The following is a 121,896-nucleotide window of genomic DNA, read 5'->3' as shown; positions in this document are numbered from 1 at the left end:
TTTATTACGGACGGATGAACGGAATTATGTTTTGACTGTTAAATATAATTATACACGATAACTTTTGCTTAACTTAGAATGCTTCAATCAAACTGACGATTACAAACTGCGGAATCCAACTGCGCGCGGATGTCATCATTCTCTGATTCAATAGCTACAGACACCAGAACTAATTTAGAACAAAGTTCCCAGGCCTGACCCCTTTCCTACTATGTATCTCAATTTTGATTCTACCTATATGTACTTCATGGTGTATCAAAACTGATCCTATTATTATTCATTTCATACTACAAATTCCAAAAATTCCTGTTACAATTATGCCAGCTCCACCCTTTCCTCAGAATTTGCAAGGACGTAATTGGAAGAGATCTCGGCTGTTGGAGAAGTACTTGCTTTCATATATGAGATAATGATTAGTCCCAAATTAATAGCTTTAGTAACAGATGGAAGTGATTCTACTCTCATACAATTGTTTACGCGTGTACCGTCTACTAATTTGTGCGAATTGTTGTTTTTAATACTAATGCTAAAAGGGAACCGGCAAAAATAATCTGGAATGATTTTTTTTAGGTTTTTATAATTAATGGTTATAACAGGGATTCTTTCTGTTGTCAAAGCTAAAGATTAAAGCTCGATGAAATGCAAAAGTATGTGCGTTATTGCTGCGTATCGCGTATGGTGTCAGCTCTCGCGAAACGAATTACAAGAGAGCGCGATTAGGCGACCCATGTGCTTACCCATCAATAAGAAGTGTGGAACACGACTATATCCCTTCGTACGTTGTTGCCTTCGCTACAGTCTCAGCTGAGCAGCGTGGTAGAATAGATCGCTATTCCCTCGGGATCGCGCAATTTGATTCGGATTCAAAACTGTTCATTAGATATTCCGCTATCGAACTGAGTGTTTATAAATATTTATCAAAAGTGAACAATACATGCTGTATTTTGAAGTATTCAAAAAATCTGTCGTGTACTAAGTTATATCAGTGATTCTAAACAGAAAGTAATAATGCTGCTGAAAAAGCTTCCGTTATCAGGTTGGTTGAAAAGTGATAACAAATGGTGTCTTTGGGATGAAATCTATGAATTGGCGAATCATCTGTTCTGTTTTAATTGAAGTTAATATGCAAGTATTCAATTCCATTTGAGAAATAGAGGAGACATACGTGCATTTAGTCATGTTTCTTTCTTGTCTGCAATGAGCCCAAGTGTACAGATACTTCGGTGCGAAACATGTGCCGAAGACGCAACGGAAAGCAAAGCAATGATAATTGTTCTTGTTGGTTAAGTTTATTTAGTTGATTCCCCATTGGACACCGTAACGGAACTCCATTGCATTGCAATGAATTTCAATCGGTGGAGGAATGCCTTTAAAAAGTGAATCGCAATTTCCTTCGCTGAAGACGCCCTAGCAAAAGTTGAGTGGACAAGTAAACAGAACTGACCTTTGGACCAACCTATGGAAATGAGATCGACGTGATCGTTATACTGACCTTGCGTGTGTATTATAATCAGGCACAAGCCGGCCGGACTGCTGGACAGGAATAGTGACAGTTTTATCGCTCATACTCGATCACTGAGTAAATGCGGAGAAACTTTTTTTTGTATAATGCGTATGCGCATTTGATTATTAATTAATTCAATTGTATCAGCCCAGTTTATTATTTCACTAAGCTCAACAAGGCAACTAATCGTAGCCATGTTATGTGAAAACTCTTTAAGTGCTAAGGTCTAGTGCTGAACTTATTAAAATTGGTAAATATCACGAAATATAAAGATTTAAAAAAAAATACTAGTGCTATGCTAAGGCAGATAAGCCCAATTTTTGTGTGTGTTTTTTTTAGAGGTTTTCAGCCCTGGGCTGGCTCATCTCTTTATATGCTCATAATGTTCAGAAAATATATTAACTCTTTAGTGGAATGTATAAACTTAAGCATTATCCATTAATTCCACAGTTATTTCGTTATCTTTGAGATACGTATTCAATGTGGTCTCTATGTCTTATGCCTCGACTTGACCGACAGTCAAGTACAGAAGATAGTCACAGTTATCTTTGAAAACTGAATCTATAGATGACATACTATTTGACTTATAATTTCAGTGAAATCAATACACATAATCTCCTCCGACCCTGTGTATATGTTTCGAGTGGATACATACGATGGATGGATGGATATAATCTGAGACGATATAATGAGTTCTTCATCGGTTCATCTAGACATTCGAAGCCTTTTTTCTGACATTCCCCAACGGCCGAAATAGCACATCCGTTGTTATTTAAAGTTATTGTGTTTTATTACTGGTAGCGTATCTGTCCTATTATATATGCACCTATAATATGCACTAGACTGGCCCAGCTTAGTATGGGGAGAAAAAAAGTTTCGAATTCCACAGGCACCCCAAATTGTCTTAAGGTGAGAAAATCAATCTGTCAAATTTCAGCTCAATCGCTTGTTGATAAGCTGGCAATTGATTTGAAGTTTGTATGGGAATTTCAGTCAAAATGTATGGAAAATACACCTCCGTCACTCATTCGTTCTGAAATTGGTTCTGATTGCTCGATTGATCTCAGAATTGCAAAACGGCAGTTGGTATGCTACAGAAAATTTCACAGAACATTGTATGATGATTAAGAACTTTATATAGTTTTCAACTGATTTATTTGAGCTGTTATTTTTGATTTATTGGAATCGCATCAGCTGAAACCTATATAAAAGTTCATTTAATCAACATACAATTTCTGTGGAATTTTCTGTAGCATACCACTGCGTTTTGCAATTCTGAGGTCAATCGAGCAATCAGAACCAATTTCAATCGAATAAGTAACGGAGGTGTATTTTCTATACATTTGCTGAAATCCATAACTTCAAATCAAATGCGAGCTTATGCAACAACGATTGCTGAAATTTTCGAAGTTGATTTTCTACCCAAAGACACAATCTGGGGTGCCCGTGATTAGACAACTTTCCTGGGCCATCTAACACCTATATTTTACATTATTTGAATTTTTCTCACTTCAACATCTAAAATAAAGCCATTCGTGCTTAACTTGTTTGATTTCAATTGTTACTGATATGGGTGCATGAAATGGATTAAAGGAGCCAGTACCCCTTTTCGTTTGGAAAACAACGCTCGTTTGCGTTCGAAATATAACCAAATTTTACCGAATAATAGATACACATGTGTCTTTTGGTGGTGCTTATCAGCTTTTATGCTGGTCATTACTTTGAATCACCTATCGACGTCTCTTGTCACTATAAATTTTATAATTTGATCAAAGTACGCTCTGTTGGAGAAAAATATTATATATGCACTTTTAATTTCTGGTATAATACAATTTCGTTGCCAGGAAAAGTGGTGTGCAGTTCTACCCACTAAAATCAGCTTGCTAAAAAGAAAATTTGACAACATGGATGTTTCCGCCACAGATTTTAATCCTATTTTGAATGACAAGATGGTTACTGCCACTTAAAATAATTTTATAAATGTACATGTACCACTTTTACTGGCAACGATTTTCGGTTTCTGCTTAATTTTGTCCCATTAATAGTGGTACATGTGCATTTTGTTCAACAAACTTTAAATTTGTCAAAAACTTCGCATATTTCTCATTACTACCTTTAGGCACTTCAGTCATAACACGTTGGTACAGTTAGATCAGAAAATTGCTAATTTGAATTTTATTTTCGAAGTATTAGGAAAATGCGTCTCTTGTAAAATATACTCAATGTAACATGTACCAATTTCGCTGGCACCGGTTCAATTGACCACTGCTAACCAGAAGCCATTTCTCACCGTTTCCGTCCCTTAACAGGCTGCATTTCGGCCGCTATGAAACTTGTTTTCCGTTGGAGCCATCTTACGCTGCTGCTGATCCGCAACTGAAATTCCTAAAAAAAAATCTAACATCGACCTTCTCAACAGGCGTACGTCGGCATATTATTTTCGGGAACAACCGTTCAACGATCACAGAGTTTTTTTTTCATGTTGCGTACCGTCACTTACATTCATCGAATTTTCCTCATAATTCAGCATTTGATACAAATATTTCTTTCTAAACTTTTTATTTCCCAAATATCCCGAAGAGAAAGGAGGTCTTTCGTACCTATGCAAAAGCTACCGGTGGTTTCATACCATCATTTTGGAGTTTATGTGTGCCTGCGTTTGGGGGCTCAGGCGTGCTTGTTTCTTGAACTAAAATTCCCAGAATACTGCTTCCAAATCATCAAAAATAAAAAATTGTTTATTACAAAGCAGTGAAATCAATTTACCGTGACTTGGAAACATTTATCGAAAATGTATGACAGATAAAGAACAAAACAAATTTCAAATCAGGCTACTTTGATACTATTCAGAAAACTGTACACAGTATCTGTCATAATCGCATCACCCCTTATTAAAACTATAGCTAGCGTAAAAAGCTGGATACTCGGTTGTTTTTAATGCATTTCAATATTCATCCCTTCCTTCAATGAATTATGTCATTCCTAACATTTGTCGTTATCTCTGTATGTTTACATCTGTTTTCATCATTTACCGACTAAATTTTCCCAAATTTATTGTATGTCTCGCTCGATTTCGATTATCTATCATATATAAAACACGATGCCCAGCAGCACTGAATTGTTAAATAGCATTGTTTATACATCTTACTTGTTGCCATTTTGATTAAAACATGGTTTAATTTCAAAACATTGAATGTTTAATAGCGGATGTTATTATTATAAATATAATCATGAAAAACAATATTAAAATACATTTATCTTTATAATAAGAAATTTATAGAGAAAAATTCGCTGTACGCTCAATTTTGTCATCCAATAGGCGTATTTTGAGATTATTTTCAAATAAATGAACTCTAGAGAAAAATTTCAACCATTTTATGTACGCACATTCAAGGAAGGATGAATATTGAAACATTAAAATCAACCGAGCCAACAATTAAATTTCCTTTGGAATTTTCGAATATATTCATCTAATCCATGCTGTACGCTCAATTTTGAGAGTGACTGTAAATAAAACCAGATTAATCCACCTAGCGGTGATGATGCCTTTCTCGTGCATCGTAAAATGTACTGAAAAAATCACATAGGAAAGGTCAAAAAGCACTTTAGGGATAGATCGCATATTTTCTATCATTTTGCATGTTTTTGCATTAATTACTATGCATTTCCACCATTCTTGAAAAAAAATTTTTTCGATTTTGTATTTTTTTCCAAAGGGGACCCTTGGGAAAAACAATGATTTTCAATAATTCAAATGCAATGTCCGATCAGGCCAATTTTCATAACAAACAATGGGACCGCATTCCCCGTCGAATGCAACATTGCAGTAAATCGGTAATAAGTTCCAAAAGTGTTCTACAAAATTTGTACACATACACACATACACACACACACATACATACATACACAAACAGACATCACCTCAATTCGTCGAGCTGAGGTCGATTGGTATATAACACTATGGGTCTCGAGCCTTCTATCAAAAGTTTGGTTTGGGTGAAATTATAGCCTTTACATTGGTATACGAGAAAGGCAAAATATATCAAATAATTGTAAAATAAGTATAAAACATGATCAAGAAAAAAATAGCATTCATACTATTTTCCCATGAACGTATGACATGATCCATAAATGTTTGGAAAATTTATCATAGAAAACTACATTTAATAAAAAACAATTTTTCGCAATTTTATCGTGATTATGATCCATAACTTCGTAATATGTCCATAATTTTGTCAATTGACAAACTTTTTCTGTTTTAAGTCAGAATCCAGCTTAGGCTTCTCACCTTCTGAAATAGTATATGATTTCATCATAGATAAGAATTCATTTTTTGCTGATGAGCAGTTCCGTTTTTTCAATCCTTAAACCACTTTTCAATTAAGATTTACGATTTTGATCCGACTTAATAAAGTCTTAGAAGAATTCTACTAGGGTTTTTTTCTTCTGAGAGCATTTCGGAGTGATTAACTGAAGGAGATTAAATTGATTAATTTAATTTTCTTTTGTATATATTATACTAAGATCTAAAATTATTTATCAGATCACTTGGTAAACTATCCTGAACAAAATCTGATAGATTACTCGTAACGAGCTGGTATTACCTAAATCAGCATACTTGTGCCAATAATGTGTAACTTTATATCATACTGATTGCATAGCTGATATTATTCTATCAGGAATCAAAATCGTTGTTCGCGTTAGTGTAATTTGTTATGGATTATAGCAAGGATGTTTTCGATCATTTTGTAATATAGGTTCGATAATTTATAGTTTGTGAATAACTCATTCCAGAGGTTAAATGTCGAAAATATTCGCATCGAAGTCCACCATAAAACACTTTCAAAATTTAACTTCTGGTATGAGTCATCGACAAACTAAATGATTAAACTTTGATTACTACATGATCCCTGGCTTGGATTGTAGAAAGTTTGAATACATTTTCCATTGCTGCAAAAGAAAAATTCTCTCGAATCCTTCAACTCAGCTCTCCACATAATCCAGTGCTATTTGAAATCTTCAAACAGATATGTTATCCTATGAATGGGTTTTCAATTAATTGGTCTCGTGAAGTCAAGATTTAGGATTCATGTATAGCATGAATTAATTAACTATCAAAACACAGAAGGTATGCAACGAAAAGGTACGATTATAGTGAGTTAAAATTTATAGAACATCAAAACCATTTACTAAAATAAATTGTTTTTTACAAACTAATTATTAGCCCAGCCATGTTTTACATATATCTGAATATGAATTATTTGCTGCAACGCAGGAAGAATGCATTCAAATCAAATGTTGAAATTGATTCTGAAGTTGAGTCCATACACCAAAAACATATGAATTTTAGGTGACATATCTGACATCTGACATTATGACACAAAAGCACATGACGTAAACTAATCAGTATATGTTTTCAAATGATTTAAATATTCCACGGAACCTAAACACAGCACAGTTGGGTCTTGCACAAATGCGAAGCACCGATGATCGGTGCAAATTGAGTATAACCTGTTATACTTCGATTCATATGTCAAGAAGCGGAGATAGCCAAGGGTAACGCAGGCTCTCACTCACGGGTCTATGTTCGATGCTCGTCCTGACTCTCTTTTGTTTAATTAAATTTAAACATTTTGGTTAATACCAATAAATTTTATTCAATTGTTTTTCAGCTCAATACCAAATTTTAAAACGAACTTATCTGCATTTTTAAACAAAGATTAAAACATCGATTTGTCAAGTCTGAGGAGCACTCCCATGCAATCCAACACCACCAACAGCTACCGGAGTATTTACCTATATTAGACACACAAGGATGTTATCGATCATTTAGTAATCTGCTTCGATCATTTAGTAGTTGTCTATAACTTTTCAGAGGCTGAATTCTAAAATGTGTTATACGGTGGACTTCTGATGCGAAGGTTTTTCTATATTACACCTAATATCGATGTTTAAATTCCTTAAGAGAATTCAGTGTAGTTGCAGTAACTTTATCAAATGATAACAAAATTCCAATCATTCAGTATAAGCTACTTTAGTCTATAACTCTATTATCGTATAATTGAAACATCAAACTGTTAGGCGAAGTTGTGAATGAACCTTTGATTGGAAGTCCACCATACTACATTTGAAATCTAACCTCTGGAATGTGTTGAACTCTAAATGATTGAACACAGACTAAATGATCATATAACATCCTTGAATATAGCCTACATGTCTTATAATCAGAAATAATGAAACTTTCATGTTACCAATCTAAGAAAAATTAAATTTCAAACGAAAAATACTATTTTCGGCTAAGAATGTTTTAACGTTTTAATTATCATTTAAAATTGACGCCCTATATCCCTTGCCGGGTGAAATAAAAAGCATCATCCGCCCCATTTTGTTTACTTATACTGACTAATAACTAATAAAAAATGTTATTAACATTTAGTATAAGTTACAAAGCTAGTGCTTTATCTCTGTTATTAGTTAAATTAAAACAACAAACTGTAGGACAGAGGCTGTCGAAAATATTCGCACCAGAGTCCACCATAAAACACGTTTGAAATTTAACCTCTGGAATGAGTCATCGAGAAACTAAATTATCGAACTTAGATTCCTACATGATCATGTTTGGATTGTGAAAAGTTTGATACATTTTCGTGTACAAAATGAAAAATTTTCTCAATCCTTCGAAACTCAGATCTCCCACATAATTCCAGTGCTATTTGAAATCTTCAAAATATGTTGTCACTATATGAATTACATTAATTGGTCTGGCGTAGTCAGATTTAGGACTTGCTCATGAATATTCTTTCAAAAACCACAGAAAGGTATCAAGCGAAAAGGTAGGAATAATACTAAATTAATAATTATAGAAAATCAAACCATTTACTAAAATAATTTGTTTTATTTACAAACTAATTGTTAGACCAATATGTTTACATATACTGTGCCAATATGGATTGGATTGTGGATTTAAATTAAATATTGAAATTGATGTTGCTTTCCTGCACCCAAAACACCTATAGATATTAGGTGACTTATCTGAATAAATTGACACAAAGCACATGACGTAAACTCAATCGTATATTTTTCAACGTCAGATGATTTAAATATCCACGGAACCTAAACACAGCAGCCGGTGCCTTGCGAATGCACAAGCACAGATGATCATCAAATTGCGTATAACCTGTTATACTTCGATCACCAGTCTTTCAAAGTAAAGATAGCTGAGGGGTAACGTTCTATCTCATTCAGAGAGTCCTTTGATCGACGCTCGTTCGCTCTAATTTTTTTTCAAAACATATTTTCTAGTATAATACCAATGAACTTTATAACAATTTTATTTTCTGACTCAACAAATTTTTAAAACAGATTCTCTGCGTTTGTAAACAAAGATTAAAACATCGATTCTAAAATCTAAGGGGAGAGCACTCCCACGCAATCCAACACCACCAACAGATAGCCAAAGTCTACACCTATATATCAGGCTACATATCTACATGTTGTTTGGTCGAAATATTAGACTTTCATTGCCAATCTAAAAGTAAATTAAATTTCGAACCTGAAAATCAACTATTTTCGGTTAAATATGTTTTAACGTTTTAACAACCATTTTAAAATTGACGCCCTATATCCTTGCCGTGAAATAAAAGGCATCATCGCCCCCATTTTGTTTACTCGCTTTCGTCAGGGCCATGCGGTGTGTTGGTGATGCTTCTGCGATATTCATCCGACGGCAAGCAGATGAACGAATCAGTGCCGTTCTCCCCGCCGAAATGTATAACGTCCTCACGCACATCAGCTGCGCTCCCATACGCTGATTGAACGCCGCTGATCGAACTCGTATGTAGGGTATGCGAGCGCATGATAGCAAAATAATAGAAAAAATGGGCCATTCAGGCCTAGAGTTTATCACCTTCATACGAGAGAAACCATGCGACAAAACCAGAGAAAACAGTCACCTCAAACTGGACAACAAAACCTAACCAACGTAGCTCGATACAGCGTACTACTGGTCTCTCGCTCGACAAGACATTTTGAATCTTGTCACATCTTATTTTGTTACGATATGTTGTCGTGTGACGCTCTCCATCACGACTAAGGTTTTGCACAACCAGACGGATTAGAATAGTTATGGTTTTGACAAAAGTTCGTCATGTCACCTTCGAATTTTGTCCGACAAAATTGTTGTCGTTGTCAAGCAAAATGTTGTCATTATGAATTGATGACAAATCCACATTGAAATGGTGTGGTTTCTGGGTTTAGGTTGAAGCCGGCTAATATGCGCATAATAATAATGTGTCAATTTTGGTGATTTTAGTCCTCCTGTTTAACAAAATCCGTCATTTAATTACATATCTAAAATGTTGTTTAAAATCACGAATGGTTTGTAATGATCTATATCCAGAAATCTTTTAAGCGGGCCATTAACACTCGAGAACACAAGCTGTTGTATTTTGAACAACGTAAACCAAAAACATACCACGCTGTACATAGCATGAACAAGCCCGCATAGGCGTTTCAGCAGTACACTTATCACGTAAGCACTTGGAGAGTACTATCATTTTCTTACTCTCCATATAAATAAAAATAATGTAGAAAAAAATTTTTACATGAGGAGGGTTTCGAAAAAACGAAAATGCAGCGTAATAAGTGTACGGCCCCACAACAGTAAATGTATCGAATGTTCTAATTGCCCCTAATGTGGATATTCGCTCAAATAAAATTCCGTATTTCTCTTATACATAAAATATTGCAGTCAAATAAACGTCTATCGAGGCAATTCTACAAACGGTTACCGGTCAGAATCCACTAGTAGTTATTTACGCGGACGTATTACTGCGTAAGTCAAAACCGCTAAATCACAAAACCGCGTAAAACGACTTTATCAAAAATCGCTGTTTCGTTGGCTCCGATTTTTTTTTTTTCAAAACCACGTAGACAAAATCGGTTAAAAAATCGTATTAATCCAAAACCCGCTTGAAAAGCACGAAAACTCAATAAACCGCGTGAAAGCGAGCAAACTTCGTTGCATTAAGCTCATTATTCGACACTGGGGATCTTTCTATGCAAGAGACACTTGTTTCTTTGTTTATATATTAGTGTTACAAATATTTAATATACTTTTGTCCTACTGGTCTCCGAAAGGTCAAGGGGGATAATAAAAATAAATATTAAAATAAAAATCAAAAACTTCTCGGACTTCTCTGAATGTTTTGAAAATCCTCAAATTTTATTTTTTTGCCCCTCAAAATATTATTTTAGCAAAAAAAATCCGAGGGGAGACAAAATAGATTTTAAATTTGTATCGGCCTATTATGACGTAACAACGAAAAATTGAATAAAATTTCTTACTTCTAAACAGAAAATCTGTCAAAGAAAAAAGAAATAATTAATTATAAAGTGCCCTTTTCGGTACGATGGTGTTCAAATTTGTCCGCTGCTATTGCTCCTCCGCAGATGGACAAATAGAAGATGCGATAACTTACTTTCGGACCAATTTGTGTCGTGCACAGAGTCGAAACTGTATCGTTGTCACACTTTTGTCGCAGATGTGTGCTCTAACAAGACATACAACAAAAGCAAATTGTCCGTTGGAAAAGTTGTCATCTGGTCGTGGGGTCCAGTCGTGCGACGAAAACTGGAAGTTGACAAGTTTTTTGACTGACCATGTTTTATGTATCTTGTCAGGTGTCACTGACAAACGCGACAATTCCCAGGCCTTACGTTTAGTAAAGAGAAACGTTATTAATTATTGAACACATTTCTCTTCGTTAAAGGTTACCCAAATAAACACTTGTAGGGCGATCATGGCCTCAGTGGAGACGATGGGTTCTTAATAATATTCATCATTGCATTACTTAACGTTTCTTTACTTGAAGCGACAGGTTGTAATTGTGCCATTATGAATACTAATTGAAAACAATAATTTCTCCAACAAATTGGCTTTCCTACCTATATACTGCCGCCAAAGCGTAACTGTTCCATATCTCATGCAAAATCAATATTGGACGATTATGCTTGCGACGCAGTATAATCAATCATTTGCCTCCAAAAATTTAGATTAATTATTAAGACGAAATGATATTTCATTTCTAGCAAATTCAAAGTTTGTCTATTTGTTAATGCATTAAAACTATCAATTTCAATTATCAAATATATATTTTCTTTCATTGATTCAATAATCTTCCAATATTGGTACTTTTACCTAGCAGAGTGAACTCTGTGGCTTTGAAAAGAAATGAACACATACTAATTTGATAAATGCTGTACGACTTCTGCTTACTCATACCATGTGTGTTCCAATGGTTTGTTGTGATGGCAGTGCCTTCACCCCAGAGGTCAGAAGTTCGAATCTATTGTATTCAGTTGAGAACATTTTGCTATTTTTTATTCCAAAAACAGTTTTTGGCCATAACTCCAGATTGCGATGAGCTATTGATCTAATTAGCAACAAACAATGGGACTGAATTCCGCTCGACTGCAACTTGTTGCGAGCAAATCGGACAATGGGAAGTTCAAAAGATGTGTCTACAAAATTTGTACACATACACACATACACACACACACATACTACATACACATGACACATCACCTCAATTCGTCAGTACGGTCGATCGGTATATAAAATCGGCCCCTCGGCCTCCTATCAAATTTTGTTTTGAAGCAATATTATAGCCTTTACGTACACTTAGTGTACGAGAAGGCAAAAAATCACTTTAATAAAGAAAAAAAGAGAGTCCAACCTTAACTGTGAGGTTTGCCTTCAGTGTGACATATTCGGTTCAATTGAAACGATAGACAACATCGATAGCTTTGTTTTAGTAGATAAATCGTGTAAATAACGTATACTCCCTCCGCTAGCATGTTAGTCCCATCTTTGTTGGCTTTCTTGCTAATACAGGACCACATCATAGGCACACTACATAATTACATGATTATACTTCTTGTTTCTCCTCCGTTGGCACTATATTCCCTATTGAAACACTGCGGATTTGCAGCTTAGTATTCCGTGTTTCAATAATGATTAACTACGAGTCTCAGACAACAAGTTTCTCTTCTTGCATTCGTATATCATGAGGCCAATACAATGATACTTTTTTCCAGGAAACTCGAGAAAGAATTTAGACCAGAACGAAAATTGAACCTAGCCACCCTCAACATTGTCTTGTTTTGTAGTCGTCTCCCTTTTCGATAGGCTAACGAAAGCCCTCATAAAACTACCACTTATACACAATGTAATCAACAAAGTTTTACTCGGCAGATTTTTTATTGGCTTCTATTGCATGCATTTATATCTTAATGTGACAAACATAATGATGTCCAGTGCTCGAGAAAACAAGATTCGGCCACCATAGTGGATAATTTGATTCATATGGATGTATCCCTGTATTTCATTTTTGCATATGATATGACGATTGGGAGGCTCGTCCAACATTTAAGTCTGAACAACACATTGAGAACAGAAACGAGGCGGATTGCGCCACATCAATCATCAGTTAGCGCGTAGACGCAGTTTAAGCTATTTCACAAACGAAGCTGTGTCGTGCTCGTGCAAACTGCCAATGTGGGGTATGTGGAAAGTATTACGCCACTTAACGTTAAATAAATGTTGATTAAATTTTGTTAGTATTTCTAGAGCATTGGAGTGCTGCTGACCTACTGAGGGAGCTATGTACAGTCATAATCATATAATAAATTGAATAAAATAAAATTTAATAAATTTTGGAACCCCGTGACTAAGATAATTTGCTTTTTTTCGGCAGGATTGTGCTGAAATTTGGTACGGCACTTTATCTCATAGCTCCCATTTCCATCCCATCAAAAACAAAGCAATGAAATGGAACTTGATTTGTTTTTTATTTTTGTGATTTTTTTCAGTGGTGAGCACGCGTGTTAGCAAAAGGAAGCGACATGATTGCAATCCATGGTGCTGTATTTCTCTGTTTTGTGATGAGATGAATATATGTTCAGTGAGATGGAAAATGGAACAGTTGCCCTATATATAATTCAATTTTCATTACACATTTATGAACATTACATATATCAGTTGAAATACAAATATCTGCCAGAGTTGTATAACAAAGACAATATAGAAATATGTAGTACAATTGTTTAAATTATTGATACCGTAGTCCGGGGGAATATTGTTCACATTTTTTATTGTTCTGTAAATATTTGCTCTGTTAGTAAAACCACTACACTTTTCATATTTTTAAAAACGAGTACACGTAGAAAGTATAAGGCTGTTGTTTTCGATTATTTGATGATTTTAAGGTAGTAATTACAGTAATATTTCTTGAAAACTTATGTTCAACTTAATTTCTTTTCCCATGCGCGGAACATACTTCCCGGGCAGGAGAAAATAACTCAATCTATATACATAAAAATTAATTTACTTATAATTTTACTATATAATTTACTTATACTTGGGGCCGGAGAAGGTTCTTAAGATGGTTCGAGATTCCTCCCTCCTTCGGAAATGGGGGCTCCTATACAAATGAAACAGAAATTTCTGCATAACTCAAGAACTAATCAGAGAATAAATCAATTTTAGGCGAAGCAAAGTTCGTCGGGTCTACTAGTAATATCGCTGAGACCGGGCCACTATTTGCATGAGGTTCTTAAAAATGCCTAAATTTATATTCATTCGAAAGCTTTCGGCGAGTATATTGAGGATCCGAGTTAAATTCTTCAGAAGATAAACCCCTCGTTAGTTATACACGAAATCATTTTAACGGACGGATTTTGTCTGTTGACTCACCAAACTCATAACTCCAACATTTCTCAACCGAGCTTAGAGATCAGCATATCGTTGGAAAGAGGAAGAGTGTATCCTCAATTTGCAGTAATAAAAATATAAGCAGCCATATTGAATTTGGCCGCCATCTTGGATTTCTTTTTAAAACCAATTTTTCCGCTAGCCAATTTTGAACATTAATACATGGAAATCTTAGCTTATGTTATGCATTGTGTCCAAAAATCTCAGGTGTATGTTTTTTCTATCAAAACTTATGTACGATTTACCAAATTATAAAAAACAATTATTTTCCCCCCTTGCCTTCAGGAAAATAATATTGTTCAGCATCTGTTTCACTGGTTTCCCATGCTAAAATAAATAGAGATATTTAGATGAAATATCAGAGAACTTAATTTGAAGTCAGTCAAGTACAAGACATGAAGACGACCACACAGTTGTGGTCGAAATACTATCTGCAAAGATAACGAAAATTAACTGGTGGTTGGACAGTACTCAATTCGTCTTAGACGTTTAATACATTCCACTAAAAAGGCTTAATATATTTTCTCAAAATTGATTTTGGGACCTTTTAAGAAACGGACACGTTCTGGTGGACCATATGAAGTACATCATTTTTTTCCAGCAATTTTATTTTGAATAGTTGTATTTACCTCCGAAAACCAAGCATTCATTAGAAAATTTGAATTTCCAAGTTTTGTTCAGATCAATGACTTTTTAAGTGATTTTATTGATGTAACATGCTTTTTACACTAATTAATGATTTAGTGAAGTTAAGCGATTTACACGATATGGAAATGCTAATATCATCTTCAAACTTAGACGTACATGTTCTGATAGAATTAGAGACGAAAGTATGAAATGATGAGTTCGTTAGGATACGGCAGGTAAGAAGAATGTTTTATGGAGTCGATTTGAAAGCGAGCGGAGGCAATATTTGTGATGGTATATATCGCACGACCTTCCTTCTGCCAAACTTCCGTAGAGATTCTATACTTCCTCCTCTAATTCTATCATGAACATGTAAGCTAAGATGTAATAACATTTCCATATCAATGCTTTAGTTAAATCATTTGAAGTTCAATATATAAATTATTATCCAACATTTTTATTTACAGAGGCTCATTTTGAGATACTTAGCCTATGCATACAATTCATAACTCTAGGAACTTTTTCAAATAGGCGTAACTGTTGTTTGACCTTGAAATTTGAAATGGCAACTCTCTCAATTCTGCATACTTTGTTCAGCTAACGGTACTACCTGATAGATAGGAATACATTCTTCCTGTTAGGCACATAAGTTCGCCAAAACAGTTTAATTGATGAGCATAGTCGCCGTTCCAAAAATCAAGCTTAGAATCATGTACGCCCATTTGAAAAAAGTTCCTAGAACTAAATTCACTGTTTTAAGCTTAATTTCTTAACATGTCCGTTTTACTCACACTATGTCCATTTCACCCCAATGTACTTTTAAATCGAGATTTTTTCATCCTGATTTTCTATGTCAAAATTCTCTAAATTCGATTTTTCCACTGACTTGACTTCAAGCCTTCGTAGTGCTTCTATTTAAGATTCACGTAAGTGGTTTAAGTCTCAATAGGGAAAGTGGGAGACTTGATCCCCGGGTAGACAGTCACCCCTTTTTATCGAAAACTAAAGATTTTGTTCCAGCGTATTTTTAGTATAGATCCTCTAGACAAATGATCTTAGTGCTGTTTGTAAGTTTTGATCTTCCTAAAGATTTTTTTATTAGCCACGCAAAATTTGAACAACTTTTCAAAACAATGACCAAATGCTTTCATTTTTCACCACGCCATAAATATGCTTGATGATCTACTGATGAAAATGTCAACATTCCATCAATTTTAGGATATTTGGATTTGAAGTTATTTCCTCAATATGTTCTCAGGCTTCTATTTTTTTAGATTTGACAGATTTGAGAAGGGTTGGCAGGAAAAATATTGTGCGTAGATATAATAGAAAAGGGATCAAGTATCCCCAATTTTAAAATTGCATGTGCTGTCGAATCCAATAACAAAAACCGTTCATGTATACGTACAGCAATTCCAAAATTCAGCGTATTTTGAAGGAAAAATATTTTTAAAAATCTGAGGGCACCTTTCGAATTTTATCAAAGCAAGTTCTTGGAGATGGATCAATTTTCCCCAAGTATTTTAAAAGTCGATTTTTGACAGCACTCCAAAAAAATGATTATATCTCAATAACAACAATAATTTAAGAACAGTTAGACATCAGTAAAGTTAAATACTATGTCTTAGAGAGTCTGTTGAAATCGGTATGTTTATTTATTTTTGGCTGTGATACATCGGGAATCAGAAAGGGATCAGATCTCTCAGTCTCCCTACAGTGTTGACAGATTTTGTCACTCCCCGATATTGAAAAAAAAATTGAAAATTTTAGTTATTCTTTTTATTTCCGTAAATAATACCACAAACAACATTGATTTTCATGAAATAACTTTCACCGCCTGGTTTTATTATAAATGTCTTCTGAGTACCTGTGAAGAATTCTGTGAGCATTTCCGACAAGCAATACAGAGTACCGTTGGCACATTTGTCTTTCCAAGTCATAAAATGATTCATATTTGTGAAATGAATTATAAAATGGAAATAAACACCAGCTAGTTTTAAATCTATCTGTCTTCAGAAAACCAATAGTTCGTCAAAATATCCTGGTTTAAATCAAGGAAAATTCATTTTTCTGGTTCGCAGATTGAAAAATAGACTTGATTTCTGAAAAGATGAGACCGATCGACTCAGTTTTTTTACATTATGAATTTTTGACCATTTTAAACCTTTGAACAAACGCTTAAACAAAACATGTTCACTTTCTCTCTTGCTGATTTTCCTGATTGACCCAAGAATTCCCTGATAATTCCCTGATTTTTTCAGCTGGTCGACACCCTGTTGAATAAATGTCGATCCGGACCAAAGGTTATAAACTCCCGGATTTGTTAATTCCGGTCGAAGACACGCATGATTGATCATAATAGATAGAAAAGCGATAAAAAAAAGATAGCCAATGGAAAATGAGAGCATAATACATAAAATCAATTTCTGCTGTCTGACATTTAAGACTCGGAAACTACTGAACCGTGAAATTTGCATACATGAGATTTTTAAAGGGGAAGGTTCTTAAGATGGTTCGAAACTGTCCCTCTTTGGAAAGGGGTTCCATACAAATAAAACAACAATTTCTTCATAAACTCGAGAATTAATCAAGGTGTGTGGAGGTTTGGAAGGAAGACATGTTTCTGTGGTGGCTCGAAACCCCCCCAAGTAACCACGAAGCATTAATTCATGCATGTAATCAATCACAGATCAGCATATTACATGCTAATTCATTAGATCAGTTTACGCTTGTAAAATGCATTTATTCATCGCCTGTCAAGCAACGATACACTAGTTCAGTTACGCAGCGATGCATTACATATTTTTATTTCAACATGTCAAAGTAATAAGGCATTATTTCGGTCGTAAAAGGGCCTTTTTCAACTTTAATGGCTGTATTATTTGCAAGCATATATAGCTCCATGGCTACTTGGGCCTCCTTCTTCTGGAAATGTAGCACAAATGACTGCATAGCGCGAGAACTAATTAGAGAATCAATCAATTTTAGGCGAAACGAAGTTCGTCGGGTCTGCTAGTGTAGAATGAATTTGAGATAATTTTGATGATCAAAAATTCAAACTAGAGTTTTCTGTTTATTAACAAGCCGGTTTCATTCATTCTAACGCAGCGCAGCGCACTCTGGGATTCTTATTAAATTTGCCTATAAACTGGAAAGAGAAATATGAATTATTCAAAGTTCTGAACAAATTACAAAACTTGGAAACAATCATTTTCATTTGATCCTGCAGCTATGGTGATATTACTGGTACACAATGTCGTTAAGGCAGTTAAATTACGTAGAGAATGGAAAGTTTTTCGACATGGATATTATAATATCGATTTTATCACCCCTGGTGAATTTTGGGGTGATAAAACAGGTATGACAAAATTGGAAAAAATATTTTCATTTTTTTGTTCATTCCAAATATAAATCATTTTATGCCTTGCGAAGGCCATACGTGAACGGTACCGTTTTTCTTATCGAAATTGCTTACAGAATATTGCCCAGGTACTCGAAGTCGTTCGTAATAAACTACAGGCGGTGAAAGCTATTTCATGAAAATCAATGTTGTTTTGGTATTATTTACGAAAATAAAAAGAATGACAAATTTTTTGGGGTGATAAATCAGGTCGAAAAGGTAATAAAATCGAGGGTAGACAAAATCGGGGAGTGACAAAATCGGGTCAACACTGTATTTATAACTTCCAAGACTACAAACTAAGAATTGCTATATATGAACCGGTTAATCGCCCGTCATAATCTTTAGCTATTATTAGCAAGAGCCTGTTTGCAATCCAGTAAAGTTCTACCCGCACTATTATTTTTTTCTGCTTCTCCTTTCATGAATCTACGTACCTTTTGGAGCTTGGCTTGGACTTATTTCAATTAAATGATTATTTTTGTCAATTTTTATTACGGTGACTTTAAATGTGTACATTAGCTCGCCATACCTTGACTGTTCCTATAAGCACTTCCATAGTTATTAAATGAGAGCTTCCATTGCATCCCACTGCATAAATTTGTACCTCGTGTGCCGGGCAAGTACAATTGGCACACAATGTTCCTGAGAGTTGAACGTGTTTTCCACCGGTACATATCCTAGATAGGGACGATAATCGAACTCGCCGCCTCCGGATTAGACACCTCTAGATCCCAAGACTAACTGGAGCCCCCCCACCCACAATTTTGTTAATTTTATTTTTTCTCCATTGCTGTCTTTGGTAAGAAAAATATTCGCACGACATGCATCAATGCACACGACGCTCCCATTTGTCTACAAAAAATGCAACGTTCTTTGGCCGGCTTAGTATCAGCACGCCTACGCCGCTTGGTGAGATTGCTTGGATGTAAACAAATTTGACCTTGTCCGTGAATCGCAGCAAGCACTGTACAATTCAACCGGTATCGGCGTATCGGTTTTCACATCGGAGAAGTGAGTTTAATGAATATTAATATGATTACCGTGCACACCTATAGTACTTGTTTTTAATGAATGCAAGTCAAATCTTGATTGCTCACAGATAACAGTGAATAACGTAATGTAAGCTCTCTTTATAGCTGTATTCTGATTCATGAAAAAATAGCAAAGTATGTAATGGAAGGGATTTACATTGTGAAAGTGATTAAAATCGTGTTTATAAATAGAAATAAGTTTATGTTTGTTTTGTCACGATTTAATTACTATTAACCGATTTGCAAGATTTCATCTCAAGTAGATTTCTGTTGCCCTATTTCTTAATACTACAGCAAAAAAATAATGTAATGTCCATCAACGTAATTTGAAATGTACCGAACATTCGATGTAAAGACGAAATTTAGATGTAAAATGACATTCATTTGGATGTGATTCTACATCTCCTTGATATACGCAGGTTCAGATCTATAAGTTTCCATTTCGTTGCAGTTGTGTAATATTCGCATGTCAAAGCGATGAATAATTACACATCATATCAACCCATTAACTCAAAAGTGTTGTGGAAATTACACAACTTTGGATGTGATATGACAATCATTCACTACGCAATATGTATATTGGCAACACTGACCTATCTCGTCTCCTGTCGTCGCTTGCCTAGTGCGCCATTTTTTCTTTGGTTCTCTGTAGTTTTCCTTCGATCAGAGCATAAAATCGATAAAATCTGTCAAATTGTGGTAAATTGATGGGACGACCAGTATTAAAACTCCTTATAGTGACCTGTAAACGAAGCTCTACTACTAATGTAAGTATAACAATCATCGGTCTGAATAATATCCAGGTGAAATTTATACTTATGGTTTCCCTCGAAATTCCATTAGGCAATTCTGAAGAAAATTTCAAATTTCAGCTCAATTTCGTGGATTTATGGAACATCGCTAGACGATACGCTGTTCAGTCGAGGACAAGGTGAGAAGCCCTCGGAGAGCCATTAGAGATGGATCAAAACAAAATAACTGTCCAGCGATGATCCTGTTTCGGACTAGTATCATCTACGATTCGAGTGACAGTAGGTCCATAGGACCAAACATGGATTAAACTATTCCGGGTGTCTGATAGTATCATGCTGCTGCTGACCGACCAAACATTCGTCATTAGAAATTCTCAGTCAATGCTCCGAACCCAAAAAGCCCACCCAATCATGAAAATAATCCGGATGTCGCCAGTGCAATCTCCCGATGCAATATTTTTGCCAACACGGATAAAACACGGTTTTTGCAGCAGACCGAAGGAATTATATATCGTCAAATAAAACGGAAAATTGGTAAGTAGTTGGAAGCATTCTGGAAACAATTTGCAGTTTAGTTGATCAAGATTTTTGGTATTTTATCTGCATGACATTCATTTCTTTATTTTGATCTATTTTGGAAATAATACATTATCATACATCCATATTTTCATTGGAATCCTAGGTAGATTTTAAAAATAATTATAAAGTGAAGCTCAACAGAACTCCAGAAATTTTCAACCGAAATTTAAGAAGATTATCTTCACTATGATAGCTTCTTTAGGAAGATCTATTCATCCATCGATTTTCTAAGCACTGTTCGAAAATAAGCTTCGAAATATCCCGTATTACTTTCTAAAGCATTTTTTTTTCAGGCAAAAAGGCAGTTCAACTCTACCAACTACCTATAGTTCAGAAAAATCGTCAAGTTTTCACCATGCGACATTCTTCTGCTTTAAGAACAAGTTATGCCTCGCTATCGGACGTTTGGCATAGAAGCGTAAATGAGTGAGTATAGTATTTACATAATTGCTCAAGTATTATTCTTCTGATATTCTCTCCAAGTATATTTTAGTCGGATGTATATTGAAGTTTCGTATAAAGTGTGTTTGCCCAATAAATATATTGGGTTTTGATTCAACAATTAAATCCTTCTGCGATAATGGAGTCTTTCTGAGATACTATTTGGAATCTTTGCTCGAGGATTCGAAATTTTATTATATAAATTATATGCGATCTTTGGGTAACGCAATCCTTCAGGAATACTCAATCAGTCCTTTGGTGATTCTCAATGGAATCCTTCGGGATTCACAATTAAATACTTCGGATATATTCACGAAACATCGCTGATATCCAAAGGAATTCTACTTCTTCTTCTTATTAGTATTACAACCCCATTGGGACATGCCGCCTCGCAGACTTAGTGTTCATTCAGCACTTCCACATTTATTATCTGCGAGGTTTCAAAGCCAAGTTACCATTTCTGCATTCGCATATCATGAGGATAACACGGTGATACTGTTATGCCCAGGAAATCGGACAATTCACAAATCAATTGTCTAGACGAATCGAAATTGAACCAGCTATCCTCATCGTAATCTTGCTTTATAGCTGCGCGCCTTACCGCACAGCTAAGGAGGCCTCAATAATTCTTCAGGGGATACTTAATGGAGCTTCTCATAATAATTTTCGGAGATTTTCATTTTCATTTAATTAGCTTACATATAGGTAAGCAGATAACACTGAATCATTAATTTGACGCCAAAATAAACGATGCGAGGTCACTTCTCCATCCGCAGTTGCGTTCCATGCTTAGACAAATCGATTTGTACTTGGTCTGACCACCTAGCTCGCTGCGCTTCACGCCTTTTTGCAGTTGCCGGAACAGTCGAACACCCATCCTTGCAGGGTTGCTCTCCGGCATTCTTGCACATGCCCGCCATCTTACATTTCTAGCTTCAGCTACCTTTTGGATACTGGGTTCGCCGTAGGAGGCTTCTGGAAGGAGTTTAAATGAAATCTAGAAGTTAATCCTTCTGCAGTTACAATAGCTATCCTCCGAAGCGAATCCTTCAAGAGTTCCTGCTAGAATCTTTTCAGGATTTCTACAGGAAGCCTTTCGGGATTTCGACGAGAATCCATTCGGGCTCCGTGGATTGTTTCGGATTCTGACGGAAATTGTGGGATTTCGCAGTCCTTTCAGAGTTCTGAAGATCTTTCAGGATTCTGAAGAGAATCCTTTCGAGGTTCTGAAGAGAATCCTTTGGGGATTCGAGAGGGAATCCTTTCGGGATTCTGAAGAGAATCCTTTCGGGTTCTGAAGAGAATCCCGATTCTGAAGAATCGCGGATTCTGAAGAAATCCTTTGGGATTCTGAAGAGATCCAGATTCTGAAAGTCCTCTCGGAGCTTCTGAAGAGAATCCTTTCAGGTTCGAAGAGAATCCTTTCGAGTTCAGAGAGAATTTCGAGTTCTGAAGAGAGAATCCTTTCAGGATTCTGAAGAGAATCCTTTCGGGATTCTGAAGAGAATCCCGAGTTCTGAAGATCCTTTCGGATTCTGAAGAGAATCCTTTCGGGATTCTGAAGAATCCTTTCGGGAGGTTGAAGATCCTTTCAGTTCTAAGAGAATCCTTTCCGGGATTCTGAAGAGAATCCTTTGGATTCTGAAGAGATCCTTTGGGATTCTGAAGAGATCCTTTCGGATTCTGAAGAGAATCCTTTCGGATTCTGATGAGAATCTTTTAAGTTCTGAAGAGATCCTTGGATTGAAGAGAATCCTTTCGGGATACAGAAGAGAATCCTTTCGGGATTCAGAGAATCCTTTCAGGTTCTAAGAGAATCTTTCGGATTCCTAAGAGTCCTTTCGAGATTCTGAAGAATCCTTTAGAGTTCTGAAGAAAATCCTTTCGGGTTTCTGAGAAAATCCTCTCCAGTTCTGAGAAATCTCTTTCAGGATTCTGAAGAAATCCTTTCGGGATTCTGAAGAGAATCCTTTCAGGATTTAGAAGAGATCCTTTCGGATTCTGAGAGAATCCTTTCAGATTCTGAAGAGAATCGGATTCAGAATTCTTCAAATTCCTCCGGTCTTCCTCTAGTAATTCATCGCGGACTTCCTGAATTCCTCCCGGAGTTCCTCAGGAATTCCCCGAGTTCTCGAGTTCCTCCAGGAATTCCTCCAGGAGTTGCTCCAGAATTCTTCCCGGAGTTCTTCCAAGAATTCCTCCGGGACTTCTCGGGTTCCTCCATGAATTCCTCCCGGGTTCCTCCAGGAATTCCTCAGGTTCCTCCAGGAATTCCTCCCAGGATTCCTCAGGAATTCCTCCAGGTTCCTCCAGGATTCCTCGGGTTCCTCAGAATTCCTTCAGGTTCCTCTGGTCTCGGGTTCCTCAGAATTCCTCCCGGGTTCACTCAGTCTCCCAGAGTCCTCCAGGAATTCCTCCGGGTTCTCCCGAGTTCCTCCGGATTCTCTGGCCTCGTTCCTCCGGGAATTCTCCCGGGTTCCTCGGTTCCTCCAGGAATTCCTCCCGGAGTTCTCAGGATTCCATTCTCAGGAATTCCTCCCGGAGTTCCTCAAAATTCCTCTGGAGTTCCTCCAGAATTCCTCCAGGTTCCTCCAGGAATTCCTCCCGGAGTTCCTCCAGAATTCCAGCCACAGTTCCTCCAGAATTCCTCGAGTTCCTCCAGGAACTCGAGTTCCTCCTACGGTCCTCCAGGAATTCCTCCCGGAGTATCTCCAGGAATTCCTCCAGGAATTCCTCCGGAGGTGAATTCCTCCCGGAGGTCCTCCAGGAATTCCTCCAGGTTCCTCCAGGAATCCTCAGGTTCCTCCAGGAATTCCTTGAGGTTCCTCAGGAATTCCTCCAGGTTCCTCAGAATTTCCCGGAGTTCCTCAGGAATTCCTCCAGTTCTCGGAATTCCTCCCGGAGTTCCTCAGGATTCCTCGGAGTTCCTCAGGAATTCCTCCGGGTTCCTCCAGAATTCCTCCCGGAGTTCCTCCAGGAATTCCTCCGGAGTTCCTCAGGAATTCCTTCAGAGTTCCTCAGGAGTTCCTCCAGGAATTTCTCCCAGAGTTTCTCAAGAATTTCTCCCAGAGTTTCTCCAAGAATTCCTCGGAGTTCCTCCGGAATTCCTCCGGGTTCTCCAGAATTCCTCCAGGTCCTCCAGGATCTCCCGGGTTCTCAGAATTCCTCCAGGTTTCTCCAGAATTCTCCCGGAGCTCTCAGGAATTCTCCCGGAGTTCCTCCAGGAATTCCTCCCGAGTTCCTCAGAAATTCCTCCCGGAGTTCCTCCAGGAATTCCTCCCGGAGTTTCTCCAGGAATTCCTCCCGGAGTTCCTCCGGGGAATTCCTCCCGGAGTTCCTCCAGGAATTCCTCCAGGTTCCTCAGGAATTCCTCCCGGAGTTCCTCCGGAATTCCTCCCGGGTTCCTCCAGGAATTCCTCCCGGAGTTCCTCAGGAATTCCTCCTGGAGTTCCTCAGATTCTCGGAGTTCTCAGGAATTCTCCAGGTTCCTCCAGGAATTCCTCCGGAGTTCCTAGGTCCTCCCGGAGTTCCTCCAGGTTATCCCGGGTTCCTCCAGGAATTCCTCCCGGGTCCTCCCTCGGAGTTCCTCCAGAATTCCTCCGGAGTTCCTCAGGAATTCCTCCCGGGTTCTCAGATCCTCCGGGTTCCTCAGGAATTCCTCCAGGTTCCTCAGGTCCTCCGGTCTCCAGAATTCCTCCCGGAGTTCCTCCAGGAATTCCTCCGGAGTTCCTTTCAGTTCTCGGTTCCTCGATTCCTCTCGAGTTCCTCCAGGAATTCCTTCCGGAGTTCCTCAGGAATTCCTCGGAGTTCCTCAGGAATTCCTCCCGGGTTCCTCCGGAATTCTCCCGGGTTCCTCCAGGAATTTCTCCCAGAGTTTCTCAGGAATTCTCCGGGTTCCTAGGAATTCCTCCCGGAGTTCCTTCAGGAATTCCTCCCGGAGTTCCTCCAGGAATTCCTCCCGGACTTCCTCCAGGAATTTCTTCGGAGTTCCTCCAGGAATTCCTCCCGGGTTCCTCCAGAATTTCTCGGGTTTCTCCAGAATTCCTCCGGAGTTCCTCCAGGAATTCTCCGAGTTCCTCCAGGAATTCCTCCCGGAGTTCCTCCAGGAATTCCTCCCGGAGTTCCTCCAGGAATTCCTCCCAGAGTTCCTCCAGGAATTCCTCCCGGAGTTCTTCCCGGAGTTCCTCCAGCTCCTCCAGGAATTCCTCCCGGAGTTTCTCCAGGATTCCTCCCGGAGTTCCTCCAGGAATTCCTCGGAGTTCCTCCAGTTCTTCCAGGAATTCCTTCCGGAGTTCCTCCAGGAATTCCTCCAGGTTCCTTCAGAAATTTCTCCAAGAATTCCTCCCGAAGTTCCTCCAGGAATTCCTCTAAGATTTCCTCCAGGAATTCCTCCGGAGTTCCTCAGGAATTCTCCGGAGTCCTCCAGGAATTCCTCCCGAATTCCTCCAGAGTTCCTCCAGGAGTTCCTCCGGGAATACCTCCAGTTCCCAGATTCCTCCTAGAGTTCCTCAGGTTCCTCAAGGAATTCCTCCCAGTTCCACAAGAATTCCTCCGGATTTCCTCTAGAATTCCTTTGAGTTCCTCAAAGAATTCCTCCCGGAGTTCCTCCAGGAATCCTCCGTAGTTCCTTCAGAATTCCTTCCGAAGTTCCTCCAGGAATTCCTCCATAGTTCCTCTCAGAGTTCCTCAAAAATTCCTCCAGGCTCTTCAAGTAGATTCCTCGGAATACCTTCCGAAGTCCCTCGAAGAATTCCTCCGAAGTTCCTCCAGGAATTCCTGTCAAGTTCCTCAGAATTCCTCGGAGTTCCTTCAAGAATCCCTCCTAAAATTCCTCCCGAAATTCGTCCCCTCCAGAAACTTCTCCCAAAGATCTTCAGGAATTCCTCGAAGTTCCTCCAGAATTCCTCCGGAGTTCCTCTAGGACTTCCTCTCGTAGCTCTTTCTGAATTCTCCTGAGTTGCTCTAAGAATTCCTTCGACGTTCTTCCAGGAATTCTTCCGGGAGTCTCAAGGAAATTCTCCGCTAGTTTCATTAGGTATTTATCCGAGTTCCTTTAGAAATTCCTAAATTTCTCGCACTTCCTCCTCTGGAGCTACCCAGAAATTTATCCTAGATCACTCCAGGAATTCTCCAGGTTCTCGAAGAAAATCCTCCTGAGTTCCTCCAGGAATTCCTTCGTCAGTCCCTTAATGAAATCCTTCTTAAGTTTCACTAAGATTCCTCCGGAAGTTCCTCCAAAAGTTCCTCAGGAGTTCTTCAGAAATTCCTTAGGGTGTTCCTCTGGAAATTCCTCTGAGAAGTCCTCCAGAAATTGCTCTGGAAGTTCCACCAGGAATTCTCTGGAAGTTCCGGAATTCCTCCAAGCTCCTCTAGGAGTTTGTCCTGAATTCCTCCGGAGTTTCTCCAGGCATTCCTCGAGTTCCTCTGATTTCCTTCAACGCTTCCAGGAATTTCTCGATAGTTCCTCCGAATTCTTCCAAAGTTTCTCCAGAGACTCTTCCGACAGTTCCTTCGGAAGTCTCTCCAGAGTTCCTTCAAAATTCCTCCGGATTTCTCCAGGATTTCCTTCAGAATTCCTCCAGGAATTCCTCAGGGTTCCTCAGATGTTACTCCAGGAATTCCTTGACAGTTCCTCCAGGAACTCCTCCGAAGTTCTCCGAAGTTCCAGAATTTTCCAGGAGTTCTTTTGGTAGTCCTTCAAGAGTTCCTTCAGGAATCTCTCCGGGAGTTCCTTCAGGATTTCCTTCGGATTTCTCAGGAATTATTCCGGGTGTTCTTTAAGGAATTCCCTCAGAGTTGCTCGGGAATTTCTTCGGCAATTCCAGGAATTCCTCCGAGAGTTTCTCAGAGTTCCTCCGGCAGTTCCTCAAGGAATTCCTCCAGAGTTTCTCCAGAAATTCCTAGCAGTTCCGGAAATATTCCGGGAGTTCCACTAGAAATTCCTCCGAGAGTTCCTCCAGGATTTCCTCCGGGAGTTCCTCCAGGAGTTCCTTCGTGAGTTCCTCCAGGAATTCCTCCGGCAGTTTTCCAGCAATTTCCGGCAGTTTCCTTCCCGATTCCTTCGGACTAGAATGATTCGTTTCAGACCTTCAGACTATTGAATGATTCCTGTCAGAAGGACTCCTCCAGTTCCCTGAAGGATTCTCTTAGGAGTCTCAGAACGATTACCTTTAGAATTTCAAAAAATTCGTACTCGAAAAGATTCCTTCTCAGACTTGCAGATACCTTTCAGGATCTCAGAGGTTTCCTTTCGGATACCCAGGAGGATTCTCTACGGAATCTTATAGGATCTCTTTAGAATAACAGAAGGATTCCTTTTGACTACACACTAATTGCTGGCTGTACGGATTTTGCCGAGCTGCAGAAATAAAACTGAGTGTGTTTTACCAGAAGGATTTCTTTCGGACTCCCAAGGAATTTCCTTTGGAATCTTAGAAGGATTTGCTTAGGAATCATAAAAGGAGTATGACCGTATGAGAATACGTTTTGGAATCGCAGAAGGATCACCCGGCTTGGAATCTCTGATTAAGTAATTTCTGAATCTCAGAAGGATTCCTTTCGGTATTTCAGAAGGACTTCTTTCGGAATCCCAGATGGATTCTTTTTGGAATCGCAGTAGGACTCCCTTGGGGCTTTCAGAAGACATCCTTTTGAAATCTCAGAAGGATTAGTTTGTAATTCCAGAAGAATCCTTTTGAACTCCCAAAAATTTCGTTTGAAATCACAGAATTATTCCTTCGGATTCTCTGAAGATTCCATATATAAGAATATGCTATTAGAATCGAATGGATTCTTTAGGAATCCTCAAATAATTTTCTTCGGAATCTTGGTGAGGTCTATCCAGAATCCAGAAGCATCTACAAATTTCAAAAGGATCCCGGTCGAATCTCCGAAAATCCATATTTATTCTTGAGAATGTTCCATCGGAATCTGTGCATTTTATCAGATCCGAATTTACTTCTGAAAACCACAGTTTTTTTCAGTCTCAAAAGAATTTATTAAGTTCCCAGACAGATTATCGTTTGGAATACCAGAATATTTTCCTTTAGGTCGTTAAAGGGCTCATATTGGCATTTCTTTTGGGTCGCAGTAAGATCTTCTGCGGAATTCGTCTGGAACTTATTTATCTACATTATCTCACTAAACCTACAGCGCCGATTAAAACATAACTAATCAGCTGGGATCACAGCCCTAACTGATCCATTCTGGGTTGTACCTATTACTATGTTAACCCGCATACTACCTGCTAAACATTTAATTTTTTCCAGCAGTTTTGAAAACGGCTCCGAACGCCGACGCCGTTGGGTCGCTTTGTTCAACATCTCTCTGCGAAAGGAATTCAGCAGATTATGGTTCGTGGTCTGCAGATCGATGGTACTGGATCCATTTCTTCAAACTGTATCGTCGTTGCATTTGACCTATTGAAGGCGACGAATACTGGGCAACCAGGTAACCGGTTATATAGAGCTAGAACCAGTATAAAACTTGATGCCTCTGTGATCTCGTCATATTATATCGCACGTACGCTAATTAATTTTTTCGTTTAAATCCATACGGTTGCCTGAAAATGCGCTTCGTGGTAGATCTGCTCCAGAACATGCTGATGTTGTATATGATAGGTATGTCAACATCATAATATATTACCTAAATATACGAAACTTAAAAAATCGATATAATTTATTGAAGTTAACCACGAGAGAAAACTCAATGATAACAATACCGTATATGAACCTCCTAATATTTACGTAGCTTTATTTCACATCGCCTCGATTACATCGAATATTTTTACATCATTATTACATCGCTTCTGATATTACAGCAAGCTCTGGTACATCATAATGTAATATTCAACAACCGATGATTCCACGGGTTGCATCGATTTCAGTGTAATATTCAACAACTTTTTTTGCTGTGTAGGTATCTTAGAAGCAAGAGATGAAGAATGTGAAAAGATACACTACATATTTTCTTCATGTGCATATTTCGATCGCACTCGATTTAGATTAACTTTCGCTTCACACGATAAAATTGATTTCATGCTGCCTGTTTGAGAAAATATCGTAGATTGCCTCTAATCAGTTGTTCCGTGGACAATGGACATGGATCCAAAGGAGGCATTACATCAATAAACACGCTACCCTAGGTATCGGCAGTGATAAGTATGATGAATCAATTGTAAAAAAAAAGAAACTCGGTGAACCCGCGACGCTTAAATAAATAGAAACATTTGTAAAACTTTGACCTCTCTAACTGATAATAATTATTATCAATCTCTTAATGGTACTGAAGTGCTTGGGGTGCAGTACCAATTATTTATAAGGCGTGAGTTTATTTAATGAACTCTACGTTTTGCTGATAATATAATACTCGACATGTGTATTATTTTGTATTTGTATATTTATAGAATGTTTGATTGAAAGCGAAGTACTGTTAATATTAGGGAGCATCCATAAATTACGTAACGCTTAAAGGGGGAGGGGGGTTGCCAAAAGTGACAATCCATACAAAAATTTTGGATGCTTCATACAAAAAGTTTGACGAAGGGGAGAGGGGGTTGAAAATGGCCCATTTTGCGTTACGTAATTAATGGATCTTCCCGTACATACTTTTTAGGATATCCCCATTAGCGAAGTAAACCATTAGGGAAAACACCAATTTTGTACAGGCTAAAACGGCTTAAACGCGTCAATTGTAGCAACCATGAAACTGTTATGTTTGTAATGCATGCACCTACATAAGAGCGTGTTAAACCTGTTCGGCTTTTGGCGAGCTGAATTGGCACTCTAACCCAATTTTAGTCCGTGCGTCACTCACTGTGGGGCGCCCGTAAAGATTATAATGAGATTCAAGACGAATCAGAAGGGGGCACAAGTGCACAAAGGTCAGCGTACAAAAATGTAAAAACGCAAATGAACTTATCTCCTTACAATTCAATGTTTTGACAAAATGCTTGACCGCTGATAATAGAACATAAAATAAATTCAGAACATCGAAGAAACTGTATGATAGTAACAAAAGACGTATCAGCAAAATAAATGGTGCAATCATATATTATATTGTAGTCAATGGCGCTTGAGCAGTTAAAAATTGGCCAGGTCTGACTATGAGCGAAAAATTTAGAATCAAAATACTAATTTCAAATTCTGTAAAAGAAAAATGACTTTTTGTCACCTATACTCATTCAATTTGCTCCCAACATGTTGCGTTCGACATAATATTTTACATGAATATGAACGAACGCAAAAATTAGATTTGTTGAAGTTGATGATGCGAAATAAACAATAATTCACCGGTTGTCATGGGCAAAGTCCTGTACGTAAGAGTAACGACATGTGCCGCATTTGACAGCTCTAGCGCTCCTGCTCGTTTGGAACACGATTTTGTATGGGAATGACAGATGAATCTTGTTCCAATTCTGACAATGAATGTCGACACTTTGTATTACACCCACTTTAGCCATGGGATCAGTTTTGAGTATCTCAGGTGATCGGCGATCGGCCTCCTCTGGGGCTTTATTTTTAGGTGATTGTAGGTGATGATCCTGATCCTAGGTGTCCTAACTAGCACTTGGTGTTCGAAGTGCAGGAACTAGCGTTTCAACTGGTTATAGTACGTGATCAGTCGTGTATTTCATGGGTGTCGTTGCATTTATCTTCACCCCGCGAGCGGATGGCAATTTTGAAGATGATATAAATCGCACGACCTTTCTTCTGTCTAGCTTGCGTATAAAAAGGAAGGGAAGAGTAATCAACAATAGAGATATAACTGTTAGACACATATTTTGATAGTCATCGGAAGTGAACAACCAGGCGTATCGGTTGAGGATTTCTATGAGTATTTTAGGATTTCGTACAAGAACTGTGCCTTCTATAAAAAGTTGAAAATGATAGCATTTTGGTACAACTTTGTTATACACAAATGCAAAAAAAAGTGTGGCAGATTGAGTTCAATTCATGGACGTACGGTACATGTACAATGTCGATGGAAAAATTCCATTATCGGATTTGACTAAAATAATGATTTCATGTATACCACCACTTAGCGACCAAGCTCTGAACTAATCAACACCTCATGTCAATGCACACGCCTTCCTGTTTAACCTTTTTGAAAAGGTGCAGTTCAAAATGGGTAGGATTTTCAGATATAAAATAATAATGAAAATCCCTCTTTGTACCCTTTTTCACGAAAACCCCTCTATGCGAGGTAACCCACTAATAATAATCAATCTTAGGTAACGTCCTGAAATATGATTAAATTATTTTTCGAAACTGCCCAAAAAATCGAAGATTGGCCAAACAATACAAAAGTTATAGCAATTTCAATTTGGGTCAATAGACCAAGAGCACAGCCAGTAGATGAAAATAGCTCAATAATATCAAATTTGATAAGATATCAAATGGAATATGGACATGATTGATATAAGAGATAAAGATCAGACGATAATATCAAAATTTTCACTAAAATATCATCAGAAGATCAGTTATATTTGTAATAAGTGATCATATCATGTGCCATTAGTTTGTTCTTATCCATAGCATATCTTGATATTTTGATATTTTCGGTGCATATTTTTGATATTGGTGCTTGTTCTTTTATCTCTTATATCAATCAAGTCCATATCATGTTTTGTTATTCTGTTCATGCCTTCGGGAGACAACGTTTTTTTGAGCACCAACAGATGGGTAATCAATAATTTTAATAGTGATATTGAATAATTTAACTTTTAACTACTCTTAGACAAGTATTCTATTTTATTGACAAAAAACTATTTGAATTTCGAAAAATTGTACTAACAAACAGTACCTTAAAACAGTACCTCGTCTAGCGACAGGAGGTTGGATAGTGTGAAACCTTTCTGCCGTAATCTGAGAAAGTAACGTAAGCGCCAAATTACAACATGTTTGTTTTCCATTTTTCTGTCAAAGAGCTCGATGAGTACTAATCGATAGCACCATTTTTAAAAAATGGCGTTTACGCCACTTTTTTAGATTACGGTAGCTTTGGTCACAAATGTATATTTAATTTCTGAACGATTCAATTTGTTATTCGCAAAATAAAAAGTAAATTACGTGAGGAATACTGATATTCTGATTCAAACATCTTCCCTAGCTGCAGCGTCAACTTCGGGTAATGTCATCCGAAGATGCCTTTCAACGCAAACTAGTACTAGTTTGCAGGAAAGTCCTGAACTACCAAAAACCAACCAAGAATGCAATGTCTACGATAAACATAGCTACGAGAAAATAACCTCAATGCGCAAGAAGTATCTCACCCCGAACGTAACATCCTACTACAAAAAGCCACTGCTTATTCATAAGGGAAACATGCAGTGGCTGTTCGATCACGAAGGGCGCCGATATTTGGACATGTTCGGAGGAATTGTCACTGTATCTGTTGGACACTGCCATCCGTAAGACCTTTTTCGTTGGTGACATAAATTATAATCTCTAACATGTTGAAACTCATTTTTTTTAGGAAAGTCAATGCAGCATTGGAAGAGCAGATGAATAATCTATGGCACACCACCAACATCTACATGCATCCGAAAGTTCACGAGTACGCCGAAAAATTGCTATCGAAACTTCCAGCGGATTTGGACAATGTGTACTTTGTGAATTCCGGCTCCGAGGCCAATGATTTGGCAATGTTGATGGCACGATTGTACACCGGAAACAATGAAATTATCAGTTTTCGTAAACTGTGGTGCTTCACCATCGATGGGTCTGACTGCTTCCACGTGGAGATACCCTTGCCTGGTGTTAGTAACGGCATAGTCCACGCTATGAACCCTGATCCATACACAGGATCTGGGGTGGTAGAAATAAAAGTTCGCCGGTTCAAACGACGCGTCACTGGCGTGCCCGCGGATCAATGCGCCAGTGCGCGGTATTACGAACAGTTGGAAGATCTTCAAGTATTCGTTACCACGAGGTAAGGTAGCACTATGTTCGCCGAGTCAATTCAGGAGTTGGTGGAACCGTTCAATATCCCAGAGGATATATCAAAAAAGCGGCGGAGTTGGTGCGCGCCAACGGAGGTCTCTTTGTGGCGGATGAAGTACAGTCTGGATTCGCCCGAACGGGTGAGCACTATTGGGGCTTCGAGAGTCACGACATTGTGCCCGACATCGTAACGATGGCTAAGGGCATTGGAAATGGATTCCCGATTGGAGCAGTGGTTACCTCACGCAAAGTCGCGGAAACATTATCGCAAGCGTTGCACTTCAATACATATGGGGGAAACGCACTAGCTAGTGCGGTTGGTATTGCCGTGTTGGATGTAAGAAATTTGAATGCTTTTGGCGCGTAATAAGAGAACTTATAGAATTTGTTTTTTAGGTAATTGACGAAGAAGGGTTGCAACAGAATGCTCGGAATGTTGGAACGTACCTACTCAAAGGATTAGATAAACTAAGGGACAAATATGATGTCATCGGAGATGTTCGAGGAATGGTAATATATAATATTGGGATATATTTATTAGCAGAACGTGCGCTTTGAAAAAAATGTACTGTAATCATTTACTCATATCCAATTCAACATCCACATACGACTCTTTTTCTACATTATGTTCCGCTGCTTTGGAAGACGATGCCGCATCTTTATCATTCTCTTCAAACATTGGATTGTTAAAAGAAGAGTTCAAATTTTCAATTCCGGACGGGTTGAAATTGATATCCACCGTTGAGTCATCATGAGCGTTGTTAGGATCGAATCGAGCAAATACAAACGGTGATGAGAAAAATGTTCTGTTTCGAATAACGGCTGTAAGACGAGGAACTACTTTGTCGTCGTAGTAGTAAGCGTACAAGATAGTGAAAAAAATTGAAATCGCTAACAGTGAAACGAATATCACTAGAAACAGTTGGCCACTTTGATACGGTATATGAGGGTGACCTGCATGAACTATTTTATGTCCTGAAAAAACGACAATTTATCAATTTTTGGTTCCAGGGCATTCATATTTTCATCAATTACCGTTTTGAAACCGCATCACAAAATAAGGCTCCAAACTTTTCATTAAATCAACGCTTTGCTCTGAATACTCTTCTCTGTCGATGATCACCAGCTGAAGTGCATAATTTTCAACACTTATGTGATACTCCACCTCGGACTGATCCACCTCCGCCGATGTAATTTTACGAGCCAATTTCCGGGAGAAGTCATTAAAATCAAAGTTCTCCACAAAATTTCCCAAATCCACCGAGAGCACGCTTCCGCATATAGCACAACAATGGCCTTTCGGCACAATAGGACTCAAACAGTGCGGAACTGGACATACCTCGTTGGCACAAACGGCTTCGAGGACCCATTCCGGTTGACAGGGGCATTTTTCAGGACTGCTACATTTACCTTCTGTTACCAAGGTTTCTTCTCCGTTATAGAAAACGTACTGGCCCAGATCCGACACCAAGAAGCGACGAAACTCGTCAAGTCCTTTTGCTCCTCCGTAATTGATTTCCTTAACTTCGATAGCAGAATGATATTGCAAATCAATCGGTGAAGGTATTTTTCCGAATAACACGGCCTCATACTGACAAGGAATTCGCTCCAGATGAGGGGTGGCACCGTTCGGTCCAGAAACAGCCTTTCCAGAGTTGTCCACAGCCTTCCAGTTTGCAGTAGAATAGTACGGTTTCCGAGCTGGGGTTTTAAAGACTGTTGTTTCACGATGTCTGTGGTCACTTTCAAAGTGCAATGAAAAATCCGTTTCTGGAACGAGAACTGCTCCAGTGGTGGGTAGAATCAACGACCCAACACTAAAACTAGTTGGTAGTTCAACTAGTGCATTGAGCTTGGCGGGATATTGGATAGATTGACCGGATTTTGGCAATTCATTTGATTGCCAATTGGATCGATCGTTGAAGTCCAGATTATTTCGCCACAGCTTCGTTCCAAAGGAATAGTTAATCGACACAATAATGATTAACAGCCAAATTAATGTATCCATCGTGAGCTACTGATCTATACTGGCGGAAATAATGGGACACCACGATTGAGTAGTTAAAAGGGGCGTATTCGAAAAATTGTACAGATAGATAATGACGACTCTCGCTTTCAAGCGAATTCGATTAATGGTCGAGATTTGATAAGAACTGGCAGAACTACGCAAAGTACCCGATAAACGAGAAACAATTATCATTATTTTGTTAAATATCTTGGCTCTGCATATGCACAGCATATGTTTCGAAATGGACAAATTGATATGAAATTTGCGAAAAAGAATCCACGTGTCTTGGAGGGACTCGAACCCTCAACCTCCTACTCTCTAGATAGGCGTGATAACCCCTACACAACAAGACCACTTAAAGGTCACGTTTGCGGAAAAGCCATCAGAATCCGAGTACCAACCTCCACCGCGGTTAGCTAGCGTACGGCCGAGTTGCCGAATAATATGCAATTAATTGTTAATTATCATTAATTTAATTTATTTTTTCAACTTTTCAGGGACTAATGATCGGCGTTGAACTAGTAGCTGATAAGGTGACACGCCAGCACCTCAGCGCGCCACACTTCGTTGAAATTTGGGAGATGTGCAAGGATATGGGCGTTTTGTTTGGAAGAGGCGGTCTTAACGCTAATGTAAGTACTCCAGTTAAGAAGAATATAGCTAATAGGAAAAAAATCAAACTAATGATCCAATGCTCCGAATATATGTATCTAAATTCCAATGTCCTTTAATTGTTTCTTTCTGTAATTCCTTGTGTATCTATCTTCCCGCACCATTGTGCGCATTCAACAGGTCCTTAGAATTAAACCACCGATGTGTTTAACTAATGCTGATGTCGACTTTGCCCTGCAAGTGCTAGACGTTGCACTTGAACGCCATTCTGAAAGTACTCACAAACTAATCTGAACTGAACAAAAACTGGCAAATATTCACCGTTTGAGCAAAAACAATGCATACCACTTCACAACCAAAGCTAGATTTTTAAATTGAAAATATTTTATGAATGGAAATTGGTACAAATATATGAATCAAAAGAGTACAGAATAGTTGGTTCAGTTTTCTAAAACACTGAAAATCTAGACACATTCCTATGGTCCCAAACTACTCCCATCCTACGTCCGAGTAGTGTAGCTGCTAACCAGATCTGAACGAAAACAAAATGGCGGTATCCTATAGTATTAGTAAAAATTGTGTGTTTGTGTGATTGAAGTTAATATAAAAGAAAGTCTGATCATTATTATAGCCCATACAAATCTACGTAGAGCAACCAAATCTGAAAAAAAATCAGACTTTTCGATATGTTTTCTTCTTGTATAGCGATTCACAATATTTGGCCGTTTGTGGGTCTAACCCATTTCACAGTTTGCAACTAACCCTGGTGACAAATCATGTCTTTATATTAATATTTAATCTCTTGTTTACTAATCTCAATTACGAATAATCCTTTTCAATTATACTTTCAGGTATTAAGGTTGAAACCTCCTATGTGTGTCAATATGTCGGATGCGGAGTATGCACTGACCGTGATTGACTTTGCCTGTCAAGCTTACCAAAATAAGCGAAAGCGTGGCTGCAGAAAATGTTGATATCGATCCAGCAGATATTATAATCATAAATTCTGTGATTTTATATGTATATTTTTTTTATTATATGTGATTTTATATGTATAATTTTACAAATGTTTAAAACCATTCCTTTTTCATTCTGTGATTCACGATTATAATGCATGAACCAATTTTAGAGTAACATGACTGCATTCCAAATACAGACATTTCTAAAATATAAGATGTTTTATAACTAAATATAAGTTTTAAAATAGTTATTTTTATGTTTTCTTTACTCCGAAATCAACTTTGTTTTACTTCAAAATAGAGGCAAATTAAGACAACATAATCTATAATAATACCAGCCATATTTTGGATCACATTCTTAAGGCCACATGGTGTTAAACAATTGTAGATGATCTACTTAGGGGGCCCTAAGGAAATCGTTCCGAAAAGCACTGAAAAGCTCTAAAAATAATCATTCAAATAGAGTTGACTTATACAACTAGGAAGTGTTACCTATCATATTACGTCGATGAATGGTCAAAAATGCGTTTGGAAATTATTGGAATGCACTTTTGAAAATATATTGATTTCGATGTGTGTTCCCGACCATATACGGGGCAATATGAGCCACCATTCGGGGACGTATGAGCCACCCATCCAAAACGTTTTTTTGGGAGAGAAAAGTGTGGTAATACGGAAGAATATGATATTCCTACAACAGTTTAGAGTATTTTATACCAAATAAAATTATTAAACCGCACAACAGCGGACCGAACCGATTTTCCACACTTCACCGTTTGAACAGCCATATTTCAATTGATCAATGGTCATTTTTCTGTTTTTGTGATCACAGTAATGCGGTGTTGTAATTTTTCCGTAATAAATCTTACATAGATAATATTCTTGTGATTGGCAACTGAAATTTGAACTTGTTCGCATTTTATGGCCTAATATATTGCTCTGTGCAGGACGCAGGTATGCCCATATTGCCCCATGGAGACTGGTTTTGGAAAAAAAAAGTTTTCTTATGAATTCAGATTTGTATCAGTACAAACATGTGTGCACAATATTCGATTATAATAGATCTTTTGATTGGGATGTATTTTTGACCTTGTCAAAACCTTATTTATAAACTTCAAATCTTATAATAATTTTGCATATGCTGCACAAGTTTACATTTTCAAGTGTATTTTTATGTTCGAACTGAATTTTAATGCGGTTTTCACGTTGAGGCATATGTGGAGTATTCTTATAAAGATTATATAATTTTTACCTGATAAAACTTGTCAATAAGCTCAAAATAAGAGTGGCTCATATTTTGCCCCTGCAGTATGTCTGCGCTCAAAACTCTCGACGGTGTACAACACGCGTCGAAGTCGGACGCCGCGGCTTAACATTGGGCGGCTACAAGATGGTAGACTAGCCCAAGAATACGCGCAGCAGCTGGAAGTGGCACTTCCAACGGAAGAGCAGCTAGGCGCAGCGTCTCTTGAAGATGGCTGGAGAGATATTCGATCCGCCATTGGTAGCACCGCAACCGCTGCACTTGGCACGGTGCCCCGGATCAGAGAAACGACTGGTATGACGGCGAATGTGAGCAGTTAGTGGAAGAGAAGAATGCAGCATGGGCGAGATTGCTGCAACACCGCACGAGGGCGAACGAGGCACGATATAAACAGGCGCGGAACAGACAAAACTCGATTTTCCGGAGGAAAAAGCGCCAGCAGGAAGATCGAGACCGTGAAGAAACGGAGCAACTGTACCGCGCTAATAACACACGAAAGTTCTATGAGAAGTTAAACCGTTCACGTAAGGGCCACGTGCCACAGCCTGATATGTGTAAGGACATAAACGGGAACCTTCTTACGAACGAGCGTGAGGTGATCCAAAGGTGGCGGCAGCACTACGAAGAACACCTGAATGGCGATGTGGCAGACGAAGCTGGCGGTATGGTGATGGACCTGGGAGAACGCGCGCAGGACATAATTCTACCGGCTCCGGATCTCCGGGAAATCCAGGAGGAGATTGGCCGGCTGAAGAACAACAAAGCCCCTGGGGTTGACCAACTACCAGGAGAGCTATTTAAACACGGTGGTGAGGCACTGGCTAGAGCGCTGCACTGGGTCATTACCAAGATTTGGGAGGAGGAAGTTTTGCCGCAGGAGTGGATGGAAGGTGTCGTGTGTCCCATCTACAAAATGGGTGATAAGCTGGATTGTAGCAACTACCGCGCAGTCACGTCACATTGCTGAACGCCGCCTACAAGGTACTCTCCCAAATTTTATGCCGTCGACTAGCACCAACTGCAAGGGAGTTCGTGGGGCAGTACCAGGCGGGTTTTATGGGCGAACGCTCCACCACGGACCAGGTGTTCGCCATTCGCCAAGTACTGCAGAAATGCCGCGAATACAACGTGCCCACATCATCTATTCATCGACTTCAAAGCCGCATATGATACAATCGATCGGGACCAGCTATGGCAGCTAATGCACGAACACGGTTTTCCGGATAAACTGACACGGTTGATCAAAGCGACGATGGATCGGGTGATGTGCGTAGTTCGAGTTTCAGGGGCATTCTCGAGTCCCTTCGAAACCCGCAGAGGGTTACGGCAAGGTGATGGTCTTTCGTGTTTGCTATTCAACATCGCTTTGGAAGGGGTAATACGAAGAGCAGGGATTAACACGAGTGGTACAATTTTCAATAAGTCCGTCCAGCTATTTGGCTTCGCCGACGACATAGATATTATGGCACGTAACTTTGAGAAGATGGAGGAAGCCTACATCAGACTGAAGAGGGAAGCTAAGCGGATCGGACTAGTCATCAACACGTCGAAAACGAAGTACATGATAGGAAGAGGTTCAAGAGAAGACAATGTGAGCCACCCACCGCGAGTTTGCATCGGTGGTGACGAAATCGAGGTGGTAGAAGAATTTGTGTACTTGGGCTCACTGGTGACTGCCGAAAATGACACCAGCAGAGAAATTCGGAGACGCATAGTGGCTGGAAATCGTACGTACTTTGGACTCCGCAAGACGCTCCGATCGAATAGAGTTCGCCGCCGTACCAAACTGACAATCTACAAAACGCTAATTAGACCGGTAGTCCTCTACGGACACGAGACCTGGACGATGCTCGTGGAGGACCAACGCGCACTTGGAGTTTTCGAAAGGAAAGTGCTGCGTACCATCTATGGTGGGGTGCAGATGGCGGACGGTACGTGGAGGAGGCGAACGAACCACGAATTGCATCAGCTGTTGGGAGAACCATCCATCGTTCACACCGCGAAAATCGGACGACTGCGATGGGCCGGGCACGTAGCCAGAATGTCGGACAGTAACCCGGTGAAAATGGTTCTCGACAACGATCCGACGGGCACAAGAAGGCGAGGTGCGCAGCGGGCAAGGTGGATCGATCAGGTGGAAGATGACTTGCGGACCCTCCGTAGACTGCGTGGTTGGCGACGTGTAGCCATGGACCGAGCCGAATGGAGAAGACTCTTATATACCGCACAGGCCACTTCGGCCTTAGTCTGATTAAATAATAAATCATATTTTGCCCCGTATGTTAATATTGCCCCTGCTCCCCCTACTTTTGCTGAACAATCGACTTCAATTTCAACTTGGAACGAAAAATATTACAAAAGATTCGGGCTTTTGAAAGAGTAGAGAAGCGTGTGGTGAATTAAAAATTCATCATGGAATCAATTGTTTACTCACCTTAAGGTAAATCGCGTAGCATCCAATTTCAAAACCATATCGCGCTTTCGTGAGGTCTCAAAATCAAGCGACAGGAAAACTGTTTCTCAAATTTTCTCCATTGCAGCATGCACAACAGATTCAGATTGCTGATCTGATCACCTAATAAGTGGCATTTGTACCGTCAAAAACGCGACTGCATACTGTTAAATATGATAACTTTAGACGCCGACATTCGGAGAAATTATGAACCAACTGTGAAATTACACCAACGGCTTTTGTTTGCAAAGATCTAGTAAGGGAATGACGAAATAGTGGTTTTTGACAAATAAATCTGGAAATATGCACATTTTAATTTCTGGCGTATATCACAATGCCAATTTCGTTGCCAGGAACATTTACAGTTCTAACCACTAAAATCAGCTTATTAAAAAGAAAATTTTGCAACATATATGTTTCCGCAACAGATTATAACCCTATATTGAATTGAAATGGTTCACTGCCATTTAAACAAATTTTATAAATGTACATGTACTACTTTTACTGGCAACGATTTTCGGTTTCTGTTGCATTTTGTTCCAATTAATAGTGGTACATACATGTGCATTTTGTTCAATCAAACTTGAAATTAATCAACAAATTTCTAATATTTCTCATTACTTCCTTTGGGCACATCAGTCATAACACGTTGGTACAGTTAAGTTGTAGAAAATTACGAATTTGAATTTTATTTTCGAAGATTTTAGGAAAATGCGTCTATCCTGTAAAATTTACTCAATGTGACATGCACCACTTTTAACTATGGAAGTGTTTAAAGGACACTATGCTGCAAGGCAGCAATGTCCCAGTGGGGAATGTAATGCCAACAAAAAAGAACTGAAAGATGATCTACGAAATCAAAAATATCTGAAGATATTCTATAAGTTTAGATCTTGACCAAGTTCAGAATTGGGCGGATATGAGTCAGCTCCAGAATCTCAGAAAAAACGAAATATCGGATAATGTTAAAACTCTGGAGCATCCTTAAATCTGCAAAGATCTAAAAATCAGGTAAACGTCTGAAACACCCGAAACGTTGAAAAAGACAAATTCACCGTCTTTAAATTGTTGTTCAGACTGAACAATTAATAAAACAATGGACAACGAAACGGACATTACCCAAGCAACCAAAAGTTGGGATAACAGTACATTCCTGGCTTAATCAGCTCCAAGAGGGATCCTGAATTGAATTCTATTCAGCTCACTTTTTAAGTAGTTAACCGAACTATCAAGTTCACATTAAGTTATTTTCAAGCTTCTGAAGTGGACATCAAAGTTCACAAAAAGTTCGGTGAGAGTCCTGTATAGCATGCTATTCAGCTAGACAATGAACTTAAAGTGTACTTTACAAAATAAAATAAAAACCACATGGCGATGTACTGGAAGAACTATTTTATTTTTTTTTTCAATGATTATTCACGAGAATGTAGATGCTGTTCTTATTTAGGATGCGAGACTCCATGTGACGATGCGCCTACCACAAGTATTGAACTCCAATCCTCCTCTTATAATTTGGGATGCGTACCACTGCTCCATACGATCGACATGTAAAGTGGCAAAATTTTACTTCATGAGTTGATTTCATATATGACACTTGACTCAAAGTTCACCATAAGTTCAATTAGGATAAAATGTGAACTAGAAAAGTTCGTATAATGCCAAGGTGGCACTAAATGTGAACTTTATGCCACAAAAAGTTCATACCAAACTGATTCTGAATTTGAAAATTCACAAAAAGTTCGTATGGAGCTTGATTCTGAACTTTAAAGTTTATAAAAAGTTCATGTGGACCTGATAGGCGGCTTTGAAAAGTTTGACTTTGTTTTGTTTTTGTAGCAGTGTTCCTATGCTCAAGTTCTTACAAGCTATTAATCAGAACTTTTTTGTATTTGTGAAGTGGAAAAAAAAAATGTGCACTTTTGTGCTATCGTGGAACTTGATATTAGAAGTTCGGAACAAGTTCCAAAGTAGCGTGGTGTGAACTTTGTAGTTCGGAATAATATTGTTTTTCAAGCTGATTTGAAGTATGGTTACTACTTGAACCGAACTTCTCATTAGAAGTTCGGAACAATAATTTAAGTAGCATAACGTGAACTTTAAAGTTCATATGAAGAGGAATAAGCAACTTTCTTGAACTTTCAAGTTCATTAATAGTATTAATTGAGAGTTAAGTTCGGTTTATGAACAATGGAGCTATAATCGAACTAAATGTGAACTTCTTAGTTCAATCCTCAAGTCTAATCTGAACTTTTGGTTGCTTGGGATACCCAGTAGACCAGTATATAATCTTGCTTATCGGAAAGTTTTCACGACTGGAGTGGGAATCGAACCCTCACCTTATAATTCATAGGGGGAGATCCTCCAGTGTCGGCTACCTAAAGGCTACATTTAAGGAAAAATTCTTTATATATGCGGATTATGTGTACTGATATACCAAATACACAAAATATGATCATTGATGATGTATACAAACTATATTTTAGCATTTGAAAACGTTCTACGACGATATATTTTGATGACGATTTTTTATGGAAAATTTCATGGTTCAGAAAAGTGTCCCCTGGTACCGGACACTGTTGCAATGTTGCATTATGTTCAATTAGGCCGTTACAACTATTTAATTTAAATTATGTATACACTCAGAAATTTAAAAAAAAACCATAAAAGAATAAAATCTATACTATTTACTTATTTATGCGATTTATTCATTGCTTAGTATAACACGTATACTACCATTGTATACAAAATAAACTAGTGAAGATTTGGGTAGACGTATTTTCGTTAGTATAATCGGTGTTGACAGTTCTCTTCAAGCATGATAAATGAACGCTCTTTAGATTTAAAAGTTAAACTTTTATTTAAAAAAATAAATGCATGGCGATAGTGAAGCATTATATATGCGTGAAAGGTAAGTTGTGGAGAACAAATAATTCACCAGTCCACGCTTTCTTTTACGTTCCACATAATATAAGTTCGAAATGTTATTTTGTAGGCAATGCCGGAGAATCAATAATGTCGGTCAACCAAGCTCAAACCCAAATTCAAGCCAATGCCGGAGAATTGATAATGCTGCCTTCGATGTCCAGGATAGAATCACATGGATAAACGGTTCCCTGAAACTAGTAAGATTACGAATTATTTAATAAGCAGGCTGCAGGAATACCGTGGCAAGAATAATCTGGATGCTATGAAAACGCAACGATTTACCGTGTGTCGTATTCTATGAATCCAAAAAGTGGTTTTCAGTCTGATTAATAATTATTTGTTAAGATTTAGTTATAAGATGTGTTGAAAAACTATGCAAACGCGAAATAAAAACTGATATTTATGATCATATTTTCATTTCTATTATTTTTTTTTTTTTAATTAGCGTTTATTTGAAGGCTCAAGCGCTCGAAGGCATAACGGAGCCGAAAGTCAATTGAAATTTTATTACAATTTCATCTTTTGCTTCTTATGTTCTTATGTTAGTTTTGGGGAGCCGAAAAACTCGCGGCTTAGTCGAGGTTAAGGAGTACATACAAAAAAAAATTGGATGGGATTGGGGCTTGGGATTATATTGGTGTCCGTAGGTAGCGTTGATGCAGTCTTCCCATGATGATTGGTGTGGTTCAGAACAGGGACAAACTGCAATGATACAAGCATAACGTTTCTACCGAGCGGGAGGAGGAGAATACAAAGGTGGACATGGCCCTACGAATGGGGGAGAGGAATCAAACAATGACGTTGATGCGCTTCAAAAATTGTAAACAAGGGCCATGTAGTCAATATCAAGCTTTCCCAACACATCTCTAATGTCCTCATTTTCTGGTTTCCCTCGGGCCCGGAGGGATGCATATAAATCGGACCTGGCAATACCGTATTCGGGGCAGTTCCAGACAACGTGATTGATGTCCTGATAGCCTGCCCCACAACCGCATCGATTGCTGTCTGCGAGCCCTACTCGATAGGAATGCGCGTTTAGTGAGTAGTGGTTGGACATTAGACGACACATTACCTTAATAAAGTCTCGGCTAAGGTCCAACCCCTTGAACCAAGGTCTTTTCGATACCTGCGGGAGAATGGAATGTAACCACCTACCCAAATCTCCTTCATCCCATTTTCGTTGCCAACTGAGCAAGGCCTGTTGACGAGAAATTGAAAAAAATCGTTAAAGGTGATTTGACGCTCGTATATATCACCTTCCATAGCGCCCACCTTGGCAAGTGAGTCCGCTCTCTCATTACCCGGAATCGAGCAATGTGAAGGGACCCATACCAAAGTGATAGTGTAAAAGCGATTCGATAGAGCACTCAATATGGATCGTATTTCGCTCAGGAAATACGGTGAGTGCTGTACCGGCCTCATTGAACGTATAGCCTCTATTGAGCTGAGACTATCCGTAAAAATGAAGTATTGATCAGAGAGAAGAGAGGCAATTCGCTCTAATGCGTAGTGTATAGCTGCTAATTCTGCAACATATACGGAACAAGGATTTTGAAGTTTTCGAGCGGCGCTATGCAATTCGTTGAAGACACCAAATCCAGTGGATTCATTTATTTTTGACCCGTCGGTGAAAAACTTTTTGACGCAACTGACATGGCTGTATTTACTTGTGAAAATTGGTGGTATACACTCCATTCGGAGAGGATCTGGAATTCCATGGATCTCTTCTCTCATGGTCAGATCAAAAACTACAGAAGAACTGGAGGAGTCTAAGAAGCAACCATGATGGGGAACGTTCGAAGAAGGGCCAATCTCCAGGCTCATGTACCAGTAGTACAGTGACATAAATTTTGATTGGAAGTTTCGTTCGATTAGCTTCTCAAAATTCTCAATTACCAATGGATTTAAAACCTCACACCGAATGAGGAATCTGAACGATATTTCCGCGATGCGATCTGATAAAGGAAGTACTCCCGCGAGTACCTCTAAACTCATTGTATGAGTCGAGTTCATACAGCCTAGCGCGATGCGGAGGCAACGATATTGAATGCGTTCGAGCTTCAATATATGAGTTTTCGCGGCGGCTTGAAAACAAAACTACCGTATTCGATAACCGACAAGATCGTTGTACGATATAGCTTTATCAGATCTTCCGGTGTGCTCCCCACCATGTACCGGTAACTGTCCGCATGAAGTTGATTCTTTGTTGGCATTTCTGATACAGATGTCTAATGTGCATTCCCCAGGTGCCTTTCGAGTCGAACCAGACCCCTAAGTATTTATGTGAAATGCCTTGAGAGATTTTCTTACCCTAAGATGAAGCTTTAATTTTGCTGGCGTATGCTTCCTAGAAAAGACAATCAGCTCAGTTTTCTCCGGTGAAAATTCGATACCCAGCTTCAAAGCCCAATTGTCTAGAGTATCTTGCAATGGTCCTCGCAGATCGCCCGCCCCTGTTCCTGTAAAGGAGACAACAGCGTCATCCGCAAGCTGTCTTAACGAGCAATTTTCCACAAGACATCCATCGATGCCTCTAACATAAAAATAGTAAAGAAGGGGACTTAAACATGAGCCCTGGGGGAGACCCATGTAACTAATTCTTGAAGTTGTTGAGTTTCCATGAGAAAAACTCATATGTTTCTCAGACAACAAGTTGTACAAATAGTTATTTAGTATTGGTGAAAGCCCACACTCGTGGAGTTTGTCTGAAAGGACGTCAACGCAAACTGAGTCAAAAGCCCCCTTAATATCCAAGAAAACTGAACCCATTTGTTCTTTTTGAGAATAGGCCAGTTGGATTTCTGTAGTAAGCAACGCAAGACAGTCATTCGTTCCCTTGCCTCTGCGGAATCCAAATTGAGTATCTGATAGAAAGCCATTTGATTCGACCCATCTGTCGAGCCGATTGAGAATCATCTTCTCTAACAGCTTCCGTATACACGACAACATCGCGATTGGACGGTACGAGTTATGATCCGAAGCGGGTTTATCGGATTTCTTGATATCGATCACCCTCACTTGTCTCCATTCATTCGGAACAATGTTGCTTTCCACGAATTGATTAAATAAATTCAGCATGCGCCTCTTCGCGACGTCTGGGAGGTTTTAAGCAAGTTGAATTTAATTCTATCCATTCCTGGAGCGGTATTATTACATGAAAGGAGAGCAAGTGAGAAATCAACTCATCGAAAATGGGGCGTCCATCTCGTGTTGACCGGATGTTGCTTCGCGTGCTAACCGTTGAATTGGGACGGAATCCGGACACACTTTTTGGCGAAAGCGAAGATCCATCGAGGGAACTTTCCGTATCTTCGTTAATCGATGACGCGTTACGCATTCTTCTCCCGACGGCCCAAAGTGTTTTCATTGACGTTTCGCGCGAAAGACCATCAACAAAATGGCGCCAATAACCGCGTTTCTTAGCATTCGCGAGACTCTTAAACTTACGTTCAAGAGAGGCATAACGATCGTAATTATCTCGAGTACCACGCTTTCGATAGTCCTTGAACGCGTTGGACTTTTCCCGATAGACTTTGGTACACTCTTCATCCCACCAAAGAGGAGAAGGCGGACGGCGACGTATTTGAGATCCCGGTATAGATCGACGCTGTGATTGAACTGCGCTGTCTAGGATTAGCCCGGAGAGAAACTGGTATTCTTCCAGCGGAGGAAGAATATCGACCAAATGCTCACCGACGATGATCGCCTCGGTGTATCTTCCCCAGTCAATGTGTTTCGTGAGGTCGTACGCAACGTCAATCTGGTGAGACTGATATGATCCATTGGTGATTGAGATTTCTATCGGCAAGTGATCACTACCATGGGGATCTTGAATTACTTTCCACGTACAATCCAATGTTAGTGAAATCGAACAGATTGAGAGGTCAATTCTACTTTCGAGTCCTGAAGGTGCCACACGTGTTGCTTCTCCGTTATTTAAATATGTCATATTGAAGTAGTCGCACATGTCGTAAATCAACGAAGAACGGTTGTCATCGGTAAGTTCCCCCCAGGCCGTACCGTGTGAGTTAAAGTCTCCTAGAATCAACCGTGGCTCAGGCATAGCGGAGCAGATTTCGTTAAGATCTCTGCGTCGCATAGAAGCATTCGGCGGTATATACACAGAGGCTATGCTGAAGCTTTTCCCTCGTATGGTGACATGACATGCGACTACCTCAGTGCCTGTCATCGAGGGAAGATCTATTCTGTAAAAGGAGTGGAGCTTGTTGATCTCCAAGAGCACCCTCCATATCCATCTCCTCGATCTTGGCGAATAATTTTGAAATCGTGGAAAGAGAGAACTTTGTCCGGAGAAAGCCATGTTTCACTAAGAGCAAATGCGTCACAGCATGAGCTGTGAACTAAAAACTTAAACGGATCCAGGTTTTAAAATACTCCTACAGTTCCACTGTAGAACTACGATCTTATCCCCGACCTCGTTGGTTAAATTAGCCATCGAGGGATAAGATTGAATCAAGAACAGGCCATTTTGAAATCAATTGCTTCAATAAGGGTTTCACCAGTGAGATTATCATGTTGATAATGTTTCTCACTGCGGGAGAGATTTCTAGAGTATTGAAGATGAAATCCACAATCCCAGAAAGAGTAATTTTATCGGGTACCTCAACATGGTTATGTTGAACCGCCTGATGATTTTGTTGCTGATGTAAGCTTTCTGGGCAAAAAACTGGAACAGCTGGGGTTTTAGATGTTCCCGGAAGTGGCGGGAAATTGCCAGCCGCAAACTTGAACCCCATAGGAGAAACTTTTTGGGGTTTCCCACCACTTGCTAATTTTCCAGGGGAGGGTCGAGTACTCTGTTCAACGACAGGAACATCTAGAAAAGCGTGCTGGTGTTTTGGCCTGCACCTTGCTCGCTTTCTTTTTGTCCCTGTTTCGATGACAGTGTATTCTTCACCGTCCCCAGAGTCTGAGCCTTGATCATCTAAGGGCAGGGAAGAGAAGACATTTGAGCTGGCGATAGAACGGGTTGATGGAACAGCGGCTGGGGCAAGCGTCTTCAGCATTTCTGCATAGGATCGCCTTGACCGCTGTTTTATTGAGCGGATTTGATGTTTCTCCCTCTCTATATACCGAGCACACGCAGTGAGTTCATGCGGAGCTTCGCCACAGCAGGTACACTTCGGCTGTTTACTGCAGAGACCCTCGGCATGCTGCTCACCGCATTTGCTACACCGTGGTTTATTGCAGCAGTAGGTCTCTGTGTGACCAATCTGCTGGCACTTTTACAGTGCATTACGGTCGGTATATAGAGGCGCACTGGTAATCGAAGTTTCCCTAGAACAAGGTGGTCAGGAAGGGCAGACCCAGAAAAGGTCACACGATACGAATCAGACGGTTTTTTTGTGCCATCTTCTGACACGTAATTCATTTGTCTGACATCAAGAATCTGAACTGTTGGGACCGCTCGATTTTAAACCCCCCAGCACCAGTCTTGATGTCAGCACATGTTAGAAACGGCTCGGTGACCACTCCTGCAATCTCGACTTCACTGCTTGCGATGTATACGTGATATTCCAATCGAAAGAGCTCGAAGGCAGCAATTCTGTTGGCCTGTTCACGATCACTTACAGTGACTCGTAACTTGTTACGGCTTGGGGCATTCACTTCAATAACGCCCTGAAACGATTTTGCCAGATCTTTTTCGATTCGCAATTTGTTTAGCGGTTTACCTTTGGGCCGAAAGAAAACCAGAAATGGGCCCTTAGATCCGGGCGGGTACGCTTTTAGGCGGGGGGTCGCCAGGGTGTTGATCCACTTGCCTGGTTAGTATCCATAGGATCAGGAGAAGGCAGGTTAAAAGTCCCAGGAGAATTTGAGTTGATGACCGGTTTGTGCAAAACAGTTTCAGCGGGAATTGAGCCGGTTTCGGTGCTATGTTCGCTTTGTGGTGGAAAATTTCGCTCATTAAATTGCTCGTATTCCGGGGATGGAATGTAATCATCGTCAGAAATTTCGAATTGCGAATCACCCCCGCCTTTGTCATCAGTTTCCATTGCGGAGAATGATCACCGCAACGAAAAATAAGATGATTCCAATATCGAAACAAAGAGCACGCAGAATATTGCGGTTATTCCAACAATTCCAACAAAGAGAAAAAAAAAAGAAAAAAAAAGTGGCGGATAAATAAAATAAAAATAAAAAAGTTAGCGGGACAATGAATAAAAGATGAAAAAAAAAAAAATATAACGAAAAAAAAAAAAATATAACGAAAAAAAAAATATAACGAAAAAAAAATATATACGAAAGAGTAAGAAAACAAAATATGAAGAAAAAAAAAATAGTGAAAAAAAAATATAACGATAAAAAAAAATAACGGTGAAAAAATAACTTTTATCTGATGAACTTTTGGCACAGTTCCACTTGCCAATTCACTACCAGTTCACAGTTCCACTTGCCAATTCAACTACCAATTCACAAGATGCGAGAGACCGAAAACAAGAGGCGAGATATTTACCGACAATAACAGCCTTGTGTAGGTAGGTAGCGTACCGGTGTCGATGGCGACTCCTCTGCAGGCACGCTTTCGTCGTCGTACTGGCTGCTACGATGGGGACGGGGGCTTCTGTAGCAAAACGATTGCCACACTTTCTGCTGCTGCTGGTGATGCAGCTTTTGCAAGGAATGCGACTTGCGATCCGGCAGTTTGTCGTAGCCGGAAGTGCCTTTAACAGACACACCGGAGGTCTCGGCCAGGGTGTGCTGCTTCCCAGTCACAGGGCACAAATCGCGTTGAAAAACCGAGTGTAAACAGCTTCAAACGAAGAAAAACACTAGGAAAAACTTTGCGCGAGATGGGAGCAATGAAAAAACGACCTGCTCGCTTCTAACGAAGAACAGGGAATGCTTTCTATTATTTTATAATCAAAACAAAACATTCGTTCAATGCAGAATCCAGCTATAATTTCAGCAAAATGAAATTAAACTAATGTTGATTATAGCCAACTTATACATTACTCCCAATAAATCCAAGTTATACTAACGCGGTATAGTACACTCCTAATCTAGGCTGGGGTCAACCAGGCAAATAGCCAGTTAGTATGACTTTTAACCTATTTGGTTTTTATTTTTTCCAGAGTGACTGCTGGTCTCCAAAGTGTTTAGAGGAGGGGGGTTCCAAAAAAAAAATTTGGGATTGAAAAAAATAATATAACTCCTCGGATTTGTTAAAGGATGTTTTGAAAATCCTCAAAATTATCGCCAAAAGTTTCCCCTCAAAATATTATTTTTATGCAAAAAAAAACCCGAGGGGGGGGAGACATAATTGTTTTTAAATATTTGTATCGGCCTTATGACCAAGCTCCCATTACATAAGTAAAGATAATTTAGAACAGTAATATTTTTCATTTGCTTCATTGGCGGAGGTAAACTGATGCACGTGACCCATGAAATCGAATATTTCTCTGAAATTTTCTTTAAGTTGCAGATATTAAAATTTGTTAGTAGAGCTTATTTGACTCTCCAGTTACATTTCTAACATTCTGCTCTAAATTCCCACCCTTTCCAATGTCATCTTCAATATTTGTTTCTGCTTATTTCTGTGGCATTCTGATACCTTACCAATACATTTGAATTGAAGTAAGTTTAACAAAACAAGCGGTCAAGCAGTTTGACCAACATTGACTCCACCTCTCGTTTGTTCCAACATCCATCAAGTTTTACCAACAGCGCACGGTGGAGTAGCTAGAACAAATGGCTGGCCAAAAACCCTTTCTCGTTTTTCGAACTTTTGCATAGTATTATATTTTTAGAATATTCTTCAATATTATCTCCATTATGTGTCATTGAAATTTTTACGTTTGTTCCTTATAAGTATTAATGACAAACTATCAAAAATCATGTTAATTTGATGGTTTTTAGCGTGCCGTAAGACAAAGATCGGTTACCACTGCTGACTAATCTAAACAACACATATAATGTTAGGTTTATAGTACACAAAACATCATTTATAGACTGCCCTAGGACCTCCATGAGTTGAAATGAATTATATTCAACATTAAGATATGTTTTCATAAACATAAATAACATGGAGTTTTTGACATTTTTTAACAAACTTCATTATTAAAAAAGTAGAAGTACTCCCTCGTATTCCGCTACGAGATTGTACACACATGAAAATATAGGCTTTCATCTTTCCATTGCGGGTTAAAGATCATCCGCACTCGTCCGCAAACGAATTTGCGAGTAACTTCAAAATAGGTTGTTTTCATATTTTCCGCCATTGTTTTCAACAGTATATAAGCAGAAAAATTCCGCAGATAGCTTTTTTCTGGTTTTCGAGGCATTTGACACATAGACATGATTGAATACAACAGTAACATACTCTGTTTTTTGTTATTCATTCGTTTATTTGGTAGGCTCAAATGCTGTAGGGCGTTACGGAGCCGATTAAAAAAAAACTTTTTAATACAATTTTGTAACCTAACCCTCAAATAATAATGTTAGTTTGGGGCATCTGCTACTCATTTAAAGCTCTACAAAGCATAGCAAATGCTCTATTATCTTTCATCTCCTTCCCACTAACCAATCTTATGAAAAATCTAAATATCGATTGTATTGAATTTGGCGATTGCATTAACAACAGATATGTAAAACTCGATATAACTTAAATACATAATAGTTGATATTATTAGACAAGTTGAAGCAAAGAAATAATATGGGGTAGGGGATAAAATGGGCAAGTGCCACTTCAAGCTAAATAGAAACAATTCGAATAAGCAGTCTACTTGGTCTTAAGTGAAGTAACCATATGAGGTAACCTTGTACATAGGACCAAAACAGGAAACAGAAAGAAACATTTCCTCGCCAAAAATAATCAATGCTATGTTATTGTAAGATGAAGATGTTTTAAGCAAAAAGTGTATGAACGATCCATAAGGGTGCAAAAACAATACGATGCAACTGATGTTATGCGTGAGTAATCAGTGTTGATTGTACGTTCTGGGTAGCTTTCGCTGCTAAAAATATAATAAACTTGTGAAATAGGAGCTGAAAATCTAATGTTTTGTTTTGAATCGATTAATGTTTACCTTTCTGTAATAGGCCCTTATCAAATGCTACGCGAGATTTTTCATTTTCCACGTTTCCCACGTGAATTAAGGACAAAAGTGTGTGAAAAAATAAACTGTCATGGAGCTGTCGCTTCTGTATCAGTTTATAATTTCATTTTTGAAAATATCAAGAAAGGTCATTTCTCACTGGTAGGTGAATTTGCACCTGTAAAAATGTTCGAAAATCGATTGTTACTATGTTTTTGCATCATAAATGCAAAACCTACCAGAAAACGCCGAAATATAATTTTGGCCAGGATTTTGGTCCAGTTACCCCTTAGTGCAGCGGCACGAACAATCAATTTATTCGACCAACAATATCACACACGAACGACCGGAACGCTAACTTGAGCATCAACAATCAAAAAATATATGGGGGTTTGTGCAACTTCACTACAAATGCTCAAACATGTTCGGCGATCCTTGACTCCACCCCCGACAACTCAAACCAAAATCAAACCGGGGTGGAGTCAATGTTCGTCGAACTGCTTGACTGGTGTGTACGTAGCATAAAGAATGACTATTTGATCACATGAAAAATCTTACTGTCCGGACCTAGATACCGGATACAGAATTTTTTTTACCTCACTTATATGATATATCTAACAAATCATGATTGTTATTCAGCATATAATGGTTAATATCGACCATCTCCGCATAATCCGAATGTTTTCGATCGATTTCAATATTGTTTATTCAAACCTTCTAAAATGAGGTGAAACACCAAGAAGTTGAACTATTTTTCAATCTAAAATTTTATACGAAGTTTACAATATGAGGACCTGATATACCATGCTGGTAAAGGACTGCCACGGCAAATGATGGGTAACGCGTACCATTGGAATAAAATAGACCCCATTTCGCGGTCCTCAGCCTCTTACCCAGCAATTTCTATCTCTACCTCCTTGTGGCGCTGGCCGGGATACGAGCAACCTTAGGGAACTACGCGGATGGAAACTATAGTCTTATGCTGACAGGGAAAGGGGGATTTGCAAATCTGATCGAGCGTTTGTTCTCCATGTTAGGAGCGGCTCACAACAGCTTCTGTTCCCCACGTTAGGGGCGGCTAATCATCGTCCGAGTGCCAGCGAGGGACTCTAAACAAAACTGTGCACATCATGCTGCATCATGTCAACATCGAGAAGGCAGCCCTTTCAACGCGATGTAGGGGGCGCAACCCTGGTAAGGTAGCCTACCGAAGATTCTACAGTTACCAAAAGTGGAGCAAACGGATTGATTCAACGGCAACAGATCCGACAACGAATAAAGGACAACTATTGGAAAGTCGGATCTTGGAACGTGAGAACTTTTTGAATGAACCTGCACGTGTTGGGCTCCTGGCTCGTGAGCTGCAGGAGGTCGGCATGCGTGTGGCAGCAATCCAGGAAATACGGTGGACCAGAACTGGAGAACGTGCACTTCAGGCTGTGGATCCCATAGCGATCACTTCATTCAAGTACCACATTTACTATAGCGACGGTGGCAGAGCAGAACGAGTAGTTGGCCTCATGGTGATCGAGAAGCAGATGAAGCGTGTTATCCGATAAGCGACCGCATTTGCGTGTTGAGAATGATGAGAATGAATGGCAAATTCTTCATCTATTACCTGATCAGCATCTATGCCCCAACGAACGATAAGCCTGATGACGTGAAGGATGAGTTCTATGAGAGCCTTGATAAGGCCTACGGAGAGTGCCCACTACCTGGTAGTTGCAAACACTCGGGTGCGACTGTCCAGCGTCAGGAATTCACGATACAACAGAACGATGCGTTTCAATATTGTCGTTTTTATAACGCTTGTTATTTGAAAGAGTTGCTGAACAGTACCACCAGAAGCTGGACGAGCAGATACGAGATGCCACCGGATCTGGCGACGTCAACAAATTGTGGGAAAATATCCACGAAGCTGTGACAACAGCGCAGGAAGTGTTAGGCACTGCACAGCCAGCGAGGCCAACGAAATGGTTGATTTGATGAGGAGTGCCAACGACTGACGGACGAGAAACATGTTGCTAGGAGTCGAATGCTAGTGGATCGTACCTGTTCCAACAGAGAGCGGTGCAGTGTAGCAAGAGCCGAAGAGAAACGAATCCACCGCAGAAAAAAGGCACCACGAAGAGAGTGTGATAGCTTAATCGCAGGAGAACATGTATAGAAACGATATGCGGAGGTTTTACGCAACTGTCAATGGCGCGCGGCATATGACTGCGCCGGTGCTCGCCATGTGCAATGACCGAGAGGGGAATTTGCTGACAGGCAAGACTATGGTGGCAGCCAGGTGGAAGGAGTACTTCGAAGATTTGTTGAACGGTGAAAATTAAGGTTTATTAAGGAGCAGGATGCACATAGTCGGTGACGGTCAAGCTATGGAACCACCAACGCTGGACGAGGTAAAGAATACTCTACGAGCTGAAAAACAGTAAAGCTGTTGGGAAGGACGGGAACCCGGTCGAGCTTCTCAAACACGGAAGTGAGCAGCTGCATCAATCAATCCACCACATTATCCAGAAAATATGAGGCGTGAAGAACTGCCAGTCGGCTGGTTGGATGGCCTCATATGCGGTTCCTGCTTGAGGGAATGTACTGCAAACCAAACGGAACCGTGACAAACTAAAAAGTGTGTTCCGGCTGATGGCCATACGAGTTGCAAGTGCGTATAGAATGATATCGTCGGATGTGTGGAAAGTGAAAAGGACTACCTCGCCCGAATTAACCATTTACGGGCACAGGTCTTCATCGAATTGCTGCCAACGTTACCGAAATAAGAACGAGGAGTGATTGTATGAGCTTATCTTATCATTCGATCTTTGTACTGTAACCGAAATACAAGTGTTTTGATTTTAGTTTGTAACTCGGAGTTCATTTCATTTTAAGAAGCAATGCAAAAAGTGGTTGTCACAAAAAATGCAAGTGGATACGGAAAGAAATATAAAAAGCTTAGAGATGACAATTTCTAAGGCGAAGATGATAATAATATGACGTGTTTTGTTGCCGGAGGCTCGGCCGGAGGACAACTACTGAACTGCTGGGTGATTGATAGTGGAGCGACACGTCATATGACAAGTGAACGCTCATTTTTCGCGGAGCTGAAACCAAGTGCTGATTCGAAGGTCACGCTAGCTGACGGGAACATAACGAAAGTGTGCGGCGTCGGCTACGGAATGTTTTTCAAGGAAGATGGTCGCGGCAAACGAGTTGAAGTTGCATTACGGGATATGTTATTTGTTCCGGAGCTCGACGGCGGCTTGGTGTCTTTCAGCCAGTTGACAGCGAAAGGTTTTGCGGTAGTGTTTGGTGCATCCCATTGTGATATCAAGGATCATGCCGGGCATACGGCAGTTGTTGTCGATAAGAATTTTGGCCTCTATCGACTGCGGCTGCATCAGCATTCGCTACGTGTGAGCGGCGAGCACCACGAAAAGTAGTAGCACACATGGTACCGTCGCATGGGGCACCTGGATCCGGAGGTAATTCGAAAACACGAGAGAGAAGACCTGGTAAGTAGATTCGTTTTAAATGACTGGTTTACGTATCACCTGTGCTGTGAATGCTGCCAGAAAGAAAATTTGCGCGGAAGCCTTTTCCACGGGTGTAAGAGAGAAAAGCGGATCGACTGTTGGATTTGATCCACACAGATCTCTGTTGACCTATGGAGACCAAGACACCGTCGGGTATCTAACGCCGGCATGGATAAGTTTTACTGGGGAAAAGCGATAATGACAGCAAATTACCTCCAAAACCGGTTGACTTCGCGCGTCATCAGCAAAACTCCGTATGAGCTATGGACAGGGTGGAAGCCTGACTTTTCCCATTTGAAAGTGTTTTTCAATGCGACGCATATGTCCAGGTCCCGGATACAAAACGTTCTAAACTGGACCAGGGCAGAGGCCGTTGAAGTTAACCTTCGTCGGCTACAGTGAGGATCGTAAAGGCTATCGGTTTCTCGATCGTTCCAGTAATAGAATAACCCTCAGTCGAGATGCAAATTGTATTGAACTGTGTAACGGGTCGGACGCCAGCGAAAATATGGATAGTTCTCCCAGTGATACGAAAATGCGGTCGAACAGTAGGAGCCGGAGCCTCGACGGGAAGCGAGCCGAACCAGAGGGATCCGTCCAAAGAAGTTTGACGACTATGTCGTTGGGATGGCGAAGTCAACAGCAACAGGATTATCGTAGTGCGCTGAAAATTTCATCGTGGAAGCTGGCCATGGATGCAGAAATGGATGCCCACAAACGAAATGTCACTTGGGAACTCGTTGGATTGCCAAAAGGGAAGGAAACCATAGGGTCGCGCTGGTTTTTTTTATTAAAGCTCGTCATACATTTAGGAGGAGTATGGAAAGTGAAAAGGACTTCCTCGCCCGAATTAACCATCTACTGGCACAGGCCTTCATCGAATTGCTGCCAACGTCACGGAAACAAGAACGAGGAGTAATTGTGTGAGCTGAGCTTATATCTTATCATTCGATATTTGTACTGTAACCGAAATACAAATGTTTTGTTTTTAGTTTGTAACTCGGTGTTCATTTCATTTTATGATCCGATCTCTTTTTTCGCTCCGGTAATTCGCTTCGGTCGTAGTTGTTACCGCGTGGTCGTTGCCCTCAGGATGCAGTATGCGTTATCGCCGGGACGGTACCCATTTGCATTACCCTGGCGCAAGACATCAAGTGTTATCAGCGGAGAGACACCGGAAACATGAGAATGGTGAAAATCTATCAAATCCCAAGAACCACAATAAATTTAAAAAGATCATGAGTCTGAAATATAATACGAAAATAAAATCATAGAGATTTCCCATAGTGTGTTCAGTTGCATGCAAGGATGCAAGTAAAGCTCAATCTATTAGCCGCTAGGTGTCGTCCAACGGTAATTACATACGTTTGTGCTTCTTGCTTTCTCATGGCTGTCGGATATGTTTGGGTTGATTGAAAACTAAAAACATCATTCCTAGCTCATATTTACTCAGATTTAGAAGTCTTTTCAATGCCTTATGTTGCTAATGTTTTTTTACAGAATATAATATAACGGTATATAACCATATAAAATAATAAATAACTAAAAGTTGTACCATTATGTATGCTAATTCTAATCAACAAAACTATTAGTTCACGTTATTGAAAACGAATAATGTTTGCTCATTAAAATTATACCATCACGGTACTTGTCATCCTTATATAAAATAATAACAAAATAAACGAACATTTACATGTATCACATCATCGTATTTGTCTCGATTTGAATATTAGTCGAAGAATGTTTTCGTAAGTTGAAGACATAAAACCAAATGCATACGAAAAGTTGATTATAGTTCAATTTCACAATGAACAAAACCTAGCAGTTGTAAATTGTCACTATAGTATAATTGATTCAAACTTGCGTGGCTTATTCGTTTGTACTATTCCTATATTCGATTCCTCCGTTTGGTTTTCAAATTCACCCCAATGTATATTCACCCCAACGTATATAAGTATATAATTATAATTCACGGGATCTGTTAAAGAATTATAGCAATAATAATCCACATTGATTGAAATATTATCAAAACAATTTGGAAAACTTTGGAAACAATGCATCGAAGCAAATCAAATGCAACGCTTCACGCTGCCTACATAGGAAGAAAGTTGTAAACTTGTGGTAGGCATGTCTGTCATCCGATCCGATCAATTAGTTTCAGACTGGTGTTATACGTTGCATCCTCTGTTTGATAATTGCTTTGAAATTATATTCTATACACGTTCGTTTCTACAATGCATGGGCGTGTATGAATGAAATCACTTCGCGCAAATTTCCACGAAACTGTTGCAATTTGTTGTGGTGAGGGGAAACCCATACATTCGCCTGTGATGTTGATGTGAGTCTACAGGAACGAACTTATCTTTCAAACGCATGGTTAATGGTTAACGTACGAGCAATTATTTCAATAGATCTCGTGGCATAAAAGTACGAGAATCGTTGTTTTTTTTAATCTTTAAATGTCAATGCGATCAGATCATATTTTAAAATTTTTAACGCTTAGTTAAATTTAGAATGTACCCAATTTTCTTGTACCTAAAATCCAAGTTCGTTAATAGAATTCCAAGAACTGGAAAATAATACTTTTGTAATATTCGTATATGGACGGCTTTAAAGTTTCAATAGTATTAGATAGTAGAGCAATTGATTTATATCGAATAATAAATGTTCTGTCGGGGGGTTTCATCGCAATTGAGTGAATGTCAGTTCGCTTAGCTTGTTTGTTTCATAGGAACAAAACACCTTCTTTGATACTTTTCACCTTCTAAATAGTTTTCTTCGATTCTTGGATAGGCATCTAACCATCAATATGATCTTAAAATATACGACTTGATTCGCTCTTTGTTTTTTCTCCTTAATTATCGCCTAGACTATTATTACCTTGAACATGGTTAACGATTAAATATAATGCTCACAACGAATGCTAACGATGACAGATCTTCGTCTCCGAAGACAATCTGCGTGTCCTTTGCGCGGCCCTAGGCAAAACCGCACCTACGCTTCCACTTCAATCAGTATTTTTTCATCAGATTCTATGTCGGATAGCAGAGCCGCTGACAGCTCAGTACGAGCTTTCTGTATCACCCACACCATTAACGCTGCACCAACAACAACCTATTGTTGTATAGATAACAGATCAAAAAAGGACATAAGTAAGTACGTCTGATTTTACGACGACGAAATGAGGAAAACTTAACCTGCCGATAAAAACGAATAATGATGTAATACTGCCTTGACTTACCTCCACAACAAACACTCCATAACCGGCAAGCCCAAGGGCAGCGTTATGATCGTTCAGTACTTCATGGATCGAGCGCAGCTTGGATCCCAGATAGACGTTGATTGTTTGCGCCGGTAGTAGACCTATCACCGTACCGGTGTGGTAACTACGTGAGTTCACAGCACTGATCTGTAGGAAGCAAACGAAAACGGCGATCGTGAGTGCGTTTGAAAATCATTTTCTAGTTAAGGGAAAAATGTTTTAGCAGCTAGTGGTGGCAATCAAGTTAGAACTACAACAATAAATGGGATGGAATATAAAATATCCGCTTGGTATTTAAATATCATTTTTAAGTAAGGAGTAAAAGGTCGTTAAAAAATGATGTCACATGTTTAAGGGGGAAGTCTAAGATTATTATTATTATTATTAATATCTTTGTTAATGAGGTTTTCGGCCCTGGGCCTCGTAGTCTAAGATTGTGTGACAGTAAATATACAAAGTATACAAAAAACCGTGAGTGGGGGTCTGGAAATCTCAAAAAGTAGTGGACGTCATATTTGAATCGCCCCTAAACTATCTTTTCATAAATAATTTACAATGATATAAAGGTATGCAATGAAGATACCGACACAATAAGGATTTAAATTATAATTGAATAAGAACTAGGAAATCCTAAACACATAATTTTGTTTGATTAAAACATTTCCAAAATTCAGTTATTCCTTACAATGGATACGAGATAGGTTCAGCATGATGTAAATCTCGTTCTCCATCTTTCTATTGTTTTAGGAGCGAGACCGAACAAGCGCAACTAACTTCTTCCATTTTTTAGAGATTGTGCTAACGTAAGAACTATATCACATACATAAAACGCGACGCGAGACTGGACAACGCGTCGCGTTTTATGTATGCAACTAACTTCCTATCTAAATATTGAATGAGATTGATATCAAAAGGTTTATAATCTGTACTGAAACCTAAACGAAAAGTAGATGACACAATCCATCAATCTGTTGCTTTTCTTCAATTATTTACTTGTCGTCTGAGACTGCGTGGTAAATAGGGCGCCTTGCAGCGATTTGTTTACAGCTTCATTTGGCATCACCCCAAGACGAAAAATAAACCAAGAAAAACAATTCTCATTCCTACAATAAAAAAGAATGTTCCACCTAGCGGTTAAGATGTTTTCTCGTGCATTCCATAACTATCGAACATAGAAGATTACATTGAAATGATAAAATTAAGCTGAACTACGAATATTGTCATTATATTGGAATATTGGAACACTGATTGTTTATACATGCTAATGATTGTTACTTGATTGTTTCTAACTAGTGTAAATTTCGAAGAAAATTGACACATCTGTAGAGTTTTAGACATTTGGCAAACGCTGATTTCCGGAGACAAATCTTGAAATTTGGAGTGCCTGTACCACTGTATTTTCAATATTTTTATATATTCGAATGTGTTTATATTAGGTTGTTTCAACTGTATTGAGCATTAGGCCTTCCTTCGATTCTTCTGTTAAAAAAGCGGCGTTGGTGCGACCATATGGCCTTTCGTAATACCAAAAAGACATAACGTCATGCTGAGTTCACTTCGGCGTCTGTTTTCCATTCCCTTGTTTACGCAAGAGTGGAAAGCGTGCAAAATAATGGGTGGAGTAAAATGGATCGATTTGTTTCATACGCTACGCTAATGCGATAATATTAAAATTATTTTTAGAATTTTGATCCGAAGAGTGAAAAAATGTTTTTCTTACGTCTTTAAAGTATTTGAACCCTTAACCCCAACGTGCAGATTCAAACGTTGTAAAAATCAGAGATACTAATGGAAGCGAAAAAACAGATCGACTAACATTCGTTATTTTTTTGAATTGAACCATCAATGTTTCATCGAGGCATTTAAGACTACTTCCCTCTGCATAGCATCCGATGAATAGGATGGACGGATGGACCGGCGTCCGTATTAAAATGGTTTATTTTCAGTGGTCTTGCTCGACGAAAGTAGAACGGATCAAACGTTAAAATATAATCAAACATGTACAGGAATAAGGGCGAAATAAGTAAAAGAGTGCTCTCTTCGTGATTTCTTTTATTTTGCATAATTCAAAATTTGGATTGTTTTCAATAATTTGTAAGTAGTTTTATGAAAGATTTTGTTTGTTACTTGCGCTCTTTCCTCTGCACATGATTGTAATATTGTGTATATATAGGACATTGCAGCATTTCAGCACTTGCAATGTTTCCTATGTTTTGACGCAGTCGTACGTTTTCTCAGTACGAAGTCAACAAAAAGTATGACACAGGGAGAGGGATTGCTCATTTTTGCATTACGTACTTTATGGACTTTCCTTGTTCAATTTTCAACCTAATAGCAGACATAATTATTTTTATATTTATGGTCAATCAATAACAAACGCAACCTTGAAAATGGTATAAGAACCATTTAAACGTGATCAAAATCAGGCACATATCTTTCAAGGAGGAGCACATATTGTCGCTAAATAATATTTTGTAGATATTAAATGGACATGTTTGTATCAGACCCACACTTCAGAAACAAATATGAAAATTTTTATCGCACGATTGTTTCTAATATTAAACTCCCCGAACCACTAAGATCAACCGAAATCAGCAAAAACTCGGTAAACCTGAAATTACACAGCTTTTTAAATAACACCTAAATTGTCTTTAATTTTTTTTTTTTGTGGGGTTAACTCAATTGACGCTAATGGCCCGTTTACATATAGGCTAGTTCTAGCGGACAATGCACTGTCCGACAATACTAGCTCGATATTAGCATAATGTAAACACTATTAGCACATGACAATTCCTGTTTACATTATGCTAATTTCGCGCTAGTATTGTCGGACAGTGCATTGTCCGCTAGAACTAGCTCATATGTAAACGGGCCATAAAGGTCTTAATCGACTAAAACCAAACCGTGTTTTCGGCGAAGGTTCACTTAAACACGGAATTATGATAGTTCTTGTGAAGGACTGTTTATCAGTATTACCAAACCAACTTACCCCAAAGATCGTATTTTGCAGCCCAAACGGAATGGGTGTCAGTCTAGCGAATAATACTATTTTAAATGCTCGTGGTCCTGATATTACCCGCAGGATGGCACGACCAGTCTCATTTTTTATTAATCTGAAAACAAAAAGAAAAAAAGAAATGAAGAATCAATTTAGAGTGTCATCTGTTTCGGTAGGAAGATATTTGGTGGAACAGAAACGATGAATGTTATGAATGCATTATCTCGACGAACAACATACAAACGCTCAATTGAATCATTATGTTATGAATGTTTCCTATCTTTAGCGAACCGGTATAAGGTGATACCCTTGAACACTCTCGTAAGGCATTTTTTTGTTCAACCCACGAACAACGTTAATAGATGCAAAGCCCGCTGAGCGTGGTGCTAACGCTATGCCGCTGATTCGTAGTCTCATCCAATTTTGTGCTTGATTTACTTTTAGCAGTCTTAAGCTTTGCTTTTTTTCTTGGAAAAACAACATACAATATATTTCACCTGGCTGTGATGATGGACTCTCGTGTAATCGAAAAGAAAATATTTAAAAAGCTTTTATGTAAGATGATTTTGACTAGAAATTTTAGTGTTATGCTGTTACGATTTTGCAAATACTCGCATCCCGACTACAATTATTTGATCTGCATTTCGACTTGTGTGATAGTGGAGGAGGATACTCCTTTCGGTAGGTTTATCGAGGAGCTATAGCCCATCATGTAAGGTAGAAAGAAAATGAATCTTCATAATAACGCAAACTAATTGTATGCCAAATTATACAGTCACTAACTGACGTAAAACATTGAAAAAATTGTAATGAGAAGTAACGTTCTAAAATCAAAAACGCCACCTATTTACACTGGGAAACGCGAAACAGATGGTCATCGCAAAATCGATCGATGGTTATCTAACATATATTTCTGGATCGGGGAAATATGTTTTGCGCCTTACTACTATTGTATCTTTTTGCATGAGAACAATGTGATGGAAACAATGTCCAGAAGCAATATAAGATCATAAATAGATAATTAACAAAATAGTTGAACTAAGCTGATTATTGTATAGTACCAAATCCAAAAAAAAAAAAGATAAAACAAATATTTAAGATGCGCGCTGTATGATTACGCAGGTATCACATAGATTTTCCTAGATTTATCTATTGATAATTATCTTTAGCAGAAACATGTGAAATAAAACCAAATACTATACATGGGTATTCCTTGTTAGAATTCTACCGTCTTGTATTCGATATCTTTGAAACGCGGCAAACAAGATCAACTGGCGTTGTTTACGAACATATTAGCATCTTTTGGACGTCGAATAAAGTTACCAACAGGACAAAATCAACACATATTGCATGTTTTTAGAGTAACCATACTAATGCTGTCCAATGAGCAGCTCGAAGTAGCTCGAAGTTGTTCCCGTCCTGCTTATTCTTTTTTGTCAACAAACGGGCATGAGCGTGACAGGAACAACTTCGAGCTACTTCGAGCTGCTCATTGGACAGCACTACTACAATATGCTTACACTGACAGAAAGCATGTAATGCCTTAACTGCCGGTGGACGCATAAATGTGCCATGTTTGCTGGAATTCTCTATATACATGGGACCATTAAGCGTCAACCAGCAGTTAAGTCGTTTTACATTAATTTGCTCAAGGTTCACTGGTCATGGAGTCCTTACTAAGTTCATTACCATCTTTTGCGAGTTCTATTTCATCGCCTTTCATGGTACGCTACAGTCAGAGCATAGTGAGAAGGCACAGCAATGTCATTTTATCTTAAGAATTGGAATCAGTTTGATAATTTAATATGAGGTATAGGGTGGGTGTACCAATTGTCGCCATACATAAGAACAGCTATTTTTTAAAAAAATAAGTGAAAGGCATGTGGGTGGACTTTATATATCAAGCAAAAGGTTTTACTTCCTGCTCCTTGAAACAGCTGTGAAAACCACAAAAAAAGTGTTATAATCCTCAAAATTGGTTAATCCATAATAGGAACGCATGCACCAGTTGTGGCACTATTCTTAATTTTGGTTCCTTATTTGGCAAATCTCATTGTTTTCTTATGGGATTGGCCAAAGTGGGACCACTAGTGCGACAACTGGTGCAAAGGACGTCAAGTATTAAGCAAAATCAATTTTTACAATTATGCTTTGCTTGTTTTGGAGGAGGTCAAAGGTGTTATCGTCCCATATGAATATGTTTTATCGATATGAACTTGGTTTGCGGTGATTTGATTGGCCATTTGGCATATAAAGCACTAGTGCGATAACTGGTGCTATAGCCACAACTGGTACATCTAGCCTAATTAAATCATTCGTTTGAGAAACTGCCTTTCTCTTTTTCTCCCCATTTCAATCTAAATACCTCTTGTTTATCTCATATTTACGCTGTCAACTGTTAAAACTGTTAAAATCAAATAAAAACTGATGAGTTATTTGCTAGTTTCGTTAATCTAGATTCTAGAATCATACAAATTCCCATACAAACATAAATTGTCTTTGAATTACCCCTAACTCAGCACCAAATTGCCTGAAATTCTGCCAGCGAGGGACTCTAAGCAAGACTGTGCGTTCCACCGGAAATTAAGAAGGAGTGGAATTGAGGGAGGGGGTGGTCCTGTGTCAGGATCTGCAAGCAAGCTTAACAAAAACCAAGCAACGAATAACAGAGTTGTTACGGAGGTCCTAAAATATTTTCCTCCTTAGCCGTGCAGTAAGACGTGCGGCTACAAAACAAGACCATGCTGAGGGTGGCTGGGTTCGGTTCCCGGTGCCGGTCTAGGCAATTTTCGGATTGGAAATTGTCTCGACTTCCCTGGGCATAAAAGTATCATCGTGTTATACGAATGCAAAAATGGTAAACTTGGCTTTGAAACCTCGCAGTTAATAACTGTGGAAGTGCTTAATGAACACTAAGCTGCGAGGTGGCTCTGTCCCAGTGTGAGGGTAATGCCGATAAGAAGAAGAAGAAGAAGAATTAAATCGAGATCGTTCCTTGTGCAAATATCATTAGTTTTGGAGCGTGTTATTAATTAATAAAGGAACAAGTATCCTAGGACGTCTCGATTTTCTGAGCAGAATTCTTGTCCTAAGACCGATACAAATATTTAAAATCTATTTTGTAACCCCCCCCCCCCTCGGATTCTTTTGCAAAAACAATAATATTTTGAGGGGGCAACAAAATAAAGTTCAAATAATTTTGAGGATTTTCAAAACATTCTTGAAGAAATCCAAGGAGTTTTTTGATTTTTTTCATATTAATATTTATTTTTTATTATCCCCTCCTTGACCTTTCCCAGTAGGACAAAATGTTACATAAATATTTGTAACGGCCTAATCCCTTTCGTCTTCGTATTTTACATGATTTTCCCACTTAATAATACTATCTACACAGAGAAACAGACGTCTCACTTAGAACAAAATGCAATCAAAATCATCGTCACGGAATCATTATCGCTCAATTCTGAATTCACTGTGTTTGGACAAGCGGCAACCAGATGGCGGTAGTGCGTAAACGTCAAACACAAGTTAAATCGATGGAAGCGCCATCAGTGGCCGATTGACCACCTACAAAAATATGAATCCACCGTTGAAAAGGTAAACGATGGAACATGTGTTGAGTAAGACGTCTGTTTCTCTGTGCTATCTAATTAATGTGCTGAGCTGATAGTTGGTAGGTGCGGCATATCACCCTGATTTTATGCGGCATCTATACCGATTGTAAGGGATAGGCGCCACATCACTATAATTTTTACTCAAAATGTGCACTGCTTACAAACATAACCTACAAGCTTTTTAGAGAATCCGCATAATAAAATAAAGATGCGGATTCGTCAGAATTTTCGCAAAACCGTACAAAAAAAAATCTTTATTAAAAATAGTGTTAAAAATGTCACGGCCTCTGTCGCATAAATAAAAGTGTAGGGGAAGGTGGTCAGTTGCTGGCAGTGGTCGGTTGACGGCACCCGGACATAACTTATGTCAGAAGACAGTTACGAACCTTCTGACGAGTATCATGTTTAGGTAATATCAGTACGATGTTTTTGTGCCCAAAATCAAACCAAACAGTCACATTTGTTATTTGTTATATTTTTAGACAAGTGAAAACTCACTCAAAAGTTTTTTTTTTCGATTATTTGATTAGTGTTTTACACTCGGTTTTACATTGTGCTGTTTTCTCCTAGTCACAACCAACAACCCAGCGGGTTGTTTACGTTTTTAGGCTTCTTCTTTAGGCTTTAGACACTTCTTCTATTTTTTCACTATTTGCACTACGGATAATAAATATTCATATATCAACTAACATTCGTAAACTAATAATGAACGCGTACTAGTACTTATTAAGCGGGAAATATTTGAATCTTGGCAGATTTGTGCCAAAAACAAAGAACCAAACGCGAAATTCCATTGTTTTTGCTTTTTTCTAATCGCATGTTAAATGATTGCTGTGTGGGGTATGCAACGAGCCAATGGGGTGATGATGCATATTTCACCTCTCCTTCTACAGAGAGAGAGGCACGCATGCTGATATATTGTTATCAAATGTTGTGGATTTGATGACAATTCACCTTAATTGAGTATTTTTAAAGTGAATGAATCCTAATTTGTGATACAATATTGAATGTCACCGATTATTTTATGTTATGTTATGTTAATTATGTCTTTCGGTAATATAGGGGGGTCATTTTAAAGTTTCAAATTTGGGATTGTCACGAGAAGAGGTCAGGAAGTACGAGTCAATAACTCAGGCGTTTTTCAACGGATTCCGAAGATTTTGGTACGACTCGATCAGTAAACTCTCTCAGGTTCCATACAACTATTGTAAACATTTGATTAAATTTCAATTTCGCCAGCTAATGATGAAATTGCACTTCAACAGTAAATTGCCTACATTTCCGCTATTAGCCATAAAATTTTGATGTTCAAATTTTGTATTCGCGAAGCCGAAGCTGCCGTGCATACATACAAACATGAGTGACATTACTGAAATTCAGCATGGTGAAGTATGAGAAATTAAATTTAAAAGGCTTCAAAAACAAATATTTCAGTTTTGGTGGTAGAAATTTGATATTCTACTAAATAAGCATTTTGACATGATTTTTTTTATTTTCAAGTTAATATGTTTATTGTAAAGCTTATTAAAAGTCTAATCCCGGATACCATTCATTCATTGCACCCGATTGAAGCGATTTGGATAGGAAGAGTGGAATCGCCAACTTCCTATTGTTAACATCTCGTGGATAAAGGGCGGGCTCTTCTCCCCATCTATTGAGTCAATCTGGGAAACGAGGGCTAGATTATATTATTGTATGTACGAACTTTCTTCTGGAAGGAGATTCTCTATTTATCCCGTAGATTCGTATAAGTGTCTTTGCTTATGGAACCACCCCACCCATTTTTGGCCCTTCATACAGGAATTTGATGAAATACATACAATAGTATAATCATGATCAAATCGTTTGTCAGATATGGCCAGTGCTATCGGCAGGTGCCTTGCTACATGGTAGTATCATCATCATCAAAATTAAACCAAACAGCCACATTAGTTATTTGTTATATTTTTTAGACAAGTGAAAACTCGCTCAAAAGTTTTTTTTCGATTATTTGATTAGTGTTTTACACTCGGTTTTGCAGTAGCAGCAATTGATCAAAAAGTTAATTTCATTGAGTTTTTTTTAAAGTGATTGAATCCTAATTTGTGATACAATATTGAATGTCACCGAATTACGCGTTAAAAAAGATTTTTTTGACGTAGAATTTTGTCTTTCGGTAAGATTCGGGTCATTCTAATGTTTCAAATTTGGGACCGCCACGAAAAGAGGTCAGGAACTACGAGCCAATAACTCAGGCGTTTTTTAACGGATTCCGGAGATTTTGGTGCGAATCGATCAGTAAACTCTCTAAGAATCCATACAACTATTATAAACAATTGATTAAATGCATTTAACTATTGAAAAAGCCAACTTCGTCAGCTAATGATGAAATTGTACTTCAACAGCAAATTGTCTACATTTCCGCTATTAGCCATAAAAAGTTGATATTCAAATTTTATATTCGCGAAGTCGAAGCTGCCGTGCATACATACAAACATGAGTGACATCACTGAAATTTAGCATGGTGAAGTATGAGAAATTAAATTAAAAGGCTTCAAAAACAAATATTTCAGTTTTGGTGATATTCTACTAAATAAGCATTTTGACATGATTTTTTTTATTTTCAAGTTAATATGTTTATTGTAAAGCTTATTAAAAGTCTAATCCCGGATACCATTCATTCATTTTCATTTATTTAGTTTACATCTAAACAGATAACACTCGTACCTGCCGGATCGGAAGCGAGCACCCTCTTTGCAGGGTCCGGCATTCTTGCAACATAAATGTCCTGCCCATCGTACCGCATACCAAGTAGTTTTTAATTAAATATTGTTCTGAATTTGAAAAACGCATTTTTAATATTATTTCCTATATATTCCGTGTAAAATATCCATCATCGTCACTCATACTACCCTAAACTTTTTCAAGATGTCGCATCGGAGCTTCGACTTCCCGGATCCACTATCGCACTATACGTAATTCTACGTTCAATTTGCGGTCGTATCTTTGATACAACCCTTTACTTTTTTTCAAAATGAATGGTAAATTTGGTTGTCGGCACCCAAATGTGGTCAGTTGTCGGCACCCCTTTTTGTGATTGAAATATCATCAGTGACGGCGTCTAATTAAACGCAGGTAGCTTGTTGTTAGATCAACCTTGTTGCTGGTTTGAAAAATTGTTATTTCTAGACCAACATGTGAAAAGGGCGTAACAGATAAAATTAGTTCTTTCCGATTTCTCGTCTACTTACAAAACAATCCAATTTTCCGCATATAAGAAGGCTTAAATTCACTACATCAGCACCTTCTTATATAAGGTTAAAAAATTTCAAACTTCCATTTACTTCCACTATAATCACTAATGTATCATCAGATACGTATTTCGTTTTCTACTTGAAAACTTCTTCAGTGTTTTGTTATCGACTATCGACTATAGTCGATAGCAAGACACTGAAGAAGTTTTCAAGTAGAAAACGAAAAACGTATCTGATGATACATTAGTGATTATAGTGGAAGTAAATGGAAGTTTGAAATTTTTAAACCTTGTAACATTTTCCCCTAAGACGCTCAATATTAATTATTTAATTATTTCACCTTCTCGGAAAGGTGGGTACAGTTGACCTCCACAAACGTCAAATCAGAGACTATACCGCAGGCAAGCTGACGGCCATTACCGCTCGCGGAAAACTGGATATACGTAGACAAAGAACCAGAAAAAATAAATTTGGACTGTTATGCCCTTTTCAAATTCTGGTCGATATTCCAGGCCAACATTTGAAAAAGGCGTAAAAAAATCATTCCAGTTCTTTGACTATGTATATAGCTATGAATGTAGACGAGGAATTAAAAAGAATAAATTTGACTGTTCCGCGCTAGATTTAAAAACCCAACTTAATTCACCGAGTGGTGATACTGCCTTCCTCGCGTTTAGCCAAGACACCAATCTTATATGGCGCTTCTATAGCTCAATTCCATTTTCTTAATAACTTTTAAACGCAATGGTTTATCGTTATCAAATTTAATAAATAGTGATCAACAAGGCTTTGTCCTCTGTCGAATGCAACTTGTTGCGAGAAAATCGGTCAAGAATGACTGTATGAAAAAGTGGCTAATGTTTTTCGGTTTTCGTGTGCACACACAAACATATATACACACACACAGACATTTGTTCAGTCCGACGAGCTGAGTCAATTGGTATATAACATCATGGGTCTCCGAGACTTCTATAAAAAGTTCGATTTTGGATTGAAATGATAGTTTTTCGGTACAACTTTGTTGAATGAGAAAGGTAAAAAATGAGTTTCTTTGGTATCAACAAAAATTCTATGGGTATTATCAATCGACTACATTTGTCTAAAAGGCAATGGGATATCTCCAATCGGCAACGACCTAGGCGACGAATAAAGGATCACGATTGGAAGCTTGGAACATGGAACTGCAAGTCGCTAGGCTTCGCAGGTTGCGACAAGATAATCTACGATGAATTACATCCCCGCAACTTCGATGTCGTAGCGCTGCAGGAAATCTGCTGGACAGGACAGAAAGTGTGGAAAAGCGGGCAACGAGCGGCTACCTTCTACCAAAGCTGTGGCACCACCAACGAGCTGGGAACCGGCTTCATGGTGCTGGGAAAGATGCGCCAACGCGTGATTGGGTGGCAGCCAATCAACGCAAGGATGTGCAAGCTGAGGATAAAGAGCCGTTTCTTCAACTATAGCATCATCAACGTGCACTGCCCACACGAAGGGAGATCCGACGACGAGAAAGAAGCGTTCTATGCGCAGCTGGAGCAGACATACGATGGATGCCCACTGCTGGACGTCAAAATCGTCATCGGTGACATGAACGCTCAGGTAGGAAGGGAGGAAATGTATAGACCGGTCATCGGACCGGATAGTCTGCATACCGTATCGAACGACAACGGCCAACGATGCATAAACTTTGCAGCTTCCCGCGGAATGGTAGTCCGAAGCACTTTCTTCCCCCGCAAGAATATCCACAAGGCCACATGGAAATCACCTAATCAAGTAACGGAAAACCAAATCGACCACGTTTTAATCGACGGTAAATTCTTCTCCGACATCACGAACGTACGCACTTACCGCAGTGCGAATATTGAATCCGACCACTACCTCGTCGCAGTATGTCTGCGCTCAAAACTCTCGACGGTGATCAACACGCGTCGGAGTCGTCCGCCGCGGCTTAACATTGGGCGGCTACAAGACGGTAGACTAGCCCAAGACTACGCGCAGCAGCTGGAAGTGGCACTCCCAACTGGGAGATATTCGATCCGCCATTGGAAGCACCGCAACCGCTGCACTAGGCACGGTGGCTCCGGATCAGAGAAACGACTGGTATGACGGCGAATGTGAGCAGTTAGTTGAGGAGAAGAATGCAGCATGGACGAGATTGCTGCAACACCGCATGAGGGCGAACGAGGCACGATACAAACGGGCGCGGAACAGACAAAACTCGATTTTCCGGAGGAAAAAGCGCAAGCAGGAAGATCGAGACCGTGAAGAGACGGAGGAACTGTACCGCGCTAATAACGCACGAAAGTTCTATGAGAAGTTGAACCGTTCACGTAAGGGCCACGTGCCACAGCCCGATATGTGTAAGGACATAAACGGGAACCTTCTTACGAACGAGCGTGAGGTGATCCAAAGGTGGCGGCAGCACTACGAAGAGCACCTGAATGGCGATATGGCAGACGACGGTGGCGGTATGTTAATGAACCTAGGAGCACGCGCGCAGGACATGCGACTTCCGGCTCCGAATCTCCAGGAAATCCAGGAGTAGATCGGCCGGCTGAAAAACAACAAAGCCCCTGGAGTTGACCAAGTACCAGGAGAGCTGTTTAAACACGGTGGTGAAGCACTGGCTAGAGCGCTGCACTGGGTGATTACCAAGGTTTGGGAGGATATCCATACATAAACACCAGGGCCTGATTTAGAGGGGGGCCGGTGGGTCGGGGCCACGGGCCCCCACAAATCTTATGTACCACAACCAACCTTTTTTGTACATTTTGGGGCCCCCACAACCAGTTGGCCCTGGAGCCCCCTTCCGGCTAAATCCGGCCCTGATAAACACATAACAGACACCACATCAATTCATCGAACTGAGTCGATCGATTGATATATTACACTATAGGTCTCCGAGTCTCCTATAAAAAGTTCTTTTTTGAAATGATTCTATAGCCTTTACGTACTCTTAGTATACGAGAAAGGCTTCATCGACTTTCCCTTAGGTATTTAAATTAAATTAATTTCATTGACATTTACATAATTATTTTTAATATTTTCTGCCATAACACCCTCAGTGCATATTTTTCCGTTTTTGATGGTTTTTTGGGTGCCGACAACCGACCACCTTTTTAAAAACGGCATAAAATCAACACATAACAACATTTTTTTTAGTACATAGAATAAATTAAATCTCTTTGCCAGCTGTTAACTTATGCCTGTAGTTTTCCATCGGTATGCAAATATTACCGCTTTGTGCAATTGGACGAAAGATATGAACCGAAAACAAAGGGGTGCCGACAACCGACCACCTTCCCCTACAACTATCATATTGCTTTTTTGACTGATAAGAATCGCTTTCGCTACAAAAGACACACGCTCACGTATATTTGTGCCAAGTCCGTTCTACCAGATCTCTGAAGTACGGCATCTCACCCGGATTTACCCTAACTGATTATCATGCCTCCTTCACTTATGACGAACGAGAAATTTAAAGATAATTTGCACATTCCAAGCATTATTTGCTTTCCCGAAAGTTGAATAAACATTATTCCAGACCTTATCACCCATCCTTGATAAGGTCTGGAATAATGTTCTGAATAATTCCTTCCGTTAAATTATTTGGCGCAATGTAGAAAACATTGAGCACCGTTTCGTGGAATTCCATCATGCATTTCAATGCATTACACAACAAGATACACGAGCAAAATTTGTTTGTATGTACATGTCGATGTGTCGATAACTGATGTGTCGTTAGCAAACGAAGATATTCATTCTTTAACATTTGTGTCAACAGTACAACGAACCAGGCAACAATTATTTCGATTGTTGTAGAATATTGTAAAGTATATCTCTATGAGTTTCAAAAAATTGTAGAGCATAGCTGACTTACATGAGAGTTGAAACATGTAACGTGTCGATATGTGGTAATTCAAATTGGCAGAAATTTTGAAAGGGGTTTTCTATCACCTGTGAAATTATGGTCAGCATATTATTTAATAAGTTACCAAGATTTTACACGGAACAGTCATCAGAATCCGAGTACCAACCGCCACCTCGATTAGCTCTTTTTTGTAAACTGAATATCTTTCGAATGCTTGTCTTCTTCTTCTTCTTCTTGGCATTACATCCCCACACTGGGACAGAGCCGCCTCGCAGCTTAGTGTTCATTAAGCACTTCCACAGTTATTAACTGCGAGGTTTCTAAGCCATGTTACCATTTTTGCATTCGTATATCATGAGGCTAGCACGATGATACTTTTATGCCCAGGGAAGTCGAGATAATTTCCAATCCGAAAATTTCCTAGACCGGCACCGGGAATCGAACCCAGCCACCCTCAGCATGGTCTTGCTTTGTAGCCGCGCGTCTTACCGCACGGCTAAGGAGGGCTTGTAGTACCTATATTCGAAAGTTTTTTTTTAATAAATCGTAACGCTTGGTCAAACTCATTCCCCTTCCTCTACAGTGTAACGTAATTTGTGAACAGCCCTCCAATTTCCTTTTAGCCTCGCGTGCAAAGGCCAACTACTGTAGACTGGATAACCATTCCCAGGATGGCGAGTTGGATGTTTTCGGGTAAAAAACATTATCGTCTTTCTGGGACATAATTATGCAATTGGTGGACACAGAAAAGCATTCAATTAATAACTGTGGTAATGTCACTAAGTTGAAAAGCAGAACAAGTTTCAATTGGATACTAGAGCCGTTGGAAAAAAGGAGGTTCATTCTGCAATTGATTTGTTATTCCACTCAGCTTGAGTGTAGCAATAAAATTATCTTAGTGTGTACGATCATTGCAGAGGTTCACCTCATTTCCTTGAACTCACTTATCTATCTACAGCAACAGCACCACCATCAGTATGGCTATTGAATTTGTTATGTTTTCATGGCCAATCCGCCCAGAGTCAACATGAGCAGAATCTAAAACTTATTATTGATTCGCTTGCTGCTCCTTCCGTAGTACGCAAACGAATTTTATGTTTTCAGCTGAAAGAAACACAGCAGTAAACGGTGTGTAGCCTCCTGGAGCTCAAACGAATACCTTTGTCTAGACACAAAATGGAAAGAGTTATAAGCAAATTTCACTCGAGTAAGTTAGTGGTTTTAGTTATGAAATGGCAGATCTAAACAAACCGTGATCTGATTTATCGAAAAGAAAGATATGATCACTTAATATTTATTAATAAAAACACATGTACGTATACGCATAGGGGTTTTCCTTGGCCTAGTGGTAAGATGTGCGGCTATTGTGCAAGACCAAGATTAAGTAGCCTTATTTTTAATAATGCAATAATGGTTACTTGGTTTAGAGACCTTACAATTAGAAACAGCGGAAGTGCTCAACGAACAATATCCCAATGGGAAACGTAATGCCGTAATAATGTATCTAAGAAATATGAAATAAGATATACCTATGTTTTATTATTTTCCGTTAGACTGAGTTAAAATGTAGAACTCCCATGTATGAGATATAGAATATGATACTTTTTAAAGATACGAATATAAAAAAACGAATCTACAACACGTTGATGCCGCCGTAATTATTAAAGGGACCGTACAGCAATTACGAAAGGTTTTAAGTGGGAGGGAGTATCTGCATGTTTCTAATACTCCATGCAAAAAAAAGTTGAAAAATAAATCTTATTGAGAGGTGTACGGGGTTGTGAAAGCAAGAAAAAATTCTTTCGCAAGAAGTGTTCCGCCCCATGCATATGCATGGTGTCAGTCAACGCTTTCGTACTTTTGTTTGGCCCTAATCCAAACTATACTGTGGCGTACAATTTTCAAAGCAATCAACTTGGCACCATTACAAGGGCAGCACCTATATACATGTTCGCTGCTGGATGGATAAGCGTGGCAGAAGGCGTCGCTTCGATTCAGATTAATTTCAGTATGGGCACATATAGGATCAATAGCACCTAATAACAGTAGATATTAGATATTTGTTTATAAGTGTAGTGCAATATAAAACATAACACGTCTGAATAATTTAAAAAAAAATATTTTTTTATCGCTGTGTGTGTTTGCGCATGTGTATGTGTGTGTGTGTGCGTGTTTTTTTTTTTTCTTCCTAAACAATGGAGGGGGAATCTGCTCAACAGACATCCTGGGTTGACCAGGAAGTGCGGGGTTAGGGATTACCGAGGGAGGCAGGACTACATTCCCGACCCGCTAAACCGTTTCCATTGCCGCCAAGCCCATAGTCCCTTCGGTACAACCAGAAAGTAATGCTTCAAAGGGGGGCCAGTGCACAACGCACCCTCGAAATTAGCTGCGTGTCCTTGCAGCACCGAACATCGTAACTCGCTTTTCTAGAAGAACACCATGATATCGTGCCAGCGCGTTGCCGGCTTTCCAGGTGGCCTTACCACGCCCTATGTCCTCGGAAGGTGGGAAGGGTCGACTTCGCGCCTGCTTCCCTCTGCACGACTGGTATCAAGAATGATGATGCCGCGTGCACCCCTGCGATAGGGCCTATTCGCCAGCACACAGAGGGACTTGCCGACGCGAGGCCTACGCCTGCCCCAGCCTTGACGAAGACCCCTTTCCGTCCTCGGGCTCGGAACCCGCCCGGTTGACCGACGCCGCGAAAGCGACGATACCATGTTGTTCTTCGCGCGGCCACTTGTTCGATAAAAGGATCGAGTTCGACCACAGAGCATGACCACCGGTATGACCCATGAAGCCGACTCCGATCCCTTGGACCACCTCTTATTTGCGCCTGAACTAGCCACCCTTGAGTCCACGCGCCACCTTCTGTGTAGCTCCGAGACGATTTGGGCGATAGCCGATAAAACGGCGTTCCAGCCAACTTCATCTTTACACATCCTCCGAACTAGGTTGTCCGGGGTAGTGTCCATACCACATGTGGCAAGCATGTGGTCACGCATTGCGCGAAAACGTGAGCACACGAACAACACGTGTTCCGCCGTTTCCTCTAAACCTGCGCACACCAAACACTCGGGCGAGGCCGAGCAAGCCAGCTGCGTTATCTGCACTTTGATTTTGCAGCACGCTTAAACGCCGGGCACATCGAACCCCCCATGGGGTGCTTACTGTTCACAGCTTTGCTGGAACAAATCAAACAATTGGGAGGGTTCGTGCAGCATTGTGCCTTATGTCCCTCCAATCCGCAGCGTCGGCAGAGATTGCTTCTGTCAGGGCCTTTGCAGTCCCATTGCTTGTGCCCCGGTTCCAGGCACTTGAAGCAAACTTCGGGTTGCTCGTATATGCGCACAGGGCATACCGACCATCCCACCTTGACGCTCCCTAACTTGACTACCTTGGAGGCGTCCGCTGCAGATAGCCGAACCAATGCTACCTGCGTCCCTGCCGGACCTTTCCGTAGCCGAACGGCTGCGGTGGTCGTCTCCACTTCACACTGTCGCCGCAGTGCCGTGACGAGTTCTTCGACTTCAGTGATCTCGTCCAGGTCTTTAACCCTTAGATTCACCTCCGTCGTGAGTGCCCTCACCTTGACCGTCTCGCCTAGGACCTCCTCCGCCAACTTCTTGTAGGCGGCGCCCTTTTGCGAGACGCCCCGCTTCAGCTCGAGTATCATCTCGCCCATCCGGGTACGTCTTATTCGACGTACGTCGGCGCCGAGTTCACCGAGCTTGACGTCACTCCTCATCGCCTTCAAAACATCCGAGTACTTAGCCTCGTCCGCCGTGATGACTAGGGCATCGCCCCTGGAGCGATTGGCGCCTACCCTAGACTTCTTGCTACCCTCATTTGCCTGGGCCTTCTTTTCGGCCATTCACGTCTTCGGTTTCCTCTTGATCTTGACCAGGGTACAGGAGGCGTCACCCCCTCTATTTCCCTGGTCTGGTGCGGCTGAGAACTTTCAGCCTGCCGTAACCCCTTATCACCGTCTTTCCTGAGTGGACGGACCTTTCCAGGTCCTTCCTCCCCCGGTTTTGGAGGTACCTGACCGGGGTTCAGCTTCCCAGCCCCACTACCCTTGTTCGGGATAGTAACCCTCCGCGTTTTGGTGCGGCCCCCAGGGAGCTCATCCCCTGGAGACTGTCTCCCCCGTTTTTGTGTCTGCTCCGTTGGAGCAGTCACCCCAGACGTACCCGCAAATACTTGAGCCTCAGTCTGGTAGACTTTGGCACCACCGTCTTCGCTGGCACGCCTTCGGTCGATTCGACCTTGCCCGAGTCCGCGAATCCTTGGGCCTCAATCTGGGTAGACCTCGACTCCACCGATTTCACGGGTTTACACTTGGCCGTCCCGACCGCCCTCTCCAGCTTGGCGTCCAGCATCGACTTTCGAAGTTTCTGCAAGCTCTTCTTGAGGTCCTTGCTGATATTATACTTCGATGACGCAAAGTCGATGATGGCGTCCAGCTGTTCCGTCGCCACCTCGAAGGCCGAAAGCCCATCGCGTTTGCGGTTCATCGCCTCCACAAGCCATGGGCCGTCAATAACCCCTACCGGCGTTTTTATAGCCGAGAGGAAGGTTGAGTGACCCACGCTGGCGCTGCGCACTGAGCTGCCGACTATTGCCTATCTGCCTCCTAGGCGGAGACCTGAACAACCCACCTCTTGCAAAGGGGTTGTCGCCTACACTACTACCACTAATTGAAGAATTGACTTGGTTTTCCATTTTGGTCCCACGAGTTGCTCGGGAAAAGAGGTCCACCACGCCAGAGCCCTGCATGACGCGGTAAGGGACAATTACTGTGGAGGGTGCCCAGGTACCCCACAGGCTCCGTTAAAGGCCTAGCTTATTATTTCACCCCCTGGCCATGCATCCCCTCGGCACGGGTCGCTTGACGCCTTGGGATTAGGGGTTAGGGACGATGGTCCCGGTCTAACTCGCAGTGGCCATGGGGAGGGGTCGTCAAGCCCTTGGACAAAGTCCCTGCTGCCCCCGGTGTGTGTGTGTGTGTGTGTGTGTGTGTGTGTGTGTGTGTGTGTGTGTGTGTGTGTGTGTTTTTGTGTAAGGGACGATAGGGTTGGCGTTGTAGCCATTACAGTTTTATAACTTTAACATAAAGATGTTAAACTTAAAAACATCAGTGGAAAAGTTGGTTTCACATGTTCTGTTTATGCAAAGCAACTGCCTGCCCTCTATAAGTTACAGACTTATCCCAAAGCCTTTTCTACTAAGAGCCCAATAATAAATGAATTTCATCTTTAAGTCCACCTCGATAGCAGCAAATAGTACATGAAAGAATATGTGTACGAATAAACTGATAGTTCTAACATTTTTAATTTTTAATCTTAAGATTTAACAGTAACTGAAAAACTACATCCAGTATCGCGCTCGCGGTGTTTGCACTGGTATTGTTGTTTTTTTTTAAATTTGACAGTTCATAGTTGTTGAGTAGGGAGAAGGTCGCCGAAATAGGTCGTCACTTTATCAGCTCACACAATCTTGGACGTAACATCGCCAGTCCACATGAAACAGCCGTTAACGAGTATGCTAACAACATTTTGTCAGTAAAGCGTACATCTCTACTGCACAGCACGGCTTCAATCCAAAGCGATCTGTAGAAACGAATTTAATAGAGTTTGTTTTGCCGTGTGTTCGTACCATGGACTCCGGGGATCAAGTTGATGCAGTTTATACGGATTTGAAAGCAGCGTTCAACCGCGTCGACCATAGAATATTGCTTGCATAGTTAGAACAACTAGGAGATTCTCGCAATCTGGTGTGCTAGTTTAAATCATATCTGACAAACCGTTTGCTTTCTGTGAAAATCGGATCTTCGCAGTCTGAATATATCTCCAATTAGGGCGGCAGGTATTTTCGTCTGTTCGTCATAGTCTCGAAAATCAATAAAAGAGACGCTTTTTTGTAAAACTCATACGTACCAAATCGTAAGCTCAGGAGAAACGTTCTGCTATAGTGGAGTTCTAGCAAATGTACGTTGCTTTCGTTGGTTTTAGCCCCTACGACGATGGACGGAAATACCTGGAGTGTCCCTGCTTGCCATAAGACGAGTTTGTACAATTCTATTAAATTCCACTACTCTATTGTACCTTTGACATGTACGTATTTCGACTTCAACAGTAAGGTCATCTTCAGTGTCTCGTACTTGACTCGACTTCTCCAATACTTCTGGTGTACCACAAGGAAGTAATTTGAGGCCTCTCTTGTTCATGCTGTTATCAACGAGCTCTCCCGAATTCAATCTCCTGGTTGTCGTTTGTTTTATGCGAATGATATTAAAATTTTTATGATTATCAATCGCATCGAGGATTGTGAAGAACTGCAATCGCATGTGGATAGAATGGCGAACTGGTGCTTTGATAATCTCCTGACGCTCAAAAAATGTAATCCAATTTCCTTTTATCGGCAACACAAGCCGATAGTTTTTGACTATTGTGTCTCTGGTACTACTCTTGAGAGAGTAAATAGGATTTAGGAGACATGGATCAAGACATGGCATTCCAGCCGGCTGCGGCTGCTTTTAACAGCATGCATAGGCTATTTGATTTTAACTTAGCATTGACCACCTTTTTAAGGAGATTGTAATCGTTTAATGTATACTTGTTCAAATATTTACTATATTCATTAAGACCACTAAATGTCAGATGAACCTATACAATAAACATAAACATAAACATTTTTCTTATTCTCAACAACTTCTCGGAGGAGCTTGGAGCTTGAGCTTGATTGACTGCTCGTAGTTGCTACTCCATTATGACCAGATCAGCTGTTCTTGCACAGGGAACCAACAGATGTTTGCTTGGGACTAGCACACATCTTCAATGTACAAGTACTGGTGATCTCATTTGTTAGGTCATACTGGCGCCTGCCACGTCAGAATGCAAGTCAATGTAGGGAAGGGGAGGAAATGATGATGCAATCACTCGCCCACTGCAAGCCGAATATACCTCTGCACTTGCCACGAGTTCATACGGAATTTGTTGGAATTTCTGGGTTAGGTTGGAGAGGCAGAGGTCCGTCTTGGTTAACGAGCTGCCAATGTGATAGATAGGAGAAGGTAACTGATGGAATTTCTAATTGGATGTAGGAAACGAGCTCTATAGTTCATTTCCAATTCTAGCAGATTACTGATAGAATACTCAAGTTGAAGGTATAGGAATAGTAATGGAAACGGTATGGAAGTCCATTTCCAGTTCTAGCGATTGCTAGAACATGAGAAATAAAGAGAAAGATACAAAGTAGGAGAATGGAACGGACCTGGGATTGAACCCACGACCTCCTGCGTATGAGGCAGAAGCAGTAGCCATATGAATACCAAGCCCGCTATTCTCAACAACTTCTCGGAGGAGTTGAAAATCTCAGTTGACGACGAATTGACGGCTTATATCAAATCATCGAAAAACATGAAGGCCCCAGGCTTCGACAGCATCCTGAATCTCGAACTCAAACATATGAGTGCTCCGTTCTTCGAGCACCTTTCGCTGATCTTTAATCAGTGTCTCCATCTCAGCTACTTCCCATCGTCATGGAGGGCAGCCAAAGTCATCCCCTCTCCGAAAAGTTATCGCACCATCCAGGGTTATCCAAGATGTTTGAAAAGACAATTTACAACAGCCGGTTACTTGAGTCTGCCGAACACCACAAGCGAGGAACAGTATGGTTTCCGACGCGGTCGATCAACCGTACACCAACTGATCAGAGTTACCAACGTCCTCAGACGGAACAAGTTTGTCTCAAAAACATCCGCCGTGGCCTTACTCGATGTCGAGAAGGCATTCGACAATACATGCCACGATAACCTGGTGTACAAACTACATCGCTAAGATCATCCCAGCTACCTTGTGAATATCATCAACAATTATTTGTCGGCGAGGTCATTCCGGGTCTCACTCAGTGGAGCGAGCTCCGACGCGCAGTGTTGTGCTGAATCATTATCAGACGATAATGATTGCAATTTTCATGTGAAAACTTTTCACGTGAAAACAGTAGGCGAGTTGTCGCCGGCGACAACTTCTCAAGTTTTGTATTGTGCCTTGCAACATAATGACAACTTTTGTGATCATTTTCCAAGGCTCAAGCGGAAAAATTTGACGGAAAAATTTGAAAAATATCGATGTAGCTTATTTTTCTGGAGGTATGTTTTTCTGAGGCGACTATCTGGCGCGTATTTTTCTTTGCGACCAAAAATGAGTGGAAGAGTAGATTTTTTTATGAGCGGTACACTGCCGTTACACGCATAACTGTCCCATGTACATAGGAAATCCCAGCAAACATGGGACAAATATGCGTATGACGGCAATACAGTACTCAAACGATAATAAACACAGAATTTTCATTCAAACATTAATCTTTATTTATATCAGCTAATTGTCAACAGTCTCGTTATATCTTTTATTTGGCGTTATGGTTTCATGGTAGTTAGGAAAAAGAGTTCAAAATATAACGGTAAATGCTTCAAATACTCAATCCTTGCGATTTTTTATCACTTGATTATTTAAAAGTAAGATTGCGGGTGAGTTTGATCAGCCTCGATTTTTTGAAAATTTGTTTTTTTCCCATCCCTGCCGATGCGCACGACATCATCCCAGCCGCCCCCGCCTGAGGACTGCAAAATCACAGTGGACAGTGGAAAGCACCAGTGAGGACGACTACCTTGGCTTGACCCTCGATATTAAGTCAAGCTTATTATCAGGCAGCAGGTTGGACAAGACGGTTACAAAGCGTAACTCTCGAAGAATGCTTTGGTGAGTGTAAAAGACAGGAACACCGTCTTCGATCAGCGGTCGTACAGACTGAACACAACACCTAGCATGAGAAACGGACAGGACACATAACACCCAGTGCGCCAGAGGAGAATTTTCCGTTCACGAAAAGTTTCCTAATTACTTTCCTATACGAACCCACACTCCATAGCACATGCGTCTAGAGCTAGACAATTGACGTCACTAACCGCACGGGCACGAAGCCCGAAAAGTTTAGGGTCCGTTGCGTCACATCTGATCAGCCAGCAATTTGGGCACTTGTTACTTTTCTAGTATGTATTACATCGAGGTGAAATTAAACGATTATTGTGTCGAGTAAGGAACCGGGGATAAGTTTGGGTTTTTAACTTGGTTTTATTTGGCAGCGTTACAGTTAGTTTTGGTAACCGAGGTACTCGCGCAGAATCAATGTTAGGGATTTCAAATGCACAATAGAAGAAGAGGCGTTTTAGGTTACTAGGGCTTAACGTTCGCATATTAATGATACCGTCATCGGCAGTGACAAGGTCCAAGACGTAGCACAAGTATCTTGTAATCGATTCTGCGATATGAAGTTCCTGCTTGGAGTACTACGCTAAAAACCAAGCGGGACAGTAGACGATTACAAAGTCTGTTCGGGCTGATGGCCATACGAGTGGCAATAGCATATATGTACCTAGGAAGTATGCTTTCCAATCCTGTCGACGGGGTTAACAGAAAACACAGCGAAGTAAATGTGTACTTCGTGCACTTAGTGAGCTTCGTCGCCGTGCGGTTAGCGACGTCACTCGTCTAAACGCATGTGCTATGGAGTGTGGGTTCGATTCCGGTAAGGAGGAAACTTTTCGTAAAGCGAAAAGTTCTCCAGTGGTCCACTGGGTGTTGTGTAAATGTCCTTGTCCGTTGTCTAATGCTAAATGTTAAGTGTTCAGTCTGTGCGACCTCTGGTCGAAGACGGTGATTCTGTCTTTACAGTTGACAGGTTAGCCACACGCATATTATCCGTGTTACAGATAAAATGGCGTTACGAGCAAGAAGAATAGGTAGGTAGCGAGAGAATTTCATTCGCCGGGGAACTCTCCGTTCACGTTGGCTAGATTCTCCACCAGGGACTAGACCAAGAAGATCGTAACGAATTATCACCAGTTGCGGCTTATCAGTGAACCAAATGCCCTATTTTACCGGAATCACCGAACCGACCTTGGCACCCGGCTGGTTGGTTTAGGTATCGGGAGAATCTCCTTCGCCGGGGAATTCGCTGTGTCAGATAGTTACACCGTCGGGGACCATACCGAATTAATTGCAGTGAAATAACTATTTCAAGTAGTCGGGCGCTAGACACTTCATAGTGTACGCCAGGATATACTGTGTCGTTCGACCGAACTGGTAATTTTTCCGAGTAGACCCTTGGTCGAAAAGTTCATTCAGCCGAGTAGGTGACATTTTCCAAACAACAAATAAACGACGGCGATCAAGGCAAAAAGAGAGTGAAATAAAAAGAGTATACTCTTTTTATTTCACTCTCATATATGTTCTGACCAGTGTTCCCAGAATGCAGGCCCGGAAAAAATATCGGCACTTCGTCGAGAAAACGTTACAGTACAAAAAATATCGTTTAAAAAGTTATTATTGTAATAATAATATGCAAGGTAGTGGCTCTGTAAAGCTGAATTCGGCGTGTGAGCCTTTAAATAAACGAATTAAAATAATAATAGGTGACATTTTCGTCATAGGTAACAGTATTTTCGGCCAATTTATCTGTTCGGCCATTTGTCGCTTTCGGCCAAATGATAAACCGATTTCACCCTACTAGTCGTTTTGGCCAAACGTTGCATTTGGCCCAATGAAATTTGGCTAAAAATCAAATTTAAAAATTAAAATTTAAATGAAATTCGAGTGATGAACTTCATTCTTGAGCTTGATTGACTGCTCGTAGTTGCTACTCCATTATGACCAGATCAGTTGTTCTTGCACAGGGAACCAACAGATGTTTGCTTGGGACTATAGCTCACATCTTCAATGTACAAGTACTGGTGATCTCATTTGTTAGGTCATACTGGCGCTTGCCACGTCAGAATGCAAGTCAATGTAGGGAAGGGGGAGGAAATGATGATGCAATCACTCGCCCACACTGCAAGCCGAATATACCTCTGCACTTGCCACAAGTTCATGCGGAATTTGTTGGAATTGTTGGAATTGTGTGATAGATTGGAGAAAGCAACTGATGGAATTTCTAATTGGATGTTTGGAAAAGCGCTTTAAAGTTCATTTCCAAATTCTAGCAGATTACTGTTAGAATATTCAAGTTGAAGGTATAGGAATTGAGATGGAAGCGGTATGGAAGTCCATTTCCAGTTCTAGCGATTGCTAGAACATGAGAAATATAGAGAAAGATACAAAGTGGGAGAATGGAACGGACCTAAGATTGAACCCACGACCTCCTGCGTATGAGGCAGAAGCAGTAGCCATAGGACTACCAAGCCCGCTCTGACAAAGTAGGAGGAATGGAACGGGCCTGGGATTGAACCCACGACCTCCTGCGTATGAGGCAGAAGCGGTAGCCATATGACCACCAAGCCCGTCAAATTCGAGTGATGAACTTCATTCAGCGAAAAAATCACCTAAAGGAAGATCCATAAAGTACGTCACGCAAAAATTGGCGAATTTCAACCCCCCCTCCCCCCTTCGTCACACTTTTTGTATTAAAACTCCAAAATTGTTGTATGAATCGTCACGCTGCTCGGAACCCCCCTCCCCCCTAGGAGCGTGACGTACTTTATGGATGGCCCCTAAATAAAGAATAAAAAAATCGTCTAGATGACGTGTTATACGGCAAAGTGGCATCCGGCCAAACGGCTTTCCCCTGAATGAGTTTAGGTCGAACAACTTTTACCCTTTTTGAATAATTTCGCGTGGAATTTACGAAGAATTGCTTATGTTCAATATAGAAACATTCCCTTAGAAATCCAAAGTCGGAAAAATTTCCGTTTGAAATTCCGAACAGTTTTCCGCGAAATTAAAAAAAATCACGTGGAAATTCTAAACCATTTTGCTTAGAAAAAAAATCTGAATTTCTCATTGAAATCCACATTTTGAGCAATTTTCGGCGGAAGCTCCGAAGGAATTTCTGTGGAATTTTCGTTGAGTTTATCTCGGAAGATCCAGTGTTTCTCGGGAAATTAAAAAGAAATGTCATAATTCCAGAATATTGAATTATTTCACATCATTGAACTTCTATCCAAATAAGTAGGATCATTATATATTTATATGGAGTTTTTCTAAATATGATTTATAAAATATGTAAAATATGATTTTAAGGAATGTATTCAAATAATAACTCTCCAAATAAAACTCTGATTCTACCAGTGACCCTTTATGGACATGAAGCATGGACGTTAAAAGAGGTGGACTGGAGAGATTTCGCGGCTTTTGAGCGAATGTGCTGCGTACAATACTCTTAGAGAAACTAGAAAATGGTGTGTGGTACAGACGCATGAATCAAGAAACTATTGTATATCGCATAAAATACTGCATGCTTCAGTGGGCTGGTCACTTAGTGCGAATGTCGGAAGAAAAAATAGCGAAAAAAAGTGGAGGAACATCGCCCAAGACCGACGATTATGGAGCTCTACAATACGCAAACTATTGCAAAACATCGGTAATTTACTTATGCTAGTATGTATGAAAAAATAAATTTAGAATACATTTTTCTTCATTTTTCCTACGGATTTAAACCAAAATGTTGGGGGTCATAACGTGACGACAATAAATAAGATCCACTTTATCATCTTGCAGTGGTATGATCTCTGCATTAAAATTCGTACGCCTTTCGAATATGCCATTGCCCCATATTACCCTAAACTGTTGTTCGTTTAACCTTCTGTCTGTGTTCAAAAAAACTTACGTTGTCTGTGCTCTGGGGTCAAATTGACCCCAAATTGAAGTTGCTATAACTTTTTAAATGTTTGGCCAATTTTGGATTTTTGGGGCTGTTTCGAAAGATAATTTAATCATCTTTCAGGTCGTTACCAAAGATTGACTATAGGTGGGCGGGTACATCGCGGGGAGGGGTTTTAGTGAACAAGGGTACAAAAACAGTATTTTTTTATGATTATTTTGCTCATATCCGAAAATCCTACCCATTTTGAACTGCACCTTTCTTAAAAAGGTTATGCAGGAAGGCATGTTCTTTGGCATGAGGCGTTGATAAGTTTAGAACTCGGCCGCCAGGTGGTGGTATATTTGAATTCATTATTTTAGACTACTCAAGATATTCTGATATATATAGAATTCATCTCAGTGTAAATATGCTTATCGCACAAATTTGAAAATTGGAAGAAGTGCTCATTATATTGAGCACCACTTTGTAGTGCTAGACATCCTGAACAGTGTTGCCGAATACAACTTGTGTGTAGGTATGAGGGATCTCAAGCTAAAGCAATATTTCATATATGCAAGAATATTGCAAGTACACTAGCGAAGCCTATTTGTAAATTTTCTTATTATGTATTCCGTCACATGACAGTTCATTCTTACCAGACGAACTTTGTTAAGACGTCATCTTTACAAATTTCAAATTTGTTTGATAAGAATATTTACAATGAGGCAAATTCCATATACATATCGGAATTACTTGAGTAGTCTAAAACAATGAATTCAAATATACCGCTACCTAGCGACCAAGCTCTAAACTAATCAATGCCTCATGTCAAAGCACGCCTTCCTGCACCTTTTGAAAAGGTGCAGTTCAAAATGGGTAGGATTTTCAGATATAAGTAAAATAAGCATAAAAATCACTGTGTTGTCCCCTTTTCACAAAAACCCTCCCTGCGATATACCCGCCCACTTATAGTCAACCTTTGGTGACGACCTGACAGCTGATTACATTATGCTTACACCCCCCAAAAATTCAAAATTGGCCAAACATTTAAAAAGTTATAGCAATTTCAATTTGGGGTCAATTTGACCCCAGAGCACAGACAACGTAAGTTTTTTGAAAAAAGTACACTGTAGCGCATATTTTCACGATTTTTCAAGCAAATTTGCACCTAGGAGACAGATCTCGGCGAGTTTTACCAAACTACCAAAAATTAGGAGAATCGGTTGAAAACTAAAAAAATGGCAGCCACTCAAAGTGGCCTGGGGTCATATTGACCCCAGAGCACAGACAAAAGGTTAATAATAAGCTACATGGCTACATGTCTTAAAATCATATCATGTCTGTGATTATATCATAGGAAAAACAGGCAAATACTTACTTATGCAACGGCAGCTTCGACTGCATCCCTTTGATGGTGTTGTGCGCAATAGCCACCCCCACGTTAGCGCCAATGATCACCGTAAGGAGACCCTTGAAGAACCCGAACAGGTAGCCACTGCTGATGATCAGCACTAAGTAGCCAACCGTCACCGGAAAGCTGACGATTGTGAACAAGCACAAGAAGATGCAGAAGATAATCCACGAGTTTTGTGTTTCAATCCAGAAGAGCATGTTTTTGGCATAGTCCCGGAAGGCATAGATCACAAACACTAGTACCGCGATCGCACACAGCGGCAACAGGTAGTTCAGTACCGGATTTCGCGAAACGAAACGCTGTAACCGGTGGAAGCAGTAGCTGTCTCGCATTTCGATACTGGATTTGGCGGCGGAGGGAGATTCACTAATGCTGTTTTTGGCAAGCCCAGTACCGAGGAGTTGCAGCTGGTGGCAATGATGATGATGATGGTTGTGGTGCTTCCCCAACAAATGGTGTTGATAGGGGCGATCTCTGCTACCTATCACCGGCGAGTGCAAATCGAGGTCACAGATGAATTCCGCTTTCGCTTTCGTTGGCGCAATAGACCCCGCTGATGTGTTTTGGTGGTTAATAGTTGTGGTAGTAGCCGGCAGTAAAAAAGTTGGTGACGACGCTCTGAGAAATGTTTCGCTGACTTTCGCTGCTGATCCATCATCCGGTTCGTGAATTAGTATATCCATGCTGCTTTTTTCGGTCGAGAAGGGCACGCTCGGCTCACTAGCGGAGGCGGCTCAGGGTTTTGTACATCAACTGAAAGGTTTTTTTTGTGTAGTAACACCATTAGTTTTGTTTTGCTTTGGTGGCGCACGGAGCGGAGAAAATAGTTAAGCAGTTGAAGAGATAGAGAAGCGAGAAATAGTACCAATGGGTTGAAATGCATTTAAATGATTTTCACTTTTCTCCTTCTTTAGTAAGATATCGTATTTAAGGCGTTAACATACCTATTCGCATTTAAAATTAGGAGAATGGAAAAATATTTAAAATATTTCACAGTCTTGTTTCACACAAAGAGCAACTATGCTATCAAATAACTGTGAAGCAATGTAGAACTTGAATAATTCATTCAACTATTCGGATTACAGAAATAATACATTACAGAAAGTTTAGATGCTAATAATTATACCACTGAATGGAGCAATAAAAATGAAAATAATAAATTTGTGTAAATATATTACACTAAAAAATACAATCCTCAAAACCCAGAATAATCCACTTAGCGGTCAATTCACACTTATTTGCGTTTGATTTTAATAACTCTAGAACGCAATGGCCGATTGGACTAAATATCAATAGCAAAAAATTAGGGGACCCCAAAGGGCTACACCCATAGTTACCATTTAGCAATTCGCTTTAGGATTAATTAAGGAGGAAAACTAATCACTTCGATAGCAAAGTTGTACGATTTTTACTAAGTCCGTCCAGTTATTTGCTTTCGGCTGAGTTCTCTTTGGAACACTCCTCAATTCTTCAGAAAAATTTTTTTGAATCTTCAGTGAAAACTTATCTGGAGTTTATTTCCAAGGGTTATTTTTTCCGAATTTACAAGGGAAATTCTTTTGAATTGGCGAAGGTTTTTTTTTATTTACAAGAGAAATGTTTTTAAATTCTCAAAGCAAATTCTTTTGACCATTATAAAACTGTTCAAGAAATTCTTCTAAATTTACCATGGAAACTTTTCTTACTTTTTATCTAAGGGGATATCCAATATCCAGAGAAATTTCCAATTGCCAACGGAAACCTTCAATCTTCCTAGAGAAATTCTACTGAATTTACCATTCTTCAGGAAAACTCCAAAGGAAATTCTTTTGAATATGTAGGAGAAATTCTTCTAAATTTGCAATGAAAATTCTTCAGGATTTTTTTTTATTTCGAAGGAAAATTCTTCTGAATCTCCAAAGATAATTCTGGAGCATTTTCAAGAATTAAACTCATGAATTTCGCAAATTTTTTTTGTATGTATCCAAAAATTGTTTTTAGAGTTTTTTGAGGAATTTTAGCCATTCTTTAGAAAAATGCTATTCCGAAAAAAATACGAGAAAGGCAAAAACATTCTACTTTAGTTATTTTGAAAATGTATAAAGACATGATCCGAAAATTTTCTGGCCCGCCAGCAAGTGGTCATTCAGAAAATCGGAACGTAGCTTGAAAAGATTGGGCAGGCCTGCTCTAGAAGATGTGTCGTTTCGAAATACATACCTCATTCGATTTTGGCAACATTCTACTTTGGCAAACAAAGCCATTCGATGTTGGCAACAAAAACATTCAATTTTGGCAAAACATATTTTCTTAATATTTTTATTCTTGAAAATTTCTTATAAACCGCATAAATATCATAATCCGCGTAAAAAAACTGGTTAGATCCCTTAACCGACGTTAAAAATCGTAGAGAAAATCACGTAAACAAATTTCAAGGAGAAACGGTTAGATTTCAGAATCCACAAAAAAAACGACGTAAAAACTATTATATAAAAATCGCGTACATTTTTTTCAGAAGATTAAAAAATCCGCGTAAAAAACCGTCACAGTGTGTCTAGTGTTACGATAAGTGAAGAAATGTAAAGTATCATGAGAAAACAAAAACCATTCGATTTTGGCAACATTCGATGTCGAAACATTCGCATTCGCAAATCGAATTGGGTCTGGTATTTCCTTGTTGTGTCATGATGCCTTCTATATGTGCAACAACTTTTTTTTCTCTCGAAATTTTCAATCTAGTCAAACAGTGCACAGGTTATAGAAATTAATGATCACTTGAAGCCTCTGATAAAAAGAAAGCGTTGTCGTGGGTGTTCTTTTGATGCTTATTTTGCACATCGACAAAATATTTATTGACTCTTCACCTTCCATCCCATATCCACTTCTTTTTATAGAAAGCATTGATATTTCAATCAAATTCGGCCTACACCAAGGTTTCTTAACAGGATTTCAAGACTAATATTTCATTAATTTAGAACCGAGGTATACGAAAATTGCCTTCAATTATTGAAAACATAGCATAACTCATCCACAGATTGAAGTCCTGGAGGAATTCTTCAAGGAACTGTTGGAAAATACTTCTAGAAACTCTAGGATGGAATCAAGTAGGAACTCCTTAGAGTAAAATCAGCAATGATTCAAATCGTTCGGGGCTGTCAGTTTGAATATGAATCTGAATCATGCACTTTCCCAGCAGTGGCTCAAGATTCATTTTTTATAACAGTCGAGATTCAAAAGCTTGAAAATGTTATACCGCTCAGTACTATTTTCTGCAGATTTGAACCACGAATGATTCACGAGATTCAAATATTTTTCAATAGTTTTGGTGGATGAATGCGTCGTTTTATGTACGGATCAACCCACTTTTCATTTACCGCGCCTTTCTCATCAGCAACATAATCATTTCATTTAATGGAAAAACAATCAAACATGAATAGAACACTGCTGGGGAAGCCTGTGAGTTTGTTCTATTTTGGCTCATATTCAAACTAGAATAGTATTCGAAAATTTGCAACCAAACTGAATCACTACTGATTTCACTCTTAGTGGATTGCTGGATGATGATTAAATGTAAAACTTTGTGGTAAAACCCTTATAGGTATACTACACTGAAGTCAGTTGATATGAAACACGTAGCTCAAAACCGAGTGAATTGCAAAATCCGCATAACACGCAGACATTCCTAAATTCGCGTGAATCCAAAATCCAAGTAAAACAGCCGCGTGAAAAAAGTCAAACCAAAATCAATTGCATGTTTCGTAATAAGTGTGAAAAATGATAGTTATTTAATTCAATTTTTTTCGTTTGTCTAGCTCCATTCAGCGGGGAGAAAGTTCGAGCAAATTACTGCAAATATTAATTTAAAAAAAGCTCATTCTTTCTGTATTTTTTATTGACTAATATTCAAATGGTACACTGTTTTCAAATCATTGTCACATAAAGAGAATAATTCTACAAGGTCACAGATGAAAGAGTTTCGACTGATGATATACATACGTGTACCCGTAAAGAGGCTATAAAGGGAAATTCAAAGCGGAGGGAAGCAAGGAGAGCGTTGTTTCAAAACAAAAACATGCTGTTAGCAAAAACCATACATCATAACAACGAGCTTTGAATCACGAAGGAAGAAAAATCAATACAGGATAATGTAGAGAAACGCCACCAACTTTTGCGATTTCCTTCTGCGATACTATTTTTTGTTCTCTTTCAAGCCCATGCACCGATATGTACAAAATCCAATTTTCTGATTTTCACTCTAATGTTTCACCATGCGTACTACGCAAATAAGCTTCAAATTGACACTGTGAGCAATTGAGGACTATGCACTATTTATTCGCCTTTTCGTTAAGCAGGATATGTAAATGAAAGTCACTGGTTTGGTTCACATCTGAGATGATTGCATGTTTTCCCCAACACTAATAGATTTCGCAATCATATCACTTTTTTTTTAAATCACTACCAATATTTAAAACTGAAAACGCACTCCTGATGCCTCTGCTACTCGATCCATATTGCTGTAGAGCAGATGATACTGATGAAAACTGTGGTGACTGGACAGGGATGCTGAGCGAGATTGGTTCAGCACAACTTCACGGCAGCCATACGATAGTCCACTACTGAGTGAGTAGGCTAGTGTAGGTGTCCGAAGGTATGCACTAGTGTAGCGGTTATCAAACTAATAATATTCGCGACTCGTGTTGCTTCTATATATTATTCCAAGGGTGAAACAAAAATCTGATTAAACCACTAAACTAAAATATTGCTGTTCCCGTTTCACTGTAGGGGGAAAGACGGCTTTAGCAGGTTTTGTTCTATTATTGTCAGGGGGGTTTTTGTTGACCAAATTTTGTGAAATTTGGCCACAATATTCTTTGATATGCATAGAATGTTTAGCCCAAATTTGAGCATAGTCAGTCATAAAAAACCCCCTGCCAATAATAGAACAAAACCTGCCAAAGCCGTCATTCCCCCTATATAATACTTCGATGGGATTTACGTGTTGCAAGCAAATTGGTTGCATCCCATAGCTAAGAAATTATCGCCTTATCATTGATTAAGTATCATGAGCAGATTGGTGGTCGATAGATTACGAATTATTGCATACGTTTACCGCTATATTTTTGTTATTACCACGCCTGTATTTTTGTTATCACCTAGTTGTTTGAGGTCTGCGATAAATGCAAATATTATGTTCAACAAAAACTGTTGAAACACGGAAAATATTCGTTAATTACAAACGAAGGTGATTTAAAGTACATTCGCCTTCCTTGTATACCCTAGGAATGAACTTTTGAAGAAGTATGGCGTAATCTAAAAGTGGCGTTTGAGCCAAAATAGTCGAACTGAGGTGATATTTGTATGTATGTGCAGTCCAGAGTAAACTTAATTAAATGTATTAAAAATGGCTTTTCATATTTCAGACTACAACGTGAACTGAATTTTGAAAAAATGTATATTTTTAAAACAGTGGATAAGATTTCCACATATTTCCTCTTAAGAAGCTTGGATATTAAAAACCTCCTATCTTTCCCGTGCACTAGAAATGTTAGGTAACAGTGCATGGGTAATAACTCCGCATAGGCATTGTGTCAACAATTACTATGACGTCGGGGTTCAACCATACCGAATCTTAGAGAGTTAACTGATCGAACCCTACCAAAATCTCCGGAATCCGTTGAAAAACGGCTGGGTTTTTGGTGCTTACTTCCTGACCTCTTTTCGTGACGGTCCCAAATTTGAAACTTTGGAATGACCTACATAACTTACCGAAAGACGTAATTCTACGTCAAGAACTGTCAGAAAAACAATATATTATTTTACTTAAAAATAATATAGGCGGAAAGTCTAGTCCAAAAATGGGATCATGACTCTTTGGAAAAAAAGTTTGAGAAACACTACACTAGTGCTGAGGGCAAAATATATTATGTCCTCCACCTTCCTCACACTGTTCACTTACACATAAAACCGAGTCACTAAAAACTGCTAGTTATAAAAGTTCTGAATGTAACACCGGACTACGGACCAACGATACGCGTGCTAAATCGTAAGTATGTGCCAGGTAACAACCCGTCCGTAGAAGGTGGAGATGGTGTTCACTACGTGCTAATTTTCACACTTGAACCACACCGCACGGAAGATGCTAATTAAATTAATCAAAGCAATCATTGATGCGCGGCAATGAATGATGTCTCAGTAGCTAATCGAATGCGTTGATCATTGAAACAAATTTCACTACTTTCCACGGGGAAAAACAACAATCACCATTCACTCGCTATTTAACAACGCGTAGGTACTAGATGCTCACTCCAGTAGTCGTCCCGCTAGACTGACGACTAAAATGACGAAACAGACGAACAGACCACGCACCGACACCAGGAACTAATACCCGGGACCTGACACTCGGATTTTTCTCGTGTTGCGCTTGAACTCTCCATCGGTGTGTAGAGTTCTAGGTATACAAATGAAAAGACACTAAGCCAAACGCTGTCAGTATTAACTTTTGCACGTAAATTTCTCGCCGTGCACAACTGACAGCATCGATGTTTTCGTTTTCTGTATCTGTATAGATCTGTCATCGCGTAGGAAAGGAATCGTCAACATCATCAATCCTTCCGTTCCGTGCTTCCTTGCGGGTTCCCGATACCACCGACCGGATAGTACCGTTCCGGGGAGCATGGACATTGTAGCGCGAGTATCTGCGCTCCGCGTAAACACTATCAACTTATCCTGAAGAATTTAGAAGAATGTCTCCCGCCAGTTCCAGTCCCGATATTTCTTGAATGCATGCCGGAATGATTTATTTCACCAAAAATCGTAATTTTCACGGGTTCCGCTTATATCGATCCCGATCCTCGATCCAAATATCAACATTTCCAACGATGCTAATGTGAATAATAGTCCCGGTTATCAGGAACTGGTAGTCGGCAAAACTTTAAAATAGAGATTGAATGAAGCTGAGATCTTGCATAGGTAAGCTAACAAATCTGATCGCAAAAAAATCTTCCAATCTAGGAAATTCCCAAAAGGATTATTGATCTCTGAATTAATTCCTACTGTTCAGGAGCAATTCATTCAGGAATCCTGGAGGTATTTTTTCGGAATTTTCAGAGAGTTCTGAAGGAATTCCTTTGGAGGGATTCTTTCCGGAATTCAGAACGGATTCCTTCTGGAATTTTGAAAGGGATTTCCCGGATATTCTGAAGGGATTCCACTAGGAAATCTAGAGTATTTTTGAGTCGGAGGGATTCTTTCTAAAGTGTTCAAGGGATTCCTTCGGATATTCTGGAGGCATAACTACACTTAAAAATAAAAAAGTCATTTTTTAATTTTATGCTTCACTTAGTATAAAAAGTATACTAGCCATCTTTACAAATAATACTAACCCGAAACAATGCGGAATTATTGTTGATTTGTTTTCTATCTTCTGTAAGACCATATTTTTTTCCATTTACTTGCTAAGCTACCACATTGCCCTAAATTTTTGTCGTGTATGTCGATTCCACTTAAGCACTTCTGGAGATTGAACCACCGGAGGAGCACTTGACGGAAACCAACAACAACAGCAAGAAAAGCAAAGAGTCTCGAAAGTATATCTTCAACTGTCGATATCGGACAGCAGGTGAACGAATCAACCGATATCGAAGGTGGTTAGTTGCTGGCGGAAAAGACTGACCGACGAGAGTTTATCGATCTGCTGAAGCGATTGTTAACGATCGACCAGGAACGGAACCTTCCTTTCACGACGTTGGCTCATCTGGTGGACTATTCCTACTACAACAACGTCAAAGCTCCAAATAATAAAGGTGTGCCGTAGGACATACTCAACGATTCACATGTAAGTACATACTCAACAAAAACAACAAAGTCCTTTTAATCCTTGCATACAATCCCTAAATTATATTGTATGTCCAAATTACTATCAACCTTCATATTTTAATCATAGTTTCTGTAAATTGTTTCTTCTCTAGAAAACCTGAATAGTTATAATTTAAGCGTTCAACCAACGACGGCCACTTTGGTGACAAATTTTGTTCCAAACGCCACCGAGAACACGACCATCACGTTCAACATTCAGGTTCAACGAATCGTACTGGACATATATCATATACGACAACCATCTGTACCAGATCCATCGGGGTCGAAATGTCGAAATGTTCAACATCTAGTGCCCAGCGAAGCACTTCGCTGTCGATGCAGCTGCCACTGTAGGTTCCACCGTAGCAGTATGTTAATGTTTCTGTCCTTGTGTCCATGGTCAAACCGTTTTCGAGCTAGCGGATGTTGTTGATCAATGCAGTTCAACTAAATGTTGCCTGACCGCAAAGTGGTCGCCATATGGCAATTGTCCCATCGTAGTCAAACCGGACTGCTCTCGCTGATAGTCGGCTCGGCGCCTTTTCTCAATGTGTACGAAATTTATCTGAAGCCGCAACTCAACGTTCAGACGCTTCATCCCGAGCCGAAGAACCGCATCTGATCCTCGGTTAGTTATTGTGATATAGCAATTGATGATCGTGATGTTTGATCGTAATAATGATATTCACTACATGTTTCTTATTTCAGCGTCTCTCGCTACGACAGGAGAATAATCAACTATAATTGGTGAAGCGCGTCAATGAGAACACCCCTCCCCACCAGCAACGATATAACACCAATCGGAATAACCACATGTGCTAGCAGTACCATGATGCTGAAGGATCATCCTCGTCGTCATTCTATCACGACAGCAGCAGCAATAGCAATTAGCTGCAAATACCATAGCAACAGATTCCGCCACAGCAGCACCACCGCCACTCATCTTCATCGTCATCATCGCAGCAGCAGCTGGCACAGTCGCATTTGAAACATATCAGCAGCCGTGGTAGTGGAAATCACAACCATCATCACTACCAGCAGATCGATTCCGGATCGATGGGTGGTGGCAGAGGAAGCGGATTGAACACTACAAATTCACAATTCGTATTCGTCGTACGGGGGCAATGTCAGTAATAGCCGAGGTAATAGCAGCATGATGATGAACAGTGACAGCATACATCAATGATCGAGTAGCGATCACAATCGCGGCGGCGGCAGCGAAAGTCACATACCTACACCTGCTATCATAGCAAACACGATACCATCTTGGATAGTGATGACGAGACTATGGAAGTTAAACATTCCACAAGCAGTGGCAGCAGCACCAATCTACCACCATCACCACATGCGAGGCACCCATCGGCAAGTATCAGTTCCTCATCCACCAACCAGTGTTGTGGAAGTATGGGCACTTCGACAGCATGAGTTACCATTAAATACAGCGATGGGAATGATCGGCGTAATACTCCCAAACATAAAAGAGTAAGTTTGATATTTGACCCTTGAGTTTAATTTAGTTGTAATCAATGTCTTATTTTCATTCTAATTGCAGCCATAAAATACGATCACCACGTTGGTCAGTAACAGAAGAAGCGTTTGCTTGCGATGCGAATGTCTCATGTCATCGTCCATGAACCAGTTGCACGTGCCGAAGCAGGAACCTATCGAATTCGTTACGATTCGTACGAGTATCCCCAGGAAGACAAACGTTCGTCGTGTGCTCCACCGGGTTCTTCGTTGCACTACTGGCTTCTCAGACACCAGAGCGTCAGCAGCATTGGTCACGGGAATCGTTCGCCTGTATGCCATCGTCAACGTCCCATGTTCCAGTTCAACGAGTTACTTACAACTAAACCTAGACTAGGCTGGAAGTAGCAGTATGTGCAGCGGAGAAGGAAACAGCAGTCAGTCGGGATCCGAGGGGGCAGCGCAAGGGCACAGCAGTGGCGTTCACTTTGACAACATGTGAGTAACACATTAGAGTAAGTTTTACATTTAACTTTAACGTTTGTATTCAATGTTTTATTTTTATTTTTATTGTAGCCATAAAATACGAGCACCACGCTAGTCCGTCACAGTAGAAGCGATGGCCCATCGTTCATGAATGAGTTGCACTTGCCGAAAGAGGAACCTATCAAATTCGTTGGGTACGAGTGTCCCCAGGTGGATAAATGTTCGTAGTGAACTTTCGCCAGCTCCTTCGCATTCCGAGATAAATCTTCCAAGTCACACATCTTCAGTGATGGCCTCTACCTCTGCGTCTTAGGCTCGAACGTCTAATTAAAAATTTTCGTGTCGAATAAATTCTCCTGCTGATAACGAGTAACCTCGAGCAGTAACGCAGATTTGTTGGCTTTATAATTACCGTGTCAGGGCCCTTGATAGCCTCATCCCGCTGCTCCTGGAAGTTCTTCAGTGAGCTTTGCGAAATTAACCATGAGTTGGCGAACCATATGAGCGGGTTTTTCGAGTGCTACGCTATTTGTTGTAAATTTTCCAAGGAAACACTAGACGGGAGCTCATATCGAGGTTCATGCCTAGTTGCGGTCGAAAACGTCTGGAAAAGAAAGAATACGGGTTAAAATCCCACCAAAATAATTCGAAGGATTCAGTTATTCCGGAAATCTCTTTAGGAACTCTTTCGTGGATTGCTCTGAAAATTCCTTCATGAATTCCTCTGAAAATTACCCTGGGAATATCTGTAGCTTTTAACTTTTATAGGGCTCGGCAAATGTTGGTAAAGCGTATCATTGGTGCTTCGCGTACCTGAAGGAATAAAATAGACTCCACTTCGCGGTCCTTAGCCTCTTACAAAGCAGCTCCTATCCCTACCTCCTCGTGACGCTGGTCGGGATACGAGCAACCTTAGAAAAGATTGGGTAAACTACCCCGGTGGGAACTATGGTCGTATGCTGACAGGGAAGGGGGGATTTTCCCCTATCTGGAGGTGCAAATCTGATCGAGCGCCTGTTCTCCACAACAGCGTTTGTTCCCCATGTTAGGGGCGGCTGATCATCGTCCGAGTGCCAGCGAGGGACTCTAAACTGTGCACATCATGTTGCATCGTGTCAGCGTAGAAAAGACAGCCCTTCCAACGCGATGTAGGAATCGCCGAGGATAGCGCAACCCTGGTAAGCTAGCCTACCGAAGATTCTACCACAGACAAACAGACATAATACATTGCAAATTCACTAATGAGATTCATCGTCGTACAAATCCTAACGACATTTGTTGTTTTCACTAAGTTGAGCAAACCACGAACCAGATGGCGGTAGTGAGCAAACGTCAAACTCGAGCCAATCCGATGCGCGCGCCACGAGTGATCGATTGGCCAACTAATGATAATTCAAATTGACCAGTAAATCAGTGAACAATGAGAATTTCACATGTGTTATATCTGTTCGTCTGTAATTCTACAGTTACAAAGAAAGGCAAAAGTAGAGTAAACGGATTGATTCAACAGCAACAGACCCGGTAATGAAGAAAGGACAACGATTGGAATGTCGGATCCTGGAACGTGTGAACTTTGAATGAATCCGCACGTGCTGGGCTCCTGCCTCGTGAGCTGGCAGGGCGTGCTCGTGAGTGTGGCAGCAATCCAGGAAATACGATGGCCCAGAACTGGAGAACGTGAATTCCGGGCGGTGTAACCCACAGCAATCACTTCATTGAAGTACCTCATCTACTATAGCGGCGCGGCGGTGACAGCGCCGAACGAGGAGTTGGCTTCATGGTGATCGGGAAGCAGATAAAGCGTGTTATTCGGTGGAAGCGGATAAGCGACCGCATTTGCGTGTTGAGAATGAAGGGCAAATTCTTCAACTATAGCCTGATCTGCATCTATGCCCCAAAGAACGATAAGTCTGATGACGTGAAGGATGAGTGCCCACCACACGATGTAAAGATTGTTATCGGAGATGCAAATGCGCAGATCGGAAAAGAAAGTTTCTTTCGCACTGTCATTGGTACGGAAAGCCTTTTTTCCGCTACCAACGATAATGGTCTGCGATTTGTAACCTATGCTGCTGCTAAAGGGTTGACAATCAGCAGTACCTTCTTCGCACGTAAGTATATCTGCAAACACATCTGGCAACATCCGAGTGGAAATACTTGCTCACAGATAGACCACGTGCTGATCGTCGGACGACATTTCTCGGATGTTATAGATGTAAGGTCCTTCATATCTAAACGTTGACTCGGATCACTACTACGGATCAGTTGCAAAAATGTGGGCGCTTTCCAGCGTCACGAATTCACGAAACAATAAAACGATGCGTTTCAATATCCAACACTTGTCAGCAAGGGCGTAGCCAGAGGGGGGCAGGGGGGCCGTCGCCCCCCTAAATTGTGGAAAGATTGAACGAGTACTGAAATGAATTCCCTCAAACATGTGCACTTAACGATCCAATCATATACAGAAATTGGTGGTTGAAATTCAAAAGATTCCCAAAACTTATTAGGGCCTCTAGGATCCATAATACACCCAGGTTTTTTTTTACACGGTTTGGTTTTGGTCGTTTAAGACCTTCAGCGACAATGAAGCAATGAGTTAACCCCACCAAAAAATTCACAAAAAATCAAAGAAAATTCAGGGGGTATTTAAAAAACTGTAAAAGTTCAGGTTAACCGAGAAATTAATGAATTCCAACCGTGTAAAAAAAACCTGGGTGTATATGAAAGTTCAAAACAACTCGAAACATTTCGGGCTCAAAAATTCTCCTTGAAATCCTTCTGGGAACTTCTAAATTCCTCCGGAAAGTTATCCACAAATTCCTCTGAAAATCGTTCGAAAATCCTCCTCATGTAATTGCAATTCCTCCTTATCTAGAAACCCCCCACTTAATTTTTTTTAGGAAATTCACGAGGAAATTCCTTGAAGATTTCTTTTCTTCTCTCCAAGATTTACTTCTAGATATTTCTTCGGCTATTCTCTCTTTAGGAAGAATCCGGCATTTCCTTCAGGCATGCATTCGAGAGTTCCGTCAAGAATACATACGGAATTTCTTCCCAAAATTCTACCAGAAGTTTCTTCAAAAATTTATGACGGAAATCTTCCGATTTAGCTCCATAATTTCACTTGTAAATCTATAAGAAATTCCTTCGGAAATTCTTCTAGGAACTTCTCCGGGCATTCCTCTCGGAACTCTTCCTTTAATTCCTCCGGGATTACTTCCAGGAAATTTTCCGGGAATACCTCCAAATATTCAATAGTGAAATAATCTTGCATTCCAATCTGGAATTCTTTTCGCAATTACTTCAGAATATCCTTCAAGAAATCCTCTAGAAATATCTTCATGAATTTCTCCTGGAATTCGTCCAAGTATTCCCCCAGAAATTCTTACAGGTATTTTTTCGGGAGTTTCTTCAGGTACTTCTCCAGGAATTTCTCCGGGAGATTTTTCGCGGAAGTGTACTAGAATTCCTTCCGGACTTAACTCGGAATTTACTCGGATATCTGCCAAGAGTTCTTCCAGAAATTTCTTCGGAACAATCTGCAGGGATTTTCTTCAGCAATTCATCTGGGAATACGTTCAGGATTTCATCTGGGAATTTCTGCATTAATTCCTCCTGGTATTTTTCTGGGAATTCCTTTAAGAACTTCTCTAAGAATTATTTCAGGACTTCCATGTGGGAATTCCTCCGGAAGTGCTTGTGGGAGTTCCTCCGGGAGTTCTTTCAGGAGTTTTTCCAAGAAATTCTCGGGTAATACCTCCAGGAACTTCACAGGGAATTCCTGGACGATATTTGGCAGGAATTTCACGGGAAATGGGATTTCGGAAGTTCCTTCAGAAATATTTTTTCTCTTCCTCTAGGGTATTCCACCGGATGTTCCTCTGAAGCAGGGTAGAAATATTTCACAGTCAAAAACATGTGAAAAACAGTGAAAAGCAGTGAAAAACATGGATCTCAGTATAACCTGCAGTCGCGTTCATCGCCGTCGTGGTGAGTTCGACTGGGTGCATTAGCATTAGCATTGTTACGGTGTAATTCGTAGATTGGACACTAGTGATACTCATGTTTTACTTTTGAGATCCTTATCTAGAATGCTATCAGAAATCAAGAAGGGGAGTGGTCCTTGATTCAAGTCTTAAACAAAAATAACAAAAGCATGAGGATTACTACTCCTGGCCACGCCCATCTTCCCCGTAACTAGGGAGAGGAAGGAAGTGTTGATGTAGTACTTACTTAACGAGAGGCCACCGGCTTAGCGACACCCTCATAAGTACCACGGAGTTGGATAATGAGGAAGGTATTCGTTGGGTCAGGATTTGCCTGTAGCTGGCAATGTAACCGTGGTAGATGTTACCCCGTAACACACCACGTAAAGGTATCTACCCAGCATTACGGGTAAATGGTGAGTTCGACTGGGTGCAACCGGAAAATCATTTCCAACACCGATTATTCAATTCAGCCACTTACAAGTCACTCTGACAGGCTGCTCAGTTCGCGCCTTACCGTATGACTGTGAGTGGCCCATTTAAACGCGTGGTGAATTTTTTCAATTTGCTGAGTGAATGTGTACATTTAGCTGTGGTAAATTTCATCTTCGCGGCGCAGTGGGTGATGTGAGTTTTGTTGTTTACTTTTCTGCCTCTCCGGGAATGTGAGGTTGATTTCAAAGCAGGTAGAAAATAAAAACATGATATAAAAAAACATCACCTTCATCCAGTGTTGCCGAATATTTACAACCCTGCTCTGAAGTTCCACCAGTAGTTCCTTCGGGAATTCAATCAGGCTTTCTTACAGAAATTCTTTGAAATTTTCACAAGAAATTATTCGAAACAATTCACGGAAAATTTTATGGAATTTACACAAGAAATTCGAAGATTTTTCGTGAAATTCTCAGTAATGTTTACTGACAATTCTGCGGAATTTCCACGGAATATTCTTATTCTTAAAAATTATGGGAAACAGCTCGAAATTATTTGAATTGTTGCACGGAATTCTGCAGAACTTATAAAGAAGTTCGTGATGATTCTCTTGGAGTAAATAATGGTGGAATTTTCGGATCAATTCCCGGCAAAATTTATGGTGAAATTCCTGAAGACACTGCCGAAGAAGTTGCTGGAGGCATTCCTAAAGAATCCCTGATAGAATTACGGATAGAATGCCAGGAGCAATTGTCGAAGGAATTCCTGGAGAAAGCTTGCATATTGATTTTTCTGCCTATTTCATAATAAATATTATTTCAGAGAGGATTTGTTTAGAAATTCAGATGTATGGTTCTAGTTTTCTTAAACTTATGGAAGAATGCAGTATTTTTATAATAATTGTTATAGCAGATTTTATATTCTTTATGAATACTAAGTTCGTTAATATTTTTCTCACTTTATTTAAAAATATCTGATGAGCAATAAATCACGCATTTTTAAATCCATTATTGTGTTAATCATTATTGTTTCGATTTGGTTTGGATTTGGTTTCATGTGTTAATATTCGTATTATAAAAGTACGATTTAGAAGACCAAAAAAGTTGCCCCCCCCCCCCCTTCTCGTACCACCAGAAGCTGGACGAGCGGATAGGAGATGACACCGGATCTGGCAACGTCAAAAATATTGTGGGAAAATATCCGCGAAGCTGTGACGCAACAGCGTAGGAACTGCACAGCGACGCCAATGAAATGGTTGTTTTGATGAGGAGTGCCAGCGAGTGACGGACGAGAAAAATGTTGCTCAAATGCTAGTGCCTCGTACCCGTTCCAATAGAGAGCGGTACAGCGTAGCAAGGGCAGAAGAGAAACGAATACACCGCAGAAAAAAGACAACACGAAGAGAGTGTGATAGCTGAAGCGTAGGAGAACATGGATAGAAATGATATGTGGAGGTTTTACGCAACTGTCAATGGCGCGCGGCATAAGAATGCGCCTGTGACCGTCATGTGCAATAACCGAGAGGGGAAGTTGCTGACAGACAAGACTATGGTAGCAGTCAGGTGGAAGGAGCACTTCGAAGATTTGTTGAACGGTGAAAATGAAGGTGTATTAGGAAGCAGAATGGACATAGTCGGCGACGATCAAGCTGTGGAAGCACCAACGCTGGACGAGGTAAAGAAGGCTCTAAACGAGCTGAAAAACAGTAAAACTGCTAGAATGACGATATCCTGGTCGAGCTTCTCAAACACGGAAGTGAGCAGATGCATCAATCAATCCACGACATTATCCAGAAAATATGGGAGGATGAAGAACTGCCTGCTGGCTGGTCAGATGGGCTCATATGCCCAATCTATAAGAAAAGGCACAGACTGGAGTGTGCCAATTACATAGGGATCACTCTTCTGAATTCGGCGTACAAAATTCTGTCGCGTACCTGTCGCAGGGCCGCTGTCGCACGGTCGTATATGCTCCGGGATTTGCGGACGGCATCGACCTCATTGGAATCGATCGCAGAGCAGTAGTGAGAACTGAAGAGAGAGACGGCGAGGATATGCTTAGCCATTAACTATACCAAAACAAAGGACATCGTGGCAGGTAGAGTTAGAGGAAAACCTAGTGGTGTTGGTGCTGAGGTAGTTCTTGATGGGGATGTATTTGAAGTTGTTGAAGAATTTATTTACCTTGAAACGCTTGTGATATGTGACAATGACGTTTCCTGTGAAGTGAAAAGACGTATTGCTGCTGCGAATAAACCAGCTTAGGTACCGCAACATGCACACGGAAACGAAATTTGCTCTATACAAAACTCTAATTCTACTAGTTACCCTGTATGGACATGAAGCATAAACGTTAAAAGCGGCGGACCGGAGAGCTTTCGGGGTTTTCGAGCTAAAAGTGCTGCGTACAATACTCTGAGGAAAATTAGAAAATGGTATGTGGCGCAGACTTATGAATCATGAGCTGTATCAAGTATACAAAGAAAAAAATATTGTAATCGTATAAAATACGACAGACTCCAGTGGGCTGGTCACTTAGTGTGAATGTCGGAAAAAATAATAGCTAAAACAATATTCACCAGAGAACCAGATAGAAGCCAGCGACTTCGTGGAAGGCCACGAACACCCTGGCTGCACGCGGTGGAATCGGACCTGGCGACCCTAAACGTTCGGGAAAACTGGAGGAACATCACCAAAAACTAACGATTATGGAGCTCTACAATATGCCAGGCATAGGTATATCGACGCTGTAGCCACCAGGTATCCAGGTAGGTTAGCTTTCTTCCCGAACTATACTGGGAATTCTTCTAGAAATTGCTATGGGATTTTCTCATAAATATAAAATTCCGGTAGAAATTCCCGTAGGAATTTGCGGAGGATTTTCGGGCGTTTTGCCATAAGATTTCCGGGATAAAGAAATTCTTCGAGAAGAAGTTCCAGGAGAAATTCCAGTAGGAATTCGCAGATGACTTCCCATAGGAATACCTGGAGGGATTTTCAGATGAATTCTCGGATGGATTTCCAGAGAAATTATCGGAGGGATTCTCAGAGGGATTTCCGTTAAAATTACCGGAGGCCATTTGTGAGAAACCATGAAAAAAGAGCTGTTGCATGTCACGTTTTGGCGTAAAAAGGGAAATGTCCCCAACGGCAGGTTCCCCCTCTGTGATTTTCTGGAGATGACCAATCAGGTCAATTTGTCCTCTGCAGTCACTTCAAAAGATCATTTGTGAGAAAGCATGATGAAAGAGCGGTCGCATGACATGTTTTGGTATAAAAGTTATGTTCTGGAAATAGACAATGAGGTCTCTCACAAACTCATCAAAAGATCATTTGCAAGAAACCATAAAGAAACCAAGAGCTATTGCATGACACGTGTGGGTATGAAAAAATGAAATGTCCCTTTCTACAGGTTCCACATGGGCACTTCGTGGTGTTGTGGAGACGACCAATGAGGTCAATTGTCTTTTACAGACTCATTAGATCATTTTGTGAGAAAACATGAAGAGCTTTCGCATAACACGTTTTAGTCTAAAAAGGAAAGTGTCTCCTCCAACAGGTTCCACATCACTTCGTGATGTTCCGTGGCCAATGAATTCTTTTGCACTTTACAGGCTTATCAAATTATGTTTTGTGAAAAATTCAGAAGGTAGCGCTGTCGCATGACGTATTCTGGACTAGATACTAAAATGCGCTTTCCTATAATATACTGCTTTCCCGGGTCATCATATAGACGCTCACAACCACGTCAAAAATTCTAACACATCACTAATGGACCCGTATTTGGTGTAGATTGTTATTTGATACTGTTCGAGAAGAGTTCCACATCAAAAAATAAAATTTTCATCGAAATATCAGTGCATTGAAGGCAGAATAATAATCAAACTCGACTGTACTGTTGCGTGGAACCTTATGAAGAGCAAGACTCATGGATAAAGAAGAAGACTGGTGGATAACATACATAAACAAAATTACGAAATAACTTAAGGGGTGGAGTGGAAAGGGATGAGTCCCCGAACAAATAAATCGTATCCAGATGAAGCTGAAATCCAATGATTACCTGGCGACATGATCACCGAAGTATCCCCGAATAGGTTCAAGGTAAAATTTGAACTGAATTTCCTTTCTAGTCAGTATTCGAGTCAAGATTTTTACTCATTTGAATCCAGTCATCATTCTTTCACAAATAGCTGGGAATTCTCTATGGATTCTGTCAACATTCATGGTTTTGGTGGCATAAAAAATGAATTACTGGCAAGCTTCGGAAAGAATTCTCCACAAAATGTAATAGTATAAAATTCGGAAGACATTTTCGATAATCCGAATAAAAAAGACTCACCCTTGTCCTGCAGAGCCACCGTTCCGAGTTCTGAAACGGTGCCACCGAAATTTGGCCCTTCCGGCTGCGCTTGGTCTTCAAACTTCTACATGATGAATTCGTTTCTGTGATGGTCCCTCCAGAGAGCTTTCCAAGGATTTTCTATTCTACATCTCGATATTCCCATAAGTCGATGGTCCCTTCAATCTCGGTTCATGGAGCTTTGACTATATTCGATTTTCAGCCAGAAATCGTATGCGCACTCATGCGACAAACGAGCTAGTTTGATTTCTACAGCTCCAGCTCCTGGCAGAAAAGACCCTTGAAAGTGTTGACTCCATCGTTAATGGTACGCTCGATATCGTCCATGTAGTTGTCTGTGGAGCCACGAATGACAATGGTAACAATTCTGCTATCCGATCCTTCCGAGCGGAAAATGCACGCTGAGGTATCTCCAAGTTCATTTACGAACACATTGTCGCAATAGCTCTTCGAAACTTGTTGGAGTCAAACAGGGTAGTACAGTTCCATTAACGGCCTTGCTCAAACGACGCAAACTTGGAATTCAAACGCACCGCCATCATATTTGTTCATGTAATGCAGAGCCATGTCGCTGAACCTTAGTCCCGGTATCAGCGATAGCCTTAATTTGCGATTCCAATAGATTTTCCTCTTCCTACCTGAAGTTCTTTAGCTCATCAGCACTCTTGATCAGAACAGTTCCCTTGGTTTCCGTCTGAATAATATCCACCGGACAGGAAAACTTAGGAATTTTAGCATTCTTGGCCGAAGTGATCTCGCCTTCCAGGAAGCGCTTGAACACCATTTCATGAACCACCTCGGACGTGCGAAATCCACTTCCCAAAATCTTGCACACTCTAATGTTTTCCACATTGAAGGAGAGCTTTTCCGGCAGAATCGAAGCACATGCCTTTGTTATCAATTCTGAAATGAAGTCCTCGTTACCAAACTGTTTGTACATAATCGAAACCTTCCATATTACCTTGACCTGTTCCTGATTTTGATAATCCTTTACTTCGTGGCAAACCAGACTTCGCAGAGGTTACAAAGCCAGATCCAGGACTTTTTCATACCCTTCAGCAATATCGCTTGTTGTCACTCCCAATCGAAGCAGCTCTTGAACGACCTCCAGTAGCGCCGCAAAACACCTCCACGAAGATGGAACACATCTCCAATTTCGGCATCCTGCATCTGACTGACCTGGATCATCAGTTTGGCCGCCGGATGTTCGACATCTGTGTCATGATGGTGCTCGCTTCGGAAGTGACAAACTGATTCTCGATGTGATTGATGATCATTAATTTTTTTTGTTTATTCCGGGCGCACCGAATCGGCAAACTCCTTACAGGCGTTGATGTTCCGGTGTACTGCTCCTCCAGGCCGGAATAAGCCTACGAGAAAAAAAAAGTTACGTGAGTCATCGCCATCCGTCCGGAAATAACCAATTTTGACTGGAATCCACCTTCGGACCCAGCAATTTATACTTACATGAGCACCTTCCTTTAACATGGAAGCAAATACAAGTGCTTTTGGGACGTGAAGAGCCATTTTCTGCACAGATTTTCTTACACCGCAAGCTCAAACTCGTTATGTATGGATGAGCGACGAACCGACGTAAATATTTATTAATTTTCTCGTTCGAGGCGAGCGCCAAAACTCACAGCAAAAAAAGTCTACACTTGACATAACACTTTCAAATAAATTTACCCTAAATGTGAGTAAACTACACTAGCGCCTCTGGCGGTGCTGGTCTCGTCAGCTCTTCTGGGTTGCATGAATTTTTAATCGGTTCTTCGGGACAATCACGTCCCGGTTATTAGTACCTGCCGACACCACTCGCGGGCGGCTCGCAGTCGCTCGCATCACCAGTAGACTTTACACGGCCGTAAAATATTGACAATATTTTTCATTATTGAATAAAACTTGATTGTGTAAATTGGGTTTTTTAATTTTGAAAAACATGTTGATTTTTTTTATTCATCCGATAGAACACATTTTTCTGAGCTATGTACAACATATTTTTTTCACACTCATCTCATAGGCCCAATATTTGATGTTGAAAATCCATTTTAATGGGCCAAACACAATTGATACGTTTGCGTGCGTTTTGACAGTTTTCCCATGGGAAAACTGTCAAAACGCACGCAAACGTATCAATTGTGTTTGGCCCATAACAGTTTTTGAAAATTTGACTGCTTGGCAGTTAGCTCACAGGTTGACAGCTCGGCCCAGAGTAAAATCTAGTTAGGGGTGTTCAATACGCGATATTATTAAGCAGACCTTACACGAGGCATATATTGACAATACTTTTTTCGTCAAACTTTTCATCAAACTTTTCTTCAATATTTTCACTGATTTGCCGGCATGGCCGTAGCTGAAGAAAAACTCAATTTTTTCTTGAACTAATATGAATCAAATAGCGGTATAACGCACAAAACACGCACACACTCAACCGTCATCGACTCCTGTGGGCAAACTGCGGGGGGAGATGAGGGGAAATATTGAAAAGAATATCAAACTTTTCTGATTTCCCTCAATATTTACTTCAATATTTTGGGTTCGCACTCACACCATCAATCTTGTTCTTCAATAATCAAGAGTTTGTCAAACTTTTTCCGTCGTGTGGGGTCTGCTCTACATTCAGAGATATGCGAAAGCGGCCATCTTGAGCCAATCGAGCATTGAGAGCTGTCAGAATCTGAGCCAAATGAACATTGTTATTGTTGCAGATCGGAAGGTATTGTGATTTTGGTGAAATAGATTTTATGAAAAGTTTTAACGAATAAACAATTTGTTTTGCTTTCGTAAATAAAAGTAGTCTAGTTGATGCCTTATATCGTATTCATTCGTATTGCTCTTTAATTTTATCGAAAATGCACTGCTAGAAGATAGATAAAATAATCAAAAGTGTCTTCGAATGTAAAATCATGTGCAAGCCTAAACATTTTTCACTGCGGCAAGTGCTGGCAGCGTTTGTTTACGAAAGTAACAGCGTTGCTAAATCATCTGGAAAAGTATTCGCACATCTCTTAATATAGGATCCCTAGGTTTTTCGAAATTGATTGAAAATAGTTCCCGTGCACCAAAATTCATGAAATTTTGGATTTAGGCTCAGTTATTATGATAGATTCCAGATATGTAATAATCTCAATACCCCTAAAAAACCCAATTACGCCAAAATATAGTCATATTGATATTTATCAATCAGCAAACTTCCGTTATGGTTTGATCTGTGGTCTGATCCAGGGACAGAAAAAGTCAGTTCAACTACACTCAAACAGCTGACATCCAACACACAATCAAGTTGCTAGTCCTTCCCGAATTTGAATGTGCGAATGAATAGGACGGTATGTGCACGAACAGCAGCAAGCGTCGACTCTCGGTGTCAGCGTTGTTTTGTGCGGTGTCAAAATGAATCTTCAGCTTGGCACATTGATATTCAATTTGAAATCTCAAAATATGAATATCATTTCATACTGCAGTGCATGGATTCAACATTTTGAAGTCAGATTCCTGAAATATATGCATCTGTTTAGTATATAAAGTAAAATAATCATCATTTATCGGTGCAAATTAACCGCAATTCAAAATATTCATTCCAGCCCCGGTAGATATTCATTTTTTGCGCTCGATTATCAATCGGCTATTGAAGATCGGGCGGTAAATTTGGTATGGAAGTTTGACAGCATGCTGCGAGATGTTCGTGCCTGCATCGCCGAGCGTCTGATCAAAACAAACACGAATCTATGACGAAGCTGCCTACTGAGCATCGATGCAACTGATAGTAAAACGAAGATTTCTGTCCTTGATATAAACTCAATAAAATATGAACTGCAAAGAAAACCATAAGTTTCGCTATTAGATCAGAGTCTGATCTAATAGCGAAACTTATGGTTTTCTTGCAGTTCATATTTTATTGAGTTTATATTGTTTAAATTTTCGAGTATAAGCAAGTATTATTTTGAATTATATCATGTGATTTTTTAAAATTAGAGTAAATCCATACTGCGTTGCTGTGCACTCAGAATTAAGAATAAACAAAAACAGTTTAAATTTTAATCATTTTTGTGATTTGTCGCCTTTAAACATAGCATAGTATAAAAAGTATACTATAAAAGATTAAAATTTATACTATGTCTGATTTGTGCTTTAAAATTTAAAATTGTATTAAGTTTTCTCTGAAAAGTTTAGTGGCATTTTTCTGCGAGGCTTTATGTTCGTTAAATAAAATTAAGGTTCTGCAGCGTTTGGCGAATAATATTCAAATATTCAAACGTAAGTTTATCGATATCATTCATGTCTGTGTCATTTGACACTAATTCGGCTCTCACGCCGCCAATTTCAGTTTTAGAGCAATGACCTATTAGAAAAAGTTTTAGTATCCTTTGAGTGCTTTATGTTTATATAAAACATACGATTGTAAATTACTTGTGAAAAAAGTTATTAACAAATTAGTCCCATGACATCGATATGACATTTCCCGTCACTGACCATGACCAACACGGAGAGGTTCAACATGTGGCATAGGCCACCGCAAAAGCCTGCGGGCGGCGGAATAGATTAAACGGACGCAGGCAAAACCTAACCTGATCGGGTAGAGCGAGAGTCAGAGGACTTAAAATGTTACTTCAAATCGACGGCACTGGAACTGGAGCAGAACCGAGACAAAAACCAGAAAAAATTCTATACGGTAATGCGCTGTATTCTCAAGGGAAATGATTCATGGTCAAAATTGTCTGCGATGTACCACGACTCAAGGATACTGGGTATCTGAAGCGATTTACCCAGACGTACAATTCAACTAAGCAAGGCGACGGAGGAAAAAGTCTTGGTCAAGCATAAACACCGGAGCAAGAGGAGATTCTGCGAATGGCGGAGGGAAGTAAGGATTCGAAGCAGCTCGAGGTGCCGCATTAGGGCCGATGTCCACGTAGCGGTTTTTCAAGCTGCGTTGACGCAGCGTTACTCGGCGTTGAATCAGGCTATGAATGCACACGACAAGCGGTAATTTGCCGCAAAACTTCTAACGTCAAACCAATCTGTCACGCCAAATGTCATCCACCTGCTAGCTGTTGTCAGTTTGTCATTTTCCATTCTGTTCCAATATGAATCGAGTTATCGATTCACATAAAGACATCAAACGTGAAATTTTTAAAGTATTACACATTTAAAAGTTTGATTTTGATTTGAATGAAGCTCATTACCCCCGAACAAGAATCAACGGGGAATGCTATTAAAAACATGTCATTACCTTTTAAATACCTATATGATGCAAGACTAGAGCAAGTAACTCAGTATTATCCCACAATAAAAAGTTCCATTGATACTATCTAGTAGAGTATAGAAAATCAATTAACTGTCGATTTAAAAGTCACTCATTATCTACTTCTAAAATGAAAAGTTCGAACTTCCGAAATTAATTGTTGAGCTGTGAAATTGAAATCATGCCACACAATCCGAAAACACGTTTTCAATACAGAGGCAAAAATTTGACATTGCTTTGCTTTATCCCAATGTATTTTCTACAGTTATAATAAATAATTATTGTTATAATTTCATAATGTTCTTTATTCTTTATTTCCAACTTAAATTTATTACTTCATAGGGGTAGATTAATCTTGAATAATTGTGGATCCAGACATTTAATTGTTCTTATCTTGAATCCATCATATGTTGTCTTTGGGGTACGATTCTTTATTAATTTAATTTATCGGCTAAATAGGGACGAATCATTTTGTTCTGGAATAAAAATTCATTAAACATTTTGGTCAGATACTGCAGCCGATTTTCACTCCACTGCAATACGGACCTATCGCAATAGCGTTGCCCACAACACTAGAAGAGTCGCACTGATCCCGGAGTCTTAACATTGACGAATACATAGACGGAGGGGTGGCCATTTTTCCGGGCACCACTATATACCCCTGGGGAGTGACGGATTACAATTATTACAATCACTCGACCATTGAGAAGCCCCTCAATTCGAACCACGTCAGTTTGACAACAGTTGTCATTTTCATTTTTGTTTACCTCTGATATGTTTTTGGCTACGATCAGAGTGAATGAAATACGGGCAATCTGAAACCGCACCGAGGCAGATAGTTTTTTTGACGTAAATAAAATATAGAGTATTATTGGCAAATAAATATTTTATACGATACATGTAGTGCCGCGATTTTGAACAACCTACGGATATAGGCTGGAATACAGGTAATATGTTGAAAGGGATTTGCTGATTGCTTCCAGTTTCCAGAAACCTCCAACTCGAGATTCAAATATGTTGATCTCCGATGTTAAAATTCCACCACAGTTTTCGTTTCTGCTGTTGAGATTAAATAGTCAACTTTTCAATCATTGTTTCGCCTTCAGACCTGACGAGCGTGTTGCTTTTTTGCCCTGCTACGACAGAGACTCGTTATCACCTGTTATCGACAATGCATGGGATGCTTGACACGGACACGGAAGATCATATTATGGACCTGCTGTGTGGAGTTTCCTGGAATAATTGTTTTGGATTAGAGCCGAGGCTAGCGTCTCTACGACGAATGGCAAAAGTTTGAATCTTCTCACGGATATGGAGCTATAGAGTAAGGTAAGTTTGATTGAAATATGCTATTGTTTATTGTGACCACATTTTCAGGCATGCATCGGAGAAAACCTTGTAAAGTGCTGGCGGATCGCACCCTTATTTTGCCTTCCAAATCAGCACACATCGCACAACGAGTGGATAAATCTGGAAGGGGGAGTAATTATGCGCAATGTTATCTTGGAAGGCAGTGATTCAGATCCACGAGAAGCAAAACAAGCTGGTAAAGAAGGAGCTACTAGTAACGCCAACGACGATGGAACGGTCAGGAAATGTTTGACTTGTTTTCGATAAGTTGGTGAGTGCAAAGGATTCCGACAGGTTAGTTTAATATTTCATTGTTTATTAGTCAGTGTCAAAGCGTAATTTTTGTCTGGAGCACTGTTCTAAAATCAACAGACAAGTAAGTTTTGAGCAAATTCTAACTACTAAAGTATGCGATTGGCATTCCTAACATAATAACAATCAAGTAGCTTCTAACTATTTTAAAGATTCATACAAAAAGACACTTCTGTACACAGAGAAAAATAAAGTTGGGATTCCAACATTTTTTTAATCTTATTTTAAAAGTATGAAAATTCTGGTATTTTCAAGAGCTAAAACTTTTAAATCAACTGCAAAGTTGATTGTTTTGATAGTTTTTCCTCAGTTCTAGCAATAAGGGCTCATTCACAAATTACATAACGCAAAAAAACACAGATTTAAACCCCCACCCACCCCTCCGTGACTTGTTTGTAACATTTCCTTTATACCCACCCACCATCTGTGACGCATAACGTCTTACTAAAATTTCACAAAAAATATAAATTGTTATTTTTAGTGGACTCTCCTTAACTTCCTTCATAGAACATAATAATACTGTCAAATTTGAATTTAATTAGAAATTTCATGTTTAATATTATTTTACTATCATGAATGTTACACGTAACAGAACTAAACGAACCCACCCACCCCCAAGACTAACCGTAACATTTTGTAAGGCAATATTGTGTACCCACCCACCCCTTGATGCGTTATGTAATTTGTGAATGAGCCCTAATGCAACTGGCAGCAATCGACTATCTGTCAGTGAAAGATTGAAAAAAAAGGAGAACGTTTATCTTCCTTCCTCACCTCATCAGATAGATACAGGTATTTATTTGAAAATTAAATAATAAGTTTAAAAAGCGCAAATCTTCGGAACAGTGTGATTGGAAGAGTGAGTTTGTATCGTTTTTGTAGATCGACTTCCGAAAAAAAGACGATGACGTTGTGGCATCCGGGCAATCCTGCCAAAGAATTCTCGTCTCACCATAACACCAGCACCGCCACCTCAAGTAGCACTCTCTTCGTCCGCATCCGGCAGCACGTCCCTGGAAGGCGAGTTCTTCGCTCACAAAAGAAACCAATATTATACACAAAAGTCCCCGACTTTTACCGGCAAAAGTCAAAGTGTCCGAGTCAGTCCAAGTAAGTTTTTATTTCTCGTGTGATTTTTTATTGAGTTACCAATCCGGATATTTTTTTCAGACGATGCCTGTGTCAACTACCACCCTCCCTCACCTGCCCGCTCACATTGCCAATATCAAAGGAATCAAGGGATGTATAACCCCGAAAAACCCAGGTGTTGCTGGGTGGTCCACAATATAATACGAAAGGTAAAGCGAGCGAGTTTTCCGGGAGAAGAAACATAATCGACGCTCGTGGTTGAGAAAGAAGACATATACTGGACGTCGAGGGTGAGGCACGAGTGGATGCGAAGAACCCGATTACGCTAGCTGATGAAAGTCAAGTCAATTATTTTGCAAGTAATGGATGGAGATACGCTGAGCCGCGATATCAGTTTTGCAGTGTGCTATCCTGGAGAAGTCAAAGTGCCCGAGTCACGAGTAAAAGTAAGTTTTCATTTCTCGTGTGATTATTTATTGAGTTACCAACCCGGATAATTTTTTTCAGACGATGCCTGTGTCAACTACCACCCTCGCTCACTTGTCCCCTCACATTGCCAAAATCAAGGGAATCAAAGGATGTATAACCCCGATAAAACCCAGGTGTTGTAAAGTCAAAAAGATTGTGTTGGACTTCCTTCAGACGCTGGGTCATCCGCAATATGATACGAAAGGTAAAGCGAGCGAGTTTCAGTACTATCTTTTCCGGGAGAAGAAACATAATCGACGCTCGTGGTTGAGAAAGAAGATATATGCTGGACGTCGTGGATGAGGCAGGAGTGGATGCAAAGAACCCGAATACGCTATAGCTGATGGAAGTCAAGACTTATTCAATTATTTTGTATGAAATGGACGGAAATATGCTGAGCCGCGATGCGATATCGTTTTTGCAGTGCGCTATCCTAGAGAAAATCTTGGGAAAAATGATGAGTTTTTAATAAATATTCAAAATATATTTTGGCGTTTGATTGTTGTTTTGAAAGCGCACTTGTTATATTAAGAGCATCACAATTGATTCTAATGTAAAAAACACATTTACATTCGAGAGATAAATGTTATTTTGAAAGTAAAATACACATTTAACTTTGAGAGAAAAATGTTGTTTTGAAAGGTAGGTTCTTGTGAAAGTATTTACCGAAGTGACATTTTTGTAATTGTAGATTTAACAATGTAATACTTTCTACTGAAAATCACTAACTAATTTTCTTAATTTTACCAACGTTTTTTTATTTTTACCAACGATTTTTTTTTGTGTAGGAAGGTTCTAAAGCATTATGTGAAAACAAGCTTAGTGTGAGTGACGGAATAGGGATTGGAACATATGCTACCTCCTACTTTACGTATTTACTGGGAAAATCTTTTTAAAATACAATCACTTTTTCAAGTATTTATTTTTAAATTCCTTTATTTTCATTTTTCTTCTACAGCAATCAAATAATATGCCAAATGGCTCGTACCACATCAACTTATGAAGGCAAACATCGGAACCGTGATGTTATTAGGAATGGCTGCGTATACACTGCTCACTAATAACTGTGGAAGTGCTTAATGCACACTAAGCTGCGAGGCGGCTCTGTCCCAGTGTGGGGTGTAATGCCAATAAGAAGAAGAAGGTATTGGTTACAAAAGTTTCATGGTTTGCTAAGAACGGAATTTCAGTTCAATGTCTGGAAGCAGTTACGGTTTTACCTAGTCATTCGATAATAAATAGAAACCGGAAGCAGCTGTTGATCGTCGCAAACCTAAAAATAAGGTGGCATACTCCGACGGCCTTGTGTTGGAACCAATAAAGGGGTTCAGGAATACAACATTTGCTTTACTACGACTACCGATGCAGAAGATTATGAGAACGCCGGCGCTCAGATCCTCCAAAGAAGCAAAATGGGAATATTGTCTCGCCAAATTCGGAAACTCGTCGAGAGCAGAAAATTAGTGAAACAGCTAATGAAAACAATATTCGCCAGATGCGCTCAATTTTTCATTTTTCATTGATTATATTTACGGAGATACATTTGGATGACTTGGTGACTCGCATTGCTGCCCACACTACCGTAATATGTAATAAATTACCGTAATGATTACGAATACATACCTATTTTAAGATCACTTCAAAACGAACTTTTGTTGAGAGGCCCGAAGATCCATATTGTTACACATCAATCGACTAAGTGGCTAAGTTGCTTGATTGGTTGATTGCTTGTTTGCTTGTAGCTAGCTTTAATGGTTGAATGCTTTACTGGTTGATTGATTGGTTGTGGTTATTTAGTTGATTGGTTGATTAGTTGGTCGGCTGGATAGTTGATAAGATGTTTTGTTGATTGCTTGGTTAATTAGTTGGTTGGTTGCTTGATTGGTTGATTAGTTGGTTGGTTGCTTGATTGCTTGGTAGATTGGTAGCTTGTTTGACTGGTTGGTTACTTGATTGGTTGGTTGATTATTTGGTTGGGCTGCTGCTTGATTTGTTAGTTGGTAGTATGGTATGATTGATTGGTTGGTTGCTTGACAGGTTGATTGATTGGTTAGTCGGCTGGTTAGTTGATTATTTGTTTTGTTGGTTGCTTGGTAGTTAATAAGTTGTTTGGTAGCTTGCTTGAATGGTTGGTTGCTTGATTCGTTGGTTATTTGGTTGGTTGGTTGCAGCTTGATTTGTTAGTTGGAAGAATGGTTGATTGGTTGGTTGCCAATCCAACCAACCAATCAGGTTATATGATTGATTGGTTGCTTGACTGGTTGATTGATTGGTTGGTCGGCTGGTTAGTTGATACTGTTTTGTTCAACCGTCTAAGACGAGTTTAGGACTCTCCATTTAATTCCACCAATTATTTTGATATCTTTGCAGATACGTATTTCGACCACAACTGTATGGTCGTATTCAATGTCTCGTACTCGACTGTTTTGTTGCTTGCTTGATTAGTTCGTTGGTTGAATAATTGATTGGTTGATTGGTAGATTGCTTGATTGGTTGGTTGATTGATTGGTTGGTTATTTGGTTGATCGGTTGATTGGTTGCTGCTTGATTTGTTAGGTGGTAGAATGGTTGTTTGGTTGGTTGGTTGCTTGATTGTTTTGTTGATTGGTAGCTTGCCTGAATGGGTGATTGCTGGATTAGTTGATTGTTTGCTTTACTGGTTGATTGAATGGTTGGTCGGCTGGCTAGTTGATTATTTGTTTTGTTTGCTTGAATGGTTGATTTGTTGGTTGCTTATTTGGTTGATTAGCTTGTTGGTTGCTTGATTTGTTAGCTGATTGATTGGTTGGTTATTTGGTTGCTTGATTGGTTGACTGGTTGGTTGGTTGCTTGATTTGTTAGTTGGTTGAATTGTTATTTGCTTAATTGGTTAATTAGCTGCCTAATTGATTGATTGGTAGGTTATTTGGTTGATTTGTTGCTTGACTGATTGATTGATTGGTTGGTCGGCTGGTTAGTTGATTAGTTGTTTTGTTGGATGCTTGAATGGTTGATTGGTTGGTTGCTTATTTGGTTGATTAGCTTGTTGGTTGATTGGTTGATTAGTTAGTTGTTTGATTGGTAGCTTGCTTGATTGGTTGGTTGCTGGATTAGTTAATTGATTGATGATTGGTTACTTATTTGGTTGATTGGTTGCTTTACTTGATTGATTGGTTGTGGTTATTTAGTTGATTGGTTGCTTGATTGGTTGGTCGTCTCGTTAATTGATAAGTTGTTTAGTTGATTGGTTAATTAGTTGGTTGGTTGGTTGATTGGTTGCTTGAATAGTTGGTTGGTTGCTTGATTGCTTGGTTGATTATTTGGTTGATTGCTGCTTGATTTGTTAGTTGGTAGTATGGTTGATTGGTTGGTTGCTTGACAGGTTGATTGATTGGTTAGTAGGCTAGTTAGTTGATTAGTTGTTTTGTCGGCTGCTTGGTTGATTGGTTAATAAGTTGATTGCTGGATTGGTTGGTTATTTGTTGATTGGTTGCTTGATTGGTTGATTAGCTGGTTGGTTGTTTGATTGCTTGGTTGATTGGTAGCTTGCTTGAATTGTTGGTTGCTTGATTGTTGGTTGGTTGCTTGACTGGGGTAACCGCCCCTTCGGTGGGGTTTGATCCCACGACCCCAGTTCGCATGACAGGTGCTTTCCCTACTAAGCTACGAAGGACCTCCGTCGTCCACCGCAGCTATTTGATTGATTGATGCTTGATTTGTTAGTTGGTAGAATGGTTGATTGGTTGGTTGATTGCTTGATTGGTTGTTAATTTGGTTGACTGGTTGCTTGACTAGTTGATTGATTGGTTGCTTGATTGGTTGGTCGGCTGGATAGTTGACATGTTGTTTTGTTGGTTGCTTGGTGGTTGATTAGTTGGTTGGTTGGTTAGTTGTTTGATTGCTTGGTGGATTGGTAGCTTACTTGATTGGTTGATTTATTAGTTGGTAGTATGGTTGATTGGTTGGTTGCTTGATTGTTGGTTGGTTACTTCATTGTTGGTTGGTTGGTTGACTGGTTGATTGGTTGGTTGCTTGGTTGATTGGTTAATAAGTTGATTGCTAGATTGCTTGATTGGTTAGTTGATTGATTGGTTAGTTATTTGGTTGATGGGTTGGTTGGTCGGGGGCTGCAGGGACTTTGTCCAAGGGCTTGACGATCCCTCCCCAGGCCATCTGCGAGTTGTGGCGCCTGCCTAAGATGTGGTGGGGTTTGACAGTAGGCCCTGTTTAACCTCTATAAAAAGCTGCATGTATCCGCAAGTAGGCTCCGCCAAAGCGACCGTGTGCCGCTCAAAGCGCACAAGCCCAAGTCCTGGTGTTAGGTGGGACGCTAAACAGCCATGACACGACGGCCCTCCGACGAGACAGGAGGTTTGCACAGGCCCAATAAGCCGCCTTTAAAAACAACCATTACGAACGGCATAGAAGATAATACGACTCGATACAATCGGCAACGACCTAGGCAACGAATAAAGGATCACGATTGGAAGCTTGGAACATGGAACTGCAAGTCGCTAGGCTTCGCAGGTTGCGACAGGATAATCTACGATGAATTACATCCCCGCAACTTCGACGTCGTAGCGCTGCAGGAAATCTGCTGGACAGGGTTGGTTGGTTGCTGCTTGATTTGTTAGTTGGTAGAATGATTGATTGGTTGGTTGCTTCATTGGTTGGTTGATTGATTGATTGTTTGGTAATTTGGTTGATTGGTTGCTTTACTGGTTGATTGGCTGGTCGGCTGGTTAGTTGATATGTTGTTTTGTTGGTTGCTTCAATGGTTGCTTGGTTGGTTGATTAGTTGATTCGTTGCTTGATTGATTGGTAGCTTGTTTGAATGGCTGATAGCTGGATTAGTTGGTTGGTAGCTTAATTAATTGGTTGGTTATTTGGTTGATGGGTTGCTTTACCGTTTGATTGAATGGTTGGTCGGCTGATTGGTAGATTAGTTGTTTTTTGGTTTCTTGATTGGTTGATTAGTTGATTGATTGATTGGTTGGTTGTTGCTTGATTTGTTAGTTGGTAGAACTGTTGATTAGTTGGTTCCTTGATAGTTGGTTGGTTGCTTCATTGTTTTGTTGGTTTGCTTGGTTGGTTATTTGGTTGATTGGTTGCTTGATTGGATAATCCAGCAATCAGCCATTCAAGCAAGCTACCAATCAATCAAGCAACGACTCAACTAATCAACCAACCAAGCAACCCACAAAACAACATATCAACTAACCAGCCGACGAGCCAATCAACCAAGCAACCAAATTACCAACCAATCAATCAATCAACCAACAATGAAGCAACCAATCAATCAACCATTATACCAACTAACAAATCAAGCAGCAACCAACCAACCCATCAACCAAATAACTAACCAATCAATCAACTAACCATTCAAGCAAGCTACCAATCAACTTATTAACCAATCAACCAAGCAACCAACCAAACAACTAATCAACTAACCAGCCGACTAACCAATCAACCAGTAAATCAAACAACCAACAATCAAGCAACCAACAATTCAAGCAAGCTACCAATCAACCAAGCAATTAAGCAACCAACCAGCTAATCAACCAATCAAGCAACCAACCAATGACCAATCAAACAACCAATCAACTAAATAACCAACCAATCAACTAACCAACCAATCTAGCAATCAACTTATTAATCAATCAACCAAGCAGCCAACATAACAACTAATCAACTAACCAGCTTACTAACCAATCAATCAACCTGTTAAGCAACCAACCAATCAACCATACTACCAACTAACAAATCAAGCAGCAATCAACCAAGCAAGCAAGCAACCAACCAACCAACCAACCAATCAAGCAACCAACCAACTAATTAACCAATCAACTAAACAACTTACCAATTAACGAAGCGACCAACCAATCAAGCAACCAATCAACTAAATAACCACAACCAATCAATCAAGTAAAGCAACCAATCAACCAACTAACTAATCAACCAATCAACCAACAAGCTAATCAACCAAATAAGCAACCAACCAATCAACCATTCAAACAACCGACAAAACAACTAATCAGCCGACCAACCATTCAATCAACCAGTAAAGCAAACAATCAACCAAATAACCAACCAATTAAGCAACCAACTAATCCAGCAATCATCCATTCAGGCAAGCTACCAATCAACCAATCAATCAAGCAACCAACTAATCATCAACCAAGCAAACATTGAAGCAACCAACAAAACAACATATGAGCTAACCAGCCGACCAACCAATCAAGCAACTAATCAATCAACCAGTCAAGCAACCAATCAACCAAATAATCGACGAGGGAATTCTTGAATAACTTTAGATCACATGTTTTATTTTTATATTTTATATTTCGACAATTTCTAATTGTATGTGTGTATTTTGTCCTCCAAACTGTACTTTAGTTTTAGTTTAGTATACATCATTGGGACACATGTTGTCTGTTGATGTTAAACAACATAAATAAATAACCTGATTAGTTGGTAAGATTGAGAACCAATCAACAATCAAGCAACCAACCAACCAATCAACCATTCTACCAACTAACAAATCAAGCAGCAACCAATCAACCAAATAACCAACCAATCAATCAACCAACCAACCAAGCAATCTACCAATCAACCAATCAATTATCCAACCTACGAACTAATCAAGCAAGCAACAAAACAACTATCAATTGGTTGATTATTTGTTTTTTTTTGGTTTCTTGATTGGTTGATTAGTTGATTGATTGATTGATTGATTGGTTGGTTATGCTTGATTTGTTAGTTGGTAGAACTGTTGATTAGTTGGTTCCTTGAAGTTGGCTGGTTGCTTAATTGGTTGGTTAGTTGCTTCATTGTTTGTTGGTTGCTTGGTTGGTTATTTAGTTGATTGGTTGCTTGATTGGCTAATCCAGCAATCAGCCATTCAAGCAAGCTACCAATCAATCAAGCAACGAATCAACTTATCAACCAACCAAGCAACCATTGAAGCAACGAACAAAACAACATATCAGCTAACCAGCCGGCCAGCCAATCAAGCAACCAAACAATCAACCAGTCAAGCAACCAATCAACCAAATTACCAACCAATCAATCAATCAACCAACAATGAAGCAACCATCCAATCAACCATTCTACCAACTAAAAAATCGAGCAGCAACCAACCAACCCATCAACCAAATAACTAACCAATCAAGCAACCTAGCAATCAACTTATTAACCAATCAACCAAGAAACCAACAAAACAACTAATCAACTAACCAGCCGACCAACAATCAATCAACCAGTCAAGCAACCAACCAACCAACTATAAACCATTCAACAATTCTACCAACTAACAAATCAAGCAGCAACCAAACAATCAATCAATCATTCTACCAACTAACAAATCAAGCAACCAACCAATAATCAGGCAACCAACCAACTAATCTACCAATCAAGCAATCAACAAATCAACTAATCAACCCATCAAGCAACCGACCAATAATTAACCAACCAACTAATCAACCAATCAACTAATCAATCAACCAATCAAGCAACCAATCAACTGAATAATTAACTAGTCAACGATTCCAGCAACCAACCAATCAAGCAAGCCACCAATCAACTAATCAAGCAAACCAACTAATCAGCCATTCAAGCAACCAACAAAACAACTAATCAACTAACCAGCCGACCAACCAATCAATCAACCAGTCAAACAACCAATCAACCGAATAACCAACCAATCAAGCAACCAACCAACTATGAAGCAACCAACCATTCAACAGTTCTACCAACTAACAAATCAAGCAGCAACCAACCAAATAATCATTCTACTAACCAACAATCAACCAACCAACCAATCAAGCAACCAATCAACTAAATAACCAATCAATCAACCAACAAACAATGAAGCAAAAAAAACAACCAATTAAGCAACCAACCAACTACCAAAGAACTAACTAATCAACAATTCTACCTACTAACAAATCGAGCAACAACTAACCAATCAACTAATCAATCAATCAATCAACTAATCAAC

The 121,896-nt window shown here is 39.9% G+C and overlaps 3 protein-coding genes, 1 long non-coding RNA gene and 2 pseudogenes across 18 annotated transcripts; 3 read left to right on the top strand and 3 right to left on the bottom strand.

Annotated features, from left to right (window-relative positions):
- Positions 1 to 788: 788 nt before the first annotated feature.
- LOC134224271 (alanine--glyoxylate aminotransferase 2, mitochondrial) lies at positions 789 to 36,881 on the top strand. Its single transcript, XM_062703603.1, is given in 9 exon segments — positions 789 to 1,036; positions 32,219 to 32,519; positions 32,585 to 32,804; positions 32,806 to 32,851; positions 32,854 to 33,069; positions 33,072 to 33,388; positions 33,448 to 33,561; positions 35,557 to 35,691; positions 36,523 to 36,881. Coding segments are annotated over 9 exon segments (1,500 nt in total). The 5' UTR covers positions 789 to 1,008; the 3' UTR covers positions 36,646 to 36,881.
- On the bottom strand, positions 33,572 to 35,550 carry LOC134227265 (protein amnionless). Its single transcript, XM_062708633.1, has 2 exons — positions 34,087 to 35,550; positions 33,572 to 34,026 (listed from the first exon to the last, which is right to left on the bottom strand). Exons 1-2 carry the CDS (start codon positions 35,057 to 35,059, stop codon positions 33,626 to 33,628), a joined length of 1,374 nt encoding a protein of 457 aa, XP_062564617.1. The 5' UTR covers positions 35,060 to 35,550; the 3' UTR covers positions 33,572 to 33,625.
- Positions 36,882 to 57,288: 20,407 nt separating the features above from the next.
- Positions 57,289 to 93,208, bottom strand: LOC134227264 (transmembrane protein 64). Of its 12 annotated transcripts, none has more exons than XM_062708622.1 (6): positions 92,830 to 93,208; positions 91,013 to 91,576; positions 86,859 to 87,647; positions 62,112 to 62,235; positions 59,102 to 59,269; positions 57,289 to 58,974 (listed from the first exon to the last, which is right to left on the bottom strand). In XM_062708622.1, the coding sequence occupies exons 3-6, from the start codon at positions 87,575 to 87,577 to the stop codon at positions 58,855 to 58,857; spliced, it is 1,131 nt and encodes a 376-aa protein (XP_062564606.1). In that variant the 5' UTR covers positions 87,578 to 87,647; positions 91,013 to 91,576; positions 92,830 to 93,208; the 3' UTR covers positions 57,289 to 58,854. The 12 variants fall into 12 exon arrangements, with proteins under 12 accessions (XP_062564606.1, XP_062564603.1, XP_062564608.1 ...); XM_062708619.1 differs by having other exon boundaries at positions 91,040 to 91,576; XM_062708624.1 differs by having other exon boundaries at positions 91,357 to 91,576.
- Positions 93,209 to 93,820: 612 nt separating this feature from the next.
- Positions 93,821 to 96,152, top strand: LOC134223096 (uncharacterized; annotated as a pseudogene).
- Positions 96,153 to 96,775: 623 nt separating this feature from the next.
- Positions 96,776 to 107,154, bottom strand: LOC134223094 (T-complex protein 1 subunit theta-like; annotated as a pseudogene).
- A 4,155-nt stretch (positions 107,155 to 111,309) lies between these two features.
- On the top strand, positions 111,310 to 114,491 carry LOC134224270 (uncharacterized). 4 transcript variants are annotated; one of them, XR_009982889.1, is made up of 6 exons: positions 111,310 to 111,646; positions 111,806 to 112,028; positions 112,077 to 113,153; positions 113,244 to 113,471; positions 113,532 to 113,896; positions 113,958 to 114,491. It is a non-coding gene; the product is annotated as an uncharacterized LOC134224270 (long non-coding RNA). The 4 variants fall into 4 exon arrangements; XR_009982886.1 differs by having other exon boundaries at positions 111,311 to 111,646; positions 111,806 to 112,023; positions 113,958 to 114,487; XR_009982887.1 differs by having other exon boundaries at positions 111,325 to 111,646; positions 111,806 to 112,023; positions 112,077 to 112,343; positions 113,958 to 114,472.
- The last annotated feature ends 7,405 nt before the right edge of the window (positions 114,492 to 121,896 follow it).

The sequence above is a fragment of the Armigeres subalbatus genome, chromosome 3 (genome assembly GCF_024139115.2).
Source record: "Armigeres subalbatus isolate Guangzhou_Male chromosome 3, GZ_Asu_2, whole genome shotgun sequence".
Taxonomy (NCBI): Eukaryota; Metazoa; Arthropoda; class Insecta; order Diptera; family Culicidae; genus Armigeres; species Armigeres subalbatus.
This window is presented reverse-complemented; position numbering and strand designations above follow the sequence as displayed.

Coding starts and splice junctions, on each gene's coding strand:
- LOC134227265 (XM_062708633.1), bottom strand. CDS start 35,059: ATGGATACATTAATTTGGCTGTTAATCATTATTGTGTCGATTAACTAT. Junction 34,027..34,086: donor TGTGATGCGGTTTCAAAACG/GTAATTGATGAA, acceptor TCGTTTTTTCAG/GACATAAAATAGTTCATGCA.
- LOC134227264 (XM_062708622.1), bottom strand. CDS start 87,577: ATGGATATACTAATTCACGAACCGGATGATGGATCAGCAGCGAAAGTC. Junction 62,236..86,858: donor TCGAAGCTGCCGTTGCATAA/GTAAGTATTTGC, acceptor TTTTGTTTTCAG/ATTAATAAAAAATGAGACTG. Junction 58,975..59,101: donor ATGGAGTGTTTGTTGTGGAG/GTAAGTCAAGGC, acceptor ATACAACAATAG/GTTGTTGTTGGTGCAGCGTT.